The following is a 144,179-nucleotide window of genomic DNA, read 5'->3' as shown; positions in this document are numbered from 1 at the left end:
TTGCCCTCAAATATATTCGTCAAGAACTGATCATGTCGTATTACATGTCCTATCAATTTCGCTCTTCTTTTTCGTATAACATTTAGCAAGGACCTCCTTTCACTTACTTCTGCTAACATTTGATCATTTATTTTCCTATCCACCCGGCTTGTTCTTGTTATTTTCCTCCAAATCCACATTTCCATTGCTTCCAATCTTCTATTTTCTGCTTTCCGAAGCGTCCATGTTTCACACCCATAAGTTAGAAGCGCTACAAAGTAATTCGACGCGTACGTGTAAACCCATAAGTTAGAACACTCCAGACGAAAGTTTACTTATTTGAATACTCATATGATTATAAGTTAGTATATTATTTTTATCCTAGAAAGCTCGTTTTGCTAGCGCTATTCTTCTTTTTATTTCTGTTGCACATTTATTATCGCTAGTGATGGTGATTTCTAAATAACAAAAACAGTCAACCTTCTCTACAACAGTACCGTCTAATTTAATATCAACTTTTGTACCTTCCTTTGTTTTTCCTACGATCATAATCTTCGTCTTCTCCTTATTAATTTTCAGTTTAAGTTTTGTTAGTACTTTAGATAGTGTTTCTAACATAATCTCCATTCCTCTTTCAGATTCCACCAGTAACACAATATCATCTGCAAAGCGGATACAATGTATGGATTTTCCATTAATTTTAATTCGTTTTGTTTTTTCTTTAATTTCTACAATAGCTTTTTCAATAAACAAATTAAACAGAAACGGTAACAGTGGACAACCTTGCCTGACTCCCCTTCTTATTTTGCCTCTTTCTTTAAACCGCTGATTTCAATCTCCGTTTTCTGCATTTTATACAGATTCAGAATTAATCTTTTATCCCTCCATTCGAGCTTTATTTAATACGTAGTGAAATAAAAGATAAATGTAAACGATAATATTAAAATGATTTAAAATATAAAACTGTTTAGGAAAATATATACTATTTAAACAAAAAGTAATAATTAGCTAAGTACAACGGTGAAACCCACCGGATTGTAAGAGTACACTTCATTTACACTCATACATATCAACCAAATTCATCCTCTGAAGTATTATCTGAAAGGTAATTACCGGAGGCTAAACAGGAAAAAAAGATAGTACAACAGTGAAGACCAAAAATTATCGTTGAAAACTAATTTTATTTTTACTATCTGCACATGTTCTATATACTGTACACTACTCTCATGAGCCGGTCGATTACAAAACAAGTTAGAGATTCTTTTTTTTTTTATTACTATCCATTAAATATTTCACTGTAATATAAAGATACATCAATGTTGTGTCTGAATAAACTATGAACCGGAGAGGACTTCTCCTAATTATTATCCCCACCAGTTGTTTATCTACCATTCCTTTAACCTTTTCTTTATTTTTCCTGTTTAACCTCCGGGAATTACGTTCAGGTATTACTTAAGAGGATGATACGTATGAGTGTAAATGAAGTGTAGTCTTGTACAGTCTCACTTCGACCATTCCTGAGATGTATGGTTAATTGAAATCCAACCACCAAAGAACACCGGCATCCACGATCTGGTATTCAAATCCGTATAAAAGTAACTGTCTTTACTAGGACTTGAACGCTGGAACTCTAGACTTCCAAATCAGCTGATTTGGGAAGACGCGTTCACCACTAGACCACCCCGGTAAGTCCATCGTTTTAACCTAATCCCACCCATCCAGTCCATACTTTTCTATCTAATCCTCCTATTCCTTAATCCTAGCAATTATTTTGTTCTATGTACGTATTTGATGAAACAATAAAGGAGAATAATAACTGGGTGAGATAGCGGCGTATTCACGAATTTACAGCCAATCAGAGCTTAGTAAAAGAAGAATTGAAGGAGAAATATGTTCTTTTGTTTTTTAACATAGTTTTTGGTTTTTTAATTTTGGCTATTTTATAAAATGGCTTCGAATCTATTGTGTGAAAAATGTCATATCTGAAAAACATTTACTATAAAATAAAATAAAAAATTAATTTCAATAAGTCCAGCGCATATATGATACAAGTAAGTTATCCTATATATCACGAAATATAACTTCTCTTTTAAAATACTGACAATTAAAAATGATGCGTCCCTGTTATAAAATGTGGATAAATATTACACAAATATATAAAACTTTTTGTAATATAATTATGTTATAATAAGAATAGAATTTTAATGAAACAAAATTGTACCGCAGAGACATTAATCTTTATTTAATTTTTTTTTATTTTTCTATAACAATTTATATATTGCGTTTATAATTGTTTTCTTTTTAACTGTTATATGGCTATGTGTTATATCACGATAAACACGCCAAAGTTTGTGTTAGTAATATACAATATGGGGTAATAACCTTAGAAATATCTCACGCTACAATCTGTTTAATAATATGACTTAAAGGAGTAATTTTTAACATTTTTAAAATTCAGTTTACAAAAGTTGAAATATATGAATACAAAAGATATAATGTTATCTTTTATGAAAGATCTGCCTTTGCTTAATTAATGTGGAATGTAAATAAGGAACGTTTTATGAAAACAATTGTTAAAAGGTTTAGTTCAACAAAAGAATAATTCAAAGGAAAAAACAAAGTATTGTAAAACTAGTTGGAAATTAGAATTATTTATAAACTAATTAAAAATAATTAAACATATTTACATAAACATATTAAACATATTATATGGTAAAAATATCTGTTTATTTTTAGGCATTCTAAATTAATAACTTATTATTAAAAGACCAAAGAATTTAAATAATGCAACATAAATTTTCTTTATGAAATTTATTCCTTTTTTTTAGTTTAATGAAAATAAAAGGTTTTATCTTTATTTACTATTAAATAAAATTATCTATACTAATATATGTTACATTTATATAATACAATATTGACCATATTTAATAAAATAGTTTCTAACTTCATCTAAATTAGACATCCAGCCAAGGCGGTGGAATATATATATATATATACTACCATCACTACCGCGGCTTCGCCTACGCTGTATGGAAACCATATGCGTTTCCCGTCGCAGTCAAGAGATCCTAATTTGAAATCAACAATTAAAATGCACAATAGCAAAAAGATAAATACTCCTCGTACGGTAATGTATCTATGCCGTATACTAAAGCGAAATAATACCACAATGACGCACAATATTAAAAATCTAACTTAAAAACAACAGAATTTTTGTCATGTATGTATAGGAAACACAAAATAATAATAATATAATAATAATAATAACAAACAAATATCAGAATACAGTTGTACAGCCATATGTAAGAGCAAGATATTTGATAACTTCATCATGTAGTTCCCTAGAATATTTCGGACGTTACCCTAATTTAAATTTCCGACGCAATGCCGCATAATAGACATAATCCACAAGGATGTGATACACGGTTAGTTGGCAGTCGCAGCAAACACAAACGAGTGCATCGGTCTGAGTCATGAGATATTCATCTTTGGAAACTCTAAATAAACTCTCGATGATTATTTCCGCACGAGTACTCCAAAATGACAGTGTTGTTAACTGGACGAATTTTATTGTTGATGGTAGAATTCCATTCTCTTTACCACTCATCACAAATCATCCTCTCTCTCTCTCTCTCTCTCTCTCTCTCTATATATATATATATATATATATATATATACATATATTCGGAAAAGAGAAAAGAAAGTAGGAAACAACGCGATTATTGAACGGAGACTGCAAAAAAGCCGCTTTTTCCGCCATTATCAATCGCGCTCATTGCGTGAAATTAAATTGAAATGGCTGGGGATCCAGCAGAAGCTCACAGTTGTATTACGCTGAACTAGCTGGAATCCTAAAACGTAAAGATTTAAAAAAACCGAATACCCATTTTTGACACAATCACCATATCTTCCCACTATCCTCATTGCTATCGTCGTAGGAATAGCTATTTTAGGTATATTTTCAACCCACCGGGTTAGTCTGCTGGTGAACGCGTCTTCCCAAATCAGCTGATTTGGAAGTCAAGAGTTCCAGCGTTCAAGTCCTAATAAAGTCAGCTAATTTTACAAGGATTTGAATACCAGATCGTGGATACCGGTGTTCTTTGGTGGTTGGGTTTCAATTAACCACACATCTCAGGAATGGTCGAACTGAGACTGTAAAAGACTACACTTCATTTGCATTCATACATATCATCGTCATGTATCCTCTGAAATATTTAACGAAAGGTAATTACCGGAGGCTAAACAGGAAAAAGAAAGCTGTGTTTTCATGGAATGAATTGTTATAAAAACCATCCCAATCGAAACTTTAAATTAAACTTTAAAAATTTTAAACATTGTAACTTTTTCAATAATTATTGTTTTTATTATGCATTCCTATAACTATTCTTTTTTTTAATTTGCTAATTTTTTCTTTTTAATGCTAATTAAGGTTTACCCGCGAATTTCCTTTATTTTTCAAGACAAATACTAGAGCGGATCCTTTTTTTTAACTTTTGAATATAAAATCTATCATTCCTGGAGTGAACAGTTTAATTCATAATTATGTTTTGAATCTGAATAAAGAATTTATTTGTTTTTTTAAATGTATAAAATATTATGAGAACAAGGTATTCAGCCTCATTGAACTGAAAGAACATTTTTTCTTTATTCGTTAATAAAATTTATCTATAACTTCCAACGAATTACATTTATATACAGTGAATTTAAACTGGAAATTTAATAACATAGGTTTTGCCTGAAATAAAGCTGTTAATAAATAATGTAGCTAATTGTACAACATATTTTACTTTCCCGTCTAGCGCTATAGCAGATCTATAACTATAGAAGGGAAAGTAGTATTGTAATCAGTCCAATTTGGGCATAAGCGGTTTTCACCGAACTTGACGTTTTCATACATAAGGAACTTAAAAAAGTCAAAAACCGGATGGAAATTTTCCGGATGTTCGTATGCCGGTGTATGTGTTCAATGTCGCTCTTTAAATCACCTTATATTATATTTCCAGAATTACTGGACCTATTTAACCAAACTTGGTCAGACTACTACTATATATGGGGCATTGATGACATATATTTAATTAGATTTTAAACTTACAAGGTCAACGGGGTGAGGCTGTAAAGCAATATCACCTTCAGTATCTCTAGAGTTTGGGGTAAGACCTAATTAAGGTCTTATATTTTTAAGGCTTATTAACAAATAAAAAAATAATATTCCAAAAAAATCTTGTTGCAAAATCACACCCTCCCCCCAAAAAATCCTCTAAATAAAACTAGTGACTAAGTGGGTATACTGCGTTAATAGTACCCCTTCTCGCCACAAGAAGCGCTGATGTAGCACTGACGTATAACTGCTGTAGAAAATAAATAATTTAAAGAGGCGGTGTTTTTTTTTGGTATCGCACTTCGCGCGTGTGTGTACAGTCACACACGCGCGAATGAAATAAGGTATGCGCGCCCACTTTAGTTAGAATGATTGAATTAAATAAAGATAAAATATATATTCAAATAAAATTATAAATATTTTAAATTAAGTTGTGTATGTAAGTCGTGCATAAAAAAAAAGCCGCGTGTGGGGAAAGTCTTACAGCAGTGTTGTCAGCTTTATTTTTACTTCATATTCATCTCCTATAGAAGTTATGGATAACACAGCTTAAAATAAAGTTCTTGTTAAGAAGTATTAAAACAAAGTTCATAGACACATACAGAACACACCTAATGTTACGCATTCACTATATGAATATTTATTCAATGACCTATAATGATAAAGAAGTAGCGATTCATCTGCTCGGTTACAAGTTTTGAGTTTCAAAATTTAAATAATTATTTTGATTGAGCGGTATTATTATTATTTAATTTTATTTTTAAAAGCGGAAAGAGAATTCTTTCCTCTAACTCAATTTATAGTTTGCAAAAGTAAATTCTAATAATTTATTATTTAAATTGGTGATTTATATATATTTTCTCTTTTGTTTTTTTGTTTTTTTTCTATAAAGCTAAACGTGTGAAATCTTTTATAAATATAAAATAAATACCAGACGGACACTACCGTATTGAAACGACAGGAATGTTTTGTAATAAAAGAATTGTTTATGACAGAAAGAAAACGAATAAACTTTATATCTAAAGGCGACCCTTTGTATTGAGAATAACAGGATACAAAGAAAGAAACAATAGAAAATGTTTTATTACATTCTACTGTTCATAGAAAAATGATAAAATCATATACTATACCAGAAAAAAATTTAATGTCTTGCTGATAATATCGTAAAAATTTATTATTATTTTCATTTAGTAAAATCGAGTCACTGCAGTAAATTCTACAGAAATATTTTTACTTAGGTATAAAATATGTCTACCATTATTTTAGGCTACCGGTGATTCGCAGAAAATATTTTGGAATGAATAATAAATTCATTATAAATTAACCAATCCAATCTCAGTATTAAACCTACTATTTTGGCATAATAAGTATAACCAATACCGGCTCTTTTTCATTCCCTGCGAATATAACCAAACTATTCAGGCCGGCTACTTATTAATTGGAAAAAATATGATGATCACGTAAAAAATTGGGTGTCATGTTTTTCAAATCTTTAAGTTTTAGAGCCCAAATAGTTTATCTAGCTCAAAAAAAAATCATATTTACGTATGTGTCACACTGCTTTTAGCAACATATCTCAGGATTGATCAAACTGATTTTCTTCTAACTTGGCCCAAATATTATTTATTATATATCGAGCACTACAAGTGACAAATGAAGAGGTATTGCGGCAAATAGACGAAGAAAGAAGCATTTGGAAAAATATAGTTAAAAGAAGAGACAGACTTATAGGCCACATACTAAGGCATCCTGGAATAGTCGCTTTAATATTGGAAGGACAGGTAGAAGGGAAAAATTGTGTAGGCAGGCCACGTTTGGAGTATGTAAAACAAATTGTTGGGGATGTAGGATGTAGAGGGTATACTGAAATGAAACGACTAGCACTAGATAGGGAATCTTGGAGAGCTGCATCAAACCAGTCAAATGACTGAAGACAAAAAAAAAAAATATATCGAGCACTGACAATATTATTTTTTTCAAAATTCTTTAAGATAGTGAAGGGATATCGCGAAAAAAGCCAGTTTCGATTTTCTTCAGAGGCATTTTAGAGAAAACACTATTATTAAAGAAATTATTCAAAAAATCACCTCCATGTCTTAAAATTGAAATATATATCTTTTGTTCCTTTGCTTTTTTTATTTGGTATAAATATTTTTCAAAAATGTTTGAAAGTTTGTATATAGAGCCATCAAGAAATGTGTACAATTTTTTAAAATTGTAAACCACGGACCTGAAATGCAGCAAAGGTTTTAAAAACTTTCTTTCCTTATTGAAGAGGATGTTTGATTTAGAGAAAACTTAACAAATTTGTTAAAATTAAACTATATATGAATATTTTTAGAAAGGGTTTACAACTTTCCAAATAGAAAAATGAAGAAGCTGTGAAAGAAATTGCTTGACTTAGCAGGCGTAGCCGGGAAAGTCATGCAATACTTTGCCAGCTGTTTTTAATACTTTAAACCTACTCTTCTCAAAGATAATTCGATAAAAGTCTTATAATTTTCATTAAATTATTGAAAAAATAAGTTTTTTTCCGAATAATTAAAACTTTGCATATATTTTACGTATAATTTTCGTTAGGAAAGCGTGACAAGCATAAAAAAAAAAATCAGAAAAATTGTTGTAGTAGAATTATTAGTGAGTATACACAACACACATTCTCTCGCGCGGATGTAAAATAAAAAAAAATAAGATACATTTTGATTTTTTTTTAATGATTAAATCATCTCATAAGCTCAAAGCTTGGTCGTTGGATCACAGAATGGAACATTTATAGTTAATGAAAATTGCCATTCCTAACCTGATTTTTCGAAAGTTCCAAATTTGCTGAACCTAAGTTACAAAGAAACTTCTTATTTGTAAATATTAAATGAGTTATATTACTTAACAATAAAACATAAATGTAGGCTAACAAAAGAAGACATCTGCGTTTACGACGTAATTTTGTAGATAAGTTATTAAAAAACAGAAAACTAAAAAAAAAAAAAATACCAATTTTTACATTATTTTATTATGAACTAATTTGAGCATCAAGAAAAGTGTATTCTACTTTAATTTTCAGAAAATAATTTTTCTTTCATCCATTTTTACTTCCTTGAGTATAGTTGTGAACGCAAAAATTTCGGGGTTTTCAGATATCAACGGAAATATCCATTTTAACCAGTTTCGGCGTGACGTCTCTACGTACGTGCATACGTATGAATCTCGTATAACTCAAAAACGATTAGCCGTAGAATGTTGAAATTCTAGATTTAGAACTGTTGTAACATCTAAATTGTATACCTCCCATTTTGATTGCAATCGTCTGGACGAAAAGTGCCCAAAGTATTTTTGACTTTTTCTTAATTACAGTAATAAGCCCTCATTGAGAGCTTTTCAACGATATATCATAAGTAGAACTTATTTTCATTGGTTCCAGAGTTATAGCTAAATAAAATATTATTATAGAACTGTTTGGATCTTACAAAAGGAAATCAGTTCGAATCCGACCTTCATTTACTTTTTTTTAATTTAAATATATTGATTTATTAATAAGTATTAACCTTTGATTGTAAATAAATCTTTACAATAAATAATACTTCAATAACACAAAAAAAAACATGAAAAAAAATAAAAAATTCTTTATTAAAGAATTGAGGATTGAGGATTGAGGAAATAAGTTTAAATGAAGTGCAGCAAAAAATGTGTATATGTAATTTAGTAAGCGTACAAGTAAGTCATATGGTGTCCATATCAGATTTTTTATCGCAATTTAGAAACTTCTATTACTTCAAAACTTCTGCAGAATGTATAGTTAAGAATCCAGTATTATGTGTGAATTATAGTCAAAGATTTTTATTTAATCATAAAATTTCTGGTAATTTCACAGATTATTAATTTCACCGGTTGGGAGAAATTCTCCAGAACGGAGTGCAGTAACATCTTAGTCCCTGGTGACAACAGTTAAGGGACCCTCGGTGGTGGTACTGCATTGGATTGGGGGAAAATAATGAAAACAATAATAAAATATCTAGTCGGGACGGGCTGACCGGCCATGCTGGATGTACTACCGGTAGGTGGGGAGACTCATCTCGGCAGGGATACGCTCCTGGGCTGAACTATACTTAAGTGCATGTCCGGCCCAGGAGTGTAGGTAAAAAACCTTTCGGAACATCCTGTCGGAGGAAAAATAAAACAAAGGAAATAAATAAAGAAACTATCGTTTACAATTAACAATCAGTTAGCAGTCAAGCGTTTTGACATCGGACTATACAACATAAAATTGCTATTTAAAAAAAAAAATGATTTTCATAATTTTTTTGAGTAATGGAAGTAACTAAAATGGATATGTAATAAAAAAATAAATAAATATTAAAATTTAATGTTTATTTAGAGAATATGATATAATTGTTTCAGGAATGTTAATAAAATTTACTTAAAAAGAGTTAAAAAATAGAGAAGAGTGACAAAATTATTCGAAATATTTTCCATTTTTTTGTTCTTTTATAAATGAAAAACAGGAAGTCAAAGAATGTTAGTGGGATAATTAAATGTTAATTCTGTTAATTTACTTTTATTTATTTGGTAGCATACATAGTCAAAACACCTGTAATATAAGGGAAAGAATGTAATTAAATGTAAAAAACTATTACAATATATAACAGAAAATAACGTGATCCCAGTATAAGAAAAAAATAAAGCAGAGCAATTACCAAAATAAACGGTGAGTGGTTGTATCACTTCAAAGCATTCATTATCTCTAATATAATTATGTTTACTTTTTTGAAATTCAGTAAGAGACCATGACAAAAATAGTTTCCCTTTAATCAAAAGGTATTTAATGAGTCAGCTAAAAACTGAAAGAAATAAACATATAATTAACTATTTCAAACAGATTTATAATAATATTAAGACTAATTTATAAACTTATTTAACTATCTTTTACACACTCAACTTTTTTTTTATTATTACTATTATTTACAATATGCAGTTAATTTTACAGTTCTGTAAATTCATTACTTTACTCGAAATCAAATATAAAAATAAAAAGTATTCCTTTCTTTCTTCTACCAAAGGATAAACATAAAGGAAAGCTTCTTTTTGACGTGAAACGTCTTTAAAATCACACCAAAACATATGGGTACCAGGACAGAAATTTGTAGCGTAACGAAAAGGTCTATATCGTCCTGCCTTAATAACTCCTAACTATTAGCCTCGGAGACTTAAAGGCGGTGTCATTTATAATTTACATGGTCAGCTAGCCGATACGATTTCTAGTTTGCGTTACTGGTGAGCGGGTTGGCGAGGAGGACACACAGTGCAGATAGGCCTAAACTGGCGCTCTCGCTCATTTCCATTCAATGTAACTCACGATTTAGACGTGAGAGCGTGGTGATTCGTTATAATTATGTTTAAATTTTGTCGAGATAGATCGATTGAAGTAATATTAAAAGTGAATTTTAAATAATATTTACGTGTAAAAACTTAAAGTAAACATGTAAAAAAGTACAAAAAATTCAATATGTCATTTTCAGCGCAAAATCCAGCCGGAAGTATAAATTACGCATATCGTTGGATAGAGGAGATTATGAGCCACGCAAAACTACCAATCTCCGATGCCGAGCGAGCGAGACTGTTTCGGGAGCGTCACAAAGTCGGCACGGCTCGCTCAGCGAACGACGTCGAAGACGCGAGCACCTGTACCGCTGCTTATTATGCCTTACGTCTGTTACTTCTCATATCAAAGACCAATGTTGAACAAAATTGTCGTCGAATATTAGTTGAAGTAAATATCATGTACCATTTAGTGTCTGTTTAATGTTAAAATTAAATTTGGTACGCAATCAATGTCTCATTTTTATTTCAGTCCAGTACACTAAAAGTGATTAGCTAACATACAGTCCGAACAATTTATCTGTAGAATTGGCCAAATGAAGGAACTAAAATTTTTCATTGGATACTTTCTGCTTTTTAAAAAAAAAAATTACGATGGTAGCTGTCCCATTTAACTCCACAGATAAGTTAGTCGGTTTGTAGCTCGGAGGAACTTCATCCTAGGTCTGTAACGTTTCACATTAAACCATCGGCCGTGCACCCGGATGCAGCCCCACCCGATTTTCTTTTGTTGATCAATTACTTCACCGCGTAAGCTAGAAGCTTGTGCGTGGTAATATTTTATTACTATTATTCCTAATGTGTACAATACAATCTGTTCAAGTAGTGAACAATAAACAATCCTTACAGCCAATGAGATGAGGATGATATGTTTGACGTAAATGAGGTTTAGTCTTATACAGACTCAGACAGACCATTTCTGAGATGTGTGGTTAACTGAACCGTTTCTTTCTTTTTCCTGTTTAGCCTCTGGTAACTACCGTTTAGATAATACTTCAGAGGATGAATGAGGATGAAATGTATTAGTGTAAATGAAGTGTAGTCTTGTACATTCTCAGTTCGACCATACCTGAGATGTGTGGTTAATTGAAACCCTCCCACCAAAGAACACCGGTATCCACGATCTAGTATTCAAGTCCGTGTAAAAATAGCTGGCTTTACTAGGACTTGAACGCTGGAACTCTCGACTTCCAAATCAGCTGATTTGGGAAGACGTGTTCACCACTAGACCAACCCGGTGGGTTTGGTTAACTGAACCTGAACCACCAAAGCACACCGTTTTTCTTTATTTTAATGACTATCACGTTAATTCTGCTAACAATATTTATTTTTGAGTGCGACATAGCGTTTCGGTGCTGTTCGGCTTGATTTTGGGGCTGTAAATACGTTTGGACGTAGAAAGTTTCGTGTGTTTACATTTGGGGTTAGAAAAACTTTTGTTAAGGTTATTTCGATTTTTGTACTTCATTATTTTACATTTTGTATTAAGAAGGTTTTTCACCTTTGAACTTTTCTTCAAGTGATTTGTTTTTAATGTCGCAATCCAGATGTGACGAGATCAAGGCACAAACGGTCCTAGAACGGAACACAGTGGATAACACAGTAGCCTACATGCTACGAGGTGCCGAGCAATGAAAAACGGTTGCGGGGATGGTTGCTGTGATCCTGCGGATGAAGGAGTCAAGAGCACAGCGCGTGGGATGCCGGATGACTGTTGTATATATAGTCTTTTGGTGAGGGGATCTATTGCTTTCATGAGGGGATCCACTAACATAATTAAGCCTGGGACGAATTGTGGCGACGTCTAGGGCTAGGGAGGTAGCCCCTACTTCCCTAGCTCTAGCCCTCCGAAGCGTAGCACCCTAGAACTAGGGAAGTAGGGACTGTAGGGGTAGGTGCGAAACGCACACCTGGTGCTTCATAGGTTATGGAAGGGAAGGGCAACTCTCCAGCTGAGGGGATGGGCTGACTATCCAGAAGTCGGCGTGTCCTGATGACGCTAGGGTGACACCGGTGGGATGCTCTACGGGGGGCTAGACAGGACGGGCAGGCTGCTGCCACGACACTCTGAGGTGACCGGATGATGCCTAATTGCGAGACTGGTTGCCTTGGAGGTGTTTAAATAAATTAAAAAAAGTTTAAACTTCTTTTTTTAAGTTAAAAGTTGTTAGGATAGTGAGAAATAGTTTTTAAAAGGGTTGCGGTTGTTCGTTTGTTTCACTACGTAACTGAAATTTACAATTATTACATTGAATTTTGACCGAAGAGTACGTTTCAGAACGATTAGGCTTAGGAAGTTAAAATTGAATGAGCCCATCTAATAGATTTTGACGTTATGTGCAATTCAAGTGAATTATTTGAAAATGTGAAATGTCAGTAGTTGTTGCGAAATCTACTTACTTACCTTTGGAAATTATTTTTAACTTGCTTTCTCTAGTTGTTATGTAATCTGATTACATAAAGAAAATTACATCACCTGTATCACAGATTTAACAACATAAATATAATGTAAATAAATATATATAAACGTTATCCCATCAATATATGAATTTACATTCAAAGTTAACGGAAATTACAATTTAGCCAATCGAGAGATGGCAATCGAAAGCCACTGGTGGTGGAGCTCCTAACGAATATCTATGTTTAAATTTCATATATGATTAATGTCTTTCTGAATTATGACCTGTATGTTAATATATTTCTCCTCTTTATCACACCCTGCATTCACTTCACGAATTAATACAAACGAAAGATAAATCTGGTTAAGAAATAACCAGTTAAAAATTTAATCAGAAAATTTTCATAAACACATTTTTCTTGGGGAAACCAAGGTAATATCATGTATATATACAGTTATGCATTAATAAACATTGCAGTTAAATTTTATATTATTTATTAATGTTTAAAGAATTTTAAGTTTTATTTCTATTTTATAAGCTTTACATCTAAGTTACAAATAAGTAATTAAAAATTAAAAATAAAGAATTATTTTGAGAAAATAAATATAATAAATTTTAAAATAAAGCAAAAAACATTGTAAAGTAAAAAATATTCATATCTCATCTTGCAATATTATTTATAGATTATTAGCTATTGCTGCAAGATTTGCGGCAAACTAACACTTTTTTGTTCAACAAGAAAAAAAAATAAAAAGGGATGTTTATATGCTAGTTTCAAGTATTTTATTCCTTGCACTACCTCAGTTACACTATTATTATCTCTTTTCAAGAAATTCTTTTTGCATTTCTCTCGACAGACAATGTACTTTACTTTTTAAACATTTTCAAGAACAAGATTTTAATATTGAAAAATAAAAGAAGGATTAAAATTTAAAGAAAATTATAAAATTAAAAAAATTGTTTCGAGGAATCCTTTTTATTTTAATAATTTATTTATAAAAATAGAAAGCGTGAGGGTTAAACGTGGGAATATAATAATAGAAATTTAAAATGAATGAAATACACGCCACAATAAATTGTAATTATCTCATATTTAATATATGTATATATTAAATGCATATTTTAATATATATCGACTTTACCTTTCGTATAGATGGGTGGAAGGAATATATTGAAGAGTTATACGGAGGAAATGAATTAGAAAATGGTGTTATAGAGGAAGAAGAGGAAGTTGAGGAGGAAAAAATGGGAGAAACAATACTGAGATCTGAATTTAAGAGAGCATTAAAAAATTTAAATGGCAGAAAGGCTCCTGAAATAGACGGAATACCTGTATAATTACTGCGCAGTGCAGGTGAGGAATCGATTGCTAGATTATACAAGCTGGTGTGTAATATTTATGAAAAAGTTTCAGGAAACTTTTTTCCTGAAAAAAAGTTTCCTGAAAACTTGGTTTCAGGAAAAGTATAGGGACAAGGGAAGCAATTTTAGGCCTCAGATTAATAGTAGAAGGAAGATTAAAGAAAAACAAACCAACATACTTGGCGTTTATAGACCTAGAAAAGGCATTCGATAACGTAGACTGGAATAAAATGTTCAGCATTTTAAAAAAATTAGGGTTCAAATACAGAGACAGAAGAACAATTGCTAACATGTACAGGAACCAAACAGCTTAATTGAAGAACATAAGAAAGAAGCCGTAATAAGAAAGGGAGTCCGACAAGGATGTTCCCTATCTCCGTTACTTTTTAATCTTTACATGGAACTAGCAGTTAATGATGTTAAAGAACAATTTAGATTCGGAGTAACAGTACAAGGTGAAAAGATAAAGATGCTACGATTTGCTGATGATATAGCAATTCTAGCCGAGAGTAAAAAGGATTTAGAAGAAACAACGAACGGCATAGATGAAGTCCTACGCAAGAACTATCGCATGAAAATAAACAAGAACAAAACAAAAGTAATGAAATGTAGTAGAAATAACAAAGACGGACCACTGAATGTGAAAATAGGAGGAGAAAAGATTATGGCGGTAGAAGAATCTTGTTATTTGGGAAGTAGAATTACTAAAGATGGACGAAGCAGGAGCGGTATAAAATGCTGCATAGCACAAGCGAAACGAGCCTTCAGTCAGAAATATATTTTGTTTACATCAAAAATTAATTTAAATGACAGGAAAAAATTTTTGAAAGTATATGTTTGGAGTGTCGCTTTATATGGAAGTAAAGCTTGGACAATCGGAGTATCTGAGAAGAAAAGATTAGAAGCCTTTGAAATATGGTGCTATAGGAGAATGTTAAAAATCAGATGGGTGGATAAAGTGATAAATGAAGAGATGTTGCGGCAAATAGATGAAGAAAGAAGCATTTGGAAATATATAGCTAAAAGAAGAAACAGACTAATAAGCCACGTATTAAGGCATCCTGGAATAGTCGCTTTAATATTGGAGGGACAGGTAGAAGGAAAACATTGTGCAGGCAGGCAACGTTTAGAATATGTAAAATAAATTGTTAGGGATGTAGGATGTAGGGGGTATACTGAAATGAAACGACTAGCACTAGATAGGGAATCTTGGAGAGTTGCATCAAACCAGTCAAATGACTGAAGACAAAAAAAAATATATAAAAGTGCATTCAACTGAAAAAAAGCTGACAACACAGTGGTAGGACTTTCCCGTCTCGCGGCTTTTTTCTGATACACGGCTTACACACATAACTTAATTTTAAATATTTATTATTGTACGTATTTAAAAATTTAATTCAATGATTCTAACTAAATCGCGCGCGCATACCGTATTTGGGAAGGGAATCTTGGAGAGCTGCATCAAACCAGTCAAATGGCTGAAGACAAAAAAAAATATATGTATAAAAAAATTAAGTATTACTTGACGAAACGAAGACGACTAATAATAATAATAATAAATTTTAAACATTTATTATTATATGGCAAACAGAAATTTAACTGACGTACGAAGAAATAAACAAACATAAAAAAAGTTTCAGTTTCTTAATTAATCCTTTTTATTACGAATAATAAAATTACAAATAAAATGAAAAACAACATATCTGTTATTTTAAAAATACTTAATAGAAGAAATTTACGAAAAAATAGAACAAGAGAGCTGATTCTGTATTATTTCAGAATGAATTTAGTCTTCTTTTAGTTAAGAACTAAAAAAATCGAAATAATAATATTAAAATTAAAAAAATTAATTAGATTAGGTATATTTTTATGTAAAAAAATTAAGTTTATTTACTTACGGTATTTTATATATATCGTGAGATTTTCATTAATATAATGTACTTCTTTTGTTTTGACATTAAAGCTACAGATTAATTTAGGCATGTTATTTTCAAAGCGGAATGATCGATAATATATATGATTATTTATAGTTTTCTTGTCATATTTTGACAGCTTTATTTTGTAAGCTTTTTGTATCTATATAAAAAAAAAATTATATCTGATGTTTAAACAAATAATCTAAAAAAAAAAAAAAACAACAATACTCTACTGGAACAATATTGCGTTTATGTTAAAATATTAAAAAAAAAAGAAAAAAAGATGATTGTTATTTAAATTTATTTATCGACTAGTGTATGATTTATGGAATAATGGATAAAATGAACTAATCAATATAATATTTCATTTGCCTAATTACTAAATTTATTAAAAATTGATCTAAAGGATGGTATTAAATATTATCAGGTAAACATTAATGCGCAAGCTTAATGTATTTATATTGCACAATATTTATCAGAAGTTTGTTGTTATTTATCAAACTAAACAGTCATAATGAGAAACATCAACTTTCTACTAAAAATTATGAATTTTTTATTTTCATTTTATTTTACTCTCTCTCTCTCTCTTTTCCCTGTTTAGGCTCCGGTAACTACCGTTTAGATAATTCTTCAGAGGATGAATGAGGATGATATGTATGAGTGTAAATGAAGTGTAGTTTTGTACATTCTCAGTTCGACCATTCCTGAGATGTGTGGTTAATTGAAACCCAACCACCACCAAAGAACACCGGTATCCACGATCTAGTATTCAAATCCGTGTAAAAATAACTGGCTTTACAAGGACTTGAACGCTGTAACTCTCGACTTTCCAAGTCAGCTGATTTGGGAAGACGCGTTAACCACTAGACCAACCCGATGGGTTTCATTTTATTCTACTAAAAAGTTTCATACAAAATATACTTTCATAACTATAAACTTTGTTAATACACTATTAACCAGAACTACAAAAAAAAGTCAAAAAAATTATTTCTTTTTTAAATCTTTCAGTTGAACAACTTTTTATGATTTATTTCAGTAGAAGGATAATGCTAAATTAAAATTAAAATAATAATTAAAGAAAGAACAACAAGGTAAAGGATAAGTTGTTTAAATTAAAAAATACAATGGGTAGGTTAAAAAAAGATTAAATTGCTCGTCATTATCTTCTTAAGGTGTTGTCAACCTTGAATGTCTTGCTTATTTTATTTGCATTAGTTCCGATTAACAGCCACGGATCACTAAACAAATCATAATCGCATTATTAATAAAACTCATTACAAATTATGGTAAGTGCTTTGTGGTACTTCGTGATTTCCGGGAAATATCTGGTAGAAAAAGCGCACCAAATAAATCAACACTTCATCGATTAGTAAGAAAATTTGAAGAAATGTGTACGATTTGGATATAAAACAATCTGTTCGCCCTTGCACCGGCCGGTTTCTTAATATCATCGAATCAGTGCGCAACAGTGTTTGGGCAAACTCAAGAACATCGACTCGCCATCGTTTACAAGAACTTGGGAAAATCAGAACGACTTTAAGGAGAATTCAAAAAAAAAATCTGCAAATCCTTCCATACAAAATACAGTTAACATATGCTATGCTATCTTAACTATGCTATGTATAACTCATGCTATGTATATCCACTGAGGCATACACGCCCGATACTTGATAAGTTGCAAATAATTATTTTCTTTTAGTTCATTACTCCTCTGATATTGTCGGACAATATTCTCCCAGAGTCGGAGTAGATCATCATTTCGTTTATATGTGTTTTGTTGCCAATCATTTGCTCACGCTTTGGTTTGTAATAATTCTTCTGATCTTAATTTGTGTACACGTTCTTTAGTTTTAAAATTTTCTCTCTCTTTATATTCATCATCCTCTTTTATTCTTTTTATTCTTTCCTTGGTCTTATCGTTTTCTTCGTACCTATATTTACCATCTTCTCTTAATCTCTTATTCTTTTTTTGGTTTTAATTTTCTTCCTTTTTATATTTACCATCTTCCCTTAATGTTTTTATTCTTTCTTTGCTTGCAAAATTTTCTTCCTTTTTTTGGTTTCAACATTTTATGATGTAATAATACGAGTAATAAAGGGACTTTTACTCTATCCTAATATCTCATGTAAGATCACTATAATTGTATAAATATATTTGATGTTAATAAAAACTAACATTTCAGCAATTGCGTAACTGTCCACTTTATTAAAGAATTGGAGGAACGTATCTCACTTTCAAATGAAATTAAATAATGTGCAGCAAAAATGTGTATATATAATTTAACAGGCGTACAAGAAAATCATGTGGTGTCCACATCAGATATTTACAAAAAAAATCAAAACAATAAATTTGAAAAAAAATTTATGCTGTAAAAAAAAATTTTTACAGGTTTTAACCCTTCAACATGTCTTTTGTTTTTAAGCCTTAGATTATTAAATTTTTGTATACTATCCGTTTACTCTTTGACAGAAAACCCCTTTTCAGCCATTTATATCCACTTTTATACATACATATTACTTTTATATAAAAATTTAGTCAATTATATGTTTTTGTAAAAGCATTTGCTCGTGAGAGATTTTGTTCAGAGTTGAGTTTAAGGAATGTGAAAATAGATTCAGTTCTCTGCTTATTCCAATAACAGAGCTGTCAATAATTAAATTGAAGATTAACGAATGAAAGCAGCTGAAATGGTCAACAAGGGAATAATTCAGAGAAATTCGCACTATAGTCAGTACCGCACCTTGCAGAGAAAATAATTCTGACTGATGCTCCTTACGGCTAATTAAAAATTTTTGAACGCGTGACTTTCACTCAATAAAAATATATGTGGTAATGAGTATTACATAATAAATAAAAAATTATTATTTTTTAACTGGCACTTTTATTTTATTCTAGCCAGGAGGCTCCGCTACTGGACCCCCGACGCGTTCGTAATCCTCATAGTCGTGAAAATATTAAATATTTTGCAGATATTCATTAAATTAAAAAATTAGTCATTTTATTTCATTATATTTCTGTTGCCATGGGAACAAACATAATGTGTAAAAGGACTAATTTTTGTTTCTTTAGTAAATAACTTTAACATCTTAACCCTCAAGGGGGGCTATTGCCCGCTTAATTTATAGCTTAAAATGTATCAAAAATTATATAGCCTATAATGATATAGCCTAATGTATCAAAACTTTATCTGATAATATGAAAGCAATCGATCAATTTATTCTTGCGTGATGGTGTTGCAAACAGACTGATCCACAGACTTTCGCTTTTAGGTATAAGATTTCTGTCATTCTTTTACGACGTACTCTGCAGATATTTTTTTTCAAATCTCTTTTTTAGTACCTTATGTTAAATAAATATTTGATCAGCAGAAGAGAGGTGATCAAGTATATACAAACTTTTACTACTGGTCAATCGAATCAAAAACCGTACTCAGATCACGTATAAAATCATTCGTTCTAAAATATGTGTACTGTTTCTTTCAGTAATATTTGATGTAGTCAAAGATGGCAGTGATTTGAAATTCACATAGATCGTCTTCATTTGTTATGCAGTGTAATTTGTCAGACATCGTTTATGAGTAAGATGTTGTTAATGTTAAGTAAAAAAATAATAATAAAAATTTACTATCATTTAACTCTCAATGAATCAGAACATGATTTTGCTGCGTATACAATTATTTTATTTCTTTTTTTTATTTTATGATGTAATCGTAATTTTATAAATTGTAAATTTTTCTCCCGCTACATTTTTACACCCTATACATAACCTTTTATTATAAAATTAACTAAACCAGGACGGATAACTTGTAGTGATGCAGATCTTTAGAGCTAATTGTGATTCGATATGTTGTGACCGATGTCACACCTCCAGAATAATTTTTTTTGTGTAATTGTATTTTAAGAGTCCAGCTTTATCCAGCAGTTAGTTCAAACATTGAGCTTGTTTGCCAGCTCAATGATCAAGGTGCCATGATCATGATCTCTGACTCATGACCACCAGAATTATAGTTAGCGGGTGGCTCCTCATGGGGTTGGGATGGCCCTTCACCAGATCATATTGAAAAAACATTACAGGTTTCTCAGCATTCGTATTCTAAACATGGACTGGTAGGATCTAATCTATATCTACAGAACCATTAAATATCATAGAAGGAATTTATGATAAACCAAAAGAGTGGATGTTGAAAATGAACGGGTTTAAACTTTGGCAAGACACATCTAACAGTAGGGACAAATAACTCCAACCAGAGGAAAGCTCAGATCCTCGGTTAAATGTCCAAATTCATCTCCAGAAGATCAAAATATTTTTACTAAAACAAGAACAGCATATAATTTACCAACTTAAAAAATTATAATGGAAACAAAATATTTTTTTCCTTCTGCAATTAAAGTCATCCCAGAGCATATAGAGATCCTTAAAGAAAAAACAATCATTCATCGTCATATCTAAACAGAATTATTAATTACAATCTTTTAAAAGTATTTATTTTAAGTTGTACCTATTACGTTACTCCATAAAATAACTCAAAATTTTATGTTTCAAGATTGATTTAATTTAAAAGCTTATTAAAAATAGTTCTTACTTAAACATAACGCTTCAAATTTTCAGAAAAATATGAAATTGTCACAATGATTTCTACATAGTTATTTAAATTTTTTTTTTTAATAAATCCCCTTTCATGGCTGTAAATTTGCTTGTAAAGAATGCATACTTATCAAATCCAGTTGTAGCGTCCCGAGAAGTAATTATTAAATTATAGACAAATTAGTGCGTAGAATAATTTGGAATAATAAACCTTTTTAGAAGGTGTAATTTGAAGTTATTTATAAATTAATGAAAAAAAATTTAGAAGTGTTATTATTTCACATTGAATACAGTTATTTAATTAACTGTATTAAATAAATTATAATTAATTAGTAAATACATTATAAATTAATTAGATAAATTAAAATCTTAATTTTTAATAAAATAAAGGAATTATAATAAGAGGCTAGTATAATCCGGATTTATTCGAGTAGTAATATGAGTTTTTATTTTAATAAAATTTCATCGAAACAATATGGTCTCTCATTATTGAAAGATTTTGTATGAAATAAGAATACAAAAACTAATAATAATGTTATAATACGTGGCAATTTACTCTTATATTCTTGAAAAATAATGATACATGAAAAAACGTTACCTAAGATTTCTTTTTTTGGGGTGGGGATAATTTATGAGGAAATTTTATTGTAAACTATTATTTTATGTATATAATTATATATTATAATCATTATATACCAAAGAAAGTTTAAAAAAATTGTTTAAAGTCGGTACTTTTTTATTTTTCTCTGCAATAAAATCTCTTTCTCACCAATAAAATCATATTCCAAGAAATTTTTTTCATTTGTCTACGTTTACTTTATTAAATAAAAAAACTCCACTGCAAATTGTACAACCAATAAAAAGTTCCTAAGACTTCTTTTTTAGTGTGGGTGGATGAATTATGGTGAAATTTTATCGTAATATTATAATTAAAAATCAATTATTTAAATTTTAATTATATTAAAAGATTAAATAAACCAACAACGAAAATTAAAAATTTTCAAAAATTGATCTGCTCCTCTACCTCCAGTATTGTCCCCAAAGTATTTTTTTTATCACTTGCACTACTACTATGCTGAGGAAGGCATAAAAAAATTCTATTAAAAAATATGGAATAAATAAAAAATTAGCAATAGGGAAATTTTGGGGCATATATATATATATTTTTTTTTTTTAATGGTAAGACAAGCATGTACGCGTACTTAATAAAAAGTGGGGTTATGTTTAAAAGACTTGTTAAGTCTTTCTTCAGTTACGTTCAATTTAAGGTCGACAACAACAAATCAGCTGATTTCGCAGTCGAGAGTTCTAAGGTTCAAATCCTAGTGACGGCAGTTACTTTTATACGGACTTGAATAATAGATCGTGGATGCCGGTGTTCTTTGGTGATTGGGTTTCAATTAACCACACATCTCAGGAATGGCCAACCTGAGGCGGAACAAGACTACACTTCATTTACATTCATACATATCCTCTGAAGTAATACCTAACGGTGGTTCCGGAGGCTACACAGAAAAGAATGAAAGGTAGACAACAGACAGCATAACCTCAATTTTTTAATATGTGTTTATGCAGTGGGTTACAGTGGTGTGAGAGTTGAAATTTTATGCCTGTGTGTATGGTCTACTTCTTAATCGAACGTATTTAGTGCTCTGTACTCTAAAAATCAGTCCGTTTTTTACTTTGAAATTGTGAGGGTGTCAGAAACCAAAAGTTGGTCTTCTTATGCAGAACTGTAGAAATTTTTTTTTATTTAACTTTATCTTTTAATTGATATTTTTAAAAAAAGAATTTTATTATTTTAAATTTTATGTCATATATAATTCTCAGTATTAAATATATGTATTTTTTATGGATGAATAGTTAGTTACTTTTTCATGAAAATTAAGATTTCTTAACTTTTATCTACTTATATAGATTTAGATTTTTATCTACTTATATATTTATACAGGATGAATAAAATACCAATAATGATAACACAATATAACTGAATATTTAATCTTAAAATTTAAACAAACAAAATTATGAAACAGAGAGAAATTTGATATTTTAGAGGAAAGTTATATGAGTTATGACACTTTATGAAATTATTTAGATAAAGTCATATAATTTCTATTCATATTGTATTTTCCCCAAGTGGAATGTTACTGAGTGTGACTAGGGCTGCAAGAGGTAATTCAATTAATAATAATAATAATACAGAGTTGAACATCTCGTTCCACAACAGAATTCTGTAGTACCGTAAACTTAGCTGTAGATTTTCAGTCTTGTTTTGAGAAATTGTTCAACTAGAGTATAATACTACAATATAATATACTATTGTAACATTTTGTAACAAAACTAGTTTTAATCCTAGATTATTACTTTCAGTTACAACTTAATACAAACTCACACACGGTTAATCGTATATAAACAGTTATTGAAGCCAAACACTTTATCTAATCTGATTCCCAATTTTCCTAAACAATTCTAAATTATTAAAATAGAGACGCGAAATGTTTATTAAAAACTAAGAAAGTTTCTGTTAAATTTCCATAGCTGAAGTGTAAAAAATGTTGTTTATTCTTATTATTGTTTTATTTTAACATAGATATTTTACGAGTGATCATCGAGGGATCTGGGTTGAATTGAGTAACCCACCGGGTTAGTCTAGTGGTTAACGCGTCTTCCCAAATCAGCTGATTTGGAAGTCGAAAGTTACAGCGTTCAAGTCCTAGTAAAGCCAGATATTTTTACATGGATTTGAATACTAGATCGTGGATAACGGTGTTCTTTGGTGGTTGGGTTTCAATTAACCACACATCTCAGGAATGGTCGAACTGAGAATGTACAAGACTAACACTTCATTTACACTCATACATATCATCCTCATTCATCCTCTGAAGAATTATCTAAACGGTAGTTACCGGAGGCTAAAGAGGAAAAAGAAGAAGGGTTGAATTGAGTACCCAGCGGACGAGCAGATGGCAGGCGAGCTGGTGTGTAACCAGCAGTGTTTGAAGAGGAGATTGACGGCTGTGTAGCTGATGGATCATCGCGGACTTCCTAAGATCTGATGGCAATTCTGTGGGGTTCTTGTAGTGCGGAGCTTGTATGGGCGAAGAACCCACGGGCGTGTGTTTATTGGTGATCAGCGGAAGTTGAAGTCTTGCAGGCCGAGGTCAAGGGACTGCGACGTAGACTTCAGCGAGAAGTTGCGAAAAGTGGTCCTCTCGCTGTTGCAGAACTTCGTCAGGGTTTACCCGGCAACGACTTAAACGAGCAATACGGAAGCGGAAAAGTGAGTTCTGGGGACAACTGACGACCAGTCTTGAGGTTCTGCGAGACGGCCCTTGCGGGAAGGCATTCCGGATTGTCACCAAGCGGTTGGACTGGAGGTTGCCGACAAAATTGGGCAGATTATAAGTTCACTGTTTCCTGTGTTACCGTATACGAGATGGCCTATGTCGCCGTTGGCAGATGTTAGCAGAATTTCTATCCCAGAACTTTTGGAAGCGGCAGCGGGTGTTAATCCCAGGTAAAGGCCGAGCCTGAACGGGATAATAGAGGTAGTGGCACGGCTGGTGACCGTGGAGTTTCCGTACACCGCCTTCGACTGCTTTAACTATACGTTCACGTGTGGAGTCTTCCCAGAATGCTGGAGGGAGACCAGCTTGGTGTTATCCAAAGCGCGGGAGGAACTTAGGCCGTTTGGCTTAAGTCTGTCTTCTCAGTAGCTTGGAAAAATCTACGAACGGGTCATTGAGAGGTGCTTGATGGACCAGATCGAGCGTCTAGGGAGATTATTACCCCGGCAGTATGGTTTTCGGAAGAAGAGGTCCGCAGTTCATTCTGTCAGCTTCTGTGAACTTCGTGGACGAGGCGGCGAGAGGTATCTGGAGGACCAGGAAGGTCTCAGTGCTGATCAACCTAGTCGTGAGGAACGCCATTAACAGCGTCCCGTGGTAGGACATCGGCACGGCGCTGGAAGAACGGGGTAATGACGGTCATCAAGAGCTTGCTTAGCAAGCGTACGGTAACCGCGTCGACGGAGGCAGGAGATTATGTATTTGACATGAAGACAGGGGTTCTTCAAGGTCCTCTCAATGGGTTCAAGACTGGGGCCCCTCCTCTGGAACGTTGCGTACGATGATGTTTTAGAGTAGTAATTTTCAGAGGGAGTGGAGGTGCTCGGATTTTCGAATGATTTGGCGGTAGTAGTACGAAGTACTGATGAGGATCAGGTGGAATGAGAGGTGACGTCGGAAGCTATCTATGGGTGGATCTATTTGCGGGGCCTTCATATCGCTCCAGATAAATCCGAGGCCCTGGTCTTCTCGAAGAGGAGGCCGCTACGTGATGTCCGTCTTACAATTAACAACTCAGAGATACGTCCGTGCGGTTAAAAATCTTGGCGTATGAATGGACAAAAACAGGTCGTTTGGAAGCCATATTGAGGAGAAGAGGGTCGTGTCCGCCATTTCAATACTCATGGAAAATACGACGGGGCCGCGGAAAAAACGGAGTTGAGTGATCGCCACAACTGTCACATCTGCGATGCTGTATGCATCTCCAGCCTGGGCCCGCACTACAGAATACAGATTATTCTGTAGTGCAGAGAATACAGAACTCTGTAGTGAGAATACAGAAGTACTGCATGCAGCTGGATTTGGTTCATAGGAGGCTGCTCCTGCGCATTGTTTGCGCGTACAGGACGGTCTCCTATGACGCGATCTACGTGGTTGCAGGTGTCCCACCTATAGACCTGCTGGTGAGGGAGAGGGGTCTCCGTTTTGCCGAACTATCTGCACAGGTGGCAAGAGGGAGGATACTGGCTTGCTGGTAGAGGAGATGGACGGCTGGTGTGAAGAGCAGGGGACCAGGCGTCTTATTCCGGAAGTGAAGGACTGGGTGGAGCGGCTACATGGGGAGGTCGACTTCCGTCTCACTGAGTTCGTGACTGAACTAGGAGATTTTTCCTTCCTGAGGAGGGACGTCCTGACTGCCCAGAAAAGGGAGCCGGAGCATCCTTGTGATCCAGGAGGACCCCGGTAGGTGGCCTCTAAGTTGGGCGAAGCTAGGAGGTGCAGGCTACTACCACTAGCCCCTTGCCGGTAATCGGCAAGTTGCTTGAAAGGCTGATTGTGGAACGGCTCTAGGAAAGCATTGAGATGAATTTTTTTCTAAATTGAGGCTAGTATGGCTTCACGAAAGGAGTTTGCACCGAGGATTGCCAAGGTGGAAAGGGCCGAATGTAAATATGTTTTGGAAATTTTTACAGACATAGAAGCAGCATTTCCCTCCTTGTGTTGGAGTTCTGTCCTCTATGAGCTGGAATAACGCAATGTTCCCGTAGCCCTGCAGACCGTTGTATGTGACTATTTGTCTAGCCATACGATTCTGTTTAAGGATGCACGCCTAGTTATGGAAAAATCTGTTATCTGTTACCAGGGGAAGCCCGCAGGGTTCCATTCTCGGTCCCTTGCTGTGGAACCTGGTATTCAACGGATTTCTGGGCTTGACATTTTCAGAAGAGGTCACGGCCCAGACTTTCACCGATGAATGTCTCCTTTTAGTACGAGGTAATTCACAGCCACAGCTAGAAGAACGGGCGAAGGCGGCCTTGTCAACCGCAGAGGGCTGGATGGACATTAAAAATTGAATTATTTCTGAGTCCAAGACTAAGTCTATTCTTTTCAAGGGTTCAGAAAAAATATCGTACAGTCGTAACCCCCATATTAAATATAAAGGCTGTGTAATCAGCCGATTTAAAGTTCATAAGTACCTAGGTATTTTTTTTTATCAAAAATTGCTGTTTAGCAACCATATTTGGCAAGTAGCGGCACTCTTTGTCTCAGTGATGCATAAACATAGAAGGATTGCTCGGAAAGACTATGGGTTGTCGGTCCGTCAAATGTACATGGTGTACCGAGATGTCGAGGTGTTCAAAAGCATGACCTCATACGCGGCACCCGTTTGGTATGAATTGGTATGAACACTTGTTCAAAATCTAAGGAGTGCCCAGCGCAGAACCTTAATTGAAACACTGGTGTTTTTAAAACCATCTCCTACGACGCTATCACCGTATTGGGAAAGGCTCTCCCTATCTATTTAGAGGTGAAAGTTCGGGCAGCCATGTGAAGATTGCGAAGAAGCCGGCAGGCCGAAGTATTTGGAATGCGATTCGAGCCGGGCCAGTACCGGAGAGGAACAGTGATCACAATGCACCGGATTTAAATATCGTTCAGTTTAGTTGCCCATCTCCCGCCTGCGGAAGAGGCTGCAGAGGCTCGCGATGGAAGCATGGCTGCTGGAATTGGACACCACGACTAAGGGAAGATGCTTGTATAACTTTATACAGGATCTGGAAGGATGGCATGCCTCGAGCTCGTTTTTAAGGGAAACGGGTACCCGGGTGCTCACCAACTACGTTAATTTAAATCAATATCTGTTTCGGTTCCGCCTGGCAGCTGATGAGCTGTGCGCCTGCAAGGAAGTCCAGTCTTGAGGGGGCCAAAGACTGGGCCATCCTGGAACTTAGAGGTAAACGGGAAAATTAGCCACTCAAAAGCGGCGAGTCAATGTGGTGAGAGCCGCATTGTCGGACCGCGTGGGAGTTTCTTGATGCGGTTGCTTTTTTCAACCGACATCAGTAGTTTACCTAAGGGAAAAGTCTCCTATCGCACTGCTGTGTGAAACTAACATAGAGATAAATGTGGCTGACCACCAGCCAATTAAGGCTCCAAGCGCTTTAATATGGTGAACAGGTACTTGATGGCATTCAGCGATCTAGACGTGGTAGCGAATTGATGTATGGACGAAATAAATTTTAATTTATGGATATCATATATATTTTTAGTAGTTGACGAGGTGCGCCTACACACTTTAAACAAATATATGACAAGTGAGCAATTGGAACACATAAGCCGGTGGTGTGTGGTACCGCGCTTAGTCCGCTCATGTTGTTAGGTAAGCTCTAGGAGCTATTTAGGATACCAGTCGCTAAACTGTTCGAGGCTCAGTTGCCGTTTGTGGACACAGACGTTCGGTCTTATGCTTTAGGGTGACCGAATGGGTGGTGGCGGGAGAAATGCCAAGCATACCAATGTATTTTTACGAAGAAAAATAATCTCTACAATATATTTAATCGAACGGTAGAAAATAAATAGAATAAACAAAGAACGAGAATAAGTAGAAAGAAGATCAGAAGAGGATACATGAAAAAACAAAATCAAAGGGTTACAGAAAAATAAATTAATTAATTAAAACCAAATTTTTGATTACAACTGTAATGGTTTAAACATAAAATAATAGTTAAATTGCGATCAAAAGTTATTATTTCTCAATTTTAAAAGGAAAACAGTAATAATAATAATAGTATGAGTATGAGCATTTTATGATTTACCGTAAAATTTATCGGGATATTTGTATCGGGATTTCCCCAAACTCCTTTATTTATTACTGTAAAATGGATTCATAGTAAATATATGATCAACTGTGAATAGAAATTTGCATATCTGTAAATACATATTAACCTAAATAATCTTACTGGACGAGGTTTTATATATACATATATATATATATATATATATATATATATATATTAGGCTAGAATAAGTCACACATATGCACTAAGGTAATCAATACATTCCGAATATGTATAAAATTTAACAAATTAAAGTGACCTAATACATCATTCTATATTAGAATGATAACATTAATGTTATCTTTATTAAGAGGGTATATTTAGTAAAGTCGCTGTATGGAAATTAATAATTTAATTAATTCACCGGTCCGATAAGTGTGTCTGTTTTATTATTTACATGTTTAACATTTTGAACTAAATAGTTCTACTATGCTAACTATACACTACAATGTTTCATTTACGTTTAATCAAATTAAAGTGATTTTAATGCACTGAAATATATTTCAATAACATTATAAAATACTTTTAACAATACAATTTGCATTTAAATAACAAGGTTCATACAAATAATAGATTATTTGAGTTAAGAGATGTGATAAGAAATATTAATTAATTTTATCGTCTAATTTATACATACATATGTATGTACATAACATAAATTATTATTTGTATGAATCTTGTTATTTAAATGCAAATTGTATTGTTAAAAGTATTTTATAATGTTATTGAAATATATTTAGATAGCCTACTTAGATAGCAGGTTCATGAGGCACTCTAAGATGGACTGAATACAGTCCTTCAGAGATTTTGTTTGGAGCAGGCGGGGCAATATTGCTAGAATTTCCGGTAGGACATCCTTAATTGTCACTTGTGAAAAGAAATCCACACCGGAACTCTCCTTCGGGAGTGCGGTTATATTTATTTTGCCGCTGTAGGGGCCGGGAGTCATTAACACCTTTTTGGTGGGGCGTGGGGCTTCTGGGCTTGGTGTGTTTGCCAGAAGTCGTGGGTTTGGTACCCACCCTCATTGATTTTGCCGATTGTTCGGCTGCCTTTTTTTTCTGCGGAGCTGGCTTCGTCGCAGGCTTGTTCGGCTTTTTTGCCTCCACCTTTCTTGTAACTATTGCCGGTTTAGACTTTGTTGGTGTGTGGGTAGGTGATTCCCCTTTTTCCACCGTCACCGTTGCCGCCGGTAAAACTACCTGGGGCTGGGGGCTTGGTTTTCCCCCTCCGACAACTCGTGCCCAGCTACGTCTGTCAGTAACAGTTTCCTGGGTGTCCTTTTGCTTGTTCAGCTGCTCCTTATAATAAGGTCAGCCCCTGTAATTGGCCGGGTGCGGCCCCTTACAGTTTGCATACGAGGCAGGCTCTTCGCGCGGCTTTAAACACGTCGCCGTGTCGTGGTCTCCACCACATTTCACGCAGAGCTGTGCGCTGCGGCAATAGTTTGACGAGTGGCCAAACTTTTGGCACCTGTGGCATTGGGGCGGACCCCTACGAGACACAAATGCGGTCACCCTAATTCTACTAATAGAATAAGTTTTCCAGGCCATAATAAGTTTGCCTGCTGCTGGCGTTCGTTTTAAGGCGACGAGGCACGTGGGGGGTCTCCCTTCCGTCCCTCGTCATCAGCTTTTTAACTGAAACTGGCTCGTAACCGAGCGAGGTCAGCTCCTCTTTCACCGGGGTGGCCCCATAAGGAATGCCCCGGATAACCACTTTGAGCTCCCTATTTTCTGGGAGCTGAAAGGAGTGAAAGGCGACTCCCTTAGAATGCAGAAAATTCTGTACTTCCCTGAAGTCGCCTTCGCTGCTTAGCTGCAGCCTTACAGAGAGCCCGGTACTTTTGGCTACCAGGCCCCCTCTTATAATGGCAGAGATTGCTCTCGCCATTGTTGGGCACTCCTTGGGCAGTCCAACATGATAGGTGGGATTTTATCCAGGCTAGTGACCGGAGGTTGCGAGGAATTTCCATCGCTAATCTCCATGGTGGCAGCTGCCGTTTCAGAGCTGCCCCTCGTAGTGTTCGGCTCCTCGGAGGGTTGATCAACCGAGGTTACCGACCTACCCGTTACACGTTTTCTTGCTCCCACACCGTTATCCTCTCCACCATCAGAAAATTCCGTGAGGGTGAACGAGGGGGAGTAGGACGGGTTCGGATTAGATAGCTATTAAATATAATAAGTTATTATATTTTATAAATTTAATATGAATATTTGTAAATTAAATTAAGAATTAGGAATAAAAAAGAATTTGTAAAAGTTCAATAGTATTCACTAATATATTACCTTATAGAAATAAATAAAATTAGAAAGTTTTTAAACAAAGGTTTAAAACTTATCCGGATGTTGACAATAGCTTTGGTATGTGGCTGAGGGCCTAGTTAGGCGTCCTAACGGGTTGTTGCCGACGTCACATGGTCATGGACACAGGTAGCCGGAAACAAAGCAGAGCACCAACACGCAAGCACTAGTAACACACACTAACGCAGGAGCGCTATTTAACACAACCTTCCACGTTCACTTCTCAACAGAGACTACATCCCATATTGTAGAGGGTTTTTAGTTGGTAGGCTCGCACCCACACTAACCTATGAGTCAAGATAAGTATGAGTCAAAATCAAATGATGCGTATAAAAGGTTTTCCCTCCGACGACGAAAGAAATCTGATTTTGATTATAAAAAATTACAATTTTGAATTTGTGAAAATATTTTTATATCAATTTTCCCACCATTCTTCTGGAGGTGGATTATGATAGAGAACTATCTAAAGATGTATGTCCTGTGCAATTACTTGCTGTTTAAAATCCAGTAGAATGCATTTAATATTAATGTAAATATATCTGTAAACGGATATTGAATTTGAATATATTTTTGTTCACCTGGTGTTTTCTGTTTACATATAAACCCATTAGATATAGGTTATTTTCAACCTAACTTTCTAAAGTGACACTTTTATAATATTTACCACAATAATTAACTTTATAATGACAAACATTACTTCCTGGAAAAAAAACGCTAATTTATCTGTTTCTTCAGGTATTTAAGTACATTTGTATGCCTCATAATCATAATAATTATGGTAACTGTATATATACACGAGGTCTGTTCAGAAAATAACCGAAAACTTTTAATTACGCGCCAACAAAAATATTTAGTTACGTACAGTTGGCAGTATTGTGTTCCGCAAAACCTTCTCTGTAATGACAGGTTCTTGGATTATTAATATCTCGGTTAGTTTTCGTGTTATTTTTTTTTGAGTGCAACGTAATTAAGTGTAAGTAATAATTTTTGTAATGTGCCATTTTTTGATGATTGACCTTTTGTCTCAATGTCGTAACCATAAACCCAGCTTTAGTTTTCCGTTATGATACTTTGCATGAATGTTTCAACGACATTGACTTGTTCAAGAAAATTCTAACAAACGTCCACTCGATGTTCTTTTTTCCGGTGTGTTTTCGAAGTTCGTTCGGTCATCCAACCAGGAACAAACTTTGATGCAACTCGAAGCATGTTCAATATTTCAGTCTATTCTATATATCACGACACAATTGAGATGCTAACCTGTTCTGCAATTTCTCTGACAGTCAATCGTCGATTTTCACGCAACAGATCGTTGATTTTCTGAACGTGGGTGTTATCAGTTGAAGTAGAAGCCTTCCTGGTCGAGGGTTATCTTCAATTGACTGACGACACTTTTACATCGTGAAAACTATTCGTAATATTGCGTATGACTCAGAGCATGACCTTCGTAAGACTGTTTCAAAACTTGAAACGTTTTTGTTAAAGTTTTTCCCAGTTTCACGCAACATTGTACGTTGTATCATTACTTTCGAAAATCGTTACTAACACATAAACACTTTGTACTCAAATAATAATAACACGAAACCTAAATGATATATCATCAATCCAAGAACATGTGTTTATGTAGGAGGTTATGCGAAACATAATACTGCCAACCGCACGTCACCAAATTTCTAAGTTGGCACCCAATTAAAAATGTTCGGTTATTTTCTGAACAGACCTAGTAAAGTAACATATTAATGTATCTAATATCTCTCAGTAGATAAATCAGAATCTCAGACAACAAAAGTCAAATAATTATAGGCTACCATCAATTAATTAAAGTTCTATTAGTTATACGTTATAATACAAAAGGAGAAATGTGATATGTTGTCAAACACTCATTACTTACCTATATGTCTTCATTAATAACAAATTCCGATTAATGAGCTAATGAAAAATATCTTTAGCATCAATAACTTAATATAAAATTAAATTTTGTTCAATTTTAACCATCCAGTGAGAATTGCTATATTTAGCTTTATATTGTTCATCAATTTGAAAGATAATTCGTTGGAGGATATCGATAAATCATTTACCTTGTACACTATAAAAGATAACCTGTGATATGGTATTAATCGATCGATATGGTATTCCGTTCAATGTACAAAAGAAAATAGATATCTAACACATTATCAAGTAGTCAAATTGGAATTCTATTATATTTTATATCTCTCTAATATAAAAGGTGAAGTAGTTAAATTTTTTTTTTTTAAATTCCACGAATTTTAAATATTACATTTATTATATCTTTTAGATGTGATTGATAAATATTATTTATCACATATTGTATAACTGCAATAAGTATTATTAGAATATTGTTCGATTACGAATGAACTATTCAACGTTATATAGATGTTAAACAAATCGTTTAAATTAACAAAATAAAATTTAAATTGCGTATTAGGTTATAGTATGGTTGTTTAAGGAGAATATAACTTCTTATGAGTAAACGGAGTATTTAAAGTAACTTAAATTTGGGTGTTGAATATAGACCAAAGAGTATTGGTTGGTATGTACGCGTATTGTGATGGTGCAGTAATTTGACGGATAACGCTTCTGCCCAATCCCCAAACCATACCACATGCCACCAACCGCTATACCGCTATAGTTAAAATATATTGTACATTGGAGCACACGTCACGTTATGCCTGTCTGCCTGCCCTAAACAGAACACATCGATTACCTATCAACTAAATAACGACGACACCACATACTCTTTACTAACTTGCTTACTCTCGATTGTAGGTCACCTGGTCTCAGGATGGTATTATTTATTCATATTTGTCTTCTACGAAATAAAATTCGTTCAAAGACAATAATAATAATAATATCGAAATTAAAAAAAAAAAATGTTTGTGTGCAACAACTCATTTTTTTTAATTTTTTATTTCTTTTTAAAGGAAAATGAATAAAATTTCAACAGCGTTTTGTGTCATAAAATTCAACCTTTGAGCTTCATGAAATTCCACTTTATAGTATTTTTACGAGTATAAAACATCAAATTCATAAATCAGAGTGAATGATAAAAGTTAACCTACAGTACGGGAAACCTTTTACTGTAGATAAAAAACAGCTCTACTCTATTTAAAATCCGATTAAATTTGTTTAGAAAATAATTATATTACGAGGATGTTAAATATATCTAAACTAGTGATTTGAGAGACCGTAAAATTACATTTTTTTTTTTTTTTATATAGTTAACCCAACGGGCTGGACTCGTAGTTAATTCGTCATCGCAAATCAGTTGTTTAACAGCTGATTTGCGAAGATTCTGAAGTTCAAGTCCTAGTAAAATCAGTTATTTTTACACGGATTTGAATACTAGATCGTGGATACCGGTGTACTTTGGTGGTTGGGGTTCAATTAACCACACATCTCAGAAATGGTCGGCCTGGAACTGTACAAGACTACACTTCATTTACATTCATGATGAAATTTATTTTATATATAATTATCCCGAAGTAAAAAAATAATTTCTCTGAAAATATTAGTGTTCACTACGTAACTCACAGGGTTAGTCTAGTGTCATCGCAAATCAGCTGATTTTCGAAATCGAGAATTCTAAGGTTCAAATCCTAGTAAAGGCAGACTTTTATACGGATTTGAACATCAGATCTTGGATACCGGTGTTCTTTCGTGATTAGGGTTCAATTAACCATACATCTCAGAAATCGTCGGCCTGAGTGTACTAGACTACATCTCATTTAAATTGCATACATATTATCCTCACCTTACTGGTCGTGGGGTGAGTTGCTTCTTGATCACTAGTTGAATAGTTTGGAACATTTACATCTTTTTTTCCTAATGTGTACGTTGCTATCTGTTCAACTAATGAACAATAAGCAACCCCTCCACGGTTAAATGGAATGAAATTGGTATGTATAACATATAAATGAAGGGTATAGTCTCGTATACTCACGCCGACCATTCCTGTGATGTGTGGTTAATTGAACCCCAACTACCAAAGTGTACCGGTATCCACTGTCTAGTATTCAAATTCGTATATAAGCAACTAACCTTTAATAGAATTAGAACTTCAGGACTTTCTACTTCGAAAATGGATTATTATGTAACTGATTTGCGACAAGTTAACCACTAGACAAGCCCGGTGGGCATACACACATTAGATAAATAAAGGTAGAGTTCAAATTATTTACATCTGCAATCATTTTTTAACGTAGTCATATTAAATAAATTGTTGAACTAATTATTTGAGTTGTAATTTTTATTAAAAAGCATTTTTTTTTTTAAGAAAATTAAAATCATTTCGTACTTCAAAAAAAATTTTAATTCAAAATCTTATTTTAATATTTATTTTTTAAAAAGTCATCATTTTCACAAATTTTGTATGAACTAATAAACACTTTTTTTTTTTAATAATATTTCTTATGAAAGACAAACTTCATCTTATCATGATTAAAATATAAGGTTCTTCGTAATGAAAATAATCAATATAATTAACACAATTATTGCCATTTAAAAAAAAAGTTATTAATTATTTTTGATAGAATTAAAAAAAAGTTACATACAGTTAATTATGAAATATAATTAAGACGTAAGATTAACAATATAAATACTGTAATTTTCCCTTAAATATTCAATTTTGGAGTGATTTTTTTTTTATAATACCGTTTAATATAATTTTATGCATTTTTTAACAATCGCTTAATTGCCCCCCCCCCAAAAAAAATATAACAGTTACTCTAAAATAAAGAACTATAATATACTAAAATATTTATATCATATTTATGGAAATGACGTCATAAATAAAAATCATTTTTACCAAATGAAGCAAGTAAGGCATATTCTTTAGTCTGAATAATCATTACATATTTTTTATTAGTACTGTATAATATGAATAGCAAAAACTTTGATATAATATGAACAGCAAAAAGCATGAAAATATGTTTTCTGTAACAATTATGTATTTCTGTTATTTCATAATTAATAATAATAATCTTTATTTCACAAAATAAACAGATTATGAGTAAAAATAAAATAATTTACCGTTATCAATGCATAATACATAAGACATACAACCAAACGACATAAAATAGAAGTAAAATAATTAAATCAAACGTTTGTTACGTAATCTTCTGGAACTAGGTACCCCCAATAGTAATAACTTAATAGAGGTTACCACCCATTATTTTTCAATGAGTAAAATAATAAACTAATCATTTATTAAATAATGGTCAAGTTGATTTTAAAATTAATTACACGATGCAAGTCTTGCAGTACAAAAATTTCAGCGAGTAACTAGATTACATACATGTAACGTGTATATACATACACGTTAAATAACTCAAAGCCATAATAAATACAAAACAAGAAAGAATACAGTGATAAAATTGAAAATTAAATTGATCATAGATAAAATTGAAAGAAAAATAATGATAACAAAAATAAAGATAATAAAAATCAATAATAACTAATAAAATTACAAAACTTTTAGTGTCATCGATTCCACCTAGAAACACAGGCCAATCAATTAAAAAAATTCTCTACATCTTGAATTGCCAACAACCAATCGTAAGTTAACAGTGAAAACCTTTTAGAGTCTTCTATGAATTTAAATTCTCTTGGTAAGAGATTAAATGTTTTTGGACCTAAGTATGAATACAAAGTTTAAATAACTCAATTCTTGGCCTAGGAGGAACTACTCTGCTTGCCGCAAAGACCTCGTAACCACAATACAAAGTATCCTATTCTGTTTACTGCCTTTATAATACGTCATTAGTATTCTATAGAAATACGTATACGCAGTGGCAAGATCTTAAAACCTGTTAATTCATATTAAAATTATTAATAACGAATATTTACAAGAAAACTTCAACCACACAGTTGAGAAAATAAAAGTTTAAAAATAATTAGTTTGAAATTATCAAATAATTTTAGTTTGAAATTCATTATTTCATATAAGAAAAAGTATATTAGTCTGTAACTAAATTATCCATTCTCGTATAAACTGAACAGTGATAATATGTAAAGCATTTGAATTAGAAGTGGTGAGTCTACAATATTTTCTATGAAGTAATAATGTTCACTATATAATCATTGTTTATGGTTAATAAAGTGAAAATGCAGTGAAATACTAAATATATACATGATATTAGCTAGAATGCTAGTATAAAACGGTTTATTCAGCTGAATAAAGGTCTAAACGAAGATTACCTTTCATTCATCACTTTCTGAAGAATTTATGACATGGGAGACAATTAAGAACAATTTCATAAATAACTTGTGTCTTACCAGGTTAAATAAAACCATTATGGTTATAATACAAAATATAAACATACGATGGTTTTATTAAAATTAATAAACTTATTAAAATAAATTTATTAATAAATTAATAAAATGGGATGTCCAAGTTTTCTTCTGATCTCCTATTTTCACTCCGAAATACGTGAGGTGCACTTGTCGAACGAAACTTGTTATATTTTTTTTTTTTACTTTTCCTCCGTTACTAACTAAAAATGTAACAAAAAAATCTGCCGAATTTTTTCGCCCTCTTAAACCATTTTGAAAACGGAATGTTTGCGTTACGGCCTGAAAATGTTTATTTTACCGACAAAACGCGTTTGATCATGGAGGACGAAAAAAACTCGATTTACGCAGCTGATGGTTGAAAGAGCACCGATAATAGTTGCACGGTGCATGAATAGCGCGAATAGCTGCCAATAAACATGTTACATCTAGTTAAGTCTTGTTACAACCTGTCGGCCAAGCTGTCCCACCGTCTCGTCATATTCGACCCTCGCTCACCTCTTCAGACCACTCAACTGTTTAGCTATAACATTGCATATTATAAGTCAAAAAATTGAATATATTGTGTTAATTTATTATTAAAAAAAAAGTTTTATGTCTATTTTATAGAATCACATTTTCGTAATTTTTCAACTTTTTACAAATTTTGAAATTTGCGATTTCCGAAAAATGCTGACGTGATGGGAAATAATGAAGGTTATTTTCGGATCTAGCGCTAAAACTACATAAGAATCAATTATTGAAAGTTAAAAAACAATTCTTAACCCAAATTTTACTGGCTTGTGTAATTTATTAATGCTTAAAATACTTTATTAGTACTTGCAACTGCTAACCTTGTTTATCTAATACACCAGTGCTTCTGGATTACTTTTTATTTAATTCTAAAGTCATTACGGCAACTCATGCCTACAACTATCCTTTGTAATTATAATTACAAAAATGATTTATTAAACACCAAAAAGATAAAAAATATAAAATCAATTAGATTTATAATGCAGAAGGGGTTTTTAACTTTACCTAATGAAAAGATGATACCTTACTGAATTTGAAGAATGTATTTGTTAATACAAAGTGATTCACGTAGAATGTATCAAACTCTCTGTTCTACTGGTGAAAATAATGAAGAGGGTTTATATAAACATACGTTCGGAAACGCTTCATTAGTGAATGTCGGCTGACAAAAATTTCTTCCTGATTTCTGCGCCTTCGGTAAAATTAAGTATGATTATAATCCTTAGGACACAAATTAAGGGATCAATTTAGCGATTTTATATGAAATCTAACCTGATAAACTGAAAAAAAAATAGGTCCCAGAACTGTACTTTTAGAAGGTTTTTGAAAAGTCTGGGATAAATTCAAAATATTAAGTCAAAGTTCACACTACTTTGACCCCAAAGTAGTTTTACGCGTAGGTTTAATTCACTATGTTTTACGGCGTAAAAAAACTTTTTTAAATGAATAATCAACAGATAAATGTTTTTAAAAAAATTTGAGGATTTGATTTTCAGTAATATGCATGGATAAATTCCACAGGAATGAAATATTAACGTAAGAATTTTGAAGTTTATTAAAAACAAGACATACCAAAGTGCGACAGATTTGAACTAGGTATTAAACAAAACATAATTTTTAATAAAACAAAACAAAATAATTACACATTTTAGAAAATTAACAAGAACAAACAAGTAAATAAATCGCCTAAGTCAACAAAGCGCTCTGCCCGACGAATAAAGTTTTTATTGGTTTTCCGTATTTCAACAGGGTTGGCTAGCTGTATCGCTTTGAGAATTCCAGTATAAACTTTTCTTTTATATTATACTTCTATTCATATACTAACGATATTAAATGGTTTCAAAGTTCGTAGTCTAGTAGTGTTAAGACAGGCAATCTTGAAGATCATTTGATAGGTCCACCACGTGCAATCCACTTGTTTAAAAAAGTCACATTTAAGTGTTGTTTAACTACTGGAGAAACGTATGGAGTTTCCCAACATGGAGGAAATTCATCTGCCTTCTTATCAGAAGAATATCTTCCATTAGATTTGGTAAATTATTCGACAAAAGGTTTAAATATGAAACACGCGAAATATTTTCATTGAAAATAAATTCTCCAAATTTTTTTTGCCTAAAATATTGCACCGGTGGTTTACATGGAACTTGTGTGGTATCCAGTTTTGACAGCGCCGTGTAGATTTTCGTGACTTCATATGTGTTTTTTAATTAAAAATAAAATTTCGAGTAAATGTGGATTCATTAATAAACAAAACATCTAAGTTATGAACACTGTTCAAAATCCAGTGACAAAAATTTAAACGTTCAGAAAGATCTCTATAAAAGTTTTATACCTTTTATAGATTAAAGGATGGAGTCTATATTTTTCAAGTATTTTTCATACCTTACTTTGTGGTAAACCAGTGTAGTAAGAAATATTTTTTATACTAATGCACGGGTTCGTTCAATGTGCTGAATTATGTTTTCTTTTTTTCTGACAGGATGTTGTTTTCCATTCAGGAGTATATTAAGATACGTAAGCACCGTAAATACCAACCAAAGGTTCTGTGGCATCCTCTTTGCAATCTTTGATTATAGATTATAGCTGTACAGCTCGGGCGTTTCCATTGCAGAATCCATAAATAAAAATGATGTCTGCACATTCTTCATTGGAAATTTATAAGGGATTGTTAGATAATGACATACACGAATCATTCCATTCACTTATCTAAATGTTAATTGCATTCATATTTTTATTTTCTTAATGTGTACGTTGCTATCTGTACGACTAGTGAACAATAAGCAACCCTTCTTCACGGCTCAATGATATTAGAAAGATATGCATGACATATAAATGAGGTGTAATCTTTTACAGACTCACCCTGAGACGTTTGGTTATTGAAACCCAACTACCAAAGTGTACCGGTATCCACTGTCTAGTATTTAAATCCATATAAAAGCAACTAACATTTACTACTACTAGTTGAACCTTAGAACCTTCGCCCTCCAAAATTAGCTGTCAAACAACCGAATTCCGACAAGTAATCAATAGACCAGCCCAGAGGGCTAAATATGCTTTACATATGCATCACAAAAAACTTGAAAAAAGTTGGAAATAGCTATTAGTATTATGAAATAAATTATTTCGGTATTTACGTATTAACGCCACCGCAGCTACAGCTTTAGGTTATGTTGACTTCGTGTACTGACAAATCGTACGTATATCAAAATAACCTAACTAAATATAACCTACGCTCGCTAACCTCTTACAATTAACATTAAATATGCATAACATATATACCATATTATTAATAATATAACCTTAATGTTATAGCACCGAAATCCAATTAATGTTAACCACCGAAATCCGATTGACTACTTTGTTTTTAAATAATAATGCTGTAGCTGCGGTGGCGTTAATACGTAAGTACCGAGGTTAGCGAGCATAGGTTATATTTAGTTAGGTTATTTTGATATACGTACGATTTGTCAGTACACGAAGTCAACATAACCTAAAGCTGTAGCTGCGGTGGCGTTAATACGTATGCACCATTATTTCAAACAGATTTTGATAAAATTAATTTTTAATTAGCTTTAAAGATTTACACTAAATTACTTTACTGATGTGTTGTTTTATTTGGGTTTTCATTTTTTTTTAGTTTGATTACTAATGGGATCTATTTTTTTAAAAATATAGATAAACCCTCTGTTTTGAAATATTGAAAAATTTGTTTCGTTTAATTCCTGATTAAAATCTGACATTTCATTATTTATTTATATTACATTAATCAAATTAATTGAAAGGAGTGACAAAGAGAATGAGATTATGGTTGTAGATAGGAAGTGATGTAATACTATTTTATAACCTATACCATTCGAAAACGAGTCTCTCTTTAAAACAGTGTGAAATTTACTGAAATTGGTCATTGCTAATATACTTTTAATATACTTTACTTTTGCCTATAAATGTTTGATAGGTGAAGGCATAATTTATTAAATTGATAAGCTGCAATAAATTAATATAAATTTAAAAGATTGTTGTTTTGGATTAGGAAATCGTAATAATTAACCTTTCGAAAATCTTTAAAGCAGTCATAACAAGTATCTTATTCAAAAATTACATCTAACAAAGATAATACACTATTTTCCAACTTTCTGTAAAATGGCAAAAACAAATTGCAATAAGATTTAAACAAACGTTTTGGCAATTTTATTTGGAATTTAAATATTATGTGATTACAAACTTTTGATAGATGGAGTTCAAAATGTTACTGAACCAGCAATAGGTTATGTTTTTTTTGCTACAATCTTTTTTTGTTTTTCTTATAATCAACTTCAGACTTTGGAAGACCAAATGATGAATTTAACCTGAAAAAACCTAGTAAAAGTTAGATACAGATTATGAATACTAGAAGTCGATACCGAAGTACTTTGGGGTTGGGGTGAACCCCAGCCACCAAAGTAATTGAAATTAACCACCACATCTCAGGAACAGTCGGCCTGAGTGTACAAGACTAGATCTCATTTACATGTAATGCATATCATCCTCATCTCATTGGGCCGTTGCTTCTTGTTCACTAGTTGAATTGAAGGCAACATTTACAGTTTTCCCCTAGTGCTTATTGTGTACTTAATATTTATTGTTCAATCAGTGAACAATAGCAACCCCTCCACGCCCAATGAGGTATAGTAAATGAGGTATGAGGTATGTAAATGAGGTATAGTCTCGTTTAATCAGATCGACCATTCCTGAGATGTGTGGTTAATTGAACCCCAACTACCAAAGTAAATCGGTATCCCCTGACTAGTATTCAAATCCGTACAAAAGTACCTAACCTTTACTAGCATTTAAATCTTAGAACCTTTGACTACGAAAATTAGCTATCAAACAATATATTTGCGACGACGAGTAACCATTATACCAGCTCGGGGGCTAAAAAAATTAAGGAAATATATGTAAAATATATTTTACATTATTATAATTTTGAATTAAAAAAAAATTATTATCTTTTATTCCATCTATATATTTCAGATTAATGTTTAATTAAAATCCAAAACTAGAAATTTTATAACAAATTGAAATAAAATTATTACGAAGCTATTTATTCTACTCCGATTGAAGAATGTAACCAATCAACGGAATCGAGACTGAAGTAAAGAAACAATCTTCAAGGAACAAACAGCTTTAATAATATATAAGCTGTTCAATGTTTGTAACCGGTAGAATAAAGGAAGGTCTAACCTAGAACGTATTCTTTATACTAAACTCATTTTCCGGGAGCATTTTCACGTATTTTCTTTGCCTAATATATAAAACTGTAGTCAACGCCTACATTTTTGCTAAAATAAAAGTGATTAGTCATTCAACTATCAGTACCATCATACCCTAAAAAAAAAACCTGATAAAATAATTGTTATACATTCTCGTCATTGGTTACTTATTCTCTTATATGGGCTTTTTTTAATTTTTTCACGTTTACTAAGTTTAATGAAAGAAATTAAAAATAAAGAAAAAACAAAGATTTTTTTAACTAAACAAATTCGGTATTTTAGGTCTGATTGCCCCCCTCACAATATTTTCACTAATTTTTTTTTGGGCACTTACACTTACTTAGATACTTAGGAAGACATTAAAAATTCAGCTAAAATTATGCAATAAAAAAAGAAATAATTTTTTCGATTTTTAAGGAAGGAGAGAATTTGAAGGCAAAATTTATTTTTAAATGATAACTATAAACGCAATATATAAAGTTTAGTTATGTTTACAAAATTTTGAGAAAATTGATCCTAAATAAACTATATACCCTACTCCCTGGAGATACTGATCTCAAAATTTCACCAACAAATTGCCACATATACCCAAGTCTGTGTACCATATTTCATCAAAATCAGTTTATCGAATAAAAAAAAAATTTTAAGCTTCAATCACGTATCAATGCACGTATATACGTACGTTTGTACCGCCAATTTTTTTTCTGGGTCATAAAACGTAGACAAATTTTGTCTAACCATACCCAATTTTAAAACCGAATATCCAAAAACCCGTACCCAATTTTTTGACCGATTACTCTACTCTTACTCTTGCAGCACATAGCTGCAAAGATGAAGAGCTATGCTTTACTCTCATCTTTTTTTTAATTTTGGTTTACGTCGGAAGTGGGAAAATTTGTTTCAACCAAACCCCTAGCAGCCCGTACATACTGGGTATGTGGGGTTCACCATAAAGTGCAGTGGGACCTACTAAAAACTACGCAACATGGTGCTAGAATTGCCGCCAATGACATAACCTCAGCACCACGCGCGTCACAGGCATACCTCACATTCATACAAATATTTACACCTCTAATTCAGTCTGTTTACAAAAATATATACAATATACACATAACTGCTGACAGTGATGTCGACCTCGGACGGCAAGGCCGCGTCCCCCGGGAGCCATCGATGACGACAATGCTAGGGCACTCTCGCCATCGACCCCCAAAGAGATGGCGCCCCATTACCGTTCTCACCCGACATCTTCACCGTCTTCCACGTGTTGTTCTTCAAATAATTTTTGTCGAAGTACTCCTCGGAATCACACACACATGTTCCAGCACTCATTGAAAGACAGTTCAACTGCATGACTCCCTCCGGTGAGTCCAAATCTTCCTGAGGTTCTCCTCCAGCCACCTAGGGCACTCAAAAAAACGTATGCCTTACGGAATCCACCGTACCGCAGTACTGGCAGCTATTCGACTGTATTCTGCCAATTTTACGGAAAAAAATTACTTCTTTTATTAGATAAAAATAGTCAAAATGATACAAAAATAAATTTAGCCAATCTTCGTGGGGAGTGGTAGCATCTCAACCTTTCATCCGGAGGTCATGAGTTTGAATCCCGGTCAGGCACGGCATTTTTTTTCTTACGCCAGAAAGTTTCCATTTCACATCCCCATGCACAACTTTCAGCTTATATAGTGAATTAATCAAACAAAAAATATTTAATAAGTAAAAACAACTATAATCATCTTATAATTTTTATTTATATAATTCCCAATTATTATTATGTACAGAAAAGGAAGAGATATAAAAAAGATAATTAATACAAATAGATTTTTCAAATTCATCAAACATAAAGTTCAGTCAAGGTCAAGATAATGAAAGTACGAATTGATTACGAAAATATTTCAATAATTTTGGAATTAAAATTTAAAATAATTAGTCTATTTCAAATCGCAATGTACTTTCAAACGGTGTGTGAATATTTAAATAAAGTAAAAGCATTTTTGATATAACAGTCATGTTTTTCTTCAGGATAAGAAAAATATATCGATACTATTGAATCAATTTTTTTTTATTTAGTCGATTTTACACGAAACATACATTATATGGAGCGTTTATAAACCACTCATTTTTATACCTTATACTGGTAACATAAATCTCTTGTGTGCTTCACGTATAATTTATCACCATTCACATACCATTATTTATAAACACATTCATGCATAGTTTTACGTGGAGCATAAATAAGCTATAAATATTAAAATGACTGCAATGTGTAATTGCAGTTCACCAGGTGTTGAAAAATACAATTCATTTAATATATTTTCTTTCTTAAGTTTAACAATGATTGATAGCTATTTTAAACTGATTCAAGCAAAATAAACGAAATTGAACCTTCTTTCTAAATAATTTTTATTATTTCTTTTTAATGTGGTTACATTTACGATATAGAGAAATACTTCAGTATATTTCAATGCACTATAAAAACATTTAATAAAAAATTATCTAATCATTAAGAGGTTTAATAAAAGGAGTGCATAAAAAATATATATTTAAGTGTAAATAAGAATGTAACCGTCCTCCGTGGCTAATTAGGTAGCGTCTGCATTTCGTGCAGAGGTCCCAGTCAGACATGACGTATTTTCATAATCTACCACTTTCCATCGGGCTAACGACCATAGCTGTTGGTGTCCAATCCATTATTGAGCGAGTAGTAAAGCTAAAAATGAGAGGATGTCGTATTTTACAGCACCATTTTTTGGTGCTTTAATACTTTGAATACAACCTAAATCATGAGCTATAAGAGATTTTACATAAGTAAAATTTAGAAAACCGACTAAATTATATTTTAGTATCTAATCTTAAAAAATCGGGATAGACTATTCTAGGGATAAACTTTTTTTTAAAAAAGTATTAGTATACGAATGAATTAGTATACACCTCATACATTATAATTAAAATTGTGTCTTTGAATTACTAAGATGCATTTTTCATTGAAACAGACAGGTTTTTGATTTTAATAGCTCTGTTTATTTCATTAGGTTTGTTTATTAATTATGCTACCTACAGGTGTTACAGTTCAAAGTAACAATTATTGATAAAAATTACATTTATTTAGCTTTTTTTTTATACATATTTTCCCACCTACTCCTCTGGAACGGATCTACAATCAAGTTTGACTCGAACCAGAGGAGTGACCTTTACTCTAGCTCGCCTCCCCACCCGCCGGCTGTATGTCCGGCACGGCAGGTCAGCTCACCGGTTAGCTCTTTTATTTATTTTATAGATATTCATCATACACTGATTACTGAGAGTCCACCACCCTTGTTCTCTCAGCAACAGTCACCCCTATTCTTTAATCTCTCTCTTTTTTATATGATATCATACCAACCCAACCAATTAGTTTAAAACATAAGCCACGGAGTCCTCAGGTTTCTTCACCTCTCTGCCCATCCACGCAAGCACAAACGAGCATGAGCTCCACCTTCGGCTGTCCGTCATCACAATCGAGAAAGAGCACCACCTTAAATTACCCGTCAACAACAAACAGTTACCTTATGACAGTTTTCAGTATCTTTTAACAAATTTTTATAAACTTATAATATAAGAAACACAAAGTTTAAGAATCTATGAGTTCCTTCACCACTTATCCGATAAAACCTACAAACCAGAGCTCCATCATCAGCTTCCCCTGAACAACAAACAATTTCCTCTTGTAAGTTTTCAGTATATTAATACATTTTTATACATATTTTATAAATTTTTTTTTTTTTTTTTTGGTATGTAAACCACACTCAAAGCTATATCTCAATATTGCCCGTCTCTCAAATATTGACAAACGGAAATTCCACCTACGACAAGCCGTCATCAGCGAGCGGTTTCTTCTTGACGAGCTTCCTCATCTTTCTTCTTTATAACTGCTGTTATAAACGACGAGATCACATTAAAGTTATCCTCGTTAAGTAGCATTTTATCCACCACATTCTCCGTAGATAATGGCCCTATACGTCTTACACAGGATTGCCTGCTTTCAGTCCAACGGTTACATTCAAATACTACATGTTCAGGGGAATCATATGCCCCACAGTAAGGACAGTTGCTGTTATCTACCCTTTCTCTTGCACATAAATAGGACCTGAACGACCCATGCCCTGTAAAAAATTGCGTTATCCAGTAATTTATGTCCCTGAACTTCCTTTCTATCCATGGTCGGATCAAAGGTATCAAACGATGTGTCCATCGACCCGTGTTGGCTACATCCCAACGATGTTGCCAATTACGCAGCATCTCTTCATATGCTTCTTTAGAAGGTTGTCCACGTGCTATATTCACTCGCATCTCCGCCAGTTGTTTAAGCGGAGGAACTCCTGCAATTACGAGTACTGCCTCGGTGGAGACTGAAGAATATGTGCATGTCACTCTTAAGCCCATGCGCCGTTGAATTCCTTCAAGGGCTCTTCTGTTCTTGTCGGCACGCAGAGCTCTTTCCCAGACTTGTATACCGTAAATTAAGTATTTAGTTTAAAAATTCCAAATGTTACTGGGATTTGGACCCAGAATGTTCCGATTAACTTTCTCCCATCACAATGATCCGCGCTTGATTAGCGCTCCGGGAAAATATGTTGGTACCTGATTACCTCCCTTCATAGTCTTATGCTACCCTCTTGTGAAAAAAATTTCCAAAATTTACGGTATATTAAAGAGATTTAACAGATTTTGACAAAAAAAAACCGTTACGATTGGATATTTTTTATGGCTGTAACAACAAAAAAATTGAAACAGTGCAAAAATTACAATAATTTAATTGCAGATTTTTTTTGCGCATTTCTACCGCAATTTTTTTTTTTTTGCTTTGTGTTTATGAAACAGTTTGCTGATTTTAAAAATAATACTTTCAAGCAAATCGGTTAAAAATTGGGTAAAATATGATGAAAAACCCGTGTCATAAATCACAACAATCATTAGTAACATATGTTAGTATACGTGAAAGTAGATTCAGAGAACTACGTTTTATAAAAATCCCCACCCCTGAAAAGGCTCTTCAGATTGACAGAAAACAATTTTTACTGTATACTGTTATTCATTACGAATCGTTATGTGTTACTTGTTTACCGATATCATTTGTCAGAAAAGATATTTATAGAACTCAAGTAAAAGTGACGTATTTATGACCACAAATTCCTTTTTTTTGTGTGTGTGCCGTATATTATAATTTATTATGTGTTTCAATATATCGATATGTTGCAACTAAGATAAAGCTATTTTTGTAAATAATAAATAAATCAAAAATCGTTATAGGAATTATAATGTACAAGTCACACGCACTCACACACAAGCACATTTCTGAGAAAAAAATGGTCATATTCTTTCTAGTCTAAATAAAACATTTTACTTCGTATAAACGTCGTTCAAATTGTGTAATAAAACTGATTCCTTTGTGAATATAAAACAAAATAACTGACTTAGATGTCATATAAAATGATTTTGTAACAGCGTTTTAAAACTGACGCCGTACATAACCAGTTCCAAGACTTAATGACCTGAAAAGGTTAAAGGTAAAGATGCTAAAATTCCGCTACTGAGCCAGAGGCATACCCATAATCTTGATTTGTTTCTCTTTTTCTATTTACACAGGATTATGCATTATCGAAATACTACCATTTTACCAAATCCACTTTTTTTTTAAGTAAAATTTATCGTTACAAACGAATAAATAAATGGCTAGTAATAATAATAATAATTATTAATCACCCGTATTAAAACTCAACTCTACGACCGTGCAATTATATCTACGCTCACGTCCGGGGTCCGGTTTGGTACTTTCGCTTACGTCGACCAACGGGGCATTGATTTTGCTCAAGAACTCCCTGTGGAGTAAGGAATTGGCGGTTCCGAGCTATCCGAGCTGGTTGTGGTTGTACTTCTCGGTTTCGCTATTTATGGCAGAGGCGAGAGGCATGACCGTGATCTGTTTGGCCATAGCTGGGCGGAGTGTGGACGGGGTGCACCCATTCCTCCTCTACGAGGATGTGAAGCCGGGTTGAGGGTGGACTGATGTGAGTTTAGCCAAAGTCCTGCCAATTTCAACCTTTTTTTTTTTATATAACTTTAAATATAAATCTTTTTCTACTGATAGAAAATCGTGAGCTATTGGTTACATCGTTATCATTTTCTATCAAAATCTAATTTTAAGATTTAAAAAAATATATGTAAAAATTACTAAATTTTAATGAACTGATAAGATTTCAAAAAAATATTTTTCTATTTAATTTTTTAGTTAAATGGTTCAATCAATATTCTAACTACATGTAAGGGTTTATTATTTTAAATAAACAACTTCTATATAGAAATTCAAGCAGGTAAAGAGTTACGTAACAATAATATTTTAAAGGTACGTATCTGCAAAATAAAAACCATTTCCTACAATTAATTTTTTCTTTCTTTATTTATTTTTTTACCGATATAAATTTTCTTAATGTAACTACAGTAGCATAATAAAGTTTTTACGAAATCCTGTTTATAATATATTGTTAAAAATAATCCTTTTAATTGTTACAAAACTCGTACATGAAGTTAAATGTAATTTAATTTTGCACCTGTTTTTACAAGTGTAAAGACACTTAATCAGGGTATTCTACAACAAGATAAGATTATCAAAATTATAGCGATAGAGAAGAAGTTTTAACAATGGTAAACCTTTCTTAAGTTTTTATTTAAGTTTATTTTATTAATGTAAACTACAACAAAAGTAATCATATTTTAAAAAAAGCATAGCTGCTGCTGTTTGCTTTCTAAGTATATTCATTAGTTATAAAATTGCATAACAATGAATAAATAATTATATAAAAAATAACAATTTTTTTTTATTTTATATATATATATATATATGTAAAATAATGTTTATTTTTACAGAATGTTTATTGTTACAGAATGTTGTTTTATATATATATATATATATATATATATATATATATATATATATATATATATAAAACAACATTCTGTAAGTGAATTATAATCAACAAGAAAAACTACTAAAGCTGAATTGATAAAAATTTGTTTACTCCTTACGGTGCAAGTGTAAAATAAGAAAGGACTTCTTAAAATTGCGAGTTAAAAGGGTTAAAATGGCTTATTTGAATTTTTTTGAAATCAGACTATTTTTTTAATTTTTCGGGAACCAATAAAGATATCAGATTTTTGGTTATGTATGATCTTCATGCGAATATCTAAAAACCCGATTTCTAGATTTTTCAAAATTCGGCTTTGAAAGGGATGAAGAAAAGTAAAAATATTCTAAACAATGTTTGAACATTTTTCCCATTTACGACTATACTAAATGAGATATTCACTAGATTTGGGCTAGCAAATACTCTTCAGATAAATATCTAGAAGTTATTTTTGGGTTTTTTTGAAATCAATTTTTTAAGCAGTGTAACGGTTTACAGCGCGGCGACTAAATCAACACATCCACAGTCACTGTTGTTCTATATGCGACTGACTGTACCTGCCTCCGGTTATTTGACTAAAAAATAAAATAAAATAAAACACTGACTGCAACGGAAAACGCAAGCAATTATATACCGCGGGCAAAGCCGCAACGGGAATGCTATTATATAAGTAACGGTAAATGTGATTAATCCAATGATTATGCATAATTACCGATATATTTGATTAATCTACTCCAGTGTTGGAGAATAACATATATAATTTGTATATTTAGTATTAATTAGACCGAGTTTAGCGAGCAAAATGAGCGTAGGTTATGTTTGGTTAGGTTATTTTGATATGCCGGCCTCCGTGGCGCGAGTAGTAGCGTTTCGGCTTTTCATCTGGAGGTCCCGGGTTCGAATACCGGTCAGGCATGGCATTTTTACACACGCTACAAATCATTCATCTCATCCTTTGAATGCCTAACGGTGGATCCGGAGGTTAAAAAAAAGGTTACTTTGATATATATACGATTCATCAATATATGGATCAACATAATTCTTTTTCTGTTTAGCCTCAGGGAATTACCATTCAGGTATTACTTCAGATGATGACTGATATGTATGAGTGTAAATGAAGTGTCTTGTATAGTCTCAGTTCGACCATTCCTTCGATGTGTGGTTAATTGAAATCCAACCACCAAAGAACACCGGCATCCACGATCTAGTATTCAAATCCGTATAAAAGTAACTGTCTTTACTAGGACTTGAACGCTGGAACTCGACTTCCAAATCAGCTGATTTGGGAAGACGCGTTCACTACTAGATCAACCTGGTGGGTTGGATCAACATAATCTAACCAAATAAAACCTACCATAAATAATAACATAAAGCAAAAGAAAATTTAAAAATGTAATAGTGAATTAAACAGAAATTGTTCATAAAATTAAAGAATAAAGTAATAATGTTACAGTTCTTTAAACGTCAACGTTTTCAAATAGTTACAGAATTATTTTAGGGTATTTGAATTATTTGTTCGTTTTAATAGAACAGACTTTAAAGAGTAGAAATTTAAAGAAAAATAAATAATATATAAAGATATATAGTTAATAATTTTTTTCTAAGTTAACTACCGATCTCGTGGCCGAGTAAGTAACATGTCGGCGGCATTTCGTGTGGAGGTCCCAGATTCGAATCCCGGTGAGACATAGCATCATTTTTTCATATGCAACTAACTTCCACCGGGCTAATGACCATAGCTGTGGATGCCCGCTCTTTCATAACAAAGTCATTTTTAATTATGAAGAACGGGCATCAACAGTTATGGTCATTAGGCTGGTTTATTTTTCATTGACTAGTTTTTTTTTTCTCCGAACTTAACAAATAATTAAATTTGTAACTTAAAAAACTATAATGTATAAGGAGAACAGTCGTCAGGTTTTTTTTTATGTACATACTAGTTTATATAAATTAAAGAAGATATAATAAATAATTTAATTGAAGGTATAACTGTATATTTTTCTCTTGTTTTTTCTATAAAATTAATTTAATAAATTTTTATACACCACTGATTTGGGAACTGACATTATAATATTTTGTTTGTTTTTAGAATTTTTCTAATGTAGTACAGATATATTTAATGAATTTAATGATTAATTAATTATGTAAGCTTATGAGTGGGAATGGAAACTTTGCTGCGTATGTAAAAAGCCATGACTAACCGCATTCGAATTCGGAAGGACCTTTCGGTTTGAAGGATAAGGGACTACTCGATTTAATTAAATAAAATTTAAGCCTTTCTCTACTCCCAATAAATGAATGTAGCAGTATACTGTTTCCGTAGCAATATAAAGACTAATATAACATTAAAAGTAACTGTGCCTTCAGCTGATTTGGTGGGCCACAACTCACATTAGCCGTTGATAGTAGAATAAAGTTTACAACTGTTCATTATCGGCATTCCTCCCAGTTTCCAAAGTCAAGGACGCACTTAACACGACAGTTTGAGGGAGCATGAGGAAACTCTCCCCATTTCAGACGGAGCTTGATATTGAAACTCCAGAATTTTTGTCGGTACAGATCTAGTGCGGATTCATTAGTGGTTTCAACCAAAGCAACCCCCCAGCTAGATGCATTGTAGTTGTTTGACAATAAGTAACTGATCACACAGACTTGATCAACCTAGGGCCCCCCGTTGCACGATATGACACCAAGATCTTATCTATAGAGGCGGATAGCAGAAGCCATCATCCAAAATGTCCAGATGAAACAAGAAATGATCTGGGTAGCTTAGAATTGGTTCCTACTTTGAAAATCTAACCTTCCAGCCTGCTCTATGCTACATAGGCCAATCCCTCTCTGGAGTTCAATCTCGTTTGATTGATACAATAAAAATTTTTAGTTATTTTCATACCACTGAGGTACCATATCACTGAGGTTTTAATATCTTGAGGTACCAAATGCAACTACAATTTTATCAGTTTTTGTGCGCAGGTGTTATATGAAATTTCACCACCGAATACTGTAAACCTAAATATCTTATCACATAATCAAATAAGCTGTTTCATCTCTTTTCTATGTTCTCCAACAAATTTTTATTCTCTCGTATTCATTTTAAGAGCTGCTTATTTCAAATTTTACCAAATGACCTAATTTGTACCATTCTTATATAGCATTATATTTATTCTCCTTTTGCTTTCAATTTTTTTTTGTATTCTATATTTCACTACTATAAAACCGTTACACTGCCAATAATTTTTTTAAGATTTTTTTTCAAAAAATATACTAGTACTATATCTATTTTGATTTATATAGAAAAAATTTTTCTATATAAAAATTCTTTTTGCTTGTATCAATCTGCTTTTTATTTATGCATTACTTCGTCTATCCTTTTAACTAATTAAATTACAAACATTTTCCGTTTTTTATTATATTACGAATCTTATCTAAATAGTTAATTAATTACAAATATTTAAACATTATAATTTTATAATTTCTAATTTTGTTTAAAAAATATTTTCATTAATTAAATGTTAGTTATTTTTCGTATAAAATGAAATTTATAAGTAGAATGACATTTAACCTACATTACGTTATACTACATTGTGAGTAGATTTGTAAAATAAATTAACGTAGAATATATAAATTTATAATTAAGGTAGTACATGGATGTAACTTTGCAGTACCTTTATTATGTAGACCAGACATATTTAACCTCTAGTTAAAATATACAGCAGTAAAGGTACCGTTGTTAAGTCGGTAGTAAATACATTACGACGTACTTGGTTTGGAAACTGTTTCTCAGCAACGGCTACGGCAGGTTACGTGAGAGAGTTAAGTTATATTAAAGGGGTTTGTGGTACATTATAACTAAGAAAATGTTATGTGTCACAGGTTATTAATTTAATAACAACATCGGAGGAGTACTTGTGTTTCTAACGTTTACTAATACTTTCTGCATTCACCAACAGATTTATAACAAATTCTGAAACTCTCCATTTATTATCTTAGTTTTTGTTTGTCAGTGTTAGAAAATTAATATAATTAAAATTATTATGCAATTTTATAAATACTGTAAATTACTGCTGAAATAAAGAAATAATGTACGATAAATTGATATGTTTTAAAATCCTTTTTTCAATTCCTAAAAACATAAGTTTCTTTTGAAATAAAACGTAGTAAAACTAATATTTATAAAAAAATTAATATTATACTTATTCTATAATCGATTTATAGAAATCATTTCAATGAGCTTCTCCATTCCCTTTTATCCTATCTTAGTTACTTAATATAAACATAAAACCTACATCCTACATTGTGGAATATAATTTTTTTTATCACTTTTTTTTACTACTAAAATTTTTTATATTTTTAAAATTATGATACAGAACTCTGTTTTCACAAACTGATCGTAAAACCATGTCATTTCGTATTTCATCAACTCAATTAATTTTTCACATTCTCCTTCATACCAGATCTCAAAATGACCAGTACTTTTGTAATTCAAGCTTTCCTGTTTTCATTTTTGTTATCAAAAGCTACACTTCAGCTAATAATAACGTTTAGTATTATAGTATTAATAACGACGGGAGTCTTGAGACACCAAGAATATTTTTTTCTAAGTAATGATTTCCCTGGCTTGTTCAAATCTTTTTGACACAATGTTTAAAATTAATTATATTTATTACTATTTTGTTTCATTTAAGATCTAGTTAAAATCTGTCTCATTTAATATGTTTTGTTTTTAATAAAATTTGAAATTCCTACGTTTGAATTTAAATGCTGAGGACTTTATACCAAATTACCCAAAACATAATCCTCTACAAATTTTGTTTGAAATTTTTATGTTTCTATTACCCAGTTAACAAAGTTATTTTACTATTAAAAAAAATAATGTGTGTTTCAACTCTAATCTTTTGATTTTTACTTCAGATTTCTAAAAAAAAAACTACTAAAATATAATTCTGAGACAATTTTATTTTTTTTTAATTTTTCAGGTTAGATTTCATATAAAACCACTAAATTTACTCCTTAATTTGAGTCCCAAGAATTACAATCTGGATTAGTTCTACCAAAGGGGCAGAAATCAGGGCGAAACCTTGCGTCAACCGACACTTATAAAGCGTTACTTTGGATATCATGAAAACTACTACATAGTTTTAACTTTGGAGATACAATTATGGAAGGTGTTTTATTCGATTTTTCTGTCAAAAAACATAAGAAATGATCAATTATACCCCTTATATAACAACCTTAAAAATTTCAATATGAACTCATTTCACCGGGTGAATTGATATCCGAATATTTTAAGCCGTATCTAAATGATAAAGCGTTTTTGGAGATATGTTTGTATAAACCTTTTTCCTTATTTCAAGATCTAAAGATCTAGAATCAGTTCCTAGATTATTTGCTTATCCTCCTGTATATATATATATATATATATATATATATATATAATTTTTTTATTAAGAAAAGTTACCTCCCTGTCATAGGGAAAACGCCGTCCCCCCGACTGCCTCTATTGCCCCGGTGTACGGGACGATGCCGATGTGCTCGGTGGGCGGCAGATCAAGGAACACTAGAAGCGGATCTCGGAGCAATGAGCCCCCACAACGTGGTTGCGATGATTCTCCGTAACCTGAGCAGCTGGGAGAGTGTAGCCCGATTCGTCGGCAGCATTCTGAAGACCAAGAAAGGTGACCTGGATAGTTCTGAAAATTAAGTAACAGCCTTCTCAGACTAGTGTAGGAGGTCTCGGTCGGAAGTAATGTGTTAAACAGTTCCGGGTCGAGTCCTGGTAGAAAGGAGGGTGGTTTTAATCGGTAGTCAGCTGACGGTGATTGGATAATACCATCAGTGTGAGCCCGACCGACATTCCGTGCGTAAATGCAATTCCATCTACCTCCCCACCCCCAAAAAAAATTATATCTTTATGAAAATCTGATGTTCATTAATCTATATTATGATTTATATATTAATTATACAAAAATAAAACTTCTCATCACATAAACGAAATGTCTGCATTAATCTAAACAAACAGTTCATTACTGTTATATAGTTACCTCCATAGTAGAGTAGGTAGCGTCCCTGCCTTTGGAAGTCCCGGGTTCGAGTCGAGTGTCGGTTAGGCATAGCATTTTTCATACTTCAACAAATTTATTATCAATCATTAGAGTAATTTTTATTGGCGAAGTCTGTTTTTACTACTGTATGAATAAATAAATAATTATTATATAATAAACTACTTCGTAATTACGTAATATAAATAAGTTGAGACACATTTATTCATTATAACAGTATTAATGTTAAAATTTAAACAAAAAGATACATGAAAGCAGTAATTATTTTAAATTCTTAAATAAAAATAAAGTATGGCTTAAAACAATAAAAAATTATACATATATATATCACAATTGCAATAATTGCAAGAAATATTCATGAGAAGTCAGCAATATCAGTGCAGTAATGAATCAGCAGCATACCAATCAGTAATAATTTAGAAAAATTTTGTGTGCGTTTGCACTTGCCCGCAACAATGAAAAAAAAAAAGTTACTACATAATATTACGATATAAAAAAATGTAAATATAAAGTTCCGAATTAAAAAGGAAGGGTGTATTATTTAGGATATTGTAAATATTTTCACTTTATTTTATAAATAGCGACTATGCAGAAAAAACTTTTCCGTAAGTACGAAATAAGTATTTTTAAATAAACAATATGCAAAAAGAAATACTACAAAGTACTACTACTACTTAACAACTAAAAAAAATAAAAAAATAAAATAAAATAAAAAATTTAGCAAAAATAATAAATAGAAAATAAATTTAAAAAAATATCACATTTCAATAAATAAAACGGAATATTATATGAAAGTGTTGATTCATACATATTTTAACAGGTTCTACTAAGAACATAAAATATGCCAGTGATAACGAGAATGTAAGTTCTCTTGAGCTCACCAAATATTAAATAATTAAAACTCCAAAAAAACGTACTTCATAAAAAAAAATAACGTTGATAAACATGAAGAGCTTTGATACTTAAATAAAACTGCAAATAAAAAAAAGTGTGAACTACGTGTGAAAAGTGGATAAATAAAAAAAGAGAACAGAATGTAGACAGTGTTATGTTCATTTAGTTCCACATAACATAAAAGAATAATATGTTTTTTGTGAGCAAAATTCTTTTTCTAATTATATTATTCCTAATAACTTTTTAACGCATAATTTTCCCACTTTTTTCTAGGTTAGATGGGATTTATACATTCCCTTCCTAGAGCAAACTTACTGGAGAGTATGAAGTATGAACAATTTTGTATGAAAAAATTCAACGCCTGATTGAAATTAAAATCCAAATTTCCGGGTTTAAAAATGATTTATCTAATATAAAAAAAAATGTAAAATCCGTTATCTAATTATTATTCAGTACAGATTTACGGGTAGGGAATCTGATACATTTCAGTGCAATATAATGCGTAACATAATTATACTACATATTAATCCGGTAAAAGGTACCATGAATAACCACAATAATTGAGTCTATTACATATAACCCTACGTCATATTGAATAATATGAAGCCTATAAGCTAATATACATTCCAATAATCCCTTATTGCCTGTTATATCCCTTAACCGATAATCTCTACTGTGGGAGTCTTGACCTAAAACCGTTTTCATTCTAAAAAAATCTTTTGATAAATATAGTTAAAATAATTATTATTATTAGTAGGACTTAAAAAATAAATTACATTTTTCAATTCAACGCCTGTTAAAATACAAAAAAAAGTAAAAAGAATCTTTTTAATGTAATAATAACGGGTGATTAAAAAAGGACTTTACAAACTTAAAAGTATATAAAAATTTACTGAGATAACATACAAATTTGGTTGTAGTCTTATATCATAGAAAAACACATTAAGTCTGTCATCGAATATTCATTCACTTTGTTTTCATATGGATTCCATTTGTAATGACATCCCATCTGAAGTCGATTTCATTCCAGACTGTAGCCAGCAAGTCGGGCGTTAGCTATGCAGCTGCGCTAGATAAACGATACCATTTACGGTTGCCTCCTGGAAGAAGAACGGGCCGTATAATCTTTGTTTGTTTAGTGCGCAAAAACCTGTTTTTAACGAAGGTTTGGTGCCAAGAGTAAATTGTACACCTCCTAGAAGGCTCCCTACCGTACTCTACGAAAATTACGTTAAACTCTAGTTTCTGACTACAAATTGTGTAACCAAACACAAAGCGTTTTAAATATATTCATTTTTAACAACACCGGTGGTAGAATTCGGTACTAATGAACTACATGAATCAAAACTTGATGTGTTTTGCTAAGAAATGAGATCTCAACCAATTCTGTAAGTTATGAAAATAGTTTTTTATATGCTTTTAAATTTGTGATGTCCTTTTTGAATCACCCGGTATTTTATACCAAAAAGTTGAACTTCATAACAAATAGACTTAGTCTACTTCAACTTTAGGAATGCCCAGAAAGGGCATATCTAGGAGGAGCCCGAGCACTCTCCAACCATGTACGAGTAAATTTAAACCAATATTTGTTTCAGTCCCAGCTGGCAGGCTGATGAGCTATGCGTCTGCGGGGATGTCCAGTCGAACGAAAACATGATGTTCGACTGCCTAGCTATTGGTAGGGGGGGGGGCAGAACTCAGGCCACCCTGGAATTTAGAGGTCAAGAGGAAAATTGGCCTCTCACAAGCGGCGAGTCAATGTGGCAAGAGCCGCATTGTCGGACCGTGTGGGAGTTCCTTGATTCGGTTGCTTTGTTCAACCGACATCAGTAGTTTACCTCCGGGAAAAGACTCCTACTGCGCTGCTGTAGGACGCTAACCGAGAGATATGGCCGACTACCAGCCAGATTAAGGTTCCAAACGCTTTAATGGTGAACAGGTACTTGCTGGTATTCAGCGGCCTAGGCGTGGCAGCGAATTGCTGTCTTTGACGAGATAAATTAATTATTGATAGTCATATATGTTTTAGTAGTTGACGAGGTGCGTCTACCCATTTTAGTGGTATATGACAAGTGGGTGGTAGGACACACAAGCGAGTGGTGTATGGTACCACGCTTATTCCGCTCACGCTTTTAGGTTAGCTGTAGGAGCTAAGGACACTGGTCGCTAAACTGTTTCGTGACTCGGTAGCCGTTTGTGACACAGATTTCGGTCTTATGCTTTAGGGCGACCGAATGGGGTGGTGGCGGGAGAAATGCCAAGCAAACCATCAACTTTAGGTAGATCAAATATTTTTTACACACTTCCATTAATTGAACATTAATTACTGAATCATGCTATGCTACTGTAATTTTTTTACAGGTGCAGTTTTAACACGTATAATGTATTCATTCTGATTTTAAGACTAGGAAATCGAAAAAAAAATTTTAATACTATAGGATAATTGAAGAAAAGAAATTTCGTGTTATAATTATAGTTAAAAAAATATTGTTTAAATATTTATATAATTTATTTCATGATTTAAATTTAAAAATAAAAATATTTTTAAATAATAAAAAAATATTTTCCACAACTGATCGTAAATCTCAACATTCATAAATCCCATGAGCTTTTTTGAATAATCAACCGAAATCATATTATATGTATTATGTGAATTTCCTCACGTGATTTAGATATAACAATTCCCCTTAATCACAAATTTATCCACATTTCCTAAATCCTTTTTAACGCAACACGTTTAAACGATTTCAAATTTATTTTTTCTGGAATTCTATCCTGTGTTCGAACAATTCAGTGAGATTAAGAAAAATTCAATAGTTTCTTGATTTTATCGGATGCACTAATTGCATGTGTATTTCCCAGCATTCAGTTTACGTAAAAAGGTTTGATTTTGAAAGGGCGGTTAATGAATAACAACTTTACAAAAATTTCCCACCAACCAATTTTCTTTTAACTCTGGGATAAAATAAACTTAAAAGCTGCCCGTAATTAGTATATATATAATCTTGTTAAGCCAGTTCTTCGTTCCCAATAATATTTTATTTAATCCTTTATCAACTTATCTAAATAATCAAGATTATCTAAACAACTTTGTATTATTTTATGTACAATAACTCCACATGTAAAACTTTGAAGCGTTTTTTTTTTAATTATTTAAAATTAAAAAATTAATTTTATTAAAATAATAATAAAATTTAGTATTTCATCTTATTATTCTTTAAAGAACGGTATCAAACCTCATTGTAACAGAATATTTAATAAATTAATAAATTTTATTAAAAGATTCTGCTTTATATTTTTTTAAATAAAATAATTTTATTTTAATGACTGAGATAGTAAACATCTATCTCTATAATTAAAAAAAAAAAAATAGTTATGATTTACTTTATAATATAAAATTTTTTTTAAAAATATTCTAATGAAGTAGATACCTCTCTGTTAACATAATTAATAATGATTAAAAAAAAACTGTAACAGAAATTTTTAAATTAATTTTAATAAATTTTATATACAATAACTTAAAACAACAATAAAGCGAAATCAACTTAAAGACACATTTTTTTGTATTGTTTTTTATTGTAACAAGACCGATGCGTAACGGATTCCTACAAATTAAGAAGAAAGTAGTAGAAAATATAATAATGGGGAAGGAATCTAGAAAGGGGCTAAAAGAAACTTTTTTTAGTAAAGTTAACGGGTCCATTTAACAACCATCCTTTGTAATACTGCTCACTGACACACCTAAACAGATATTGTTCCGTGAGAAGAGTTACCAGATCAGGGTAGGAATTTCATGGGAATATGTGTGGGCGGACGATCATTCTCGCGCTTTGAGTTGAGTTCGGTTCGGCAGGTAAAGAGGATAGGGTTATAAATACTCTGGGTAATACCAATTGAAATCAGTTCGGTGAGATGTCAGTCTGCGAGAGTGTGCCACGACAGAGAAGTTATTATGCGAGTTTTAAGCAAGAGTATTCTGCGAGGAACTCAGTGAAGGAGCGAATTTCTAATGCATATTTGACGCTTTAAGGTGACGTCACGAGTAATTCCAATATATGAAAACAAGAAGTGGTTTGATAAGTTACTGTTACACTATAAATGAAAAAGATAATGTACTAAATCTCATTCATAAAGTGTTAGGGTAGTTTTATTTGAAAACAGCAAAGGTATTTGCACTGAAGTAACTTCATACTTGTTTTATCTATTGTACTATTGTTGTTAATAAAAGACTAATGGTTAAAAGTGTTAAGGCTAGCGGTCATGCAAATGTATTTTATCAATAGGACTGAATTATATTTAACCACCTGTAAATAAATGCTGACGATTACTTTAAATTCTGTTTTGTAGATAATATCTGTCTGTCTGTTACTATTATCATTAATGTTGTTGTTGTGGTTTTTATTACCATGATTATTATTTGTTTGTTAGTGATATTTATTATTATTATTATTATTGTTTACTATTGTCACAATTATTTTTTCTTTTTTATTGTTCCCCTTTGTTTATTCCTCTCTGGAGCCGGATCCGCAACTATGCTTGTACACAGCTCCAGGGTTTCCATCGCCTCAAATTACCTCGGTAGGAACTAAGGTTCACCCCCAGGCAGCCGGGACTTGGTCTTTAATCATTTGCCATGCCACTAACGAGGGCACCCTTGGGTGCCCTCGTTAGTGGCATCGTTAGGCAAATTGGCTCGTTAGTGACATGCTCCGTTAGTAGATGCCCTCCATCGGGACTCCGGTCTTAACGCCACGTCTCTACTGGGTAACTCCAGAGGGATCCCCCGCTGGGACTATGGTTTTATTTTACTCCCTCGTCATGAAGTTCCAAAGGTAGTCCCCGTCCAATCATCGAAAGTGGGATACCTGAGCCTTCCACCCTCCCAGACCAGGCTGTCTCAAACCTAGGTCGTCCCCAAAAACAAAGGCGGACGGATCTCATTTCTTGCTGCTAGTCCTACAGCCACGGACTCCAAGTGAATGCCCTCAAACTTTACATAAGGAGCATTTAGCCTCAGTCTGACAGTCTTTCCGAAGATGCCCCTCAGCCCCATAATTAAGGCAATGACCCCTTTTGTCGGGGCCGCTGCAGGACCCAGCCCGGTGCCCTACTCTCCAACACCGACAAAATCGTTCTTCGGTGAACCTCTTCGACACTCACCAGGACACCCAACCCATGCGAATTCGTCCAACCTTCAGCAACTGATCAGCCCGCAGAGGTGGAACCGCCACTGTTGCCACCTTCGACTCTCCGTATGATGACCTCAGGGAGAGGACATCGATTGTTACCAAGTCTCCAGCGATCTTCCGCATGTCATTCACCAGTCCTCCTCCTTGGTAAAGGTGTCGACGTCCTTTATCAACAAATGGACTCGCCGTACGCCCCTACCTGATAGAAGAACGTACTTTGACTTGGTTTTCTTTTATAAAGCTCTGCACAATAAACGTCCGACGCGTTACCATGTTGTCTTGCGGAACCAGGCCAGGTCAGTGAGGTCTTTTAGGCAATTTGTGATGCCGGTTGGTTCCACCGTGTCTCCGATTGAGCGGTGTACCAGTGTTACAGTGGAGTTCCAGGATAAGCTAAACTTTTGTGAAGATGAGGCAACCTTCATTAAAAATTTGAGAGGGTTACGTGGCGATGGATTATTGTCCTTGGTGTAATGCTCACTTTCATGATTTTAGAATCATTGTTGTTTTTTTAAGGATTATTGCTTATAACTTGTTTTATTTGGAATGTATTAGTAATATTGTATTTTTGTATGTTTTCATCTATGTGTTTTTATTATCACTCCATAGCTACCGTTTTTGAAGTTCTAATTATTTTTTGTATTTGACTGTATAATTGTTATTGTTATTATTATTATTGTGTTTTGAATATTGTATTTTTAATTTATATGTGGGTTGTTGACTTGTGGCTGCTCTTTTGTGACTTTATGTGATATTGTGCAGCATACAAAGGTTTTGTAACTCTCTCACCGTATTAGATAAGTATGATGCCGTTTTGTAATTCAAATTCATATGAGCAAGTCGAAGCTTAACAAAAACATCACAGGGTGTTCTGTTGCACAAACAAAGCAAATAAAAATAAAAAATAAAAAATTATTATTATTATTGATTTGTCTTTTTTATTTATGTTCTTAAACTAATAAATTGTAATTATATAAACATTTTCAATTCTATCTCCTAATATTCTGATCGAGCCGCGAACACGCGACAGTATCAATCGATTTAATAAGCATTTCCCCCAAACACAAGTTATTAAAAAAATACTGTATTACTTCACCGATCTTCGTAGAGAAGTGGTAGCATCACTGTCTTCCATCCGTAAAGTTTCGGGTTGATTACCGATATATTTACACACAATTTAATTCATTGTGTCAATCTTAATGACTGTTATTGAGTACCGGCATATTTTTGAAATTGTACGTATAAATAAGTAAATAAAATTCCTTTAATTTATTGATGTATTATTACATAAATCATTAAAAATTGTCAGTCTAAAAAAGTATCTTATTGTTAAGCTCCCAAAAAAATTCAGATAAAGTTAAATTTACAAATTTTAGTTTTTCTGAACTATTAATCTATCTTAAAGAATTGGCAAACTGCAGTTGACACTTACTTCATGAGGGTAGATAACAATTTGTTATAGTAGAAGGAAGAAAGAAAATGGAAGATAATAAAGTTTAAGAGGGTAGATTACGCAAACTCTAGTAATAGTAAAACGAAAAGATTCACTGTCATAAATTTTCTTTATCAGTATCAACAATAACTGTACGTTAAAAGATATCTTAGGGAAAAAAACATTTAGAAGTTTGAAGTTAAAGATTTACTAAGAATTAAACCGGCATTTCAATCCGTTTATGAACAATAAAGGAGAAATCCTATTTTACTATTTTTAAATCATATTTTCATTAATGTAACTCAATAAAGAAAAATTAGTAAGTGTAAATGTAAGAGGAAAGATTAATATATTTTTATAAAACCTGCCATTTTTAAATTAATTTATTATTTTGAATAATATAAAAAATTATTAACTGTACAAGGGTATTCTAAAGACGAATTTAATAATAAATATTTCAATATTAATCAGATTCATCAAAACAACAATATAAACATTTTTTGTGAAGCATAAAATTAAATTATAAAATATGAAATATAATAATAATATTAGTAATTTTTTTAATTTAATGATATTAAAAAATATTACAATATAAAACAATTTATATATATAACAATAAATATAGTTACACTTGGTCGTTCATTTAAAATCAGGGCTATATATCTTATTACAAAAATAATGAATTAATCATGAAACAGGTCTAGTTTTAAATACACATTGCTTGATGTGAAATATTTATTATAACTGATCGTAATAAAACAAAAATAAACTTAATAAATATAAGAAAGTTTGTGTGACTCTTTATAAACCCTAAAAATATATATCACGTAAAGAAGCTGGGTTGAAATTTTATAAGACTATTCCAAACCGATTGAATTGTATAGAATCAAAATATGGGAGATGTCTAAAAAAGACCATCAACAAATTAGGAATACAGAAGGAGATTTATTAGGGCGATAAAGGGCTGCAATCTGATGGATAGAATAAGAAGTAAAAATATCAAGTACAAATTAATATTTTCTCTTCTGAAGAAAAGATGAAAGAATACATTTTACATGTTATAACATCTGATCCGACTGCAAACAAATCCTTTACCTCGCTTGGCATTAAAATACTGACTGTTGGTTATAAGAACATATACAACCCAAAGAGAAAATAGTTTTCGGAATATACAAGGGTATCTAATCTGTTAAGTGAGTAGAAACAGAAAAAATACTAATATACAGAGTGATTCACAAAGACTGTAAAAAACTTTTAGGATACGTTCTACTGGTGAAAATAAATAAGTTTACATAAAATAGGTTCGGAAACGCTTCGTTAGACAGTGTCGGCTGGCCAAAGATTTCGTTCTGATTTCTGCGCCGTCACTAAAATAAACCAAGTCTGAAATTTTTGACGGCCTCCGTGGCGCAAGTGGTAGTGCCTCGATCTTTCATCCGGAGGTCCCGGGTTTGAATCCCAGTCAAGCATGGCATTTTCACACGTTACAAATCATTCATCTCATCCTCTGAAAAAAAAAATCAGGCCTGGCAAGCCGATAACAGTAATTGCATTTGCCTATACTCACACACCCAGATAGGGCAGCTGGAAATCCAATTAGAGAAAGTACATATGTTCTTATAAACACAGAAAAATTGTTGCAGTTGGAAATTGATCTCCAAACGTGTTTATATTACCGGAGGATGGTGTAAAATCGTAAATTTAAGCGATTTTATTGTTTTTGAATTCTGTTGATGAGAAACTAAACTGATCTTTAAATTATAAAGTCTTTCTGCAATATTCTTTCAAGATAGTCTACTATCTATGCTAACATAAGTTTTTTTTTTCAACTGTTACTAAACTGAAGTACGCAGGGTACGGACGGGACGGTGAAAATCTTGAAATTGTATATTTTTTCTTCTTTAATTCTTTTGAATTTATAGAATTAATAACGTTAAAAATAACTGGTGAATAAAATTAAAAATTTGGATAAATTTTTACATATTTACTCCTCAAAATATAAATAAAAATATTTCAAACAAATTTCAAAAAAATGATATTTTAAAATATTTTTTATACAAAACTTATTGATATGCAATTTTTTTAAATAATAATTGTATAAAACAATATTTAAAAATAAAAATAAAAATTCAGAGAACAAAAATCTGATACGGACACCACATGACTGACTTTACGCCTATTAAATTACACGTACACATTTTTCTGCACTTCATTTAAACTTACTTGTGTACGATCTGATTTTAACTTAAGTGAGATACGATCTTAAGCTCTTTGATAAAGTTGGCAGTTACACAATTGCTAAAATATTAGTTATTAGTTTCAAATAATTAGAAAATTATTAATTCAACTATCTTACCTGAAATATTAGAATAGAATAAAAGTACCTTTATTGCTCTTTAAATAAATGTAAGTCTTTTATCTATCTAATTTTTTTTTTTTTTTTAGTTATTATAATGTAACCATCAACAAAATGAAAACAAAAACGAATAATCAGATGTTTCACCAAATCTGATGTGGACACCACATGACTTACTTGTACATCTATAAAATTATATATACACATTTTTTTAAAATGAAAAGTGCAAAAATTTTTATTTCATTAATAATTTCTGATAATTTTGTTCATTTTTTTTATTGTTATTATTGAATTATTATTTATTGTAAATGGTTTTTTTTTACAATCAGAGGTTAATAATAAATAAATCAATATATTTAAATTTAAAAAAAAAAAAATTAAAAAAAGGAGGTGAAGTCTGATTCGAATCGATGTGCCTTCCCCTTATAAGATCCAAATATTTCATTAATTAAAATTTTATTTGGCTATAACTCTGAAACCGATGAAAATAAGTATCACACTTATGATACATCGATGAAAAGCTCTAAATGAGGGCTTATTATTGCAGTTACAAAAATGTGCAAAATAAAAATGTTTTTGGATTTTGGGCTTTTCTGAACACTTTTGGTTCAGTTGATTGCAATCAAAAATGGAGATGCACAATTAGATACTACAACAGTCCCAAATCCAAAATTTCAACATCCTACCGCTAATCGTTTTTAGTTATGCGAGATACGTACATATATACATACATACGTACGTACAGACGTCACGCCGAAACTAGTCAAAATGGATATTTCCGTTGAAAGCTGAAAACCGAAATTTTTAGAGATTACAATACTTCCTTTATTAAGTACAAGAAATTAAAAATCAATTGAAAGTCCCTGAAAGTATCAAACAAAAATTGGATACATAAAATTAGTCTCAATTAGAACCTTAAAGCTAACTGGACGAAATATAAAAATTTTATAAAACTTTTTATAATAAAAAAGTAATAAAGATTGTTTTATATTTTATTTTGAAAATTTCATTCAGGAATTTTTAAATGTGAAATTATTATTAATGGTATTCTAACGTCAAAAATAATTATAAATATATAAAAAACAGATATAAAATATAACGAAATGAATGTAAAAAAAATCAGTAAAAATACCTGAGTATGTAATTTAGGAAAAACGTACAAAACAGGGATAAAATCAAAGAAAACCGATAGAAAAGATAATTCAACTGCAAGCAAAAACTGACAGATAAAATCAAAAAAGACAAGACGAAATAAGTGGATTAACAACGTAACCTCTAATAAATCTGTATACAATTCATGACTGATATTACTAAACATGTTTTTTTAAATCCTGACCATGTTTTTTTATAATTTTTTATAATTTAATGTCCTCTCATACGCTAAATGTAAACTTAAATCAGAAATGTGTTAACATTAATAAAAAAAAATGAATAAAAATAACAACGAAGAATTTATCTTTTTAATTTCTACCAATTTTTATTTTCCCGTCTAGCGCAAAAGCTGAGCTATAGATTTAAAACGGAAAGTACTGTAATCGGTGCAATTTGGACATATGCGGTTTTCACCGAATCTTGACGTTTTGTCACCTAAGGAACTCAAAAACCGGATGAAAATTTTCCGGATGTTGTATGTACGTGTGTGTGTTCGGTGTCGCACTCCTTATATCTCCAGAACTACTGGACCGATTTTAACCAAACTTAGTTAGATTACTTCTATATGGGGCATTGATGACATTAAATTTTTAACTTAAAAGGTCATTGGGTTGAGACTATACAGCAAGGTCACCTGTACAGCAAGGTCATCATCTAGAGATTTCGCCTAATTAAGGTTTTATTTTTCTTAGGCACATTTGTTAACAATTAAAAATAATATTTGAAAAAAAAAAAATTTTTAAAATCGCACCCCTACGCCAAAAATCTACAACTAAAACTCTACTCCAAAACGTCAAACTCTACACCAAAACTCTACTCAAAATAAACTAGTGGCTAAATGGGTAATACTGCGTCAATAGTACCCCCTTTCACCACAAGGAGCACTGACGTACAGCTGATGTAGTCTTATGTTATGTTGTAACGTCACAGGTGGGCGGTAGAATTAAATAAATGATTAATAATAAAGTATAAAAACGTATTTAATTGGCCGCAAGTAGCGCCACACCCGCGCGAATGAAATACGGTATGCGCGTGCGCTTTAGTTAAAAATCATTGAATTAAATAAACAAATAATATTATATTGTGTAAGCCGTGCATCAGAAAAAAGCTGCGTGACGGGAAAATCCTACAACTGTGTTGTCTGTTTTTGTTTTTTTTTAGTTAAAATGGTACCTTAATAATCAAACATGAAGCTTTATTTATAATATATTTGAAGTATTTATTTTATACACCAATTAAAGAAAATATTTAAGTTTTACAAAATGGTGTTCCACATTACATTTCTTAATTTCCTTAGATTACGCATAAAAAACGCCTATTCACTGATACGGACACAAGGTATAAAATTTTGTATCTAATTTTTGAAAATTAGTTGACGTTTTGAATTTGCCATAAACATTCTACATGTTATGCAACATATAGATATAAAAATTTGTCAAAAAAAATCCCTCCTATTGTCTGAGGTGGTAATTATATAAAATAGTTGGTATTTATTTAAAATAAAAACTTAGTACCTTTTTGATAGGTAGAATAGAATTAAATGCTTTTCAAATTTATAATATTTAATTGTAGTATTACGAAACTATATAATAATTTTTTATCTATGCTATCATATCTTTTGAAATAGAATTTAAAAAATGTCGTTATGGTGGACGAATATAGAAAATAAACAAAATAGGAGCTTGCTAAATTTAAATTATTTGCTATAAAAGTAGAATGAAAATTAATTGGATATGTTATATAATTATAATAATAATGAAAATCTATCTTTCAGTTCAGTATATTAACTTAAATAAAATATTAGAGAGAAAAGCCTGGTAGTAGTAGTAGATTCAATAAATAAAGGAAAAAAGAAACGTTTATCGTTGTCTTCCGATAAAAAAAAGACGTAATTACTGTAATAGTTTTCTTTTTTTACTTTCCCAACTTCTACAAAAATATCCACATAACAGAAAAAAGTTCTGTTATTGTGTGAAAAATTACCCATTGAGACGCACATACTTTCTCACTCAAGGGAATCCGAGATCTGAGAAAAATCCCCGTAAACGGGGCACGCGCGCACCTGTGTGAGTGTAAATTGTAATACGCTAGCCCCTAATTCTTTCAATAATAACTCACGAAGAGGTTGATAATAAATCTTAATATCAGTTGGGATAAGAATTATAGGACACTGATATAAATATACACAAATCTAATTTTAATTAGTTTTTTTCATAAAAAATTATATAAAAATATATATATTTTATTTAAATACATTTATTTTTCTTTAGCTCTTTGAAACAAATTTAAAACATTAAAAAATAAAGAGATTTTTCTTATGTATTTTTATTTACGATAATTCTGTTATTCCTTTTACTCAATATTTTATATCTATATATAATTGTATAAAACAGCATTTCGTGAACGATTCATAAACAACGCCCAGAAAAACCTATTAAAGATAAATTTATGAAAATTTGTATACACGTTCTTTGTACGGTTTCTAAAATTACTTATTATTTTCTAAAATTTAAAGTGTATGTACTCTTTGTAAGTGTACACTAAGAAATGATTTTTTTAAATTCCGAGTTTAAAAGGCTATGGAGTAACAAATAAAAGGCTACGGAATAACAAAGGTTATGGTATGGAGTAACAATGAAATTTACTATTTTTTTTTAATATTTTTTTTTTTTTTGATTTTTCAGTAACAAATGAAGATATCAACATGATTTTTGTTGTATGTAATCTTCATGTGAATACCTTCTTTTTTTTAACCCTACTCCCCCGGGCCGGATTTACAGCTAAGTAGAACTCAGGCCGAGAGAGTGTCCTTATATTCTAAGGGAGCTTCCCCACCCACCGGCAGTATGTCCGGTACGGCAGGTCAGCTCCGCCGGTTGGATCTTTTAAGTGCCTGCCTTTAATCCCCAACGGACGGTAACCGGGACGCTCGCCAGAGACCGGGACTCGGTCATAGTTATTGCCTGCCTCGAACCGCAGAAAAGAGAGACCAGGCTCCGCTATGCCGTCCCCCCCTGCATTACGTTTCTTATTTTTATAAAGTTGTATGTTTCTAGACTTTGCCTTTCAGAAGTGCGGCTTTTTTCATATAAACAATTTTTTGCAGAAAATGAAAAATATAAATGAAAAAAAAATTAAACCAACTTATAAAAAAATTGAAATAAAATTTCGAAATAATACTTTTCAACTTTTGTTTAAATCTGAGTTATTAAAGTTAGCGCCGAATTAAGTGTTAGTAACTGATAAGTTAAGTTTGGTAAACAGTTTTTTGTAAAATAAAAAACCGTTAAGTTTGTTGTTTTACAATTTAGAACCAAAAAGTTGGAATTTAAACAATTATTGTGAAATATTTTATTTTTAGTTCAGATTTTTTTTTAAATTGGTATAATTCTTTAAAAGTTATTTTATTAACTGAGTACTATTTAGAGAATAATTAATATATATTTCAATCACTTTTAATATTTCTTAAACATTATTATGTTTTTTACAGGTATGTAGCTGATGTACAATATCGATATAATATTATAGAGTAATTGATCTTTAAAATTTGGTGAGTACATTATTATTGTTTATCATTTAAAACTTTATTGTAAAGCATTTTTAAACCAAATATTGTAGAGCATTTAAACATTTACCAATGTTTAGAATTTAAACTAGTTTATAACTAATTTTTAACGTTGTTAATTATACTTCAAATTTAACAAATCTCAGTGGCAAAGTGGTAATGTTTCAGCCTTTCATCCGGAGATCCCGGTTTCGAATCCTGGTCAGGCATATGGCTTCTTTCATACGCTACATAACTCCATTTCCATATCCCACGCACAAGCTTCGAGCTTAAGTGGTGATATCAAATCCCCCCCAAAAAAAATGTCTTAATCGTTACTCCTCGGATTTAATTTTTTTCTACTTATTTTAAATTATACTTTTTTCCAACTATTTTTTGGTATGCCTAATGTTATAGTAAAATGACTAGTGTATTAATCAGTCAGATTCTTTATTCTATAACTTCTGAAGGGTTATTCTACAAAGTAACTTGAAAATAAAAGTAAAGCCGAAACCTCTCGAAGTTTTCCCGTTAATCGTTCCTTTATTTAACATAAAAATAATCCATATAAGTCTCTCTCTCTCCGCCTCACTCTTTCACTCTCTCTCCTCCTCCCTTCTTTCTCTCTTTATTTGTGGTTAATAGCACATCAAACATTTTAAATTTTCTCCTTGAAAATAAATTGCAACCTGATTATTTTAATGATCAGTAATGATCATGTGTTTTAATGAAAAGAAAAATTATAAATACTTTAATTTCTCTAATCTTATACGTATACATATACAGACAAGTGAATCACGAAGCTCTCCCGGGACTTTCATTACCTATTCTATTCATAAGTAATAAGTTCATATAAAAATATGTCCTAAAATGCTTCGTTTGCAAAACACAGCTGTTGTTATTTTATTGCCATTATTGAAATAATAACTTTTCAAATAATATATTGTATTTCTGTCATTAATAAACAAAATTATTATCTAAGTAATTTTTATTTATTTATTTTTATTTTACTGTGTTGTGTATATGTGTAATTTCTAGTGTTTTTTAATAATATTTTAACAGCAATTTTTCACAGTAAATTTTGTTTTTACAAATTTTTCTCATCACCAAAAAAGAATTTGGATTTTGTTTACATTAAATAATTAATTTTCTAGCAAATGTAGTAATATACTGTTTCTAAATAGAAATGGAATTTTTCTAACGTTTCTTTATTTTTATTCAACTTATATTACATCATTTTGTTCAGAATTAAATTCTCAACAAGTTTTATTTAAAATTTTTACGTGTTTAATACCCATTTATCAAAGTTATTGTACATCAAACATAAAAAATCCCAATTTATCGGGGGTTTTACGCCAGATTTCTTTAAAGCTTCTGCAGATACGGTACTGCAGTACAGTAAATGAATTACAATACGTATTTCAATTTCCAGGTCAAAAACCATAAGAAATCACTAATCCTGCCCTTTAATTAACTTCCAAAAAATATTATTAGTACGACCTCATTTCACCAGAGTAGGTGAAATCCGAGAGAAATCTTTAACTAGCAGTAACTTGCAAACGAAGCATTTTAAGACATATGTCTATATGAATTTTTCCATTATTTTCACAAGTAAAATAGGTTACAAAAGTGTCGGGAAAACTTCATAATACACTCTATATAAGACTTGGCTGTTAACGGGAAGGCAAGAAAATTAGGGATTAGTGATCCGCTGACAGAAGTATACAATAAAATGAAAAACAGGAGATGAAAGAGGGAACTAAGAAGAAAAACAAAAATATAACTAATGAAGCAATAGATTTTATTAGAGACAGGTTGGAAAATGTAAACCGATAGAAAACAGGTAGAGTAAAGAAACAGTAAATAAACTCCGTGTGATCTAACAAGAAAGAGAAGGTCGAAAGTAAACGGTATGAAGGATGAAATCCAAAGATGTGAAAAAAGTTTTCCAAGTTTAGCGGAAATGTCCATTATTAAAAGAGTCTGTCAATAATAGCACTGCTAATATTTAATTATTTATTTATTTCAGTAACTTCATACTTATTTTTAATGATAAAATAGTTAGATTATAATTTTTTTTCTAGTTTATAAAAAAAATAATCAAGGTTTTCCTTTAATGAAAAGCAGTTGCTGAAATTACATTTTTCCGTATATTTTATTTTTATTTATTTTAGTATGCTATTCCGATCTTTATACTACACTTTACAAAGTAATTAAGATGCTGATATTGAAGAAATATCATTTTAATCACATATTTTCCCTTCAACTAAGCTTTCGTAAGATGCTTATTTTAGATGTCATCTGCATTAGGCATCTAAAATGTACGTGCTAGTAGATATGGTAACATATTAAATATTTTATAAGAAAGACTGAAAATTAGATTATTAATTAAATAAAATATAATATTATATATAATTAAAATATTTAATTTTCAATTAAATTTAATAATTAAAGAAGTGAATTATTAAATTAACACAGTTGTAGAGCTTTCCCGTCACGCGGCATTTTTCTGATTCACGGTTTACACATACACAACTTAATTTAAAATATTTATCATTTTATTTAAATATAATATTTTTTGTTTATTTAATTTGATTTTAACTAAAGCGCGCGCATACCGTATTTCATTCGTGCGGGTTACTACTACGGCTACTCTAAATACTTTACACTTCAAATAGTATTCATTTGTTTAATTCTACCGCTCACCTGTAATGTAATAACATAGCAGACGACTACAGAAACTGTAATTCAGTGCAAACTAGCGCTCCTTGTGTTGAGAGGGGGTACTAATGACGCAGTATGTCCACTTAGCCACTAGTTTATTTAGAGTATTTTTTGGGATGGGGGTGCGATATTGCAATTTTTTTGCAAATATTATTACTTTTTAATTGTTTACAAAGTGCCTAAGAAAAATTAAACCATAATTTGAGAAATCTCGAGAACCAGAGGGTGACAGTGCTCTACAATCTCATTCCTTTGACCTTTTAAGTTGAAAATTTAATGGGATCTATGTCCCATGTACAAAAGTAATCTGACCAATTTTGGTCAAAATTGATCGGGTAGTTTTGGAGATATAAGGTGATTTAGAGTGTGACACCGAACACACACACGTACATACGAACAACCGGAAAATTTTCATTCGGGTTTTTTGGGTTCCTTAGATGACAAAACGTAAAGATCCAGTGAACATTTTTTGAGCCTATGCTCAAAATGGATCGATTACAATATTTCTCTTCTAAAGCTACAGCTCTAGACGGGAAAAAAGTATATGGAATTGTAGAATCTCATTGTTTAAAATATAAACTATATTTGGGGCAGCATCTACAAAAATGTTATTATTAATAATATTTTCATGGTAACCTTGAGCAAATAGTATAATCAAAAGGCTAAATTAAATTCTTATTTAAATAAAATTTTTATTTATTTTCGTAATATGTCCGGTACAATCCGTTCAACTAGTGAACAAATAAGTAAGTCATTTGGCCAAATGAAATGAGGGTGATATGTGTGACATGCATATGAGGTGTAGGCTTGTAATGACTCAGGCTGATCATTCCTGAAATGTGTGGTTAATTGAATCCCATGCACTAAAATACGCCGGTCTAGTATCTACTGTACCGGTCTAGTCTATCCACTGTCTAGTATTGAAATCCGCATAAAAAGAGCTAACGTTTATTAGGATTTGACCCTCAGAATCTTCGGTTTCGAAAAACAGCTGTTAAACAACCGGGTTGTGACGACGAGTAAACCACCAAATCAGCCCGGTGGGCGTTTAATTAGAATGTAAAAAAAATTATTGTAATTAATTGAACTACAGGAAGTAGACAAAATATGGAAAAAAAATAATCAAAATGTTTATTACATACAATAAGATTCCAACCTCTTTCCCTAGACGTTTTAAAGAAACAATCAAAATTAGATTTTAAAAATAAAAACTAGTTTTTAATCTAAATAATAAATCAAAAATAGACTTTTATTTTAAATTAATCAATCAGTGTTACCGGGACGAGAATTTAAAATTACAGTATTAAACATTAATTTTTAGGAGCCTAGTGTTAACAATGGAATTAAAACACAGATATATATATATATATATATATCATAACATATTTTTAACTAAGTTTCTTTAAGTTAAAAGCATTTTAAAGATTTCCTTTTTTTAAGTTTCATCGACCTTCTAGGGTCATTACCTTCAATGTAGTAGACAAGCACGCTACCATCTGTGTCACCGAAAAGGTCGGCTTAAGTTTAGTAATCTACATAGAAGTAAAACAAAATAAAGAATCAAGCATAAAAACTCTACAAAACATTTTGGAATGTATATTTAAAAATGTTTTGTTTGATTTTAATTTTTTTAAATATTTTTTTTTTTAAATGAGAAAGAATATTGATGATCTGTTGTTAATTAAATTATATTAACTAATTTTAGAGAGATATTCACAGTCTTTCTTTCTATTGTAAAATACAACAAAATTCATGCGATTAATAATAAACATAACTGTATTAAACTCGTTTTATCATAACCATGGTAGGTAAATTAATTTAACGATAACTTTTACCTTTCTTGAATAGGGCAAACGCGTTAACTTTACGAATAGAAAGACAGCATGGTAAACCATAGAGTAACATGGAAAGAGAGGAATCGTTACATTAGAGAGGGGGGGTAAAGATGGTACGGTAGAATATTGGGAAGAGGGATAAATGACGTTATTATTAAGGTTAGAGGTAGAATGGTTTTCGCGCTTCGTCTACAAACCTAGCAACATATACTACATTCTCAGTATACGTACAAGACTTAATGATTGCTTATCAGAAACCTACCCTCTTTCTAAAATCAATTCTTCTTCCTTCCCCATTTAACAAGTTAATCGTTGCTAATCGTAAATATATATCCTTCTAATTACTGAATGCAATTATTAAACATACAATATTGACGATTAATATTTGATTAATTTCGATATTTTAATTCGACATTTTAAACGAATGGTTAAATTATTCTGAAAATAGTATAAATTTTTGTTGCGATAAACTGAACCAAATTTTTTTTTATAACCTAATTAAATTAATTACAATATTAATAAACTCATCGAGGTTGTCGAATGGTAAACTCGTCCTCGTAAATCAACTGATTACGAAGTTGAATCAAGTTAAAATCCTAATAAAGCTAATTGCTTTTATTCGGATTTGAATACTATTTCGTGGATACCGGTACTGATAAAGTTACATTACGCTATGTAGGTAATGACTTTAATTGTTGATGAGACTAGAAATAAAAGTATTAAGAAAAAAACACTGTCAGTTGCTGCAAGTGTAGGACTTCCCCCTAACATGGCTAAAACCGTGTTCCGGGAAAGTCCTACAACTGTGGATTTCTGATGTACGACTTACATACAAACACGCGCGCCCGCGCACACAACTTAATTAAAAATATTTATCATTTTATTTAAAGATAATATTTTTTATCCAATGAATCTCACTAAAGCGCGCGCGCCCATACCGTATTTAATTCGCGCAGGTGTGGCGGTACTAGCGGCGACAGTTGACACTAACTAAACTAATCTAATTTCACAACTTACTTCAGAAAATTTTCCTTGTACGGTTAGCAGACTGGTGGAGCCGCGAGGCTTAACTCACCAGGTATTGAGTCTACCGGGCGATCGAGTTTGAGGCTCAGCCAAACGGAGTTACTTTTTTACACTTTAAATATTGTCTATTTATTTAATTCAACCGCTCACCTGTGACGTCATAACATAGCAGACGTCTACAACAGTATTTTTCGAGGTGAGGGTGCGATTTTTTCAAAAATCATTTTGTTAAAAATATTGTTATTTTTTAATTGTTAACAAATGTGCCTAAGAAAAATAAGATCTTAATGAGGCGAAATCTCAAGATACTAAGAGTGATCTTGTTCTACAGCCTCACCCCCTTGATCTTTTATGTTGAAAATTTAATGTGATATCAAGGTCCAGTAGTTCTGGATTTACAAGGTGATTTAGAGTCAAACACCGGTCATTCACGTACACGGACATTAATATCCAGAAAATTTCCATCCGGTTTTTTTTTTTTTTTTTTTTAGGGTGTTTTCCAGGAGTCAAAACGTCAAGATCCTATGAAAACTACAAATGCACAAATTGGACCGATTACAATACTTTCCTTTCTAGAGCTATAGATTTGCTAAAGCGCTATCTAGTTGAGAAAATTAAAATATTAGTAGTAAAAATAGATTTTTGTTTGTACAAGTAATATGTTTTTAGATATAACAAAAGATTTTACCGGCAACGTCGCTAAAGTAATGCCATATTTCCTATATTTAAGTTTGCTATATCTTTTATCCTTAAAGGATAAATTTTGAGTTAATAATTTTGAGTTCTATCTGTATTTTTATGATAAATAAATCCTTTTTATTAAATAACAATAACAAAAATTATGAATTTTTTTCTTCACATTTTTATGTAAAAGTTTTTTTGAATTTGATTTAAATCGGAATCAAAAAATATTTTTCCGATTTTTTTTATATTTGAGGGCTTCCTCAACAGGGAAGAGTTATTAAGTTATTTTCGTGACTTTATTGTGTAACAAAATAAGTTCTGATCATTAAAAATTTTAAATTGCGAAAAAAAATGGTTTTAATTTGGGGGCTTCTACATTCAAGGGGGAAGCATTTGGGACAATATTAATTTATTAGAAAATAATCACTAATTGTTAATAATAAAGTTGAAAAAAGAATTTTTTAAAAATTATTTTAAAAATGCAAAGATACAGGCTTAATTTTAAATAAACAAAATTATTTTCTAGGAAGGGGTGAAGAAATTGTTGGAAGTTTTTATTTAAAAAAAAAAAAAATAATAAAGAGTAAGTGCTATCAAAAATTAAAAATGTTTATATTTTTAATGCAATGGGTGACTTGCGCGATGGATTTAAATTTAAACTAAATTAAAAAAATTTTCTTAAAATTTAAGGAAATATTTTTTGTTACCACAAACTTTTGGAGTGGGACAGTCAAAAAATTTTTATAGTAATTTGAAGGGATATTTATGTAGAAAATATAGATTCAAAAAACTCTCATTACTTCTTAAGTAAAACTGTGGCTAAAATATATATATATATATACATATAAACCATTTTTGGGGAAAGAGTGAATGCTAAATACAAATTTTGACAATTCGGGATCTCGATAAAAAACTTCAACTTTTGTAAGAAAGGTTTTTGCTGAAGTGCCCCAATAAAAATTTGAAATTTTTTTTCAAATAGACAAACAACCCCGCCTTTTTCATATTTTTGCAAAAAAAAAAAAAGCATTATTTTCCTCCAAAGGTAGTCTCTGTTTACCAGATTTGAAGAAAATCGGTCAACGGAGTCCAGGATTATACGATTAAGACGTATAAATGTCCGTCGGATAAAAATAAATTTTTTTTGACTTAGGAAAATTGGAGTAAAATATTCTTTCGCAGATTATTTACAATAGTTGGTAAAGAAAAGTAATCATTAGAAACTGTTGTGTTACCATTTTTAATTACCATTTTATATTATTTTACACTAGTAAAAAGCCAACTTACAATTAAACAGTCGATCATATCTAGTCTTAATCCCACCCACCACTCCTAAGATAGGAAGGTAACTTAATACCAAGAATCAAAATAGTCAAGGTAATTCAGGGATTTAAAGTAAGTCAATAGTAATTCAAATTTTAAATAAATTTGATCATTTTTCATATGTTAAGTCATATTCCTCACAAATATTTATCATATCAATGTGTTAACCAATAGTTCTGAAAGCTAAAACCAAATTTGAATAGTATTATATTTACATAATTTAAATCTGCAAATTTCAACGTGTATATTTAATTTTGAAAATATTTAAATATTAAAACAATAGATTATTACTAGCCACGAACACTCATATCTTCATTGTAAGTAAGCAAACGATCAATGAGACTAAACATTAATAAACTACGACTGGGAAGTGGACAAAGAAACTTATTTCTGAGCTAGGACCGTGGCTGAGAAGGAAAACAGCAATGTGGGGTACTAACTGTCACAATTCCAATACGGTCACAGAGGATTTGGTGTATACTTACACAGGTTTAAAAGAAGGGAGCTCCCAAATTGTGTGTATTGCGGTCAAGAGGACACTCCCTGCTACACCTTTTTTTAATGTGCACGTTGGGAGTATCTGAAAGCCAGATATAACATAAAATATATTACCCCAGAAATTACAACAAAGTATATGTTGAGAGGTAAAGAACAATGGCTGACAATAGAGACATTCGTAGCTGAGGTTATACGAGCAAAAGAAGTAGATTAGAAAAAGTGGGAGGAGTTACTTTAGGGGAAAAAAGCTCGTGTATACTTATGTACGCACGTAAGAACTTATACTTCTTTGGCGTGAATAAAAAAAATTTTACGCGTTCAAGCAAATTTGAACTGAGTCAAACGATCGATAAACGACATTAAATACCATGAATAAATTTTGAATAAATAATACTTAAATTTTATAAGTATTGAACTATTCGTTGTCATATAAAACAAAGTTCATGGAATATATTTCGATTAGTTTAGTTCCATTAATTCTTCAGATGACAGTTGAATCGGCACGAGGATTATCAGCGGCTTATGATGTGAAAAATATGATACGAATAGTTTTATTTTATAATAGTGTATTTTATCAAAAATAAAATTTTTGATAAATTTAAAATTATTTGTGCAAAATCAAGAATTTATCTGATGTGTGCTATTTTCTGTATCATTAAAAAGTATAATTTTACCCATAAAAAATAATACTTACATAAATACAACCACAAATCTTGCTACACAATTTTCACCAAAAAAATATATACGCTGCAATATAAATAAAGTTTTTTGAATATGAACAAAAACATTCACAGTCTAAAATATCCACCTTCAGAAATCCGTGTATATAAATATATATTTATTACGAATCAATAACTGTTGTGTTTACAACACGTGCTAATCACTTAATTGCATTGAACGACTGACTGAATTAGACACTACACGCAAGTGCGTGCTAACTGATCCGCTTGGGCCTGCGCAAATCTTCAAATGTTACACTGGCGCGCGCAACTTCCGTAACTTGCTGAAAATACACTCTGATCGGTTTCTCCTAACGCGCCAAAAGAAATATAACTTCAAAAACCGGGATCCGGCTGCTGGGTACGGCCCGGGAACGGCATAGCCGGGCCCAGTGTCCCTGGCCTTAGCGGTTAGAGGCAGAGGCAAGATGAGAATAAGGAAAAGATCCGGAACCCCGGTAAGCCGACCTACCATGCCGGTAGTTGGGGAGGCTCATTAGGGTCTCAAGTACACTCTCCTGGGCTGAGTAATACTTGATTGTTGAGCCGGTCCAGGAGAGCAGGAGAACAAACATAAAAAAAAATTTAAAAAAAACAATAAGCTTAAATAGAAATAAACACTTTTTTTTATTTGCTGCAAAATTTTAAAAATATTAATAATTTATACTTGTGCTGTAAAAGAATGAAAAATATACAAGAAATATTTTGTACTCTAAAATTGTTTTATTTTATTGTCTGGGTTTAGAAGTACAGTCTCCAAGACAAAACAAACACTTACTTACGAATTAACAGGTTTACTACTCGAACATGTATTCTACTGAATTTTTCAGTTTTGTTCATTTTTGTTTCGTGTTTGCTAAGTCGTTGAATTAATAAAGAGATGAAAATGAACGTGTAATCTACTACCGCAATAACCATTACAGGACAAATTACCACCTTTAGTAAATAAAATTTGTACAGTCAGAAATGATTGGAAACTGAATTTTTTAAAATGAATGGGGTTAATTATCCCTACATCGATTACCTTTCTAGTAAGTATCCTTAAAGAACAGGATGTTATAAAACGAAAGGTTTGTGTATTTTGTGTATCTATATACGTAAGTATGCATAAACACAAATACACACATACACACAACACACACACACATATATATATATATATATCTATACAGAGTGTCCCACGAAGTGGTATACGCTTTTGATTTAGTACCATTCACCCATTCCCCCACCGATTCTATTGAAACTTTACAAACCTTTTAACGAAGGTCCTAAAAATGTTCCGTAAATATTTCAACCATCTAGGATTTATAAAAAAACAAAATGGCGGCTTTCAAATGAAAACATCCATTTCAGATAAACCACATTTTTATTGATTACAAAATAGCTGGTAAAAATTATTAAAAACAGATGATATTTTGTTAATCAGCTGTTCGAATTGAAAAAAAACACAAGTTAATAGGTAGTCATAACCATGAATAATTACCTAACTGTTTTCAATCATTCTGGTTCAAATTATCATCTCTCTTTTATCATTTTTACCAGCTATTTTGTAATGAATAAAAAATGTGGTTTATCTGAAATTTATGATTTTGTTTGATAGCCGTAATTTGTTTCTATTAATCCTGGAAGGTTAAAATTTTCACAGAACATTTTAGGACCTTCATTGAAAGTTCTGTTAAGTTTAAACAGAATCGGAGGGAGGCCCGGCTCCGTGGCGCGACTGATAGCGTCTCGGCCTTTCATCCGGAGGTCACGGGTTCGAATCCCGATCAGGCATGGCATTTTCACATACGCTTCAAATCATTCATCTAATCCTCTGAAGCAATACCTAACGGTGGACCAGAAGGTTAAAAAAATAAAATCGGAGGGAAAATGGGTGAATGATAGTAAATTAAAAGCGTATACCTTTTCGTAGCACACAGGGAGTACATCATATGCTATTATATATATTTTATTCAATTATTTATATAACTATATGTAATTTTTTTAATTTCTTTTTTCTTTTTATTTAAAGTCAAAAGTTTTGTTATAAAAATATTCAGATTAAAAGTATTACGTCATGTATTTCAATATTTCTATAAGTATTATAATGAAAAAAAATTGACAAAGGAAATAAAGCAAAATTTACAACCATATACTTCGTAAAGATAACCTTACAAATATATATATATATACATACAGCTTTGAAAAAAAGCAATCGAGCGAGATTTAATACGATGTTAAGCTAGTATTCAGTCAGAATAAGATCAAATAAAAAATTCAAAGCAAAGTATATTCAAACAAATGTAGTAAGGGTAACCAACAGAATTTAATATAATCTCTTTTACAATAACTATATAAAAAATCAGTTATAAAACATTACCACAATGGTTAAAAATTTATACATTTATTATAAAAATACAAAGAAGGGCTTTGCTAGTAAGTCAAAGTTAGTAAAGAGTTGTACACTTTTATCTGTTCTTATAAAAAATTTCTGTTTTACTATTCGTATAGTAAAATGAATCGGGATGATTTATTTTTTTAAATTTTATGGTTGTCAAAACTGAACCCCTTAATTGTATTAACTAATACACTAAATTGAAAATAACTGTACAATATCCAATAAAAAAATGTTAAATTTTAAACCAATTTTTTTCATCTAACACCACGTTCACTTTTTTCCAACGAAATATATTTTTTTTATATATAAATATAAAAAAATGAATATTGGGTATGATTTTATTGGGTACATATTGTTTTTGAAATACATTTTGAAATCACAATATTTTTCTTATGTACCTTACAAATATATTTCATTCTTTTACACAATTTTAGATAAATAAATTCAATTGTATGTATAAAATGAATGAATAAATAAACTGGCAAATGCAGTGATAATGAAAATAAAATAATTTTTTTTACATCAGTAGCAGCTGATAGTGATTATTAATGCATATTCTTAAATATGTATACCTATGCAAGAACGCGCACACGCGCATACATCCACACAAAGGTAATGAGTAATTACAATAAAGTAAAACAGGTTTTATGTTGATACCGTTAAAAATACGACAAACATATCGAAGTAAGTGTTGATGTTGAATTTTTAAAGTTATTCACTTATAAATTCTAGTCACAAAAGTTTTTAACACGTTATAACTTTTAGCATTTCTTTGATATAGGATGTTCAAAACTTTTCCTTATTCTCGATGTAGAATAATAAATAATGAAATGTTTTATAATAATACTTATTCCATTAAAAAAGCACAAAAGTTTTTTTTCTCTCTCCCCATTTTAAAATAACAGATACATTTATACATTTTTACTATTATGAGGATTAGAAGTATTATTTTATACAAAAATTTGCCGGTGTTTAATAAAAAACTTTCAACGAAAGGTATTATATTTCGTTTAACTTATTTTCTTCTCTTCTACATTTTCATCACATTTTATTTTTTCTTGCTCATGTGTCTTTTTCTTTTCTTTCATATTTTAATGATCACTGTAATAATTATTTCTCCTTTATACAAAAGTTGAAAAATATAATTTTCAGAATCATTACCTAGGGATTTTCGGTTATGAATCTATTTATTTTCCGAAATATCATTTAACTTTATACTTTTTTAATAACACAAACACACTCACACACACACTCACACATATACACACACACACACACATATATATATATATATATTTTTTTTTTTTTTAATTTTCCTTTTCATATATATATACATATATGAAAAGGATTTTTTATTCGAAACAGTGCAGTATAAAATTAGAAGAGAAGTGGTGATGTTTCGATTCGTTTGAGAATCAATCACAAATAAAGTAATGGGTATTTTAAAAATAATCAAACGATAAGTTCTATGATATTAAGATGCATTCGAAAACTCTGCTATATTGTTTACACACACACATCCGCGCGCGCAAACACACAAATATATATGTGCGCGCGCGCGCGTGTATGTGTGTAAACTATACGTTTTCGAGTGCATCTTAATATCATAGAACTTATCGTTTGATTATTTTTTAAAATACTCATTATTTGTGGTTGATTTTCAAACGAATGAAAACTTTACCACTTCTCTTCTAATTGTATATACAACAAATGAGTTATGCGTTGGCGAATTAATTACTATCTTCTTATATAAAAAGCCTCCTCTCTGAATCATGAGACCTTGCCGTTAGTGAGGGGGCTTGAGTGCTCACTGATACAGAGTAGCTGGACCGAAGGTGCAACCATATCGGAGAGGTATCTGTTGAGAGCCAGACTAAGGAATGATTCCTGAAAGAGGGCAGCAGATCTTTCAGTAGTTGTTAGGGGCGTGAGTCAGGACGACTTAAACGGCCATATGAACATCACTCAGTCCTCTGAGTACTGCGCAGCTGAAAGCAGTGGAAAACTACAGCTGCTTTTTTTCCAAGAAAATGTGGCTCTCTGCATTTTCATATAGTAATGATGGAGGCGCCTTCCTTAGTAAAATATTCCGGAGGTAAACTAGTCCCCCGTTCGGATCTCCGGGTGGGGACTACTAAGGAGGGGGTCACCAGAAAATTAAAAAATAACATTCTACGAGTCGGAGCGTGGAATGTTAGAAGTTTAAAAAAGGTTTGTAGGCTGGAAAATTTAAAAAGAGAAATGGATAGGATAAATGTGGAAGTAGTAGTAATTAGTGAGGTTCGGTGGGAAGAGGAAGGCGACTTTTGGTCAGGTGATTTTAGAATAATAAACTCAGCTTCAAATAATGGGCAGGCAGGAGTACGTTTCATAATGAATAAGAAAATAGGGAAGAGAGAAGAATATTTCAAAACGCATAGCAATAGAATCATTGTAATAAGGGTAAAATCAAAACTTAAACCGACAACGATTGTTAACGTCTATATGCCTACAAGCGCCCATGATGATGATGAGGTAGAGTGTGTATACGAAGAGATTGATGAACCAATTACACAGGTAAAAGGAGATGAAAATTTAATAATAGTTGGAGATTGGAATGCAAGCATTGGAAAAGGCAAGGAAGGAAATATAGTAGGTGAATACGGGCGGGGCAAAAGGAATGAAAGAGGGGACAGACTTATAGAGTTTTGCACAAAGTATCATTAAGTAATTGCCAACACCCAATTTAAAAACCATAATAGAAGAATATACACTTAGAAAAAGCCAGGGGATACTGCAAGGCATCAGATAGATTATATCATGGTTAAGCAAAGATTTAGGAATCTAAACTTTGACTGCAAAATTTACCCTGGAGCAGACATTGATAGCGACCATAATTTGGTGATAATGAAATGTAGATTGGGGTTTAAAAACCTGAAGAAAAGGCGTCAGATGAATCGGTGGAATTTAGGGAAGCATGAGGAAGAGGAGGTAAAGGAGATTTTTGAGGAGGACATCGCAATAGGTCTGAGTAAAAAAGATAAGATAGAAAATGTAGAAGAAGAATGGGAGAATGTTAAAAAGGAAATTATTAAATCAGTAGAAGTGAACTTAGGGGGAACAAAGAGAACTGGTAGAAAACCTTGGGTTTCAGACAATATATTGCAGCTGATGGATGAACGTAGAAAATATAAGAATGCTAGTGATGAAGAAAGTAAAAGGAACTATCGACAATTACGAAATGCTATAAACAGGAAGTGCAAACTAGCGAAAGAAGAGTGGATTAAAGAAAAGTGTTCAGAAGTGGAAAGAGAAATGAACATTGGAAAAATAGACGGATCATATAGGAAAGTTAAGGAAAATTTTGGGGTACATAAATTAAAATCTAATAATGTGTTAAACAAAGATGGTACACCAATATATAATACGAAAGGTAAAGTCGATAGATGGGTGGAATATATTGAAGAGTTATACGGAGGAAATGAATTAGAAAATGGTGTTATTGAGGAAGAAGAGGAAGTTGAGGAGGATGAAATGGGAGAAACAATACTGAGATCTGAATTTAAGAGAGCATTAAAAGATTTAAATGGCAGAAAGGCTCCTGAAATAGACGGAATACCTGTATAATTACTGCGCAGTGCAGGTGAGGAATCGATTGCTAGATTATACAAGCTGGTGTGTAATATTTATGAAAAAGGGGAAGTTCCGTCAGACTTCAAAAAAAGTGTTATAGTCATGATACCAAAGAAAGCAAGGGCAGATAAATGTGAAGAATACAGAACAATTAGTTTAACTAGTCATGCATCAAAAATCTTAACTAGAATTCTATACAGAAGAATTGAGAGGAGAGTGGAAGAAGTGTTCGGAGAAGACCAATTTGGTTTCAGGAAAAGTATAGGGACAAGGAAAGCAATTTTAGGCCTCAGATTAATAGTAGAAGGAAGATTAAAGAAAAACAAACCAACATACTTGGCGTTTATAGACCTAGAAAAGGCATTCGATAACATAGACAGGAATAAAATGTTCAGCATTTTAAAAAAATTAGGGTTCAAATACAGAGATAGAAGAACAATTGCTAACATGTACAGGAACCAAACAGCAACAGTAACAATTGAAGAACATAAGAAAGAAGCCGTAATAAGAAAGGGAGTCCGACAAGGATGTTCCCTATCTCCGATACTTTTTAATCTTTACATGGAACTAGCAGTTAATGATGTTAAAGAACAATTCAGATTCGGAGTAACAGTACAAGGTGAAAAGGTAAAGATGCTACGATTTGCTGATGATATAGTAATTCTAGCTAAGAGTAAAAAGGATTTAGAAGAAACAATGAACGGCATAGATGAAGTCCTACGCAAGAACTATAGCATGAAAATAAACAAGTACAAAACAAAAGTAATGAAATGTATTAGAAATAACAAAGATGGACCATTGAAAGTGAAAATAGGAGGAGAAAAGATTATGGAGTTAGAAGAATTTTGTTATTTGGGAAGTAGAATTACTAAAGATGGACGAAGCAGGAGCGGTATAAAATGCCGAATAGCACAAGCGAAACGAGCCTTCAGTCAGAAATATATTTTGTTTACATCAAAAATTAATTTAAATGTCAGGAAAAAATTGTTGAAAGTATATGTTTGGAGTGTCGCTTTATATGGAAGTAAAGCTTGGACAATCGGAGTATCTGAGAAGAAAAGATTAGAAGCTTTTGAAATATGGTGCTATAGGAGAATGTTAAAAATCAGATGGGTGGATAAAGTGACAAATGAAGAGATGTTGCGGCAAATAGATGAAGAAAGAAGCATTTGGAAAAATATAGCTAAAAGAAGATACAGACTAATATGCCCCGTATTAAGGCACCTGGAATAGTCGCTTTAATATTGGAGGGACAGGTAGAAGGAAAACATTGTGCAGGCAGGCAACGTTTAGAATATGTAAAATAAATTGTTAGGGATGTAGGATGTAGGGGGTATACTGAAATGAAACGACTAGCACTAGATAGGGAATCTTGGAGAGTTGCATCAAACCAGTCAAATGACTGAAGACAAAAAAAAAAAATATATAAAAGTGCATTCAATTGAAAAAAAGCTGACAACACAGTGGTAGGACTTTCCCGTCACGCGGCTTTTTTCTGATACACGGCTTACACACATAACTTAATTTTAAATATTTATTATTGTGCGTATTTAAAAATTTAATTCAATGATTCTAACTAAATCGCGCGCGCATACCGTATTTCATATACGCGGGTATGGTGGTACTAGCGGCCATTTTAAATATATTTTATACTTCAAATATTATTCATTCATTCAGTAGTTCTGGAGATATAAGGTGTGAAACATCGACACACACACGTAAATACGAACATTTCTATCCGGTTCTTGTGTTTTTTGGGTTCCTTAGGTGTTAAAACGTAAAGATCCGGTGAAAACCGCACATGCCTAAATCGCATTGATTACAATACCTTTCATTCTTAAACTATAGCTCTTCTATAGCGGTTGGCGGGGAAGTAAAAGATTCAATTTTATCTAAGTTTCTTTAAAATTAGTTTTTTAAGGGTAGATTAATGCTTTTTTTCGAACAAAAGACTAACAACTTAATTTATGATATTAAAATTGTTTTAAAAACACAAATCGAATTATGTAAAATAGTAGGAAGTGATTGATGTATAGAAATTGTATAAAGAACAAAAATGTATAAAACGTTTTTAAATCTCGACATATTATATATAATAATAAATTCAATATCTAAATTTTAGTTGTGTTTATTAGGAATGGTTAAATCACTAACAAGTTTTTATTATCTTATAAACTTTTTACACCATATTAAAAATTTTGAATGAATTTATTATTTGTAAAAAATTATAATTTACTGATAACGGAAATTTGGCTACAATAGTGCAGATTTTTCCATGTATTTGTGTAGACAGCTTAATATTTAGTCCTTCCAAAAGTATACAGTTGAAAACAATTATCATCCTCACGATCTTACATATTCTTTATTAATTTATTTACTTATCTTCACAAGAAACAAATTTATATACTGTTCGATTATATAAAAAAATAAATCAAATCAATCCTGAGGTAATATTCTCTGTTACTAATATATCATGAAAACCAACCAAATTAATCTCAAATGTTTTAGGCTATTTGAACAAAACAAAAATAAAAGGACAAACATTTTTTTAAAAGCCACATACGAGAGGCTTTTTTTATCAATCAAACCAAATTCAATATTGTATCGCATTTATAAGCATATATAAATTCTGTATATCTGTAGTTCTCTGTATGTTCTCTGTAATTCTGAGTCTGTATGTTCTGAATCTCTAACCAAATTCTACAAAATATTTAAAACATCAAAATTACAAACAACATATAAGTAAATAATAATATAAACAAACATATTGCATGTATTTAAGAAACGAGTCACTCTAACATTCTTCGTAAAAAATAAACATGATAAGTGTTTGTAGATGTGCTAATAAATTTTAAAAATATTTTATTCTGATAAGTAATTATATATTATATAGATTACATAAGGAATGAATACTACTTTGCGGATAAAAAATGAACTAATCCATCATTTTCCAAGATGGATTAAAGGAAACCGCGGTAAAACTTGATTAGAGCAGCGTCACAAAAAACACAATTAATTATAAAATAAAAAACAGCTGTAGTTTGAAGCCATATTAATAACTAAAAATATAAATATAAAAAATTATAGTAAATTAAATATATAAAGGTACTAAATAAAATAACTACAAAATAAATAATAATTCAGAAGGCATTAATGATAGTGATTTGAACATATATTTATATAAAGTTAGAGATGCAGATAATTCATCGATTTTTTATTCGTATTATTTAAAACTCGTCGACAAACAAAATCGATTCTGAAAAAGATCTATTCAAAAAAAAAAATGGGTGAAAAATCATTAACTTTTAAAAATATCAACGGAAGCATAATAAGATCTTTCTTTCAACATTCATTATAGTGTTGAGTTTTAGAAAAATAATTTTTTTCCTCAGTTTAATAGAATATGTTTTATTAAGAATAAATGATTAATGTTTTTACCAAAGGATATGTGTATAATTACAAGTTTTAATTTTCGGTATAAATTAATGTCAAATTTATAACTGCTAAAAATGATCTGACAGCCTAATCTTGTGTAATGAAGATTAGTTTTGATTTTTTGAGAGACCTCTAAGAGATATTGTACTGTAATGAATATCTAAAATACTAGCATCCCCTTCGCGGCATCGCTCGTGCCATAAGGGGACTTGCCTTTCCCGTCGGGGTCGGGTGATGTTTAGTCGGTCTCGTCTAGCCTGGGGCGTCGCCCCCTGAACCGTTCTGTGTTCATTAAACTCATGCTTATGAGAGAATAAAAATGATAAATAATTATTAAACACTTTAATCCATAAAAACAACGGCGTTTTGTAATTTCTTCAGAGCAATAGTTTGGTCAGTAGATGACACAGTAATTGGTTTTTAGACTTCCCGTCGCGGCTTCGCTCGTGAAATTCATAATCAGAATTAAAAATATAAATTACCATCACAATGTAACCAAATCTTGTAACTATTGATTCAATAGCGATAACATAAAACGATAAAAATGTAATAAACAATTTTTTTTTACCCTTAAAATTCAAAGAATCCGAAAATGGTTTTTATATATTTATCTGAAGAGTATTTCGAAGGGTAAAAATGAATAAATAGAGTGGGTATCTCGTTTATTCATTATCGCGTTGGAGAATGTGAAATATTATCTATCTGACTTGAAATGGGATCTTCTTCGTTATCACAACATAACTGTTTATTTATGGTAATTAGTGATAATATATTGTGAAAATATGGTGTTAGTTTGAAATGTGGAAAATTTGCAATCGTTGTTCGAAATTTTTTCACCTTTCTTCACTCCTTTCAAGGTCGAATTTCAAAAAACATCAAGAAATTGGTTTTGATATATTCATATGAAGTTTATAAACACCAATAATCAAGTTGATAACTATTTTCATTTGTTACCGAGAAATTGAAAAAAAAATAGTACACCCTTTAAAATCGGGATTTCAAAAAATCTACTCTTAGAATGCATTTGTACCGCAAAAAGGGCATGTATACTCGTAAAAATTCTCATCAATTTATCTTCAGTAGTGCTTTGTGGGTATTGATTAAATGAATCACTCACATCGTTTTCTTTTATTCAAAAAGAAACTTCACAAGTTTAGAATATAAAAATCTATTGAGATTACTTATAGATTCGGTTGAGATCTTATTTTAAAGCAAAATACATTCAGTTTTTTCTCATGTAGTTTATTAGTACCGAATTCGACCACCAGCGCTGTCACCAGTGTTGTAAAACATACATACATTTTCTGGTGCGGAAAGTTCTTACTGTGTGTTTTGGTTTCAGGATTTGCAACTGCAATTTTATCGAAATTTTTGTAGAGAGTACAGTAGAGAGCCTGCTAATATGTATACGATTTACTTTTGGCACCAAACCTTCCTTGAGACAGGTTGTTCTTCTTCCAGACAGAACGGCCCGTTCTTCTTCCAGGAGGCAACCGTAAATGGTATAGTTTATCTGGACTTGCTTCAAATTTTTCTGTTTCCTCAGTTAGACAATGATGACAGGCCTGCTGCTCCAGCGGGGATGCCAACATCCCCGCTGGAGCAGCAGGCCTGGCCGATCCGCCGAGGGAGCCGCTGGACGCGGACGCTACCTTGTCGCTCCAGGTCCAGCTCGCCGGGCTTCAATCGCCCTGGCCGACGGACTCAACAGTAGGAGCCGACCCGGCTTGGGAACGCTCTGGGAGAACCACCTCGGCCACGCCGGCGAAGGATGACCGACGCCGACCCGATACTGCGGGGCTCTGAGGGCCACCACTGCCACGCTGTAGTGGGGACCTAACTGCCGCTGAGGGAAAGCCCGGACGGACTTCCCCGTCAATGGACGAGCCGCAACTCCCCGACTTCGCCGGAGACCAGCTTCCGGACCCAACAGCTTTTCTCAGAGCTAACGCAAAAAAAAAACGGCTCTTTTCAGAGCCACCACAAGGTTACGAACTACGTGCCGTCGAAGCCATTCGGCTACAAATTTATATCTGTATGTAAAAATTAATGTATCCTCTCATCCATTCCCCTAGAATTCATTTTTTTATTGTGGTTATTTTATTGTATTTTCTGATGGAGGTTTTTAATATAAGTTGAGATTGCAATAATATGAATACATCTTAAAATATTTCTAAAATATCAGCTTGTAATTCGCTTTAAACTGGTAAAAAAACGTTGTTATAACAACAACGACAATAACAACAACAATAATAATAATAATAACAATAACAATACTAAGTAATTAGCTTTCAATCTTTATAAAAAGTCTGAGAATAGTTTTATTACGAATAAGAATAGATAAAATTCTGGATAAAAGATTAAGGCACTATTTTAAATCGCTATATTAATTTTAACAAATCGCTCAATAATAAATTTAAAATTAAAAAAAAATAAAAATGAATGAAATTAATAAATCAGCTACTCTATTTAAAATGGTTTACGTATTATATAAATTAATTTAAGAATAAGTTACAGAAGACTTTTCTGAATGATGAAGTAATGCAATTAAATACTGTATTGTGATTCGTTAATTCATTCATTGTCAGTGGAAATGGTAGCTGGTAGTTGATGTGTGCGTTTACTTCACGTTCTGTACAACCTAAAATATTCAGAGGCATTTCAAGCACAATGGAAACCGTGAAACTGGAATTCTAGTTATCTGGTACCAGACCAATTCAGTCTCACGTTTCCTTTACCATTACAAAATAACAAAGATTCTTTTTAACAATCAAGTTTTATATTGTAACATAAATAATGATTACAAACTTTAAGCTATTATAAATAATATTACCCCGAGACTGATCTGATTATTCAAATAATCGATGGACGAAGCCATCATTTGATGAAATCCACATTAACAAAAGAAAATTAACAAATATTTTATTTGATTTTCATAAAATTATTTTAAAAAACCAGTTGTGATTTTAAATAAGAATTATACCAGGTGTTGAACTGTTGTAGTTTTTATATAACCAGTCGATTAGGTAATATTAGCTGTTATTATAGCTTTTCATGCTTAGAGGGTTAATTAACGGCACTGTCTCAGTATAACAGGCGTAAGATCAGAAAAAATAAATTGCCGAACTTTAATTGAAACATTCAAGCTATTTAAAAGCATTTTAATTAAGAAATTAATAATACAAAAATCAATAAATAATAAATGAATCATTGATATCACAACTTAAAATAAAAATCAAACGTAATGTAATTTACCAATAATTTCCTCTTCAGGAGAAAAGAGATGGTTAGAAACAATAATATGAATCCTAAAAATTCTAAGAAAAAAATATATATGTAGAATTGTAGAAAGTAGATTTTAAAATGAAAACTAATACATCGCAATTTTTTCTCATTATTTAATCTTATGCAATCAATTTTTTAATTATAAAAAAATTTGACATATATATTTTTAATTTTAATTAACAATAAACCCATTCTGAACTGGCAATCCATGAGTGTAAGACGCTTGAAAATATCCGCTATATAAAGAAGGTACAGAAATCAATAAACCTCCTGAATCAATAAAGCTTCACTAGGTATGTAAAACAGAGCGATATTAAATAAATGACGACAACAAAAAATATATCTTCATACTGATTTTTGTAAACTATTATTTTGATAAATAAGTTTAACTTTTTTTTTTATAAAAAAAAAAAATTTTCAAATTTTTTAAAGTAAAAATCATCCAAATATTTATCAGTTATCGAGGAATAACTAAAATAAATATTAACTCCTCAGATTTTGACTGCTTACGAAAAATCTAAGGAAAATATTACGGTTTTAAAAGTGAACATTTTCATTTCTGTATTACGAAAATCGAAAGGGTAGTTCTCTGGAATAATATCTATAGATAACTGAAATTCATTATATTTAATTTGTGTACGAAATATATAAAACGGTACTAACAATTAAGTTAAATCATTTTCGTTGTTTAAAAATCGTATGATTAAATTAAAATTTTAGAAAAGAAAACAAAAATTTACGATTCTGAAATTATGCTTTTCCATATGTCAAGAATATAATGAAAATGGGTTTATTAATTTAAAATTCTGAGAAAAGAGTATAATAATATAAATTTAAAGCGATATACAAATTCATTAATAATGAGTTCTAAAAGCTTTTTTTTTTGTTTTGCTTATATATACAAATAAATCCAAACACCTATAATATACACGTCACACAAAATACAACAGAAACTATGGTTCCAAAACAAACAAAAATTTAGGTAAACTAATTTTTTTTACAATTCTGTTTTTAAATTGATTATTGTAAAAGTTGTATTTTGTTTTAGTAAATAAAAAATTTTCAGATATTCTTTGTTTTATGCAAAACAACCTCCGCTGTGAACGAATTGATTATGAAAAACATTCTATATGACAAAGTAAATATAGTTAGCTAATGAAGTATAAATTAAATATTAAAATAGTAATTAAATATATGTATTATTTATTTTTCCTTAAATCAAAAAGAAATATATTAATAAAATAACTATTAACAAGCCATAAATATTAAAAATTAAAAAATACGACTGCCAATAAAAAGCATGGCTCTTTAATATAGGATAATTAAATATCGTGCGATTTTGTATGCAGTACAATTTTTTTTCAATTTATTTAAACATATATATAGAGAGAGAGAGAGAGAGAGAGAGAGAGAGAGAGAGACAGAGAGAGGGAGAGAGACTGTGACACTCCCAGTTACGTAAGAATTCCAACGCATACAATTTTGTTTTTCTTTTTTTTTCCCTAATCCCTTGGGCCAGCTCAACAATCAAGTATTACTCAGCCCAAAGGAGTGTCCTAGCGATTCTAATGAGCCTCCCACCTACCTGCAGTACGTCCGACACGGCAGGTCGACTCACCGATTACGGATCTTTTCCTTATTTTTCATCTTGCCTCTGCCTCTAACCGCTAAGGCCAGGGACACCGGGCTCGGCTATTCCGTTCCCAGGCCCTGCCGGGTCTATATATTTTTTTTCTTAAAGTAACTCTTCCCACTTGTAATACACTTCCCCTTTGCTCGTATAACCTCTAATGTCAGCCATTCCTCTTCACCTCTCAGCATATACTTTGTTGTAGTTTCCGGGGTAATATCTTGTACGTTATATCTTGCTTTTAAATCCTCCCAATGCGCACATTTAAAAAACGCATACATCTAAATCGGTTCAGCCGTTGAGCTGTTATGGTAGAACAAACATACACCCTAAATTCATTACACTTTTTTTTGGGCAGTCGTGTAAAAAACAAAAATCCGGTAATTAATTGTACCCTTCTACTTAGAACAATTATGAAAAACGAACAAAAATAAACAAGTTTCTTTCTTTTTTTCTTACAGGTATTTTTTCTAGATAAAATAAATTTATCAGCGATGTGGAATTTAATATGACTTTTACATGTTGTATTCGTAGAGTGGTTGTTAGTCTTAACAGAGTGGAGGCCACTAAAGCCACTATCTCGTAGACTAACTTACTGTATCCTGAAAAAATGCTTATAAGAAAAGAAAAAAAATGTAACTATTTTTTGTTCGTTTTTCATGTTTATTATAGATAGCTGTGCATACTAATTATGCACAGCTACCCTCACGTTTTTTAATTGTTTTATTATCGCGTTTTTATTGTTTCCATAACTTTTATCATCCAATATACTAGTCAACTAGATACGATTCAGGTATAAGTTTTTATTTATTAGAAACGTGATATTTAAATAGAAATTTTAATGTTAATAAATGATAATGTATATGCATGTAATGTTTGTATGGTGCATGCCGCAATGAATTCCTTCTTCTTTTTGCTGAGCACAATTTTCGCTTATATCTCGAAAACGATGAATTTTTCGAAAAAGACACAAGAGGCAAAAAGAATTTATTTTTTTATGAAATACCGTCATTAAAATTTGAAAATAGCGTATAGTTTTAATTTTGTCGCTCAGTGTAGCGTCCCATTAACTTCTAGATAAAACAATTTAAGATAGTCTATGTTACTTCCAGACCGAAAGCCTGTTCTTAACCATAAAGTTGTAAATTGTTAAATCTGTGAAGCTACAAAAGGGAACAAATAAACATACATTACAGTTAAATAAAATACCACTCCTATGGATGTAGTCGGGTAAAAATAGTGTTTGATTAATACAGTACTGTTAAGTTAACTTAGTTTGGCATGATTTTAGTAACTTCATTATTATTTAAAACTGATCGTAAACCGTAAATACGATGGGTTTTTTTTTCAAGGTCCGATCGGTCACGAAATTAAAACCACACTGAAAATAAAAAAAATTTTATTTGTAACAAGTATTTACATAGATACGCTCTTTCTCTACATAGTCGCCACTCCGATTTAGACATTTGTTGTAGCGTGGTACCAACTTTCCAATACCCTCGTCATTGAACGGAGCCGCCTGTGTTTTCAGCCGTTTCTACTCTGGTCTGCAATTCGATGTCTGTGCCAAAATGTTTTCTTCCTAGCTAGCATTTCATGTGATCAAAGAGGTTAAAATCGGATGAAGCCAAGTCCAGGCTGTATGGTGGGTGATCAAACACTTCCCAACGAAAACGCTGCAGGAGCTTCTTTGTTACAGCTGCAGTGTACGGCCGACGATTGTCATGGAGAAAGACAATGCCTGATGACAACAATCCTCTCCGTTTATTCTTATTCACTCACCATACAGCCCGAAATTGGCTCCATCCGATTTTCACCTCTTTGTTCTCCTGGCTAGGAGAACAATATTTTGGCAGAGACATCGAGCTACAGACCAGCGTAGAAACAAAGGCGGCTCCGTTCAATGACGAGGGTATTGGAAAGTTGGTACCACGCTACGACAAATGTCTAAATCGGAGTGGCGACTATGTAGAAAATAGCGTAACTATGTAAGTACTTGTTACAAATAAAAAAATTGTTCACTTCCACTGTGGTTTTAATTCCGTTACCGATCAGGCCTTGAAAAAAACCCTCGTACTCTCACTTTATAATTGGTTAAAAAACAAACAAAATACGATTGGTCGGAATATTGTGTGTGATAATGATAAGAATTACTCTCACCTTATGATTGGTTAAAAAACAACTAATACGATTTGTTGGAATTTTGTGCACGATAATGATAAGAATTAAGAGAGTTATTTTTTTTTTCAAGATCCGATCGGTAACGAAATTAAAACCACAGTGAAAATATAAAGTTTTTTATATATAACAAGTACTTACATAGTTACGCTATTTCTTTACATAGTCGCCACTCCGATTTAGACATTTGTCGTAGCGTGGTACAAACTTTCCAATACCCTCGTCACTGAAAAGCCGCCTTTGTTTTCAGCTGTGTTTCTACACTGGTCTGTAGCTCGATATCTGTGCCAAAATGTTGTTCTCCTGGCCAGGAGAACAAAGAGGTGAAAATCGGATGGAGCCAATTCCGGGCTGTATGGTGAGTGAATAAGAATTAGCGGTGAGGAATGTTGTCATCAGGTATTGTCTTTCTCCATGACAATCGTCGGCCGCACACTGCAGCTGTAACAAAGAAGCTCCTGCAGCGTTTTCGTTGGGAAGGGTTTGATCGTGTATATATATATATATATATATATATGTATACGTACGTACATAAGCACAAATGTCAGTCAGACAAAAATAGATTTTTTGGACTTGGAAGCACTAGAAAAAACTTTTCTCAGATTATTTGCAATCATTTTAATTTTGTTTTTTTTTACTTACAGCACAAAACTTGAAAAAGATGAATTTTTTTTACCGATCTACTCGTATATTCTTCTCTGCGAAGCTAAACCTGCTACAGCCGAGAAAGCATAAAATAAATTCACTGGCATAATCCTACTGCATTTTAAAGTAGATTTTTATATATAAGCCACTCATATAAAACTTAAGTACTCATAAAATTCTCTTAAAAATTTATCCTGCAAAATATATATAAATTAAAAACATATCGTGAATTCACTCTACGTGGTAATAATACGACTGTACGAATATAACTGTAACTTATAACGTACACAAAACCCTGTGCGTGGTTTGGGAGTACTTATATAAGGGCATAAATTCGCGAAGGGAAAACTGAAATTATCACAATATCTAACAGTTAAAAAATAATAATTTGTTAGTTCATAATTTAATTATATTTGTTTTTATATTTTAAAATATATCAACAATAAATATTAAAGTCAAATTGCATGTTTAGATGTAAGCAATATTTCATAAATTTAAATGGTCTTGCGAGAAATTAAAATTACACGAATGTTTAGACAAAATTAGCGATTATTTTAATATGATAAATGCTAGAAATATTATATAAGAATAAATTTAGCGATAATTTACAAATTCAGACGTAAAATGGATTAAATAAAAATCTTTTCTTAATTTTAATATATACAAGAATAACCTAAAATTGAAACTAATATATTCATTATAAAGATAAAAACAATTGATTAAAAAATTAAAGCAGTATAAAAAAATTATGCATCTACTCTATTACCTTTAATAACTGTTAGTAACTTTTAAAAGCAAAATAACTATCGTTATCGGAAGAAAAAAAATAACGGAAAAATAAAGATTTTTATCGCTTTAAATGTTCCACAACTTAAAAAGTACGAAAAATACCGTAAAATGTAAACAAAATTTTTTTTAACTTGCTAATGACGTAAAATATTATCATAAGAAAATCTCACGTGACTTATTTTCTGATCATGAACTAAATATTCAAAAATATTACTTGTATTTTTTTTTTGTTTCGTATGTTATCATAAAAGTGATAAACGAAAAACAACTTTATGTACATGTCCAGTTTTCTTTTCCTTTTTTTTATAAATGTAAATGTAAATGTGCACGAGTGTTTTAAACGCTATAATGAAATTACATTACTTAAGATTTTTCTTACCGTATAATTGCGGTATTATTAACTTTTTATTAGATTAGATTTAACATGAATGTTTAAACAACTTCATATCTTACAATAATTAAAATTTATGTTAACAGTAACTTATTTCTAACAGCACGTAACATATGACATAAATGGTATATTTTGTAATCAAAAAAATCACCCCTTTCGGGTTATTTTATTCATCCAAAATATTATTTTGTTGATATTAAAAAAAACTCTTGCGCAGCTCTGCACAGGAAGGCTGACTTTTCGTTTCCGCCCCCACTATTTCGCAGACAGAAACACATTGATTTTCAGAGTACAACGAAGACAAACGTTAAATTAACTAGTAGAACCTACACACAAGCATAAAATTTCAGTAAACTCACCAATGTGACTCATTTCATAAGCGCGTAAGAAAAATACAGCAAATTGTAGATTTAGATCACATTAAATTTAGATCAGATTACTGCAGGATATCTAAATTTCGGTGAAATTGATCATGTAGTTTTGCACATTTTCGAATCAAAAAATTTTACACATAGGCACATATATATATATATATATATATATATATATATATAAGGAAACACGATTTTAAGTGTTTTCGTACTCGTGATACCTCAAAATATAAAGAGAATTTATTTTCACTTCCCACTCCAACCCTGCGACCGAAAGTAATATTGTATTTTTCTTCGAAATGTTAGTAAAAAAAAAAAAATAAATATATGTAAATGTTTTATAAAACTGCTTATGAATTTCAAGACTAATCTGATTAATTCGTATAAACGGATTTTTATTATGAAAAAACACGTTAAAGAATCATCGCAAAATAGTAAGGTGAAATATTTCAAATAGACTGGTAATAGAAAGATTTTAATTACATTGAAAATGCTATTTCAATATATTATATATATTAGCTCTCTGTCGCAGCTTCGTTCGCGCTATATGGTTAGTTTCGTTCCTCGCAGCGGTCAATCTTTTTATGTTATGTTCATTAGTCAAGTAACCGAAGGCAGGTGCAGTAAGTCACGCATACAGTAACAGTGGCAGTGGCTGTGGTGGTTGAGCTACAGCACCGTACACCTACGCACTCCTGAAAAAAATCGGAATTAAAAAACCCGAAAATGGTTTTTAAATATTTATCCGAAGAGTATTTGCAAGCCCAAATCTACTGAATATCTAGTTCACTATAGTCGAGATTGGGAAAATTTACAATCATTGTTCAAAATTGTTTTTACCTTTCTTCCCTCCATTTCAAGGTCGAATTTCAAAAATCTAGAAACTGGTTTATTGACATGAAGACTACACACCAAAAATAAGATTGATTTCATTAGTTACAGAAAAATTAAAAAAAAATCAGGGTTTAAAAATATTCAAAAATCAATTTTAATCCTTGAACTCGGAAAATCTAGAAATTAGTTTATAGATGTTCATAATCAATCAGTTCAAACCCAGCTTACACAGTGATAGACACTCACAGTTCACAATTCATTAAAGTTTGTGCTTCAACCGGCAAACCTCTACTTTTTTAGAGTCGCTATTAAATTTTAACGTGGGTAAAAATTTAATAGCGATATATCGGGTAGTTTTATCTTTATCCCGAACAAAAAAAAACCCCTCAGTATAAATTATTAAATGTAAATTTATTTCCATTATTATGTAAGCAATATAACTTACAAAAAGAATAAGAAAAACCCATATAAAACCTAGGAAGGATAAAGATGACCAATAAAATAGAAACTCGCAACTTAATTAAAATCTAGTCAAATAACAATGAAAAAGACCAAGCTGCACATTACTCCAGAAGTAAATTACGGATAAATTATTCGAAACATCCACGCAAATGGGGGATCAATATTTTTTATTTTAATTTTTATATAAACAGGCCGAGGAATATACATTGGATCATAAAGTTAAAAAAAGGGTTATTTTTTCTTTTATTTTTCTTTCGAGATGAAATATCCACAAATCTTCTCAGTTATACCAAGAAGCATGGGTAAAAATTTAATGGCGATAGATCAGGTAGTTTTCTCTTTACCCCGAACAAAAAACAATCCTCTTCCCCTTTATATAATAGCATAAATTATTATAATTAATAATATATTTATAATATATACAAAACCGTAGTTCTAGCTATCTGAAAGTAACACGTTGTTGGTCGCCTTTTTTGACTGAGATATCAGAATTTAGTTTTAATTGTATCATTTCTCTCGACTCATCGACGTTTTTAAAATTATATATCATATGACCAGTGGTCTTTTGAAATTTTTGACTTGCCCCCTATCCCTGCCGCCAAAAAAATCAGAGAGTGAGATATTTTTTCATTGAAGTAGTTTCACGATACAAGGAAGAATGCCGCAAACCGCATCCAGTTATCTCAATTATAAAAAAAGTTAGACGGGTTAATTTACTTTTCAGCCAACCGGTATGTATTTATATATTAATAAATAATATATTTTAACATATTATTGTATTCAATTATGTAAATAATTATTTTAATTATTTCAAGAATAATTATTTTAATTTTTCCTCTTTTTTTCTCCTTTACTATTATATTTATCGTACATTAATTATACACAATTTTACTGTAATCTATTGATTAAAAAGATTTTATTTTAATGCATTTGTTGTTTTTTACTTATAATTCTGGGAAGTCATTATACTGAATTTTTTCTTATTTTTTTCTTCTGTAATAATTCATAACCTAAAAACTTATAAATAAATAAACATTAAAGTTTAAATCGGTTTTAAATATAAAAATTAAAGAATATTTAAAAATTTTAATTAAAACATAATTAAGTCTTAACATCATGTTTTAATTTAATTTTTATTTAATTACTAAAACAATACATTAAATTTATAATAAAGTAAAACAACGTATCATTTTCATATAAATTAAAACAACATTTCCTAGATGTTTTTAGCAGATTGGTTTATAATACATTTTCACAGATTACGTACTATTTTGTCCCCTATTTCCTGATTGTTTTCAAATCAGTATTTGAAATTAAGTTTATTTTAATAAGCGCAACCTTATTTTACAGTATATTTTTTATTGTTTAGTGCTATCAATTATTTTTTTTTTTACACTACCTATTATTATTTTACGAAAATTATATTAGGAAGTATTTTCTAATAAACTGCATCTGATAACTACCAAAAATAGTCTAATTTCACCTATTAGTTGGGTTTAATTACAAAACATTAAAAATAGATTAAAAGATAAAAAATTAAAAATATAATAAAAATAAAAATAGCTGACCATGCGACCGAGTAGGGAGCGTCTCGGTATTTCGTGCGGAGTAGGTCCCGGGTTCGAATCCCAGTGAAGCTTGGCGTCTTTTTATACGTTACCAATTTCCACCGGGCTAATAAGCATAGCTGTTGATAACTGCTCTTACATAAGAAACAAATGAAAGCAAAAATATATTCCATCATCTATTGTTAAATTAAAAATTATACAAAAAAAAATCGAAATATAAATTTAATAAAGAAATATAAGGTAAAATAAGCTGTGACATAAAGCCAAGATAGTTCATGATATTAAAAACAAATTAAGCTAAACTTATCTCAGTTAATAAATAAAACTTGAAAAGTGTGTTATTAACCTAAAAAAAAAACTACGAGTATAATTCATTTATATTAACCTTAAATCAGATTATCATGCTGAGATTATCTAGTAAAATATTGAGTTGGATAGATGGCGGATGTACTCAACCTCCTTACAATTTTAGGACTAACCTTCTTACCTTACATTATTTTTCTAAATAATTAAAATATCAAAATACTAAAAGCACTTTTGTTTTTGTAGTCATGTATTTATTAATACATATTTAACAATTAAAAAAAAAGAAATAAAGAACTAATATTTATTAAAAAATTTACTAATTTTACGAAAAACACCAAAAAATCAAACAAAAGACGCATTAATAAACAATTTTAAAACCATAATAGCACCGATTGTGCGTAAACAAGTCAGCTACATAAAACCTCATACCATATTTCATCCAAGCCCACCGCGCTGGTCTAGTGGTTAACACGTCGCAAATCATTTGTTTAACGAAGTCGAAGGTTCTGAGATTCAAATTCTAGGAAAGAAATTAGTTACTTTTATTCGGATTTGAATATTAGTCAGTGGATACCGATGTACTTTGGTGCTTGGGATTCGATTAACCACGCGTTTCAGGAATGATCGGCCTGAGTATGTACAAGACTACATCTCATTTACATGTCATACATATCATCCTCATCTAATTGGTACATTATTGTTGACTCGTGGAACAAATTGCAACCAAGGCGTAAGGAAATATAAAAAAAAATAAATGTATATGTAAATATTTCATCCAGATTTACTTTGTTTCCAATTGAAACACACAAAAAAATATAAGTAAATAAATTTATCAGTATTTAAGAACTTACTATTTATTATACAAAGAGGCTTTTTTCAACTTATTCTTCTAAAAGCATAATGCCGGAGACCGTAAAAAGTGTAAAAATATCCAAAATATTCTCTGCCAGATAAACGTCCCGATATATTATTTATATATGCGAATGTTCAAAACTATAGTTTGTTAAAAAAAACCTCCTGTACGTAAACTATTAAAATTTTCTAAATAACCTTCAGATGTCGGCCTCCGTGGCGCGAATGCTAGCGTCTCGGTCTTTCATTCGAAGATCCCGGGTTCGAATCCCGGTCAAGCATGGCATTTTCACACACGCTACAAATCATTCATCTCATCCTCTGAAGCAATACCTAACGGTGGCCTCGGAGGTTAAACAAAAAAAGATAAATAAATAACCTTCGGATAAAAAAAATATTTTTAAAAACATTACTTAAGAATATACTCGTACTTAATATTAATAATTAAGAATATTATTACTTTTACATTATTATTTTATTTATAATGTATTATAGATTTTATACATTAATATATAAGTTTTATAACATGTTATACTATAAAATTTTTAAAACTTTAATGTTTTAGATGTTACAAAACCGTTGTAAAAACATGTAAACCACACATTTTACTTGTAAATGTAAATTTCAAGTTCTATAACTTTGATAAACAATTATTTCAAAAACCATTTAATTAAACATGTATTTAAATGCGAATATATATATATCAATTCATTAAATTTTACTTCACTATTTATTTTATTGCTGATGGTAGGCCTTTAAAAAGATACTTGTTATCCTGGTCGTCAGGTACTGTATTAAAACAATTATTATAACAGTAATAAATATTCTTAAAACAGATATTTAAAATTGCAACCTACTGAAAAATTAGTATTATATTTATTGAGAACAATAAAAACTTAATTAAATTTTTCAAGAAATATTTTATTGGAGAGAGATAATCAAATACATATTGTGATGGGTTAAAGAGGTGGTAAAATCCTCTTAAAACTGACAAATAAAAATTTATTAGCAATCTTTACCTAATGATTTTAGCAAACATACAAGCGGTCATCACAAAAAAATGTAGGCTTTCAGAAGCTTAACTCGAAAGTTAGTAATGTTTTGAAAAATTATATTGTAATTACTGAAAGCCTCCACCTAAGATGTTTTTGAAACAGTCATTTAAAGAACTGCATAAGTCCCTGCATTGTTGCTTGCAGTGTTGTACTGATGTTGGAGGAGGTTTTTTTTTAACATATTTTATAAACTATTTCAATTACTGTAATATTCTTTCCTACAAAATAATAAAATTAAAATAAAAACTAATAATTAAGAATGTTTTGTCGTTACACTTCTATAATTCCAGTGCCCGCAAGTTTCCAAATGCACTATATTAGATTTCAAGATATATGAACTGATTATATTACACTATGAAGAGACTAATTCAATCACAAATCATTTTATAAACACAGATTTGAAGATATTAGATGAATTACAACATTAGATAAACAAATAGACGATATTTTTTTTAACTTGCTTGTTTTCATTGTAGTTTGTACGGTTGTAAATTTTAATGCTTATTTTAAAATAAAATCATTTTTCAAATTTGGTTTCTAATATATATGAAACAGCGAATTATATTTATCAAAAGCTATTGTGATTTAAAATATTTCCAATATAATTAAGTACAAGAGAGTAAGAAATATACAGAAAATGAGAGAAATATTGATGAAGGAGATTGAAGGATTAAATGATTCTGTTGTAAAATAAAGTATAGCTCTAATCTCTACCTAACCTTGAAACAAGTATCTATTAAATTTTACAGAGAAAATCATTGACAGATTTATGTCTTACTATCAGTTTAATATAAAAGAACTTGTGTCTTTCTGTAAAATAATACAAACATCACTCTAACTTCTTGCAACTTTTACATGATTAGTAGGTCAATAATTTAAATTATTATTATTTTATTGTCCTTTTTTGAAAAAAGATACATTTTAGTGATATTAAAATTATACGGCATTCCTTTCGTCTAAACTAAGCGTGTGATATTGTCTAAAAACATAATTAATCATTTTAATTTTTAAATTATCGGAAAATCAAATTAAAAGATAAATTTTCATAATGCAGTTTTGAATATTTATAATAAAATGAAATTTAACATGAAGAAAACTCCACAAGAACTGTTTTGTAAAAAGAAAAAAAAAAGCTGACAAGATGTACATTTCAATCGTTAAACTATCATCATCAGTTGATACAAAAAATTAGTAAAAGAAAATGAAATAAGATAATATATCAAATAAATAATAACAAAACTTATTGAGAAATACATAAAAAAAAAAAAAAATTAAGTACGATTCAAAATAAAAAAAATGTTTGCTTGCTGTTTACAAAATAAATATAATAATTAAAAAAAAAGATCACCCAATTGATATTACGATGGTAATTTATATACATGGTGGTATTATATTGGTAATTATGATCGGTTAGCTTTAATTAAACCTAAAACCCTTAAACTTCCTCCGGATGTTTAAGTAAGTAAACTGAGCAGACTGTGTGCTGTGTGTGCAAGAGAGAGCCTACTTCGACTTGATTTCTTAAAAATTAATATCGACTCATTTGTTATTTACTGTGGTTTTACCATTATCATTACTACTGTTTATAAAATCCGATAAAAGTGCACATTTTTTTTTCATATTTACTTTTAATATCTCTTTGTTAACTTATTAAAATATCCTTTCACTATTACTAATTCTTCTCTATGTACTGATGATGACTGTTTAACAATCGAAATGCAAATTTAATTTAAACGTTTTTAATTGGATCTTAACAGTTTTTTCATAATAATTACACTACAGTAATCTTCGATACAGATCTTCAATATAAATTCTTAAAACATATTTACCTACATTAGAGAATAAATTGCAATTAGTCTAGCTTTTATATTAATAAACAGCAGTTAGTAACGTAAAACAATTAAATCTCTTTAATTATTTTTCCAAATAATACTATGTAAATTAATGTATTGCATTAAATTAATGAAAAAATTTCATTACCTTTGTTTTCCCAATTACATTCATTTTATTGAATAATAAGCCCACAAAAACATGTGAAAAACAGATAAAAGTAACCTTATTACATGGAAGAATAGATTTGTATTAGATATTCTGTAATCCAATTTAAAAGCTTTTAGAGTTTACATTACAAATTCTTTTTCTTTTTTCATTTTTACCTTAAATGTAGTGTTCACTAGATTTATATTAATACGTAATTCAGTAAAAAATATATGGAACTATCAAAAAAATGGCATTGTAGATTATTTCACAAAAAAAAAATTATTAATAAAGTTTATTGATATACTATTTTATATAATAAAAACGCTAAAATTACACAGATATATAAAATAAAACCTTTTAATGTTTCTGTAAGTGTGATACCTTTTCTTTGCATTGGTTTTTTTTTTACAAAAGAAGTCAACTATTCTATCATCCTTAATTTAATAGAAATGGGACATTAAAGATTTACAGAAGTTAATATAACTAATGTTATGGATCGTCATATATTAACATTAAAACTTCTTAGCAGATTAATTATATAATAATTTCCACTTACCAACTATTTTTATTACTTTGTCCGAGCGCTTTCGTATATTAATCCATCATCAGACATTTGTCTGTTATGGATTATAATTATTTCCTTCATAAATTAATATTTTAAATGGATTTTGAATTTTAAAACCAAAGATTTTAAGTACAATAATTGATCGGCAAAAGGTAAAAATAATGTGGACGTTGTCAGTCATGTCAGTATGAAGCTCTTAATTGTTATGTATATTAGTATGAATCGGTTAAACCAACCTAAGAATCAATATTATTGTTTAATATTTGTTTAAATAATACATTATTATCAAATTTCGTTTGTTCGTTTATCAAATTTTATTATTTAATTATATATAATTTTTTTTTTTTTTGTGAAGGTTATTGCAATATTCAAGAATATTAACAAAATTATGTGGGTTGTAATTATGAGTATTTTCTAATATATGTCTACCAAAATTGGATCGTTCTTTATTTCCCTTATTTATACAGTTAATGTGTTTGTTAATTCTGATCGAAAGAAATCGGTTTGTCATCCCCATACATTCCAAATCACAATTTGCGCATTTTAAACTATATACTCCCTGTTTATCGAAATTAAATTTATAGATATGTTTTATTATCTTTGTTATTTATATAGTAATTATTTTATTATTCGTTGTATATGCAGTTTGTAATTTAAATGATTTAAATATTTTATTAAATCTTTTGTAATTTATATTGTATTCGGTTTTAGCATATTTGTATCCGTTATTATTATTTGTTAGTTTTACGTATTTTATCTTTTATATAAATTTTATTTTTTATATTAATATATAATTTTTTTATTAAGTTTTCATTGTATCCATTAATTATAGCTATATGATTGATATTATTTAATTTAATGTTTGATTTTATATTTTTACATCTTAGATATTTTATAGCTGTGTATATTAACGACGATATTTCTTTATTTCAAGGATGAAACGAATTATAATGAATTATGGTGTCCTGTTTAGTGAGTTTCCTATATATATCGATATCCAATTTATTTGCTATAGTTTTTATTAATTTTTATATCTAAAACATTTATGCCATTATTTAAGGAATTCATTTCTTTAATTATTGTATCATCTTCATCTTCAAATTGTTGATCATATGTGATCAATATATCATTCACATATCTTTTATATACCAAAGTTTTATGTTTATTAAATATATTTTGTAGATTATTGTTCTCTAATTCACTCATGAAAATTTTAGCTAAAATAGGTGAAAGAGGAAATCTAATAATGAATATACTTAGAAGATGCTCTTTTTTTGTATGTATCCTCAGATACATCTCGAATTAAAGTCAAATAGTAATCGGCTAGCATATTCGCATTTCATTTACCTTTCTGTCGGATTCTAACGCTGAAATATCTTGGTGGAAACGTTCACCATGTTCATCATTTACTGCCCCAAGGTTAGGCGGGTAGAAATCCAGATGTGAATGCAGGAAATAGACTTTTAGTGACATATTACATCCCCCGTAGCTCTGTATGAATCTATCAGTTTATCTACAATAACCAGGTAATTTTTTTATTTACAGACACCAGAAAATTATCGCAAGTTGTCTTCAAACGCCGTCCAACCAGTGAGTTCTATATTGGTCAATAAAGTTAAATATTTCACCTCAGATCGGTTCCCTTATTTACGAGTCGACAAAAATCCCTTCTTTAATTTTTTCTTCATTTGCTTTTCAAAATTTCTGCCTTATGTACTAGAATTATTGACTATTATTCTTTATAGTTTTTAAAAAAGTTTGTATTTTGATATGAAGAGGCGGTAGAGATATTTTTTATGGTATAACTAAAGGCTAATGTATAATGTTTTTTTACCTCAGGAGTTAAGTTCTCACATTTCTTCCACTGTTTTACTACAAAATACTTACAGCTTAAGGCTGTTCCATTCAGAAATTAAAAAAAAAATTTTTTATATACCCAGATCTCGTGGCTAACAAAAAAACTATTACTCTTAAATAACACATACTTTCCAAGTATCCTTTTTCTAATTTACGTTTTCAATAACAGTTTTCACAATTTCTTTTATATTAATTCTATAATAGATTGATATCAAAGGATATTTATACTATTCAGAAGAAGAATTGTTTTTAAGCTATGTTTTAGTGGATTAAATGAAAAGGTATCACTCTTCAGGTTCATAAACTTGCCCTAATTGTAATATAAGCTTATCAATATTTGTACGGTAAACTAAATAATCTTTTTCAGCAAAGTATTGAGAAAAACTTTCGATAGATCTTTGTATTTTTCTAAAGTAAATTCCATCCTTGCAATCTTTGGATTAAATGCCTTATGACTTAAGTTATTGTTTCATGGTTAAAAACCGATTAATAGAGTTAAAAATAAACAGGAAGATCAACTCAAAATGGTCACATTGGAAAACTATAATTTTTTTTGAGAAATTTTGAATGGGAAACCTTTCCTAGATTTTTCCTTAAATTAAAAATACAGTATTATCATTTTTCCAAAAAAATATTTTTCGCCTTTTTCCAATATGGCGTTAAACTTTATTATTTCAAATGGAAACCTCATATTTTTATTACATTTTAGGGTAGAAAATATTAATATAAGACATTTTAATTTTTGGGTATTTTTCTCTAAAGGTAGCCGTTACGAAACTACAGACTGAAAATTGTAAATTTACAAAAACAATAACTACAATTGTAATACCAAATAATTATCAGCTCTTTTTTTCTTTTATTTCATTATAGAACCCTTTTTTACAATATTCATCCCAACATATTGACGAAAAATTTTAATGACGTTTTTAGGAGAGCGACTATCAACATTTTTACTAACAGTGACAGTTTTGAAAATCTTTTATAATTAATACTGCAATTCTGTGGTAATTCTCCCTTCCTAATAAATAAAATTAAAACCACATATTTAAAGGTAAAAGTCTTTTAATCTTTACTTTATTTTTCACTTTACTTAATTTTCGAACTTTGAAAATATTATTTGATAATCGGGTACTAGTACTGATTTGATAATCAGGTTTCATTTTAAAATGAAAATAGTACAGAGGGCCATCATATTTGATTTTACAATTGCCATACGGACTGACAATGGCCACCAAAAATGTATTGGAAAAATTGATTGCCATTCTGTATGCTAACCCTCCATGTGACGGTTTCGGTTGCCACGCCTCCACCTCCTTACCTAGCCGTTATGGGCTTTACCAGAGATCATCTTCAATACCTCGGCACTGACATCTTTCAATTTAGCCTCAGCCTTGGCATCCTGGGTGAGGCTAGACTTTATATCTTAGCAATCATAAAAAATAAAAAATATATATATATACATATAAAATTTATATGTTACATAAATTTTCTTATAATTAAATTCTTTACAAATTTCGTTGAAAAATTTTATTTTTCAGTGATAATTTAACGAATTTATTGTATATAAAAAATTGTTAATTTCTTAAACATAGTATGGATGGTATGTTAAACAAATAAATTAAAAATTAATATAAGCCATGTTACCAGCACGTTGATACGTTCGGATATTGCCGTTGAAATCTGAAAACCGAAATTTTTCGCGAACACAATACTGCCTATACTTCGAACAAGAAAGAAAAACGGGAAGTTCTCTCATAGTTACATGCGTTATGTGTCTAAAAATTTTTTTAATAACTTTTATTCAACTATTAACTTAACTTTAGCTTTATTTCTTGCATCGGTACGTATATCAAATTGAAACTACCCCTTAAATGAACAAGATCACATTTCACGAAATAAAAATCTCTATTTTGCCTAGAGACAACGCACCGATTCTCTCTTTTGCCATACTGATGGGGGGGGGGGGGCAATAACGCTAATAAATTGGTCCGTATCGCCCTTAAACGCTAGGCTTAGCATCTAATAAACTGAGGTTTATTATATGTTTCTTAATACGAAAAAGAAGATTGCTTGAAATATTATTGACAAAATATCTAACGAATTTATTGTATATAAAAAATTGTTAATTTCTCAAACATATGGATGGTATGTTAAATAAATAAATAAATTAACAATTAATATAATCCATGTTACCAGCATGTTGATACGGTCTCTAGATCTTTTGGCTTACTTGGAAGCAATCATCAGGAGTTAAAATTAATGTATTATAGTCAAAGTTTAAAAATCGTAGTTAAAATTTAAAAACAGTCATGAATGTTCCGGTCCTTCTAGTATACTCAAAAGTATTAGTATATCAGCGGGACCGGGACAGTCATGATTGTTTTTAGATTTTAACTATGACTTTTAAACTTCGACTTTAATGCATTAATTTTAACTCCTGATGATGGCTTCCAAGTAAGCCAAAACGTACCAACATGCAAAGGTGGATTATATTAATTGTTAATTTATCTAAAAAATTGTGTTTTGCGACACTAATAGTTTGTCTATTGGAAAAATCTTTGTAAAATCTTTACTGGAGTCTTTTATTCGATTATTCATAACAAATTGATAAAATTTATCTTATAATTTAAGATTTAAGAAATTCAGGATGGCTTCATTTTGTCCTTGGAGTAGATATTAGTACAAATTTGTTCGCAAGCTATAACTAAAAAAAAGAATAATTTTCTATTCTATATTTATATGAACATTTTTCTATATTTTTACTGAAGTTCTTTCCATTTCTTTATCAGACCTGTATATTTTGATATACTTTATTTAAGTTTCAATATAATTTTATTTTGCTTTGTCAACTGTAAAGTTATGACAGTTCAGGTACTGTATTTAGTATTAGATGTAACGTAAAAATTTAATTAAATAAATAACCATATCAATTCTATACAACATAAAGTCTTATCGCAAACAAAATCATACAAATGTTCATTCCTTTAAACATTTTATCTTTTAACAATGAATTTAACTGCTAATATAGCATAGAATATATTTATATATGTAATAGAATAATCAGCATAGAACTTGCCTTCAGGTTTATATAATTCTAATAATAAGCTTTAGAGACTGTCTTTTGTCAACTTGTTTCAGAGCTAATGCAGAAGTTGTGTTCCATTTAACAATAATACAATTTAACTACGAATTATTTGTAAGCTAATTTTTTTTCCTTAAAACAGTTACATTATTTAAGCTAATGGAATAATAATTTCTATTATTTATTTAAATCATTTCTCAAAATAATTTTATCTAATTTTTAAAAATCTTATTAAGTAATTTTTAATCAATTTTAATTGACTTATAAACAAATTGAGTTAATTTATGTTTTTTTTCGTGTAATACAACCAAGATAATATAAATCTTATTATAATTATTAAATTATGTATTTTTAAATCATGTTAAAGAGGTAAAAATAGTTAATGAAATTTATGGTTTATTTTATAACCGGACGAGTATCTGAAAGAGGACAATTTGTGTTTAATTTAATTAAATTAAGGTAATTCCCCAAGAAATTTCTTTATTGTATTATATCTCAGTTTATTTATACAATGAAAATACAATAACCTAGTTTAAATTTAGATTGAAAAACTATATTTACCTAGATAAATATTTAATTCACAATGTACAATTGTAATAATTTATTTAAAAATTGACATAAAATGTAATGAATTTGATAAAACACAGACATTTTATTTACAAAATAAGATAAAAATATTAAACAGAATATACTAAACAGAAATAATTTACCATCCTGGGACTGTATAATAACAGTTTAATAAAACGTTTCTTTTTTTAAACTCTCCCAAGACCACCGTCTCCCGCCGTTAGGCAATGCGCGGTTGTCTCAGGGAGTCGTGGCAGTCATCTCTGCCCCCCTGTCTTGCCACTCCTAGGGCCTTCCATCGGGGTCTTCCCAGCTTCATCGAAGCACGCCGATTTCCGCTTCTGGACGACCGACGCGCCCCTCCGCTGGGAAGCTATCCTTTCTATTCCTATCAGCGCCGAATGTAAGTGGCACACATCCGGCGCCACCCCGCGGCCCTCTCAAACCTCGAGGGTTCCTGATGCCCTCATCGGGGAGCTCCGACCTCCCACTCTAGTATGTGAGCAAACCAAAGCACCTTAAACAACGGGGCTAATTTCCGGCCCTACACGGCAACCACGATTCATCTTGTCTTTTTTTTAAGACCTGTACTCCCCTTGCTTCAAAGAGCAGGAAATGATCCAAAACGGTGTTCGGGATGCCGAACGACGTAGCAATCGGAACACAAGGATTATTTAGACTATGACTTACCCTAAATATTACCTGTAACAAAATTTTCAATTTGACAAAAGCTTACAATACTATTATAATGAGGCTACTGAGATGCCCCTATGACAGGTGCCCTGAGCAATCGCCAACAATTTCAATCCTTACAAATTTATCGATATTATAATTTTGAAAATATTTCTCAAAACTTGATAAGTGTTTTTCGAAATTGGATTTCATACCTCGAGGGAAATCAACTCTGGAAAGAAAAGTTGTTGCAACATGGGGAAATATTCCTTGCATTCTTCTCATTAACTTTTCTTTTCCATATCTTTAGTTTTTTTATAAAAGCTACAATCTTTTCAATCGAATTTAAAAGGTGCACGTTTCTTCCCTGCAGGGAAAGATTCAAAGCATTCAGCTTTTCAAAAATTTCACATAAATAAGGTAGTTTTTCCAAAAGGTCTTCATTTACAATATGTTCGGTAAGTTTGTGTTTCTCCTCTTTAAGAAAAATATAAATTTCTTGTCGCGGTTAAAAGAACGAGATAATATATTACCATGAAAAAGCGAAATACTGTAGTAAACCAAGACATGTGTTCAGATCCCGTATCCTCCCATAATGTTTTGAAAAATCTTACCTTCAACGGCCGAGTTTTTGTAAAGTTTACTATATTTCCTATATATTTTAAGAACTGGTTCAATGTAGGACTCAGATACTTTGACAACAATGTTTCCCTGTGAATACGCAGTAGATCGCAGTGGTTCAGCTGCATTGCTTCGAATAAAAGCCTGCCATCTACTATTACAACCGGAGATAAGACGAGCACCATCAGTACAGACACCATTGCACTTATTCCAATCCAAACTGTTTTTGAATATAAAAGTATTAAGAATCTCGAACAACTTTTGAAACTTTGCAATAGTAGTGATACTTTTACAGAAGGGAAGGTCTTCTACAATGTTATTGCTCTCTATAAACCGTACATAACAAATCAAGGGAGCATTATTATTATTTTTATTTATTTATTTTTTTTTGTAGGGGCATCGATTTCTAAGGTCATGAGCCCTTGACACATTCTTTAAAAGAGGTTTAAACCTTTCATACATATGACGATCCTGATGGTGATCGTCATATGTAACGGTGTAAAAGGCCCTTATATTTTATTTAAAAACACCAAAATACACAGAACATTGAAAAACAAACATTGAAAATACTTACAGGATGTAAAGGACCCCGATTTTAAATTAAAGATAAATAAAACACAAAAATATAAATGAAAAATAACGGCTCCACAATACCAATATCTCCTTTTTGTCTGTCTTCCTTATTTTATTTAAGCACCCCAGGGGCAACCGGAACCGCCGTTAAGCACCACATCAGTCACCCTAGGATGCCGTGGCAGTTGATTATTATTATTATCAATGGACTCGACCTGCTCCAAACCAAATTTCTTCCCTTTTAATTTTTCAATTGTCACTGAGGCTTCCACTATGAGCTTTATTTTGCGGCTGATGGTGTTGTTGGACAAAGGCTCTTTCAAAAGGAACTTCCCCAGCAGACTGACCACTTATAATATTCAACAAAACTATAACGGCAAATAAAATGAGTTCTTCTGCGATTATCTAGGGGTTCTTACATTATACGATTCTATGTGCCACCATTTAAGATGTTAAAATAGATAGCATGGTATTGTTGCCTGCGTATAAAAAATACCCTTTCATTGATTTAACTTTTAGTTTTCTGTTCAAGTAGTCACGAAATTTACTAACTACGCTGGAACGAGTAGTTTCTAAATGGCGTTTCAGCTCATTTGGTTGCGTGCATTTTGATGCCAAAACTTTTATACACAGAACACTTTTGTGGTCTCTCTTTGCCATTGTGACGACATAAAACCAAAGTCCAATTAACTGTCATCTAATTTTAGAATTTTACTCTTCTTCAAACTCTTACTACTGGTTGACGATATCTCCTCTTTGTTTTCACTTGCCCAATCTTATTGCTGTTTAGTAAACACCGATCAATTTTTAAAAATTCATGCAAAAGAATGAATGCATTTGAAGAACTTCTGAATGCATTTGAAAACTTTTTAAAGCCATTTTTTAACAATAGTTAATTAATAAATCATTGAAAATCAATAAATAAGCCATAATTGATCAACGATATCTATTCGTGATGCTACAAAGCTCAGATTCAAATTTAAGTAAAGACGTAATTATGTTAAATTGGATTAAAATATTAATATTAATGGTAAATTAAAAATTTGTCATCAGTAATTGTCTAACTCTAACTTGATTAATTACATGTTGTAAAGCTTTAATATTAATAAAATATTTAATAGAAAAATAATTTAAGAAAAAGAATGGGAGGAGAACTATTTATTCATTACGAAGGTAAAAGCAAATTTTTTTTTTATTTCATGTGCAGGCGATAAAACTAACACTTATGAAATGTTTTGCACCTTTTACTGCATTATTATTCTATGAAACGAAGAGTAATGTTTGGCAGTAACAGTAAACAATATTTAAAATACCCTAAAGATTGTATTTCACTAAAGTAGTTTCAGGGTATTATCTTTAAATATAGATCAGAATATTTATGCGCTTATTTGCACCAAAGTCCGCTTAATACACAGGTACTTTTTGACCGCTCTAAATGATTTTTCTTTTAATATTATATTAATTAAACTCTGTTAAGGTTTTAAGGGTTAATTTATTTAGATAATTCTCTAATTGGATGAATAGAAAGCGTATCATAAATAAAAACATTATTTTTCGTGTAATAATATTTTCAGTTACTGATAAATAACTTACTGAATAAATCATAATGAAATAATAGCAATTTTTTTTTGGAAGGAAAATTTATAATACCAGTATAGATTAATTCTTATTTTAGTAACTTAATTATCAAAATAAGGTAAACTGTAATTGAGATATCTACAATTCAATAGAAATTCTAGAAATACTTAAATGCTAATGATACATAAAACCGTATCTTTTTTCTAAAGAATTGAAGGTGGAAACGTTATTCGAGTATTATGAAACAAATTCTTTAAAAATAGTGTATGTTTTAGAAACTTTTAATAAAATTAATAATTGAGATTTTTAAATTGCATACTGACTGAAAAATGCACTTTAAATCTAGATCATACTGTACTTTACACCATCATCCTCACAGTCTCCAAACAATTCGTTTATTGTTACTGATATTTATATGGTTAACCAGAACAAACATTTGAAGGGTAGTGTAAATTATCTTTTTGTTGATTTTCATTATAATGTGACAATCCGTTCTGTAAATAATAGAGATTTAATTGAAAATTATTATTTAACATTTTTTTTAAGGTTATGTTATTTTTGTTACCAAGCACTATCTATCTACAATAACTCTTGTTAAACATATGTTGGAATGTTTGTTCTTTGCTTTTAATAATAATAAGTATTTTTCGAAAAAAATAACGCTACAAAATATAATTTATATTTATAAAAGTGTAGATAGTTTTTCACGAACATTTATAATGTTCCGATTTAAGAAAAGCACATAATTTAACGAAAACAAAAGTAAATATCTGACTATTTTACGTAAAGATCACATTATAACACTATTCCTTCTTTAAGTAATTAAGTTCATGAAAAAACTTTTTTTTCTCAACAGCAAAATTTCCTAGCCTGCTCTCAATAGTTCAATTATTGCCAGCTAATATTTATTTCAAATCCTAATATCACTCCAAATTTTACCAGGAATTTACAACACAAGAGCGATACTGTTTTCTTCCTTCATACTTCACAACGAACATCATTTGCTTTCATCAACTGAAACAAGAGTCCTATATCATGTTTACCAAGTATTTTGATTAGTATCTGCTTCTTTTATGTTTATAAAGAAATACGCATGAATATTATCAATGTTTTCGGAAAGTTTTAAATTTAATTTTATATTTACCTAAATAAAACAATTTACACGATTTAAATCTACGTACGCAATAGCTCCATTTGCAATATTTACCAGCAACTTACCAACTTTTTACGAAAAATAAATTTTTAACTTATTTGCTTAGGATTCACTTTTTTTTTAAAAAAAAGAAAAAAAACCAAAAAGTGATAAATACTAAACTCACTCTTCTTGTGAAATATTTTTTTTTGAATTTAGTCATTTTGGATGTATGTTTACAAAAAACTCAACTTAGTCAACTTTTAATTGAAAACTTCCATTAATGTTTGAAGAAAAAAGTCATTTCTTTATAATTTACTAACCGAGAATGAATTTTAGCGAAAAGTTTCAAGCAATCATAACTTTCTATAAATAGAATTTATTGAAGACATGAGAACAGGGATTACTTTCCTCATTTTGAAATTGTTTTTTGAGATTAATTTCTTATAAATGTATTTTAGTTGATTTTAATTAATACTATTAAAGTATATAGAGTTTTAAACAAATTTTCTACAAAAACATTTTATGGATTTTTACTGAACGTTCTATTTTAGCTAATAAATAAAATTTAGATATCCGAAAAAAAAAACACTGAGCAGTTCACTTTTAAATATGAACAGGAACAAAAAAGAAACGTAATTTACGAGAAACTTCATTAATAATATCCTGGATCCTTTATGCAAAATATCCTGGCTGTATATATTTCCATCTACAGGATAACCAACTATTAGGAGATTTTTTCCTTTGTGTATTTTATTGTTAGAAAAATTCATTAGTCAAGATCTACATCCAACACACTATTTTCAATTTGGGATTCAGAAAATGTACGTAATTATTGAATCAAAGGCTTATAAATAAATAAATATATATATATAAATATATATTATGACAGTAATTAATCAAGTACATTTACAGTATTTAATTAAGTATGTATAAAGAAAATATCCCTTTCGGCACGCTGAAAGGCGTAGGTAAATTTCACCGGTGCTAAGTAAAGCAAAAAACGATTTTCACCTTAAAGTTAAGAAAAACTTCAAATTTACTCAATGCAACAATGGTTGCTTGTAAAAAAATTTTTTTACATGTTTATCATACTACGAGTCCCATCTTCTTACAATTCCAGCAAAATTTTGGTCATCCCTTGCCGAGAGGGTTGGTCATATCAAAAATTGTTACAGACAAAATTTTTAGGTAATGTTTAGAGAACTAACGACCACTTTAAACCGATTCGAAATTGTTCTTATTAAGGGACATAGATTCTTTTTTGTCTTCGAAACCTCACTTTTTCAACCCGCTGAACCAACGGTTGGTGATATTAAAAAACTTTACGTAACTTTAGTTGGGCCTAAAACTTTACGTAAGTTTTAGACCCTTATCCAAAGAGTAGTATGAACTTCAAAGGAATTCAATGTTTTACTTAATAAGAAAGTTATGGTGATATTTTTTTCGATAAAGCCCTCCATTCCACCCCGATGGTCCGTTTTTAGCCGTTAACAAACTCGATCGAGATTTTGGGACGAGTTATCTTTAAGGAACAATTTCAAAGGGATTGCCGCAAAATTACAACAGTTATCGTGTCCAAAAGAAAGTGAAATATATATAAATGTATGTATAAACTTTTGAACTGACGGTGGTTTTGTGGTCTGGGGGATGTAAAAGGTCTGGGGGGATGTAAAAGAGGATGTAGCTTTCTTACGAAATCTGCCTAATACATGCAAACACTTTTTAGATGCATGTATTTACGTTTTATATATTTTTTTTTTTTTTTTGTCTTCAGTCATTTGACTGGTTTGATGCAGCTCTCCAAGATTCCCTATCTAGTGCTAGTCGTTTCATTTCAGTATACCCTCTACATCCTACATCCCCAACAATTTGTTTTACATACTCCAAACGTGGCCTGCCTACACAATTTTTCCCTTCTACCTGTCCTTCCAATATTAAAGCGACTATTCCAGGATGCCTTAGTATGTGGCCTATAAGTCTGTCTCTTCTTTTAACTATATTTTTCCAAATGCTTCTTTCTTCATCTATTTGCCGCAATACCTCTTCATTTGTCACTTTATCCACCCATCTGATTTTTAACATTCTCCTATAGCACCACATTTCAAAAGCTTCTAATCTTTTCTTCTCAGATACTCCGATTGTCCAAGTTTCACTTCCATATAACGTTTTATATAATAGAGCATATAATACGGAAGCATTTGGAACAGCTGGTCTGGCTTTTTTTATCAAATATTGCATGCTTATCATTTATCTAGGTAAAATCTAGGTCGCAATAATACAAAATCTATATAAAAAAGCCACTGAGTTCATTTTATTAAACGTAAACTTCGGCTAATATATAATACATTTTTTTTTCAATTCTTTTGTAAAATTATTATTTATCAAAATTATTTGGTTGAAAATAAAGCACCGGTAACTTTCTATCAAGATATAGAGTTTGAGAACAGGGAGAGAATAAAGAGAAAGATATATTGATTGGTATACATCGATAAATGTATTATGCTACCGTAACTCTAATTTTCAACAGTTCAACCAAACTTTCAAAAAATAAATAAATTAAACATCTAACGTAAAAGAAAAGTGATAGTTTGAGTTAAAAAAAAAATTATGAGAAATTTGTATACTCCAGTAAAGTTAAGAGAGCATTATAAAAATAATAAAAAAAGAAAATGTACGTTACAAGAAAAAAAATTAAAGATATTAAAGTAATTAATTATTTATATAATAGTTTCCACTTACCAACAATCTTTAATAGTATGTTCGACCGCTTTCGTATTAGTAATCCATCCTCAGGAACATTGATGTATTATAATTATAATTATTTACTTCACACATTATTGATTATACTAACCTGAATTTTAAAAACAAAATTTATAAATATAACAATTGATAATCAAAAGATATATAAATGAAAAAGATATAATAATGACAACGTCATGTCAGTATGAAGGTCTCAATTGTTATCTATAACAATTAAGACCTTCATACTGAGATGACGGATAACGTTGACATTATTTTACCTTTTGACGATCAATTGTAATATTTATAATTTTTGTTTTTAAAGTTCAAGTTAGTATAATTAATGATGTGTGAAGTAGATAATTATAATTATAATACATCAATGTTCCTGAGGATGGATTACTAATACGAAAGCGGTCGAACATACTATTAAAGATTGTTGGTAAGTGGAAACTATTATATAAATAAATTATGTATCGATACCAACGGGCCATGATTAATAAAATAATTTAAAGTAATTAAAAATATATATATTTTTTTTTTAATATTTTTATATCAAATACGAAAATTAAATTATGTTGTGTAAATTATTTAATTTAATGTGTAATTAACAGCTGTTAACGTTAACATTTTTTTTTTAAGGCACTTTATTTATAACGAGATAAGTGCATTCGATGAAGTAATATAAGAAAGTGGTGAATCCTCAAAGGTTTGGAACTCAAGCAAAGAACGTACCATGAATACTGAGAGAAAAAAATAAATAATTGAAACTCTTCATTCGTTCTTTACTATAACTTTCTAAAAGAAATTCTTTTTTCCTTTTTAAATTTTCATGAAGAAAACAATAAAGTTATGTAGAAGAAAAGTAATTTTATGTTCAATTCTATCAGAAGTTTCGTAATAAAATACTATATGTATAAAAGTATCCGCGCGCTTACAGAAAGTATTTATGAAGTTGTTTACGAAAGTATTAAATATATAACGTGAAAAATAATAATACAGGTTTTTTAAGATAGTAATTTAATAGTACATTATGCAACAAGCCTATAATGATAGCCATTAATGCACGAGTGCGAAGTAAGAGACGACGGTTTATTTAATATTTATATTAAACACTGTTTACGCATACAACCCGCTTTTTCAAAACAGAAATTTGTCTCCGAATTTATTTTAAAAATTAATGATCATTCGTCTTTTTTACAAAAAAAAAAAAAAGATTATTTAGGAGCAAGTACATTGCTATTTAGGAGCTTTATCTCCATGGAACTCTACGGAAAATTCAATCTTCAACTTAACGCAAAAAAATGAAATCAAAACACATTCTGTCAAGCTTTAACTTTCATTAGATCATTTTCCTTCTAAATTTTCTTTTATAATTCAATATACAGACTTTTTTTTCTACATAAAACTCTATGCATAAACATATTTAAGTTGAGCTAACGTTTTTTGCAAACCATTTGTATACTAGATCTCAAAGAAAGAGATGTGATGAACTTAATGTATTACAATTTACACTTAAATACCATTCTTAATAGAGTTTCGTTTCGAAATCTTACAGATTTCATGGTGTAGAATTCGTTGTAGAATAAAAACAATGTGTCTCGTATTAAAATGGAATCTCTAAAAAAAGAACTGGAATGGACCAAGTAACCCACACCGTTACTTGATTTATTTTTAATCGAAAACACACGGGACAACTTTTATCATACTTGACCATTATAGAGAGTTTGATACCGTATTTTTTCTACTGGTGAGGAAGTATTGGGATCATCGATTTAAATCAATGATAGAATACATTATTTACGGAATATTAGGTGGATTTCATAAGAAAGCTACCTATTGTAATGGGTACCATGATTTGACTTCCGGAAAATTTCGATATATCTTCGCGTTTCACTTCCCCCAGACCACAAAACCACCGTCAGCTCAAAGGTTTATATATACATTTATATATATTTCACTTTATTATGACACGATAACTGCCGTAATTTTGCGCCAATCACTTTTAAATTGTTCCTTAAAAATAACTTGAGCGAAAATATCGGTCGAGTTGGTTAACGGCCAAAATCGAATCATGAGGTGGAAATGGGAGGGCTTTTTCGAAAAAAAAATATTACTATAACTTTCTAATAAAGAATAAAATATCGAATTCATTTAACGTTCCTACAGTTATTTGGATAAGGGCCTAAAACTTCTGTAAGTAAAGGTTTTTGATATCACCAACCGTTGTGGCCCAGGGAGCCAATATAATATTCATAATATTATATGAATTTTATAAGCAAACCGTTGAAGTTAATAAAAAAAAAATTAGAACTCTCATCTGCGTTTTTCATTACCAGAATGTTAATGATCACTTGAGAATAGTTCTTCTAAAACTAAATTTTAAATCTTTTTCAGTTTAATTTTCAGATAAAATTATACTAAACACATAATTATGGGCTGAGCTAATCAAAAATTCATAGATAAAAAACTTAAGAATGTTTTTGAACGAACAATAATTTAAAATTCTTATTCAACTTAGTAGACCGTTTTTTTTTCAAAACTTAGTTTATTTACCGATATACAATGATAAAATATCTTCCTCTAGAAGATGATACTACTTAAAGATGTTATAAATTAAAAACGTCATGTGATTTTTAATACACGTAATGACACAGTACAAAAAGAATTATGAAAAATATTCATTGCTTTTTTTTTTTTTAATTACTTTGACCTGTGTTGTTACTTAACGAGTAAAGTTGTGTACGTAACTGGAATTCATTATTAATATTTTTAATATATTATACAAGTACATTAATATTTTTTTTTGTCTTCAGTCATTTGACTGGTTTGATGCCGCTCTCCAAGATACTATATCTAGTGCTAGTCGTTTCATTTCGGTATACCCCCTACATCCTACATCCCTAACAATTTGTTTTACATATTCAAAACGTTGCCTGCCTACACAATTTTTTCCTTCTACCTGTCCCTCAAATATTAAAGCGATTATTCCAGGATGTCTTAATATGTGGCCTACAAGTTTGTCCCTTCTTTTAGCTGTATTTTTCCAAATGCTTCTTTCTTCATCTATTTGCCGCAACACATTTGTCACTTTATCTACCCATCTGATTTTTAACATTCTCCCATTGCACCACATTTCAAAAGCTTCTAATCTTTTCTGCTCAGGTACTCTAATTGTCCAAGTTTCACTACCATATAAAGCAATGCTTCAAACATATACTTTCAACAATTTCCTGACATTTAAGTTAATTTTTGATGTAAATTAATTATATTTCTGACTGAAGTCTCGTTTCGCCGGTGCTATTCGGCATTTTATATCGCTCCTGCTTCGTCCATCTTTAGTAATTCTACTTCCCAAATAACAAAATTCCTCTACCTCCATAATCTTTTCTCCTCCTATTTTCACATTCAGTGGTCCATCTTAGTTATTTTTACTACATTTCATTAATTTCGTTTTGTTATTGTTTATTTTCATGCGGTAGTTCTTGCGTAGGACTTTATCCATGCCGTTCATTGTTTCTTCTAAATCCCTTTTACTTTCAGCTAGAATTACTATACCATCAGCAAATCGTAGCATCTTTATCTTTTCACCTTGTACTGTTACTCCGAATCTAAATTGTTCTTTAACATCCTTAACTGCTAGTTCCATGAAAAGATTAAAAAGTAATTGGGATAGGAAACATGCTTGTCGGACTCCCTTTCTTATTACGGCTTCATTCCTATGTTCTTCAATTATTACTGTTGCTGTTTGGTTCCTGTAAATGTTAACAATTGTTCTTCTATCTCTGTATTTGAACCCTAAGTTTTTTTAAAATGCTGAACATTTTATTCTACGTTATCGAATGCCTTTTCTAGGTCTATAAATGCCAAGTATGTTGGTTTGTTTTTCTTTAATCTTCCTTCTACTATTAATCTGAGGCCTAAAATTGCTTCCCATGTCCCTATACTTATTACTTTCTTATAACGTAAAATATCGAATTCTTTTAAAGTTTCTACTATTATTTGGATTATTTGGGCCTAAATAGTATCTAAGTAAAGGGGTTTTTATCACCAACCATTGGCCCAGCGGGTTGGAAATTCGATTTCGAAGACAAAAAAAAATCATACCTTCCTTAATAGGCACAGTATCAAATCGGTTTAATGTGATCGTTACTCTTCTAAACATTACCCAAAACTTTTGTCTGTAACGAGTTTTGATATGATCAAACCTTACGGCAAGGGATGACCAAAATTTTGCTGGAATTGTAAGAGGATGGGAATTGTCGTATGCTAAACATGTGAAATTTTTTCACATGCAACCATTGTTTTATTGAGTAAATTTGAAGGTTTTCTTAACTTTAAGGTGGAAATCTTTTTTATCCCCTACTTAGCACCGGTTAAATCGTTCAAAGAATACATTAAACAATACATTTCTGTGGCAATAGGTAGTTAGTTATAAGTTCTGTTTTTTCTTTAATATTGGATCTGTGTTAAAACCATTTCTTCTACATAATCCGACATAATTAACAAAAAAATAAACAGTGTAATATAGAAACTTAGTTACCTATTGGTGTACTTTCAAATTAACCTCTGCTTGCTAATTTCTAAATCGGATTAAAATCAAAATAAATAAAAGGCTGATATATTACACAATACCCGTTTTTGACTGATCAGTGGTTGAAAAGATATCTTTTGACTGGTTAACCAAATGTATCACAATGAAAATTTATTTTATAATGACCCTCATTATAACACAGGTTCCAGCTGCCTAAGTCAAACTTTATAATACAGATGTAGAAAAAAATGTAATGAGTAGTTTTAAAACTAATTGTTAAGCATAAAGGATTAGGTTGAAATTTTCCTTCCAAAGGATCTACTTTCGTTACTTATTACCAAAGGATAGATTTGGTAAAAAAATCAGTTATGAATGATTCAAGTAAGTTGTTGATCCCTTCGCGAAAAAGACCGAGACCCAATGTGAGTGCCCTGCAAAGGGTACTCTCACTAGAAGCAGTGGCGTCAAGTCCGAGTCCCGGCTTCTGGTGTGGAGTCCAGGAACGACATATCGGGCTTGGATACCCCGCCCTAGAGTTTAGAGGCAGGCAATGAAAAGATCTAACCGGCGGGCTGACCTGTCGGACTAGACTTATGGCCGGCAGATGGGGAGGCCCGTTTGAGTAGATAACCTCCTGGGCTGTCCTTTGCTTTGTTGTGGATTTGGCCCGGGGGGTAGGGTGGGAAAAAAAATTCTTGTTTCAATATAAAAATCTTAAAACAGGGATTAAAAACGAAAACTTCATTAACAATATTCTATAAATTAAAAATTTGTTAAAGAAGTAATGAATGGTGATTCATTACTTATATGTAATGTATATGATATATGATATGGTGATTTCCGTATTACACTAGAAATATATTTTAAAACAAAAGTAAACACAATTAAAACAGATTCATTCGAAGAAATTAAGTTATTTAAACCACTTTAACTGCAAAACGTCTATGAGAATAGACTTTACGCTAGGCTCAACAGTATCTCTGAAATTCGATATTTTTTTTAAAAGTTTACCTCTATATATCGAATCAAAAGTAGAATGCTATTTTAAAGTATTTAGAATTTATTTAAAATAAAAAAATAAAAATAAAAGTATTTTATTTAAAATTAAAACAGGAGAATTAAAAATATAAAGGAACACGGTAACGATGTGGAATTACAGTCATGCGCAATTTTAATTTTTTTTTATAAGAAAATAATGCTATTGACTGAGGACATAAATCAATAGCGTAATATGTTGTTTTGGAAAATTTAATGCTTTAAATGTATGGTTTGATAAATATTTTTTTAGTCTCATATTCAAGAATGATGTCTGTTAAAGACGTAATTGCCTTAAGTGAAGAAAAAGATAGTAACGAAGAACTGTACTGAAGATGTGGAATCACCAATATTCAAAAGAAGTCAAAGCTATATTAAGCAAGCTTTTTTCTTTTAGAGATTCAGCGATGTAGAAAACAACATTTATATCCTTTTGTGAGAACTTTAAACCAAATCGACCTACAGGTATTTCGAAATAAACACAAACCAAGATAAAATAACTGACTTTTTATCCAATGGTCTTTTTTTTTACTTTTTTTATTTATGTATTTTTTTAAATTGGACTGCGTATTTTGTGGCTTTTATCCCTTTGAATTGCACCTTCCAACAATACTATTAGTTTATATTTAAACTTAATAAAAATTAAGTAAATAAACTAGAGATTCTTATTAAGGTTTAACAAATCTTTGATTTCTTTTATAATAGTAAAACAGAAATAAACTCAATTAAAGAACTTAAAAGATGTTAAAATTTAAAAATACAACATAAAAAGATATTAAAAAAAAAGACAGTTTAAAATTAAAATTAGGTGTTAGAAGGTTTCCAAAAACAAAAAAACTAGGAAAGAAAATCCAAAACTGAGATGGTTGAAAGAACCCAAAGAAAAACATCACAACAAAGAACAAGGAGAAAATGAAGAGGTACTGGAAAAAGAGAAAACAACATGGAAAGAAGTAAAGGAGGATGAACGTAATCCTAAAGTGGCCAAAGTCGAAGTGAAAAGGGTAGAGTGATATTTTGTGGCTTTGTAATTAGTGACATTTATTTATTTCTTTCTGTAATTTGAAAAATTCGATAAATCTAAAAGCTCTGCTGTAATTTGAAGAAATTTTATTTTCCTCGTTATTCAAATTATAGAAATTTGGTTGTATTATTATTAAATATATGCTGACTTCCAGACTGAAATTGAAAATTATTATTATTTAATTTTAATTTGATTATTTAATCATTTTCTTATAATGTTTTATTTTAAATAATTTTTTTTATCAATTTAAAAAAAAAATGTATTTCTTATGAAAATCGAATAGCTCTATCCGTTTTAAAAAATGTATGCTGTAAAAATAAACATTTAAAAATGAAAATGCACTTACTGAAAGTTGAAAGTATTAAACAAATATAAGATGTATATAATAAATTATTTATTTTATCGATTGGTGTTTTTTGAATAACGAATCGGAATTTACTTTACGAATAGCAAACTTTCTGTTGTACCTTAAGTGGTAAAATTAATAATACAGTGTGAAACTTAAGATTTTATTACATATTTTTCTAATTACTCATTCCCGTTTTTATATTTTTACTTTAGTCAACCACTGGCTTCACCCATAATCAATTTAATTTTGTTTTTAAATATTAAATTTGTATAAACTACTAGCAGACCCGGCAATGCTTCGCTATTGATAAATATATATATATATATATATATATATATATATATATATACATACATAGAGAGAGAGAGAGAGGGAGAGAGAGAGTGAGAGAGAGTATAAATGAACACAATTTAAAATTTGATAAAAAATTAATAACTGAACTTCACAAATTTTACCTTTCACTTATTCTCCTTCCCCTTTTCCCTTTCCAACTTCTCCCTTTCATCCTTCTCCCTCAACCCCTCTCCCAGTTTCCTTTTTACCCTTTCCTGTTTTCCCCTTTTCTCTTTCCATCTTTTTCCCGTTTTCCATTTTCCCCTTTTTCCCTTTTGCCGGTCCATTAGTTTTTTGGTCTTTAGCGGACACATATGCCTTTTAAATATACATATATATAGAATAAAAAAGTCTGTATATTGGTTTGTTTGTTTCGTAAATATCTCGACACCGGCCCCACCTAGCGGGTATAGTTTTTGCAAAATATTTCTTTGCACGTAACTAATATTCATATTCTGAATACCAACCAAATCGGTCCATAAATATAATTTTTCTAAATATCTCAACCCCAGCGCCATCTACCGGGTTTATTTTTTGCAGAGATAATTCTTTCCATGTAAGTAACATGTATTCTGCTGAATATGAAACAAATCGAACCATAAATACAATTTTTCGAAATATCTCGACGCCAGCGCCACCTAGCGGGTCCAAACTAATTCTGAAACCTTCCCTGGCATGCGTCCCAGCCATTCCCCAAGTTTCATCGCTATCGGATGAAAGGTTTAGGAAGGCATAAGAGACAGACAGAAAAAATATTCATTTTTAAAGATTAAAATTTGAATTATTTCTTATCAATAAAAATAAAATTATTTATCAAATAATAAAAATTATGACATATTAAACAGATTTTCTGAAAATATGAGAAAATCGTACAAATTTTCGATTTTATTTACCTTTACTTAAATTTCGTTTATTACTTTATTTATCGAAAGATTAACTTAATTATCTATTAACATAAAGTTATATAAATATAAAACCTATATTGAGTTTAGTACAGAATACATTTATGATAGAAGACAATGTGGTCACTATGTACACAGAAAGTAACAGATATTTATACTATATCTATGCTAAATATTATTGTAATCGTATTGTTTTTTATATATTTCAAAAGATTTTGTTTATAGAACGGTAATAGATTAAAAAAAAAAAAATTAACGCAAAAAATCTGACAGTTAATTAAATGGGAACGAAAAATTACGCAACAGACATTGCCTGTAATAATTTATTGCTAACATATGAATCTGACACACAATGAGCGATAATAGATTAATTAATAACACCTAAGGTAAATTAGAATAAAAATAATCGTACGTCCCAACAACAGCCGATAACAAATGTCTTAAATCCTGTTACTCGTTACAAAAAGGTTATTTACTTCTTCTGTAAAAATTATCTTTCAAACAAATTATTTAAAAATATTTTTATATATTAATATGGTAGTATTATTGATACTAGTAGTATTATTATACTATGAATTGATAGATCTATTAAATCATTTTTCAGAATTATAGTTTTGAGTAAATTTATTTCCAGGGCTTTACAGATCAATAATAGTCTAGACAGGGATACTAAATTAAATTTAATCATCTTTTTTCTATTATATATTAAAGAAAAATTATTATTATTATTATTATTATTATTGTTATTATTATTATTATTATTATAATAATAATTATTATTATTATTATTACTACTACTACTATTAAAATGTCTTGGAAATGTTTCATATCCCGAATTTCAGTATAAGGGGCCATTGGGCCATACCTCATTCAGTGCTGTGGCGCATTTAACACAGTTCGTACAATCCTGCACGTCACCAGAATTACTGATTTTTGGTCTTTTGGGATTATGATTTTAGGATCCAGACGAATCTTTCCTATATATTTCTTTAAATTTTTGTTAATTAATCCATTTGCAGTTATCACAATAGGAATGACTTCTGTTGAGTTCAGTCTGTAATAATTTCTTTATATTATGTTGCCAGAAGTTTGTACTTGGTTATTTTATCTCTTTCAGCCTTGTTAATATTGTGATCTGATGGATGAGCGACATCAATGAGAAGAGCAGTTTTTTCTCTAATGTTATGTAGATCAATGTCTGGCTTATTTGCAGCAATAAATTTGTTAGTATGTATAGGGAGATTATAATACAGTCTATAATGCTCATTTTCCAATGTAGGTCTGGCCTTATATTCATAATAAGGACAATGTTCCATGTCATCTACAAGTCCTAATTTTAATGCCAATGCCTGATAACAATGTTTACTGTAAGATAATGGCGATGCAGATATTCTGTGTTAGCTCCAAAAATTGAAGCATCCAGTTAAGAAATGAACAATTGTTTCTGATGATCGGTGGCATATTCTGCACTCCTCACTGATGACGTCCTGATTTTCTATAAACTTTTTGTAATTGTTTGTCGCAATGACCTGGTTCTGGATGACATACATAAACCTTTCAATTTCTCCAAATAGAGACCCATCTCTTAGCCAACAAGTAGATGTCTTCTTATCGGCATTTTCAAGAGAACAAGGAAATCTACTGTGGAGTGTCTTAGATTTCCACTCTTGAATCCCATCACTTGTAATGATATTGGGATAGAAATTGCCATCATTCAGTCTTAGAGGGGAGTAGCCCTTGTCATATATAACTATTGCTTTGCGCAATGATGATGTTTCAGATCTGGAGAGAAAATATCTCTTCATTGACGCAATATCTCTATTAGAAAGTGACTTCAGGTCGAGGAGGTCTCTACCACCTTCTTTTCGAGAGATATATAAACGTTCTACTGCGGATTTAGGATGACGAATCCTGTATTTCGTTAATGTTGTGCGTACCAAGATTTTCAGGTTTTCAGTATCTGTCTGGGACCAATTAATAACTCCAAATGAGTATGTGAGAACTGGCACACACTAAGAGTTAATGGCTTTGATTTTGTATTTTGAGTTGGAGTTCTGTCTCCAGGATTTTACGGAGTCTCTCTGAACACTTTCTCCAACTCCACTTTTATTATTATTATTAAAAAATAGAAGTGATTATTATTTAATTTTTTTGAGTTTTGAAAGATCCATTATAATCAACATTATATAAATAAAAATAATCCATTGAAAAACAAAACATAATAATAATAATAAATAAATAAATAAATATATATATATATATATATATATATATATATATATACTCTTATTATATGTATATATTCATATAAACGTTTTTACCACAGCGTGTACATTTAATATATAACAACATTAATTTATTCAAACTAAATATACTGGTAATTTCAGTTTCTAACCTCTGATACCACATCAGAACACGACCGTACTTTATTGTCAGACTGGCTGACAAATTAAAAAGATTAAAAAAATATTAAAAAATAAAATAGTAATTTTTATTCACAGCCTGATAAAATTAAAGGTTGAACAAATAAAATAATCTTCTTAAATAAAGAGAAAAAATATTATCACCATTAGCGTTAATTAATTATTTAACAGATTACTACATAGCCTACTCAGAAATTCTGAATTATTTTATTAAAAAAAAATAGCTTATAAGCTTCTTTTTCGATAGATATGTGGAGATTATATACAGTAAAAATCGATCATTATAATATCGACTTAGTTTTATACTCCCTTTCTTGCTTATTTTTTAAAAACAAGCTGTTGAAAAAGCATATTTATTCTACTGTCTTTATCAAAATATAGATTTATTAATTTAATTATACCGTATAGAAAATTTTATACAATTCGTGGCATCACCTCAATTTACTTTTGTACATATTATTTGATTTTTACACGACTACCCAAAAAGGAGTAATGTATTTAGAGCGTATGTATGTATGAATGTTTGTTCCATCGTAGCATCTCAATGGCTGAACCGATTTAGATGTACGACCCCGCGTTGGAATTCTTACGTTAGCGGGAGTATCATAGGCTATATGTATATGTATACATATCCCTCTGCAGGTGATTCAAAAGCAAAATTAAATAGTCGGGAAACTAATTCTAGAACTTGAAACAAGAAAAAAGTTCATACAAACGTATGTCCGAAAACGGCTTTGTCATCGAGTTAGCTAGCGAAATATTTCGCGCTGATTTCAGTTCCCCCGATAAAATTTCAGTATATTACTGATAAATGGGATGGTTTCACATGTTTTTTGAACTAAAAAATCGAATAAAATAGGTCCCATTGCTGTATTTTCCATAGTTATCATGTTATCCCACATAAAACAGAAACATTCGGCGACGAAAATCGACAAAAAAAATGCGTTGTCTCTGGAGCGCTGTTTTGGGAGGAGCGAGGTGCTCTTATAATATCTCTGCAAACAATCTTTCAATTTTCAAAATTCTAACGGGGTATTTGCAAAAATCTAATATCTAATATAATACAAAATCGCGATGGAAGCAAACCAGAACAAAAATTAAGTGATGTACTCAGAAAAATCGAGTGGCATACTCTACGTCGAGACCAGCTTCAGCCCTGTGAGCTCCCACAAACGGTCTCTTTGTAGAGTTTGATGACAGCAGGATTAGAGGGTATGCTGTCGGCATCGGATTGAGAATTCAGTCCACTATTGTCGAATTTGATGGTTTAGGGGGACAGGGCAAAGGAGAACGGCGTATGCTGCCACTAACATTGTGCTGGGCTATGACGGTGCATAAATTACAAGGGACTACCCTAGATAGAGATGTCGTAGATCTGAGCACCCACATCTTTGCCAACTGCCAGGCATACGTAGCACTGACTCGCGTGAGACAATTGGAGAGTTTAGCCATTAGTTGTTTGGATCTAAGAAAATTGCTGTATGATCCGCATGATAAAAGGTGTCTGAGAAACTCAACCGCTTGCAAAATCTGTAAGTTTAGATTGGTATACACCAATCAAATAAATAAATTGAAATGTTTACAGTTTTCTCGTTTGGCTCGATATGTTACATCAATAAGTTTTCAAATTTTGGATTTTTCTCGATGGTACCTAAAAATATTGAATAATAAAAACCATTATAAAAATAGGAAAACACGACTACCAAAAAAATAAATAAATAAATTGAATTAAAAAATAAGATTTGTAAATAAAGGATTAGACATCTTTAGCAGAATTTAATTAAATAAAATCAACTTTCAGACAGTTTTAATTTGTTCAAATATATTTTTAATGTTGTAGAAATATCAGGCATTTAAAGTTGTCTAATGATGAAGTTCTCATCAAGTCTTAACATCAATATGAAATTTTGTTCTTCAACGAAAATTTTGAAATGCAGTCAGGGGGTTCTTTAATATGAGATAATTATTATCCTATTCAGATCCTATATTCAGATCCTCCCGACTCCATTTAAAAATTTTCGCTGAAGGATAAAATTTTCTTATCGATGTACGACCTAGTGAGGAAAATCATTAGACAATCTTAAATGTCTGCTATTTCTACTTTTAATTTGTTTAAATACATTTAAACAAATTAAAACTGTATGAAATTTGATTGGTCACTCATTATTTTATTTGATTAAATACTGCATGACGATGTTTAGTCTTTTTTTCCATAACTTGTTTTTTTTTTTAGTTTAATTTATTTATTTTTATTTTTTGGTAGTTATGTTTTTTTTTCTACTTTTTTATTATCAATATATTTATTGAGACCCGGTGATCTTCCGGACTTATCGTTCTAAAACCTCAAGTTACCCAACATTTCCTTCAAAGGTTGACAGTGTTTTTTGAAGATGGCGAATCATAGACAATGGAAAGAAATTTCAATTTTGAGTAAACTAATAATTTGCAGGTACCCCATCTATGTCAATTTTTATCGTCTAGTAATAATTTTTATTGAGATATATTTAGTTGTTTCCAGACTTTTGTAGTAATCATACTTTTACAGTAATCAGACTTCCATGTAATCATGGAAGAAAATGTCGTTCAAAAAAAACATTTTCATGAAAAGTGTTACAAATTTTATTTTAATAGTTTAAAGCTTTATCCTATGAAATTAATTAAAATGCTCCTCCAAAGAGTAACTTAAAAAAAAAATAATATCTGTAACAGAAGAGATAGAGGTCTAATTTTTTATTTAATAGATATATACGAGTACGTATGGCATAAAGATATGAAACTGATTTCCTAATATGAGAAAAAAAAAAATTTATTAAAGCTCTAATATCTTCACTACGAATTTCTAATTTTAAGAACAAAAAGCTGGAAGAAGAAACATTCTGACTATATTCCACATCAAATTCTGAGGGAACTATGAATACATTTCTTACAGTATGTAACTAATTGCTCAGTAGTCTTTAATTATTATATTTAATATAGTATTAATTATTATCTTATTGTATTTTATTAATTATTGGCTTAATATATAGTGCAAGAAAAATTATATTCTACAATGTGACATTTTCTTTTTCAAAGGCACCTTACTCACAAAATTTTGTAATAATCATGCAAAAATACACAAAACCCTTTCAAAAACTACAGGAAATGATGTAGATCTGAGCAATCACATCTTTGCCAAGTACAGTAAAAGTACTTCTAAAAGAAATCATTTAGATGGGAACAGTAGTACCTGAATTTTAAGTGAACATCACTACAAAAATGAACATATCGACATTCTAATCTATTTATAAAGATGATGCCATTGTTCAAAAGATGGAGAAAATAACCCAATTATAAGAGCAGCTTATTTTCCTCTATATCTTTCTATTTTAATTAAACATTGATTAAAGTAAAGTTTTATCATATATATATATATATATATATATATATATATATATGTGTGTGTGTGTATATTTGGAGGAATATATTTTATGCCGAGAAGAACAATTACTTGTAACATAAAACCGTATTGCATTAATTTTATTTTTATCTTATATGAATTTATAAATAAATAAAATACTTTATAAAAAATATTTAATCTAAATGAAAACATATACTTATAAAATAGATATATTTTAAATTAAACAAGGATTAAATGTATTGCGATTTGCAATTCTACCAGTGAACTTGCCTTAAAAGATATTATCACCCTTAATATGACGTCAGAGTTGCATCGAAGGGGATAAACGTCTGGGGTTATAGTTCCGTCACCGACATCCGTGTCACGTGGATTGTAACCCCTTCTCGATCTATGACGTCAAAATGAATAACAACACATGGTTTCACATACGTCGGAACGGATAATATTCTAAGAGGTTTTATATATAAAAGTTTTATATATAAAACTCATGGTTTTAAATATTAACATTATTATTGTTAATATGTTTATTTCTATATCTTTAATATTTATTCAATTAAACCTTAAAATAAAACCATTTATCTAATTATCAGGTGGGAATATTTTTATTAAATCTTATAAATAAGATTTAATAAAAATAAGCTTAGTTTTATTTGCTTATATTTTGGCTTATATTTGTCAATAACTAATTTAAATATATCTCTGAATTCATAATTAAAATTATGTAACATCTTTAGAAAGTTGCAAATATATACTCGTATGAATGGTATATGTATAGAAATTCTTCAACAGTAAGAATTATGAGAATAATATAATACGAATTTCATATGCAAACCGTTGAAGTTAATAAAAAAAAAAATAGAACTTTCATCTGCGTTATTAATACAAGTTCTGTTTTTCATTACCAGAATGTAATGATCACTTGAGAATAGTTCTTCTAAAACTAAATTTTAAATCTTTTTCAGTTTAATTTTCAGATAAAATTATAATAAATTTATTATACTAAACACATAATTATGGGCTGAGCTAATCAAAAATTCATTGATAAAAATAACTTAAGAATGTTTTTGAACGAACAATAAATTAAAATTCTTATTCAACTTAGTAGACCGTTTTTTTTTTCATAACTTTGTTTATTTACCGATATACAATGATAAAATATCTTCCTCTAGACGTGATACTTCTTAAAGATGTTATAAATTAAAAACGTGATGTGATTTTTAATACACATAATGACACAGTACAAAAAAAAATAATGAAAAATATTCATTGCTTTTTTTAAAATTACTTTGACCTGTGTTGTTACTTAACGAGTAAAGTTGTGTACGTAACTGGAATTCATTATTAATACTTTTAATATATTATACGAGTACATAAATTTTTTTTTTTGTCTTCAGTCATTTGACTGGTTTGATGCAGCTCTCCAAGATTCTATATCTAGTGCTAGTCGTTTCATTTCAGTATACCCCCTACATCCTAGATCCCTAACAATTTATTTTACATATTCCAAACGTAGCCTGCCTGCACAATGTTTTCCTTCTACCTGTCCCTCCAATATTAAAGCGACTATTCCAGGATGCCTTAATACGTGGCTTATAAGTCTGTCTATTCTTTTAGCTATATTTTTCCAAATGCTTCTTTCTTCATCTATTTGGCGCAACATCTCTTCATTTGTCACTTTATCCACCCATCTGATTTTTAACATTCTCCTATAGCACCACATTTCAAATGCTTCTAATATTTTCTTCTGAGGTACTCCAGAAATTTTAAAACAAGATTTTTAGTAAACAAAATTTAGACACAATACAACAATAAAAATTGAATATTTATTTCAAGAGAAATGAGAGTAACAAGTAATGAAAAAAAAAATGGAAAACCCTTAAAAAAGGAAATGAAAATACTAGGTAAAAGAAATAAAAATATAATAAGATCAAATGAAGAATTATAACATAAATTTGAAAGATTGATGATTTTTAACATTCTCCTACAGCACCACATTTCAAAAGCTTCTAATATTTTCTTCTGAGGTACTCCAATCGTCCAAGTTTCACTACCATATAAACCAATGCTCCAAACATATACTTTGAAAAATCTTTTCTTGATGTTTAAATTAATTTTTGATGTAAACAAATTATATACTCTGACTGAAGGCTCGTTTCGCCTGTGCTATTCAGCATTTTATATCGCTCCTGCTTCGTCCATCTTTAGTAATTCTACTTCCCAAATAACAAAATTCTTCTACCTCCATAATCTTTTCTCCTCCTATTTTCACATTCAGTAATTCATCTTTGTAATTTCTACTACATTACATTACTTTCGTTTTGTTCTTGTTTATTTTCATGCGGTAGTTCTTGCGTAGGACTTCATCCATGCCATGTTCATTGTTTCATCTAAATCCTTTTTACTCTCAGCTAGAATTACTATATCATCAGCAATTCGTAGCGTCTTATCTTTTCACCTTGTACTGTTACTCCGAATCTAAATTTTCTTTAACATCATTAACTGCTAGTTCTATGTAAAGATTAAAAAGTAACGGGGATAGGAACATCCTTGTCGGACTCCTTTCTTATTACGGCTTCTTTCTTATGTTCTTCAATTATTACTGTAGCTGTTTCGTTCCTGTAAATGTTAGCAATTTTTCTTCTATCTCTGTATTTGAACCCTAATTTTTTTTTAAATGATGAAAGTTTTAATCCAGTCTACGTTATCGAATGCCTTTTCTAGGTCTATAAATACCAAGTATGTTGGTTTGTTTTTCTTTAACCTTCCTTTTACTATTAATCTGAGGCCTAAAATTGCTTCCCTTGTCCCTATACTTTTCCTGAAACCAAATTGGTCTTCTCCTAACACTTCTTCCACTCTTCTCTCAATTCTTTTGTACCGAATTCTAGTTAAGATTTATATATCTAATAATTTTTTTTTAATAATTATTAACAATATAGAAATTTAGCTATATGCTGTCATTTTTTACTGACTAGTAAGGTTAATTAAATAAAATGTATAATTTTACATAGTGGAATTATAGGCAGTGTATTAAATATATTAAATAAATATATAAAATATTAATACCAAGTTAAGAGACGATTATAAAAGTAAAAATGAAATAAAGACAAGAATTTAAATAGCTAAACAATCATTTTAACCTCTGGGGCCACCGTTAGGTATTGCTTTAGACTCTAAAGCAATACCAAACGATCTGTTAGGTATCCGTCAATACCTACAATCTTAAATAATTGAAACCCAACTATCAAACAACACTGGTATCCCTGATCTAGTATTCAAATCCGTCTAAAATTAACTGCCTTTACTAGGATTTAGACCTTAGAACTCTCCGACTTCGAAATCAGCTGATTCGCAATGACGAGTTAACAAATAGACCAACCATGAGGGTTAGGGAGGGGGTCCATACATTTAAATCGCTTCAACTGTTAAGCTGCTACGGTGGAACAAACGTACATACATACACTCTAAATACATTACACTCCTTTTTGGGCAGCCATGTAATAAAACTGCGGCGCAGAGCGGACCAATAGTGGTGCGCCCGGAGGCTGCACACGGCTCACTCCTCGACTCTCTCCCGTACACAGTCCGTTGTCAATTAATTTATACATTACTTAATTTAATTGTTAAGCGTAGATAATTTTTATTTATATTTTATATTTGTATTTTTATTTACTTACTATTATTTATTGGTGTTATTTATTTAATTTTATTAATAAAAGAAAGGGATTATTAGTTAATATTTAGCAATAAGGAACATGCTTACATGATCGAACATACTGCGCGTCAAAAGATCATAAGGTTTTTTTTTTTCTTAAACGTTTATAAACAATAAATAAAACAGTATTAATAATTATAAAATAAATTAATAAATTTTACTACCGTAATTCAATCATTCAATATCGTAGCAGATCTTAAACATCGATAATATCGATACATATCAATCGATACTAAAACAACCATCGATTACCGATTTAGAATCATATATATATATATATATATATATATATATGACTTTTAGTTAAAATTAAACATATTTGTATAAATTTTATTATTAGGCTATATTCAGATAGCCTATTACACTCCCTGTAACGTAAGGATTCCAATGCGGGGTCATACGTCTAAATCAGTTGTTAAGCTGCTAGAGTGGAACAAAAAAATATACATACATACATACAAACCCCCTAAAAACATACACTCCTCATGAGAATGAAGCCATTCTCAATTTAAAATAACACGTTATTGACATGTACCTATTACTGACAGGTTGAGATACTGCAAATTTTGTTTACCTAAGAACTACGAAAATTTCCACAAACCACCGAAAATGTCTGAATTCAACGAAACGGATCAACACAGATGGATCAACACTTAGTACAAGTATGGATGGCAGCTGTACATCAATAGTTATGGGATCGTTTAGCTGTGAGAAATTCACGGCGTCTAAAAATTTTTGTCAGTGTGCAATTTCTTCTGGTGACGTCATTTAACGATGTGCTATGGTCGACTTGTTACGACATTAAAACTAATAATAAAGATGTGAGAGAAGATTTCAAAAGATTTTTGTAGAAATTCTTTGCCTATCAACACGAAATATCCCTAAAATAATGCGGAAAATATGTAAACGGAGACAAAACTCGCCTCAAACTAGATTTGATTTTCAAAACATTAATTTGGCGTATGTAAACCTTAAACTTCATAATTTAAGTGAAATATAACTAATATTTGTAGTATTAAATAACATGAATTAATCTAATATCAAACTACATCTTATTGAATAGATTCATGTTCTAAAATTTCCAATTTCCCTGTAACACTAAAATTTTGTTAAAAAGTACTGATAAATTAAAAAAGTAAATTTTTTTTTTGTTGTAAAGATCATAAATTTAACTAAAATGAAAGTGGGGGTTAAGATTAAATTAATATTTTCATTTATTATAATCGTATTATATAACAATATTGCTCATATATTTATAATAAATAACGTATTTCAGGAATATATAACAGTAATTCAGGTTAAGCAAAATGTAAATAAATAAAAAAAATCAATATATAAATACACTGTAATTTATTATAGACTGTATTATTTTATTTCATTTTCAGAACAATTTTTATCTGTCAAGTTGGCAGACAATGAATTCTCCTGGGAAATGTCCATCAAATCCTAACAAAGCATCTACCGTTCTTTTTTTTAAAAAGGAAGGAAAAGATAATTAATTTTTGTCTTTTAATATTTTTTTATAATTATATTGTTGAACTAATCTAATATAAATATAATTAAATAAAATTAATAACTTTTAATTTATAATTGAATGATATATAAATTATAGGATCTAAAATAAAAACACATTTATCGTAATTTCAGAAATTTTAATTGATTTATTTTTTAGGGTTATTATTTGTATGTTTTTTTTAATAATTTTCTTTTGTCATTTCCTTCTTCTGTCGTTATCGAATTATTTACAAATGCTTTGAATTATAAATTATTATAAAGTGCTTTTTTGTTCCTCGATATTTCTTTAATCCGTATTTATCATTTTTCTTATTGATTCAGTTCATTATCTAAATACGAGAAGAAAAGTAAAACAAGATCTAGAAAACGAAACGCGAAAATTTAAAGCGTGAAAGGCAGAATTCCTATTTCTACAAGCGACTAAAATAGTTATAGTCGATCTCTATGTGAATGAGGTGAAGGTATTGTTGTCAGATTGCATATCACTAGCCTTTAGGAGAGGTGATATCAATATCCTATAGAATAAAATGACCTGTAAAATAACCAACTGAAAACCATTTCACTACTTCCTTGTTTTGGTTTTATATTATTTATATGTTTATTATGAACGATTGAATTATTTTATATTTCTCTGACGTTTTCGGGAGTGATTTGAGAGATCAACTACCCTTAAAAATGAACTCCTTAAAATGAACCCTTAAATGAAGTTGTGCATTGTGTGTGTGTGTGTGCGCGCGCGCGCACACACACACACACACAACTTCATTTAAAATATATATAATTTTACGTATAATATTTTTTCGTTTATTTAATTCAATGATTTTAACTAAAACGCGCGCGCATACCGTATTTAATTTGCGTGGGTGTGACGATACTAGCGGCGATGATCGGTACTAACTAAATTAATGTAATTTCACAACTTTCGAAGAACAAATTTTGTGCATACGGCTGACAGACTGGTAAGCCGCGACTTAAGCCGCGAGGCTTAACGCACCAGCTACCGAGTCGACAGAGTGATCAAGTTCGAGATCCAGCCAGACCAAGCTACTTTTTTACACTTTAAATATTATTCATTTAATTAATTCTACTACTCATCTCTGACGTCACAACATAACAGGCGACTACAATAGAATTTTTTGGGGTGGGGATGCGATTTTGCAAAAACCTTTTTCTTTGCATATTTGTTATTTTTTAATTGTTAATAAATTTTTCTAAGAAAAATATGACCTTAATTAGGCTAAATTTCTAGATACTGTGGTAACCTTGTTCTACAGCCTCACCTCTTGATATTTTAAGTTGAAAATGACATCAATGCCCTTTATATAGAAGAAATTTGGCTAAGTTTGGTCAAAATCGGTTCAGTAGTTCTGAACATATAAGGTGATTTATAGAACAACACCGAAAAGACACACGTACATACAATCATTAACATTCGGAAAATCTCCATCCGGTTTTTTGAGTTCTTAAGTATCAAAAACGTCAAGAACAGGTGAAAACCGCACATGCCGAAACCGGACTGATTACAATAATTTATTTTTTAAACCTACAGCTGTACTGTCTCGCTATCTAGATGGGGAAAGTAATATATATATACTAGCCTGGGGGTTCTGCTCCCCTCGACAACCCTTGACTCATTAAACTCATGGTTGTGAGGATAATAATGATAAACAGAAATTAAAGCCTGTTCACTATATAAAAACTATCAGTTTGCTATCATTTCTTTTTAGCAACAATTTGGTCAGTACAGGACCCGAAACTTTGAGTGATCTGAAGAATATGGGTATCAAAATAGTCGTCCTCTAACTTAAAAATAGTAGTTAATAGCTGATTATCCGTCCTATGTACGGGTAAATATGTATTTTTACCTGCTCTTGGCGTTATCAGACAGATATCACTAGGAGGAGGTAACCGTAATTAATTTCTCATTTTTTTAAACTATTTTTATTTTATGTTTTTTTAAACAAATAACCGTAGGAATGTGCAGCCAGTCGCGTTGCACAAGCAGTAACAGTGGCAGTGGATGTGTTGGGTGAGCCGCCGCGCCGTACACTGTCTCACTCCTTACAGAAAACCCGAAAATGGTATTTAGATATTTATCTGAAGATTATTTGTAAGCCAAAATCGAGTGAATTTCTCGTTTACTTTGGTAGAAAATGTGGAAAATTTGCAATCATTTTTCAAAGTTTCTTTACCTTCCTTCGCCCTTTTCAAGGTGGAACTTCAAAAAATGCTGAAATTATTATTTAGAAATTCACATGAAGATTACATACACTAAAAATCAAGTTGATATGTTCATGTATTAGCGAGAGATTCAAAAAATCCTTTTTGAAGTAAATTTAAGTAAAATATAATGTTACCCAATTTTAACCCATTAAAACCGAAATTTCAAAAAATTATTTCTTAGTGTACACTTAAACGTTAAGAAGAACTTGAATACAAATATTCATCAATTTATATTCCGTATTTTTTACTTAGGTTTGATTTTCAGTCAGGACATTTTATTTTATAACTGCAGATATATGTACTAGTAAACTGGTAGTATGAGAAAATATATCGCTAGTTTCAAATTGGAAGTGTTTGAAGTTTAATGTGTTTAATACAATTTTTTTCCTCTACTTGCTGATAAGTTATTACACTAGTATTTGTAAGGATTTTTTAAAACTATTTAACTGATGTCAAATTAGGCCCGGTTATAGGTGTCACCACGAAATACTAATCTTAACTAATGAGCCAACAGAATTTGCTCCAGGTGACATTCTAATACCTTTTAGGATAACATATTGGTACCTCAGTTTTTGTACCACAACTCATTGTTTTGTTAATTTATTGTACGATTTAATTCAGTAGTAATAGTAGATGTATATAAATAGTAAGTTTAAGAGTAAATTAATATCCGAAAAAATTACAAAGAAACTGTAAACCGAACAGTAAGAGTATCGCAGATATCATTTCTTTTGCTCAAAAAATAAAAATTTCTGTAATATAAATACGTAGAATTGTTTTTAACAAAACGATACTGATATCAAAAAAAAGGTAAAACACGACATTTCTATTATAATAAATAAAAAACAATTACATGTTAAAACTATTATAAAATAAATACATGTTAAATATATGTAATAGATAATAGGTATACAATAATAATAAACAACGTTTACTTTCCATATAATAAGCATAAAAAAAAATTGTTACAAACTCTACCGGCCCGATTTCATTTATTAAACAATGAATAATACATATCAAATTTATAGAAATAATACAATTCTTATGATTATTCGTCGCTTAATAAATGAAATCGGCCAGTAAGTGTTTTGTAAAAAATTTTTCTTTTTTTGCTTAGTATACGGAACGCTTAGCTTAAACATCGTTTATCTATTGTCTATTAATTATGTTTAACATGTATTTTTTTTTTTAAAGAAAATTCTAACTAATAACAGATTTTGAAAATATAAATGTAGTGTCTTACCTTTTCTGATATCAGTATCGTTTTGTTAAGAGCAGTTTTATTTATATTACAGAAATTTGTGTTTTTTGAGCGGAAGAAATGATATCTGCGAGACTCTTACCGTACGGTTTACAATTTCATTGTAATTTTTTTTATATCACTACGTTTTGTTAAATATTCTTTTATTATTTTTTTTTTTTGTCTTCAGTCATTTGACTGGTTTGATGGAGCTCACCAAGATTCCCTATCTAGTGCTAGTCGTTTCATTTCAGTATACCCTCTACATCCTACATCCCTAACAATTTGTTTTACATATTCCAAACGTGGCCTGCCTACACAATTTTTCCCTTCTACCTGTCCTTCCAATATTAAAGCGACTATTCCAGGATGCCTTAGTATGTGGCCTATAAGTCTGTCTCTTCTTTCAACTATATTTTTCCAAATGCTTCTTTCTTCATCTATTTGCCGCAATACATCTTCATTTGTCACTTTATACACCCATCTGATTTTTAACATTCTCCTATAGCACCGCATTTCAAAAGCTTCTAATCTTTTCTTCTCAGATACTCCGATTGTCCAAGTTTCACTTCCATATAAAGCGACACCCAAGCATATACTTTCAAAAATCTTTTCCTGACATTTAAATTAATTTCTGATGTAAACAAATTATATTTCTTACTGAAGGCTCGTTTAGCTTGTGCTATTCGGCATTTTATATTGCTCCTGCTTCGTCCATCTTTAGTAAATCTACTTCCCAAATAACAAAGTTCTTCTACCTCCATAATCTTTTCTCCTCCTATTTTCACATTCAGTGGTCCATCTTTGTTATTTCTACTACATTTCATTACTTTGGTTTTGTTCTTGTTTATTTCCATGCGATAGTTCTTGCGTAGGACTTCATCCATGCCGTTCATTGTTTCTTCTAAATCCGTTTTACTCTCGGCTAGAATTACTATATCATCAGCAAATCGTAGCATCTTTATCTGGTACTGTTACTCCGAATCTAAATTGTTCTTTAACATAATTAACTGCTAGTTCCATGAAAAGATTTTTTTTATGAATTACTAATTGTTATCTTATGGATTTATTATTAAAATTTATTTCCACAGAACAAACAAATTGAATTTCACGGCCAATTTTTTTTTATGTCATATCATTCACTTCATACCATATTTTTCCTTTTTTAATAAAACTAGTATCTTGAAGAATCAATTATCCGTGATGTAATATTGCACTTATTACTTTGTAAGTGTAACCCTCGATTTTTATCGTTAAATTTGATTTTACCAATCGAATTTATTTGTTTTATTTATTCCTTTTTTAATAAAATTAGTATAACCTCTTGTAAACTAATACTTTTATTTTTTTTTAAAGAAGTGATGGGAATTACAAAAATTGTTTCATCTTCAGTACTTACATAACAGCAATTACTATTAAAACAAGCTGTAGTATATTTTCTTTAAAATTTTATAATTTCAATTATCAAGTTTTTGTACGCTATCTAGTACTATCAAGAACTGCTACCTAGCGGCGCGATTCGTAAAGCTACATTGAAAAAATGAATAAAATGACACATTCGAGCCCCGCGGTTCATCAAATGGAAAAAAAGTTGTCTAACAAAATTCGAGGTATTTTTTGAAAATATTCTTTATTACCAATCTAATTTAACTGAAATGTAATATTTTCATGCTTATTTTTTCCCCATTTTCATTTCACATTAGGTTAGATCATGTTTAGAACTATAAACGTAGTTCGTTGACTTCGTCGCCTCTTACCGACGAAGTTCTAACGAAATCCGTGATTTAAAAATAAAAACATTAACTATAATTGAATTAATTAAATATCAAAATTAAGAATTAATTATACATAATATATTTGATATTTTACACGTAAATCATAGACTATTAAAAACTGCTCCGTAGAAAATGTTTAAAAGTGAATGAAACTCCTATCTAAACGGGAAAAGTTTATGGTGAGCTGTTTGCAGTAATCGTGTCTATATATTTTGATGAAACTTTTGCTTCAATGTGCATTAAGATATTTTTTAATATTTATTGTTATTTAAACTTTTAAAAAAACTATCAAACAATTTAAAGAAATTTCGATGAAATTCATTTATTTTGTTTTCATAAATGTCAAAACCAAAGAAATTTTAACTGCAAACAGGCTAGCTGTATTGTAATGAAACTGTATTCATGATTTTAAATCATGAAAACATTTTGCATGATGATCATCAACCACAATTTTGCATGATTTATAGAAATACAGCCTTTCAAAATGTTTGTTATTAAGATATGGTATGGAAATTATGAAGCATACAAAAAATTCCAACCCTAAGAGGGATTCAAATCCAGGAACTTCATACTGAAATGCTAAGACGCAACCTCTACACTACAATGGTCGATAATAATATTTTCTTCTCAAAATAGGAAATTATATGTTAAAATTAAATAATAAATAATTATTATTCAGTTTTAAATATCATGTAGTAAATCTCACCAATTTCAGTACTGATGGAATGAAATTTGTTCAGCGCTTTAATTTAATTTGTTTAAAATATTTGCTAGGTTTGAAAGTTTTTTTTTGGAAAAGGGTTTGAGGGCGAAAAACGCTTTGGTGTTATCATCAACCGGAATAAAATTTTATAGAAGAAAAAAAAATAGCTAAAAAAAACTAGTACTATATTAAAAACTAAAAAATGAAACAAAACCTACAACTAATATAACAACTGAAATTTCTTTTTAAAAAACATTTAAAACTAATATCACAGCCGTAAAACTAAAATTAAAAATAAGCGTAAAACTAAAAACGTAAAATTTAACTAAAAATAAAAAGAATTTAATAAAGTCTAAGAGAAGTGTAAAGAGCCCCAACTCGGATCACGGGAATACTAAAAAATTAACATAAAAAACTAAACCTAGTTAAAAACTAAAATATTAAAAAGTTAAAACTTAATAACAAATAACAGATAAAATATCACTAAAAACCTTAAACTAATATCACTAAAAAAATTAAATATAACTACTATCACAAATAAAAGCATATAAATAAATAAAAACAACTATATATATAAATACATATAAAAATAAAATAAATTTAACGAACTCCGAAAGAAGTCTAAAAGGCTCCTTCTCGGATAACAGAAGAAAATAAAAAATTTAAATGAAATGCATAACAGTAAAAAGACACATAACACAGGTTTTAAGGTGTATTGTTGTTAACTGAAGTGCAAAGTAATTTGTGGATAGATCTTTCTGTTTACTATTTAACAAATATAGGTCAACGTTTGTTCTTGGTTGTAATTAGTAAGTAATTAAAGTGTAGCAGACAAATAATTTGTCTTGAATTAGTTAAAAATTAAATGAACTTTATGCAGGAACGGTTCATTTTTAATGACAACCCTACTCCAATTACACAAAAACAGAAAAGATAATAATAATAATTTTCAAATAAGCTAATCTCTAAGGTGAAGTGGTAGCATCTTGGCCTTTCTTCTGGAAGTCACGTGTTCGTATCCCGATCAGGCATGGCAATTTTCATACGCTACAAAATTCCATGTCTATATTCCAAGCACAAGCTTCAAGCTTATGCGGCGATATGACCAAACAAACAAAAAGTGCAAGTTTATAAATATGAATAAAAATTAATAAAAAAATTATTAAATCGACACTAACCAAAACTGTAATTTTTAATTTTTTAATTTTAATATCGTCCAAAAACTTTGCTTCTAAAAATAAAAATTGTTGCACTCTTTTTGTTTTCAAAAGGATTATTCTTGAAAGAATCTATGTTAAAAGAAAACTTTCCAGAAAGAAAATTTTCCCAATATTTTATTTTAGAAAATAAATTAAAGATTATCAGTTGATTTGAGCAACTGCAGAATAATTTTATTCACTGCTCTCACATAAAATTAGGTTTTGATATGCAAATAACACAAACCTTGTACATGTAATGAATCATATGATATACATAGAGA

Source organism: Lycorma delicatula, chromosome 7 (genome assembly GCF_047948215.1).
Source record: "Lycorma delicatula isolate Av1 chromosome 7, ASM4794821v1, whole genome shotgun sequence".
In the NCBI taxonomy this organism is placed as follows: Eukaryota; Metazoa; Arthropoda; class Insecta; order Hemiptera; family Fulgoridae; genus Lycorma; species Lycorma delicatula.
This window is presented reverse-complemented; position numbering follows the sequence as displayed.